At 39.0% G+C, this 142024-nt stretch overlaps 6 protein-coding genes across 10 annotated transcripts; 5 read left to right on the forward strand and 1 right to left on the reverse strand.

Annotated features, from left to right (window-relative positions):
• Positions 1-23724: 23724 nt before the first annotated feature.
• LOC146630859 (phospholipid-transporting ATPase ABCA1-like) lies at positions 23725-55867 on the forward strand. Of its 2 annotated transcripts, none has more exons than XM_085354998.1 (49): positions 23725-24389; positions 24752-24860; positions 26031-26124; positions 26909-27050; positions 27167-27285; positions 30844-30965; positions 32621-32812; positions 34331-34420; positions 39745-39988; positions 40108-40247; positions 40332-40448; positions 41196-41390; positions 42417-42625; positions 42708-42884; positions 42967-43189; positions 43420-43641; positions 43817-44021; positions 44125-44238; positions 44362-44536; positions 44675-44806; positions 44900-45039; positions 45150-45287; positions 45402-45631; positions 45815-45887; positions 46033-46235; positions 46364-46415; positions 46633-46746; positions 46982-47130; positions 47341-47465; positions 47713-47811; positions 47951-48140; positions 48427-48521; positions 48633-48665; positions 48778-48883; positions 49117-49191; positions 49770-49939; positions 50037-50214; positions 50340-50455; positions 50551-50695; positions 50834-50957; positions 51066-51195; positions 51304-51487; positions 51611-51717; positions 51866-52007; positions 52224-52358; positions 52487-52590; positions 52704-52796; positions 53017-53260; positions 53352-55867. In XM_085354998.1, exons 2-49 carry the CDS (start codon positions 24795-24797, stop codon positions 53493-53495), a joined length of 6816 nt encoding a protein of 2271 aa, XP_085211124.1. In that variant the 5' UTR covers positions 23725-24389; positions 24752-24794; the 3' UTR covers positions 53496-55867. The 2 variants fall into 2 exon arrangements, with proteins under 2 accessions (XP_085211124.1, XP_085211125.1); XM_085354999.1 differs by having other exon boundaries at positions 46633-46737.
• Positions 55868-56105: 238 nt separating this feature from the next.
• spink4 (serine peptidase inhibitor, Kazal type 4) lies at positions 56106-58055 on the forward strand. The gene is made up of 4 exons (XM_085356152.1): positions 56106-56283; positions 56850-56881; positions 57032-57144; positions 57910-58055. The coding sequence occupies exons 1-4, from the start codon at positions 56232-56234 to the stop codon at positions 57953-57955; spliced, it is 243 nt and encodes an 80-aa protein (XP_085212278.1). The 5' UTR covers positions 56106-56231; the 3' UTR covers positions 57956-58055.
• A 279-nt stretch (positions 58056-58334) lies between these two features.
• Positions 58335-66487, forward strand: stra6l (STRA6-like). Its single transcript, XM_085356153.1, has 18 exons — positions 58335-58607; positions 59029-59101; positions 59856-59956; positions 60522-60652; positions 60737-60857; positions 61082-61127; positions 61288-61413; positions 62077-62150; positions 62782-62890; positions 63019-63172; positions 63456-63531; positions 63667-63748; positions 63859-63907; positions 64164-64281; positions 64382-64501; positions 64905-65068; positions 65475-65615; positions 65732-66487. The coding sequence occupies exons 1-18, from the start codon at positions 58582-58584 to the stop codon at positions 65950-65952; spliced, it is 1932 nt and encodes a 643-aa protein (XP_085212279.1). The 5' UTR covers positions 58335-58581; the 3' UTR covers positions 65953-66487.
• Positions 66488-67716: 1229 nt separating this feature from the next.
• On the forward strand, positions 67717-84101 carry tdrd7a (tudor domain containing 7 a). Its single transcript, XM_085356154.1, has 21 exons — positions 67717-67920; positions 68039-68183; positions 68345-68459; positions 68576-68671; positions 68854-68882; positions 69395-69435; positions 69704-69874; positions 72129-72560; positions 72723-72919; positions 73870-74062; positions 77484-77595; positions 77747-77958; positions 78612-78746; positions 79369-79452; positions 79593-79727; positions 79831-79941; positions 80511-80682; positions 80833-80993; positions 81520-81713; positions 81998-82158; positions 83878-84101. Exons 1-21 carry the CDS (start codon positions 67717-67719, stop codon positions 84099-84101), a joined length of 3324 nt encoding a protein of 1107 aa, XP_085212280.1.
• A 1738-nt stretch (positions 84102-85839) lies between these two features.
• On the forward strand, positions 85840-110723 carry tmod1 (tropomodulin 1). 4 transcript variants are annotated; one of them, XM_085355001.1, is made up of 12 exons: positions 85840-86150; positions 89429-89687; positions 89912-90048; positions 95354-95510; positions 97535-97651; positions 99302-99391; positions 100729-100859; positions 101128-101235; positions 105161-105304; positions 105675-105819; positions 106489-106588; positions 107498-110723. In XM_085355001.1, exons 3-12 carry the CDS (start codon positions 89926-89928, stop codon positions 107514-107516), a joined length of 1134 nt encoding a protein of 377 aa, XP_085211127.1. In that variant the 5' UTR covers positions 85840-86150; positions 89429-89687; positions 89912-89925; the 3' UTR covers positions 107517-110723. The 4 variants fall into 4 exon arrangements, with proteins under 4 accessions (XP_085211127.1, XP_085211126.1, XP_085211128.1 ...); XM_085355000.1 differs by having other exon boundaries at positions 89429-89506; positions 89628-90048; XM_085355002.1 differs by having other exon boundaries at positions 89429-89506.
• A 1143-nt stretch (positions 110724-111866) lies between these two features.
• cplx2a (complexin 2a) lies at positions 111867-114250 on the reverse strand. The gene is made up of 3 exons (XM_085356629.1): positions 114088-114250; positions 113299-113477; positions 111867-112058 (listed from the first exon to the last, which is right to left on the reverse strand). The coding sequence occupies exons 1-3, from the start codon at positions 114248-114250 to the stop codon at positions 111867-111869; spliced, it is 534 nt and encodes a 177-aa protein (XP_085212755.1).
• Between the last annotated feature and the right edge of the window lie 27774 nt (positions 114251-142024).

Consider the following 142024-nt stretch of genomic DNA (forward strand, 5'->3'; position numbering starts at 1 on the left):
TGCAAATCTAACATACAGTGTGGTGCAGAAAAAAGATGTCCCCAAAAGATTGTGAAATTATTATAAGGATTTGTACCCATTGGCTCTAACACTGAACATACCTTACAAGCGTGCTTTGTGTGCTTGTACAAAAACGTTCACTCTAAATCCAATTACAATTGTTTATTAATTTTTTAACAGATGTGCTGTGGTGTTGCATGGAGAGAGAAAAAATAGCTCAACTTTATGTATCAAACTTTACTGAGTTATGATTAAAGACAAGATCACACAATTCCTGTGTGATACTGATACTTCTCCCTATTCAAACTGCTCTGCTTTGGCATTAAGCAGGACAACACCCTGGATCCTCACGACCCACATGAAGATGACACAATCTGGCTTATTGCTGACATTTTTTTTTTGTTTGGTCACTTTTGATTTATTTTTTCCTTCCTATTAGCTTGAAGCAGTTCAGCCATTCCCCTCTGACCATTGGCATAAGCAAGGCATTTTCACCCCAGAACTGTCACTAACTGGATATTTTCTCTTTACTCTAATTCTCTTATACAGCACTTTGAGGAGCCACTAATTCTACTCACGAATAACCTCTGCTGGAAGATGTGTGAATTGCTCAAGTTCCAAAAGTAGTCCTTTGTAATCAGAATCGGCCAATAAACACGATTCTGATTCTGATTGTATCAAATCTGACTGTTTAGCTGAAGGCAAAGGCCCTGAAGTAGAATGCCATTCTTAATATTATAACTTGGAATTTACAAACCAATCTACAAAGTGCATGGCCATTGATGTGGCACAGCTCACTTATAGAAATGCCTGTACAGTGACTGTATTCATGCATTGAAGGAGGTCATTCCATCAAGGCTGAATCCAATATGATCAAGCCAATCAATGGTCAATCAATGGTAACTTTATTGTCCCTAACGGGAAATTGATTTGCAGTATGTCCGTACAAACAAACAGACAGCCAACACATCACATACACTCACCAAGATAATATAATAAAAGCCTGATAAAACAACCTAGATTTTTCATCAAAAAAGTGCAATGTGCAATGGCAACAACACTTACGGTTTAGTGTTGTTAACTATGATAATAGCACTAGGTACAAAAGACAGTCTGTGTCTCTTTGTCTTCACTGCAGTCACTTTATAATGTGTTGTCGTTCAAGCATAAAATTGGCACCTAATTCAAAGGATGAAGTAATGTTGTGTCTACACATAACAGAAAACATAGCAAAGAAATCGCTCATTTTAAAGTGTAGCTTTAGGCACTTTGTTACTAGTGTCTGATGCAAAAACATATAATTTGTTTCTTTAGTTGAAATCATGAAAAATGTCAAAGATAACAAATTTTGACTTTGGCTTAAGAGGGCATTTTTGTATCAGCAAGGTGATTCCCAAAGAGCTGTCAGTTTGGCGTGTTGTCTGTTCCGAAAACATTTAAAAAGAAGTGGCAAGCCTGAAAAAATTATCCACAGCAGATGATACTGTATCAGAAAGTCACGTCTTTAAGAAACAGGGGAGAAAAATCCAACAAAGACCTGACACAGGACCTGAACGCTCCATCCCTTCAGTCGAGCCACCTACTCTGTGATCAAGCATAGGAGAAAACAGCCAGCTGAACATTATCAGTCATTGATTGGCTTTGCTGGAATCTGACCTTAGTATTACTGAAACAGTGTGGGATCAACTGGACAGATCACACCAGCCAACATACAAAAAAAGAGCTTTGGATTTGCTTCAAGAAGCTGGTATAGCTATTCTTGAAGACTACTTAAAGAAAGAGAGATCAGGCTGTGTTGAAGAATAAAGGTGATCATACCAAATATTGACCTTCAAGCTTGTTAAACTACGTTTAATTCTTATATAATGTATACCCATTGTGTTTGCTACACGTGAGGGGTGATAGAAGACTTTTGTAAAGCACTGTATACTGGACAGAAAAGAAGCCACAAATAGGGCCCCATTAAGACAATAAATTAAGAGTAACATTACATGTGATTCCTTCTAGTCTTAGGGTCATTGAAATTGTAGGAGCCTAGATGCAGTTTGTGGAGTTTATATGATTAACATAATTTGGATTGCGTGTCTCTCATGTTTCCTGTTTTACTTAGCATCATCCTCTGCTTGTTCCAGGGTTCCTTGTCTCAGGTTTTCCTGTTCTGTGTTTCATGTCTCCAATCAGGTTTTTAGTTCCTTTGTATTGCTTTTGTAGTTGCTTACTTTAGTTTAGTCTTTGACATTTTCCTGTTTTTGTCTGTCCTCACTGTAAATAAAGGCTCACTCACAGTTATGTCTGCACTTGGGTCCTGTCTCCCTCTGCTCCACACATCTGCCACTGCAGATGTGACATTAAAGAAGAGAAAACAGAATGTTGCTGTTTTTGTGGAAGTCTCATTAAAGGTTGTAGAGCAAAGTTGCATCAAACCTGTTGGTTCCACATTTTTCTATCTAAATTCTAAATTTGTGCTTTACATTGAAGTAAACATTTTGACGTGTAAAAGTTTCAGTACTACTTAAAGCAGCACTGACTATTTAAAATGTTAAAATCAATGCCTGGTTCTGCTTGGTTAACTCTTTCATTTTTGCAACTGGGGAAAAAAAAACCCTCAGAGTAAACACCCTTGGATGAGGAAAGGCAAGAAAACTGATTCTTTTCTTTTTCAGTAGATGATTTGAGTGACTGTTCCATTTTACCTGAAATACAACAGCTATCAATCTTATTTCAAGTCTCTAATGTAACTTTATTTCTCTGGCTGTGTGAATTAATACTTCAAACCATCAAAGGCTTCATGAGTATTTTGCAATTAAATTTCCTTGGATTGTGGGAACATGAAGTCTAACATATTTAATAAACTCAGGACTTAACTCTTAAAACACATTTTAGCAGGCTGACCAAATCGAAGCTGTATGACAAAGTTGTAAAATACACTACATTTGTTGACAATCTTCAGCTGAACTGAATCAAATTTAAAAATCTGTTGTTATAGTAAAAGCAATGCTCTAACTCTGCTGTGAGAGTATGTAATACACTAAATCAATGGAGCATTTTTCTAGGATGACAGTATTTCTCTGTAAATTTCACACTATTGATGTCAACTCTGCATTCGCACTGATGCAAGAGATAATCTCACTAGATCATCAGGAGTTAAAGATCAGAGTTAAAGACACTCTGTGTGCGTTAAAGAGTTAAAGACAGCATTAAATAAGCCTCATTACTTCATACGTCATATCTTTGTACCTTTTAGAATGGTACAAAGTGGGAAAGGTCGAAACAAGTTTTTAAAAAAGGCAAATACAATAACCAAGTGAACTGAAAATGTATACAGATGTTTTGTTTCACAAAAGTGCTTTTCCAAATGTGGTGCAGCAGATGGCGCTAGAGACCAGCATTGCCATTGCTGCTGGTCTTGCTGTTGCAGCTGGAGTCCAAAGAGAATAAGATGATTCATTCCACGGATCCAGACCTTCATGGTCATTTTGAAATTATATTATGTAACAAGTATGGACAACAACATATACATAGACTCTACAAGAACACACAGAAAAACAAATGCACACTAAACTGAAAGACTGTCCTTCATGAGAGGACATAATGCACCTGGGACCAACCAGAGCAGACTACACAAAGATACTGTGGCCTTCATACAAAAACAGCACTGACGGGAAAATGCTGCCAGTGAAGCATTACCAGGAATAAGATGCTGTTACCATAGTAGAGAGAAGAGGTGAGGAAAGAAAAATGTATCCTTTTCTGTATGAGATTTTTCAGATTAGCAATATGTATGTTTGGAAATGGTAAATGGCCTGCTTTACTTAGTCCCTATGGACTGGGGTGCAGGGCGTAATGAAGTTTTACTACTGTTAAAAATATTGTTGAAAAAGAAATGTCATGAAATGTGTTTAAACATGTCGATCAGTTAATATAGGTATATATTTACTGATCGACATGTTTGTCAACCAATAGATTTTGTCTATTTATATAGCTAAATGTTATGATGTGATAGAAGTGACCAGAGAACTCAAAAAAACTGTGAAGAGAACCACAGTTCATCAGATTCTGGGGTGGCAAAACTCTAGTCTTCTTTAAGGGAGACACAAGGACTACTTGAACAGATGAGAGAAAATGCTATTAGTGAGGCTGCAGACATCATTCTTCAAGTTTAATAGTGTTTTTGTCCTTTTGTGCAAAGAAGAAAAATTGGAGACCATTCTTCTAGTTTCAGTTCTATTTTAGGAATATAAAAGCAAACTACTTTGAGAACACATCGTCCTCACATCAGGCTAAAGGAAATGAAATACAAGACTGACAGCAGAGACGTTCACACCCTATTGGTAAATGTAGCTGAAAGAAATGAGAGTTATCTGTTCCTACTTTTCACCTAGAGAATTTCATGGAGTTTCAGTATGAGATATCAGGCATTTCCTTGAGGCAACGGCCCACTCCCACAAACTAACTGCTCGCATGACTGCTTAGGTAAGGCTTCATTATGATACTGCTGCTTGCTGCAAGTTTTTCCTGTAAAAGAAATAACTAGCCTCAGCCTCAGTCACGTTGTCAAAAGTTTTTGGACTCGCTTGTTAAATATGTTTTATGTATACACACATCAGTGTGTTTTGTTCAGTGTGCTGTGCATGGATTTGACACCAGGATAAGGGATTCTTCCAGGTTTCATGGAGACTAAGAGGCTGACTAAATCATGATGGAATCCTGTAGCTGGTTCCCGGGTTCCACTGGCCAAAGCCATCACATGACAGATTTATTTATATCCCCAAATCACTGGCTTCGCCAAAAATCGCCAAACCAGCTTTCAGCAAACCAGCTCGGGTTCACAGCAAAAAAACCCTAGCACAAGCACGTGCGTTTAGATGTCTTTTGGGGTCATCATCTTGCTATCAAATATACCCATTCTTAACATTTTTTCTTTTCCTTTTTAGACTTCTCTTTCCATTTATCCTATTATCAATTCAACATTTAATTTACAACTTTTTTCTTATATTTAGCTTTAACTTGTGCTTTTTGTATCTTATTGCACAATAATAATATTTTCTAAATACCTCACTGTTATACCAAGACATTTTAAACCTAAGTCTTTAATCAAATAACTTCTTAAGGAGGGTTTTTGGCTGAGAGATGGCGCAGGTTGCCATGCAGTGGTTTTTAGCCCTTTTCTCCTCATTTCTCTGCTTCTCCCCTCCTTCTCCTTGTCTCTCACGTGGATGCGGCGAGAGCAGCATGAGGAGGAACGTTAAAAAAAGAAAAAAAGGCTCATCTTTTTTCACTGGGGCAGCTGTGCTGGTTTGCTGTCCCCTATTTGTGTCCTCTCTTCTCACAATCTATACACCTCTGCTCTTTTTCTTCATTTTTCCATGCTTCCTTCATTTTTTTCTCGTTTGAGTTGTTCAGCTTTGTCTTTTTGATCTCAACTAGGTTTTCCTTTAATTTGCTTTCACTAACATTGTAGCAGATCTGAAACATGTGCAGGCAAGTGCAGGTTCCAATAAAAGTGAATTGTGTGTTTTTGACAGTCGCTGGACTGGAAAAATGAAAATCTACTCATGAAATTGAAGTGAATAAAAGACATTTCTGAGGCTTGAAGAACTAATCTTTAAAAATGTAATTGAAATGTTTTTCTTAGATTATGTTTCGATCTAAGAATCAGCTATCACCATCACAATGATGATCAGTCACATGTTTACACACATCTGGCATTCTAGCTGTCTGTTATTATGCATCATATGGTCAAGCGGGTCCCACAACAATTTATTGGTGTTGGTGTGCTACCTGATTCACTAGAGACAGAATGTCAGATGACTGCTTCACTTTCTAAATAGTTGTTACAAGTTTTGGAGCAGTGCTTTGGGTCACTGCACTGTTATGGGAGGAAAACAGCTCTCATTGATGTTTGTCCACAGGGTGTGGTGCTGTGTTAGAAGGGAGTATGATACAGTAGCCTTTATCAAGCACAAACGTCCCACTTTACCTTCATTAAAATACCCCAAACTCACAATTTTCACAATGCTTTTTTTAGTCACCTTAAGCTGTCTCTTTGTAAAACATTACAACCCCCCCCCCCCCCCCCCCCGATATTCCATCCAGTATTATTTTTATTTAATTTTTTTCCCCACTCGCCCCTGTGGGCGGTCAATCCTTCAAGCTCGGGTTGTCTACCAGAGGCCTGGGAGCTTGAGGGTCCTGCGCAGTATCTTAGCTGTTCCCAGGACTGCGCTCTTCTGGACAGAGATCTCGGCTGTTGTTCCCGAGATCTGCTGGAGCCACTCGCCTAGCTTGGGAGTCACCGCACCTAGTGCTCCGATTACCACGGGGACCACCGTCACCTTCACCCTCCACATCTTCTCGAGCTCTTCTCTGAGCCCTTGGTATTTCTCCAGCTTCTCGTGTTCCTTCTTCCTGATATTGCTGTCATTCGGAACCGCTAGATGGATCACTACAGCCGTCTTCTCATGTTTGTCTACCACCACTATGTCCGGTTGGTTACCCACCACCATTTTGTCCGTCTGTATCTGGTCCCACAGGATCTTAGCTCGGTCATTCTCCACCACCCTTGGGGGCATCTCCCATTTTGACCCCAGGACTTCCAGGCCATTTCAGCACAGATGTTTCTGTATACTATGCCGGCCACTTGGTTATGGCGTTCCATGTATGCCTTGCCTGCTAGCATCTTGCACCCTGCTGTTATGTGCTGGATTGTCTCTGGAGCATCTTTACACAGCCTGCACCTGGGGTCTTGCCTGGTGTGATAGACCCCAGCCTCAATGGATCTTGTGCTTAGTGCTTGTTCCTGTGCTACTATGATTAGGGCTTCCGTGCTGTCTTTCAGTCCAGCTTTGTTCAGCCACTGGTAGGATTTCTGGATATCAGCCACCTCCTCTATCTGCCAGTGGTACATACCGTGCAGGGCTCTGTCCTTCCATGATGGTTCCTCGTCTCCCTCCTCTTTCTTGGGTTTCTGCTGCCTGAGGTATTCACTGAGCACTAGGTCAGTTGGGGCCATCTTCGTGATGTATTCGTGGATGTTCCTTGTCTCATCCTGGACTGTGGTGCCGACACCCACCAGTCCCCGGCCCCCTTCCTTCCGCTTAGCGTACAGCCTCAGGGTGCTGGACTTGGGGTGAAACTCTCCATGCATGGTAAGGAGCTTTCTTGTCTTTATGTCAGTGGCTTCTATCTCCTCCTTTGGCCAGCCTATTACCCCAGCAGGGTACCTGATCACGGGCAGGGCGTACGTGTTGATAGCCCGGATCTTGTTCTTACCGTTCAGCTGACTCCTCAGGACTTGCCTGACCCTCTGCAGGTACTTGGTGGTTGCAGCTTTCCTAGCAGCCTAGGTACTTGTAACTGTCCTCTATGTCTGCAATGTTGCCTTCTGGTAGTTCAATCCCCTCAGTTCTGACTACCTTCCCTCTCTTTGTTACCATCCGACTACACTTCTCCAGCCCGAACGACATTCTGATGTCATTGCTGTATATCCTGGTGGTATGGATCAGTGAATCGATGTCTCGTTCACTCTTGGCATACAGCTTGATGTCATCCATGTACAGGAGGTGGCTGTAGTATCCGTAGCCAGTCTTGTCAATTATCTCACTGAGGGGGTTCAGGCCTATGCAGAACAGCAGTGGGGACAGAGCATCTCCTGGGTAGAGCCCACACTTGATGGTGACTTGTGCTATGGGCTTGAGCTTGAGGTTGGCCTCCAGTGTTGTCCGGCACATCCCCATTGAGTTCCTGATGAAGGCTCTCAGGGTCCTGTTGATCTTATATAGTTCTAGGCATTCCACGATCCAGGTGTGGGGCATTGAGTCATAGGCCTTCTTGTAATCAATCCAGGCAGTGCACAGGTTGGTCAGTTTGGTCCTGCAGTCTAGGCTGACTGCTTGGTCTGCCAGTAGCTGGTGTTTTGCGCCTCTGGTATTCTTGCATATATACATATGTATATTTAGAATATACATATATATATACACATGTATGTATGTATGTATGTATATATATATGTATGTATATATATATGTATGTATGTATATATATATATATATATATATATATATATATATATATATATATATATATATATATATATATATATATATATATTAATCAATACCTTAAAGGCGCCATACATCTATGAAGTTGTATTTTTCAGTTCTTTAATCAGCAGAGCAACTTGTAGCCTTTTAAAAATGTTGAACTTTATGTACCACAGTGTGCCACTGCAATTTAAGATTGGTTGCTGTCATTGGGCCTCTCATTAGTATTATCTCTGTTTTTTTAGTGATATTGCATTTAATAGCAAATGTGTTTTTCTTTTGAAAGCAGGCTGTTTCTCACACAGCCAGAATTTTCAGCTCTAGTATAAGGTGTTGTACTTTTCAGCTGTTGTACATTACATAAAATGAGCTGTGAATGTTAATAATTAACCTCTGAAGGTACCACAGACAGATACTTTTATCACTGGCATTTACAGATAGACTTGTTGGTTTTCAAGTTTCCAGTTATCTACTGAAAATTACTTGAGAAAAATGAGGAGACTGTTTGTTTGTTTGTTTTTTTTGTTATATTTATAACTTTAAACTTCTGTTTTATCATTTGTGTTAATGCAAATTATCTTACCAGCAATAATTTTGTCTCTCTCACTCTAGAGAGGATCACGGGGGTTATTCAATCCTTTTTCTATAAACCTCTCTCACTCAGTATTAAGTCCTCCACACTGCCAAAAATAGCCACGGGTTCTCCTTTGGGAACGACAGCAGAGCTTTGCTGTAATAATCTGTTTGTATATGTCTGTGTACATGCATGCGTGCTTGCATCTGTGTGTGCCTAGTTTCAAAAGTGTTTACAGAGACATCTTCCCCAACACAGCATCATTTAAGATTGAGAAAGAATAGCTGTCAGCTGTGTTTTATTACATGCAGGGGAACTTTCACAGCTGAAACCAAAACCTATTAGGAAATAAATTCCTTTAGCTTTTCTAAATAAGTTATCTCTGAGCATGGCATTGAACTTGGTTGATGAGACTCCCTGTGTGTTGCTGGTTGTGCGTGTGGTTGTGCATGTGCGTGTCTGTGAGCATGAATAACTTGCACAGGACATAAATGTTGCTTGATCAGCACAAGCAGACAGAGGCCCTGACAGGAGAAAACAACCGCGACAGCAGAATCACAGAAAGAAAAATATAGGACAAGAATTCCAAATGGCGGGGTGAAAGAGGCAGAACAGAAAGAGGGGGTCAAAATAACATAGCATTACTTCCCTGCAAACAGTGTGCAGAGATTCCTAAAATGGCTGAAAGTTGTCAGCGGGGGTGAAATGTTTAAAGAGACAGGAGCAAAATAAAGGAAACGAAAAGAAGATCTGAACACATAAAAACAGGTTATCTCTGCAGAAACATTCTTAAATTATGTTCCTGTTCACCTTTTTAGACTGTGAGACCACCAGCGGTTAACATAGAATACATTAAGATTACTTAAATAACAACATATTTTATGCTTTTATAGCTAACTTTAGCTTTGCTTGCATGCATAGATATAATGTAATAATGACACCACCTACAGGTTACTCATCTGTTTTGAGTTAAAAATTATCAGGAAAACTGGTGAACCTAGCTCTACATTATAAAAGCTGGCATCAGCCAGCAGGTCTCCTGGGTTCAGTCAAACAAATTACACCCATTGTTTTTCTACTTCATCTTCCTTCAAGCTCTACTTGCACTGGGCTTTTTGAAAAAAATTTTGAAACAGGTTTTTTTTTTTAACATTCAAGGCTCATATTTTGACCACTACTTAGATGCATTTTACACAATTTCAAATCTTCTCGAGCAAAAAAGACTAAACACCCTTAATTTTGGTCTCGCCCACAGTTAAATCAGTGTGTTTGACATTGGTAGGTTTGTTACATTTAATCTTGAACCCAGTAACCTTGTCGCCTTGTTACTTTCCACTCCCCTGTGTTACAGGCTTACTCTTAGTCTTTTAAACATTTAGCACAACACTGAGGCAGGACAACAACACAACAGCAACTTATTGTTTTCAGTGAGATCGCTCTGTAGTGAAACAAAGTTACAAATGTGATCTCGAGCGTTACCTTTGAAAAAGTAAAGAGCATTTAAACAGATGTTAAATGGTGCGGCTGGGATACCACATGCAGTGTAGGGACCTAAATACTTACTAAATGCTAGACTGAGAAAAGAAAAGCAGACAGACAGAGAGAGAGAATAGGCGGAGGTCAGTGTGGTCGCCAGCTGTTTGAGAAGAATAGACCGTTATATAGAACAGAGGGTGGCAGATGGCTAGTCAGCACTGACACACACACACACACACACACACACACACACACACACTATTTACACATTCAAATGACAAAATATGAAAACTTGCCCACTGTCTGACTTATCACATATAATAACTTCTATATCATTTTAGATGTTTGAGGTCCCTTTCCTGTATTCCTCACACATTCAGCACAATGGAGGTCAGTTAGAATTATTATATTCTGTGAGAAAGTCCATTTTACTGACTCAACCATTACTATAATTGTGACTGCTTTGTTTGTTTGCATAAAATATCTACATTAAAATTCTAATATAACACAAAAATAGGGTAAACTAGACTCCAGTTTCTCTTATTCTGCTATATCTAAAAAGCAGTGGCACAGATCCACAACAGCTGGTTTTTATTATTCCCAGTATGATTTATGTTTTGTGTCTGGGGCAATCGTGGCTCAAGAGTTAGCAGGTCGTCTTGTAATCGGAAGGTTGCCGGTTTGAGCCCCGGCTCAGGCAGTCTCGATCATTGTGTCCTTGGGCAAGACACTTCACCCGTTACCTACTGGTGGTGGTCGGTAGCGCCAGTGTCCGGCAGCCTCGCCTCTGTCAGTGCGCCTCAGGACGGCTGTGGCTACAATGTAGCTGCCATCACCAGTGTGTGTGTGGATGACTGAACGTGTAAAGCACTATACAAATTCAGGCCTTTAGATTTTCAGCTTTAATCTGCAGATGTTTCTTTGATGGTTTTATTGGGACTTATCTGTTCTTCCAGAGGCTTTTTGTTTGCCAAAAGCTTTTATTTAAGTCACTATTGTTTATTTCACCTTCCAGTTTACTTTGTGTGTCTAAGTCCTGTTTAAGTCCTTTTTGTGATCACGACATAAAACATGCAAGCAGCTTACAGTAAAAGTGCAACTCTAATGCATAAATTTGTCTCTGTGACCTGCTTTCTGTGACCTGCAGAAGAGTCTTCTTCAGAGTTATCCAAACATGCAAGACTTGTTGCATTCCAAAAGGATATCTGATCATGTGGCATAAATTATCCACATTTATAAGGAAAGGAATTCCTGTACAAGGTCGGGAATAAACTGACAAAAAGTAACATCGTGGTGTGGTTTACAGCCCATTGGCAGTGAGTGAGAAAATATTTTAGGTCATCAAAGCAATGAAAACTTGAATGAAAAACAAAGTGCAACAGTTTAGTTGACACTTTGCTGACACCTGCTTGCTGATTTTGTGAGGAGTTTTCAGTGAGTGCAGCTGCGGTTAAGATATCCACTGAGATAAAATCAAATCACATATAAATATGTTCACATAAACATCCTTAAATTCTCACACATACGCTCTGGTCAGGTCAAAGAAAAGTTTACAATAGCAGCCTACTAAAAGCACACTGTAAACACATTATGCAACATACTGTATTCAACAAACAAGTTTCACCTAAGCTAAATCATGTGATTTCTTTTGATGAATGTTTTCGTACTATCATCAATCGAACTTGAAAGGAAATGTGTTTCTTTTCTTTTCATATTGCAAGAAAAGGTGTCAAGGACAGGAGAGGTGTTATGAATGTTTCATTTATGAGTTTATATATCTGTAATATTAACTGTAGCCCATTTATTTAAAAAAAGGTACTGATCTTTAAAGTTTCCTGTGAGAATGACCTAAAAACAATAAAAAGAAAAGGTTTTCAAATCCTTGCCTGAAGATAACCGTATCATCTTGGTGACACAAATTAATCAAACATGGCAAGATGTAAAGTCTTTTCATGCCAGTAGGTCTAATTATATCCAGTTTAACTCCATATTATTACCATATAGTGTTAATAAAAGATCGCTGTCTTTTTGATGAAAGATTGAAGTGTCATTAGCACCAGATACCTCGTAATTAGTGCTAAGTAAAAGACTAATAAGATAAAAAAATGTCAGGATGGCTCACACCTTGCAACAGGCCGAGATAACATCAGATAATCTCATTAAAAGGCTCCAAAAGAACAAAGACCACAAACACAGTTGAGATGTCCAGGTCAACGACTCACATTAGCGGAGGCGAGGCCTAACAGAGAGATACTGTCTACAGCTGCCTGTGTTTACACACACCAACCACACCATAAACCTAACTTAACCCTTAGCAAAATGTAAAAGTTTAAAAAAAATTGTAAATCAACCATCATAATGTTTTTTTAAACCTTTTCTTGTTGCTTTTTTGGTGTCAGACTATAAACATGTCCTTCTCATGACTAAAGTTGGGTGTTTTAACATAGAAGAAACCCTCAGTAGCCATACCAGAAACTACAGTTGTCCACTTTTCACTTGTCACTTTGTCACTATATGAAGTTAATGCTATATTTTTCCCATGCTTTTATTTCAAAGGTCAAGACTTAACTTTTCACACCCTTCAAAAGGGCCTTTGATATCATTTTAGAGATGATTAAACAAAGTATAAACAAGCTGTGAAGCCAATAAGCTTATTATAAGCTTCATCATAGCTGGATTTGTTGCAGAGATGTTATAATGGGAACCAAAAAATAGAACATTTTATAATTGTGTATGGATCTATTTGTACAGTTGGTCCCAAAAGCTGAAACACTTGTTTACCACTTGCTTAGAAATGCTTGCTTAGAAATAAAGCAGGACATAGGGCACATAACAGAATACAAATTAGTTTGGGTCATGACTTGTGAGAATACATTCTTTCAGATGATTCCCAGAAAAAAAAATCAAAAATCTGAAACCCAGTGGAACAACAACAACAACAACAGGCTCATTCAACAACTGCGAATATGTAGGTCGTCCCCAGTGGAGTGAAAGAGCTTCATTGCAGCTACATGGAAAATCATTATTCAGTGTGTGAGTTACTGGTCATGAGTTTATGCAATAAATCAACAAAGAGACAAAATAAAGGAAAACAATGCAGTTTGCATTTTTGTCGCTAAGATTTTGAGATATTTAATAGCAACTGATAATAGCCCACATGATCAAAAAACAACAACATACACATATACACCTTACATACACACAAGAAAGCAGCTCAGTGACCACACTGTACTCAACACAAAATTTGTACGGTCACCCAAAGCTTACTTATGTGCCATCCTGGTGATTTTTTTTCTTTAGATCTTTAAATTACAATACAGAAAAGTTTATTTATTCCTTTGACTCCGTCATAGGTCATGGATTCAAAGCTGTGATCCTTTCTCGACCCTTTCTTGTGATTTAAAACCCCAGGTCCTCTTAGAACTTCTTGCCACATTAGAGCCAATTAAATCTGATGTATTACTTATCCAGTGAAGCACGGATTGACCTCGCAGCATATATAGTTCATTCTGAGCTGAGCTTGTGTCAGTTTCTGCTGTTGATGTGACCTGGTTGGATCCACAACACACAACTTGTTTAAAAAGGAAACAAACAGCAACGATTCTGAGATTTAATCTTAAATTATCTGCAGCTATGGATCTTTAAATAAGTGTTGAAGTGTGGCAATGAAAATAAAAACAAACATGTTAAGTGAACTATTAACAAGTCATTAGTTGACAGATGAAAAGCCTCTTTGTTTATGATTATGATTAATTATGATTAACAGGAAAAAGGAAAGGGAAACAAAACTGTTCTAAAACTATGCGGTATAACTGACTCCACGTTAAATGATACTGTAAGTTTAAGAAATGTAAACTTAGTATCTCTGTCCTGTTCAGATTTAAAACATGCTTTAAGTGATAAATTATTCAAGCGTCTTCGCTGCTGTATTTATGCCCAGTAACCATTTCCAGTAGTCTCGGCGTCTTTATTGTTCTCATCCGTCGGCTAAGCACTGACATCATTCCCCTTTCACCCAGTTCTCCGGCGGCTGCAGTGCGAGGTAACTTGCGGTCAAACCGCGATGCGTTCAAATGCCGTTCTTAACCTCCGAAAACCGTAAGAATAAAGATGGAAAAAGAAATAGAAAAAGAAATATGTCTGTCCCTTGTTGGGCCTTTAAAAATATTTAAATGAATAACATACACAATAAATATGATAAACATACATATTGTAACACAAAAGTCAAACACAAAAAATATCACAGGGCACAGACTGCAGTAGAATAAAGTACCATTTTTTAATTTATTATTTTTTTTAATAACTCCAGCCAGCCTCCTGCTTTAGGCAATGATTAAAGGCAATGACTTCCACACTGATGTTATATTCCATTAATGATGTCCACAGATAAATCGCTAGTACCTTCACCTAGATGTAGATACTAGCACACATCTTTAACGTGGGCTCATTTTTCCAGATAGGCTAAATATGTATGTCCGCTGACATCTGACAAATATGAATTTAAAGACTACGCTGATTGTGTTATGCATGTGTCTTTAGGACATTCTGCATTTTTCACTTCCTGAGAAGAGAGGAAGGTAAACTGCATTCTGTGGAGCACTTAAGGAACAGTGACACTTGCTGCCATAATCATAAATGATACTGCCCTACACGAATGCCAGACAATAGAACACAATAGTCCGGAATTTAGAACAAGTGGGGGAAAGAACCTCATTATTATGTTATGTTACTAATGTTTTAGTCAATCAAATTTCCCACAGCTCCTTAATGTTACATAAGATGTCTACGTTGCATGCAGGGAGTCGGTATAACAGAACTCCTGAATACGGGAGTCATTTTTGTAGCCTGCTGCACAGTTAGGAGAAAGGTGTCCTATTGTATTTAGACCAATTCAATGTTATCTGTGACAGTCATTAGATAAATATATGCAAATATAAGAAAAAATAATAATAAACTCCCGTGTCGTGTTTATCTCGCCGCATTGCTTAGTGCAAAAGACCACGGGTGTAATGTGGCACTGACACGGTTTTAAAAACCATGCAGTTTTAGGGCAGTAATTTCTTTAAAGCACAGCAAACAGATGTGACACATTTTTGCGATGCGGAGTTAAATTTAGGTGATATGTACACCACCCCCTCCTACTCTGCTTTTCTCCATCATTCTCTGTGCCGAGGTTACTATCGGACAAACCTCCCTTCCTCCACTGCCCGGGTTACTATCGGACAAAATCATCCTCCTTCTCCTCCTGTTCTTCTTCATTTTCATCCTGACCTGTTTTATTCCTGTTTTTCTGGACCCGCATATTTTTCAAGCATAGGTACTCCTTAAAAATTACGATATGTTTCTCCAAGGACGACAATTTACGAGCTGCACGGCTGAAAGTGAAACATGTTGCATGTTAATTAAATCCTGCAAAAAGAGAGAGACCCGGGTTACTATCGGTCAACCCGAAAACGAGGAAGCTGAGACACATTTGGTCCCTTATTCAAAAACGAAACAAAGAAACGATTCATTAACTGAGACAAAGACACATTAAAATATTTACTCACAAAAATAGGAGATGAAAAAATCAGTAGATATGCTTTCAGTTGCATAAGCGAGAGAATCAACAAGCTGTATTTTAATGGAAACCCACATTCAGAAACCCAGAATAAAAACTGCCTGCAAGAAATTCTTGAGAAGTCCTTATCACTCAGGTCAACCTTGACATGGGAGCCTTGTTCCCCTGTTAAGTCCATGTCCTTCTCTTTTGTGTTTTTCACATTTTAGACACAAGTAAGTGTCTCAGATAACAAGCTTTATATGATGATTGTGTTGTGTTTTTTGAAACAGCAAACTACACCAGTGACACTGATATGTTTTGTTTTCAAAGAAGGCTTTAGTCCCGTGTAATAATAACTATGGTCTTTCTCAATGGTTTCAAGGTTTTAACCAGTTAATTAAATTAATAATTTTCAATGCCTTTTCTAAAGAGACTGACTAGATGTGCACCATAACTGTGGACCCTTATTATTATCTCAGAGTTTCCATCACAGTATCTGTGCAAATTGCGCTTTAGCACAAACAAGGCTGCTAACATTGGCTTGATTTCTTAGTCACAATGAGTCACAATAAGAAAAAAGTATTTTCTGGCATATTTCCCTTCCATCACTTTTTCACATTTTCAGTGGGAAGTACAAAAATGCTATGACAATGACATTTAGGAAAAATAAGAAGTCACAGTGTCTGGTTTCAGAGTATTTTAAGACAGCAAGAATAAGAGGGATAAAACTGACTTAAAAATCACACAGCAAAATCTAAACGGTGCACACGAGTACAGCATTTTCAGCTCTGCCCAGTCCAGAGGGATAGTTGGAGATGCCTGTTTTCATTAGAGTGAGGTAGGAGGATTGAGAAACTGTGTGATGTAAAGTTAGTTTCATGAAAACTGATCAGAATATCTGTCGTTCCTGTGAAGTGTTCTTCACTTCATTTATTGCAATTATATGTAAAGGGTTGGTGTCTTTATTACCACTGACTGGAGAACAATAGTTTGCCATGGCTGGCACAGTGTGAGTTCGCTTACTTGATCACAATACTACAAGCTCTTGGGAAATTAATGTGCTTTTGGAATCTCTTCTAATTCAGACTTGTGACCACATGAAGATATGACCGTTGGCTTGGATCATTCAAATGTTCTTTATTGGTAAAAAAAATAGTTAGTTAGTTACCTTTGTACTGGTGATATATATACATTATTGGGTTGCCAGCTCACCAATGTATGCTATTGTACTTTCAAGACACATTCCTCTACAAATGCTGTATCATTAACTCTTACTTTTCTTGACAGTGCATTTATTAAACTGTTTTTTGAACATTAGAAATTCATTAGTCTTTATGTGTGAGAATTCTGCTTTATTGATATGGAAAACAAACTTTGCAAGAAAATGGGGGGTGGGGGTTATCATTTTGGCCCCTCGGTGGGCTACAGAGTTCAACAAGGACCAATTTTGTCCCCAATAGTTTTTAATCTGCATGTTTATGAATTATCAAAGGCATTCAGAGCCTATAACACTAAGTGCATAGTTGGTAATATTATGTATGCAAATGATCTTATGGTATTTAGTCCTAGTAGTCTCTAATTCTTCACACGTTCTGCTTATGGTGTGGAAAACAGTATAGAAATACAGAGAAACAGACACAATGCCAGAACACTGCACGATGATTTGTAGAAACAAGGAGGACGAATATCAAAGATTTTCAAGTTTAAATAATCAGATAATAATCTTACTGTCTGTAATAAGGTTAAATATCTTAGACATCTTTCTGCAGATCAAATGACCAACAATGATGATATTTAAAAGCAATGTCGGATGATGTATACACGAACAAACATCCTCTTACATAAATTTAATGCATGTACAGGCTGAATGAAGATCTGTCTAGAGAATATTGCTCTATATGGCTCATCTGTGAATGAATCATAGGAGAATGAGTTTACAGAAACTTCATGTAGCTTATGAAGTATGAAGAACTTTGAATGCTCAGGTAAATTGGAAAAGCACTATATAAGAACCAGTCCGCTTACCATTTAGTTCATAATGAGGCTCATATTACTGAGAAAACCAGTCTCAGTGCATGTGAGACATTTGTAACTGCTGGAGTCAGTACATTTGAAGCATTATTAAGAATGAGATCAGTGTGGAGGTTAATGGATCTAAGGTTTGGCACCATATCAGTCTTCATTGTGGAAACACTGGTATAATTGTCTCTTTGTAGGAAGGTGATTTGGGTGTCTCAAACATTGTGGTGTATGATTTGTTTTGTTTCAATGGAATAAATAAAGATAGAAGATTATTGTTGGTTTCACTCAAGATTACTTTGGATAGCCAAAGAAAATGGACAATTATTGGAAATATCAGTTTTGAGAAAAACACTTGCTGTGGTTGGACTCTCGTTTTTAATGCAGACACATGTTTTTAAAAACTATGGAAACTTGAGCAAGGTTTTGCTATATTTTTTACATTCTTTTACACAGCAGAACTGTGTCACAATGTGTCTCTTTATGGATAAAATAAGCTGTTTTCAATAAAGAGATTACACATCTTACATTTTATTTCAGTTCCCTTTGTTTCAAAGAGAAAAGAAACTACGATTTATCCAGAGAACTTAAAGTGTGCAGCTCAGTCAAAAGCTAACTGAAAGACTAATTACCTTAGTGTTTGTGTACGCTGCCTTCAGTCCAGCACTGACTGAGTTAACAAAACGTAAACACAGACTCTAATGAAACAATGAACTGTCCAGAGATGTTATAGTAAACTGAGAAGGAGACATGCATCTTAGGATCCACTTGGCTTTGTCAGACAAGCGTTTGTTTTGTCTTTAAGTACTCTGAGAGCTTTCATTTAGATCTCTGTAATGCCTGCTGGGTGAGTTCTGTAGCCCAGAAGCAGTTTAAATTGTCCCTAGTTAGTCCAAAGTCTTCAGATAAAATAAACAGCTAAACAGGTTATTGTATAACTCAGTCAATTAATTACTGTTTCTGTATGACCTAGATAACTGTGATCCATCTTCACCGATTCACAAAATTCTGGAGATTCTGTAACTAATTACTGTGACAGACAGGAGATGGTGCTTTAATTTCACCCCATGCTTAGAGAACAGTTATAGTTATATAGTTAGTTAAATAGAGGTGTATAATGTTTCTTTTATTTTTTAAAGCTGAGTAATATGAAGTTTGCAAGATCACAAAGGACGATAAGACTCTGGACAGATTCTGCAGTTCATTTAGTCAGAATTCATTGCAGTATATCAAAGGACATGTCATTGCCAGATGATTGTCATGTTCTTTGTACGTCAGAGAATCTGTGTAATACATCATGCACCCATCTTGCAGCTTTTCTCAAACATCAACAAAGGCTTACCAGTAAACAAATAGAATCAGTGTTGGAGGGTCTTTATCCCTTTGATACAGACCAGAGAGAGAGAGAGAGAGGTCCAAACTTTTATCTTGCAAAAACTTGACAGTAGTAGTGCTTAATTTGTCAAAATATGTTTTTTTTCTTACAGCAGAAGTTGTTGCCAATTGTCACTGACGTTGTGGACATGCAAAGGTTTTAGAGTTGTTCCTGAATGGAAGTTTGTTGGACAGCAGAGCTATCCAGTTATCCATATTTAACCACACTTAGCAAGTTGACAAAGGTTTTGGGGCTAGTGAGCAGGCAAAGTAATAGAGATAGTGTTCTCTCATTAGAATAGATTGTAACAATTTTTCTTGATTCTTGAAGGCATTGGTTATTAGCATTTCATTAAAGAGCCCGAGTTTACAGATTCTTACAGATTCTGTTAAGATTAAACAGAATCTACAAGAATTTCTGTTTTTGCTTCTCTTTACATTCAAAGAAAAAGAACATTTAAAAAGTGATGATGTGAAAGTTGTTGGTTTTTGTAAACTTGGGCACAGTCACTGATCAAAGTGAAAGTGATGGCCAGATAGACGCATATGAATGACCAGCAGCAACTTGTGGCAGCTATAATTAAACTTTTGAGCTTAGTCAAGTTACACAAGTTATTAAATATTAACATTGTTCAGTCAGTCAGTAAGTTATGAACAGGCCACATTAAACATATCTGACCACAGTGCAATACAAAGCAAAGAATTACAAATAAAAGCTTCCTAGTTTCAGAGTTTGGTGAAAGACATCAAAACTCAAACTCATCTCGAAGGGGATTCTGCTGGATTGCATCCCTTTGAAGTGGATCTATTTACTTAGCCCAGCAATGTTATCCCAGCTGACTGTGATAGCACTGCTGCAGCTCTGAAAGAGGATAATCTCATTTCTTATCCAAATCACTACAGCACATAGTTGCTGTACAGCATCTACTGTTTATTGTGCATTACCAAATCACTCCACGTGACCTGGAGTGGTCTTAGCCTGCCGTGATCTGAGTTTAGGTTTGAAGGATGAAAGCAGCAATTAGAAATGAAGCAATGACAAGCTAACATCCATGCGCTTTCTAAGCCGCTTATCCTTTTCAGGGTCACAGAGGGCCGGAGCCTATCTGTGCACACATTGGCCAGGAGGCAGAATACACATATACAGATAGAGCCACATTAAGACTCACCTATAGTATTGCGTTTCAGGAAGAATACAAGTGTACAGTTTGTTGACTGAACATCCAGTATTGTTGCAACTCCCTTGTTTATCTACAGGACCTTTTGAAATAGAAACTGTTCTGTGTTTGTATAGGCCTTTTAAACATTCATTCTCTAAATTATCAATATATCCATGCCCTTTACCCACACAACATATGGATATGGAAATGTTATATTTACAGAATTTACAGAATCTAATACATATTGTGTTCTACATTTTTACGATTATGTTGTATACCTAATATCATTTTAAATTTCTTGAACTCAATCCACTGTGCATAATTTTACTTAAATTATCAAGAGAAAGAGATAATAACGCATTATTATTATTATTATTATTATTGAATGGATATAGAACAATGGTCAGTAATCTGATTAAGTCTAAAAGAAGTGTTGTTGCTAATTGAATTTTTCCATGAATCATCCACTTATTGAAAAGCGGCACAGTGCACAGAGGCGCGCGAGTGTCGCTGGCCCTTTAAGACATGTTTTGCCTCCGCACGTGCTTTCCTTATATGGGAGCAGCAACAAACGGTGACCGTTAGTTACCTCTGCTGCTGCTCTTCTCTGCTCCGCATCGAGCTGCGCTATAAAACCCTGGCGGACAAGAAAAAAACATTTTGTCAGCCAGTGAGAGAGAGAGCAACGGTACACCGTAACAACTGAGGAGAACATTTTATTCAACCTTTGAACGAAGGATTTCAATTTATGAGAAGGAGTGGATATAAACACCGTGCAGGATACAGGTCGGTGATTTGGAAGCGCAGTTTTGACTTTTGTGAGAAACTGTGCGTTTCTTTGTTTAACAAAGAGTGTGAGAATATCTCTTTTAAAGAAAAAAATTCATATTACTATTTATGAAGACGTTGTCATCTTAATATTCTCAGGCCGCGTGAGTGAAAATTTAGTTTTCTTCTTTGATGAAAATTTATATTGTTTAATTATTGGCTAATTATTAGTCGACGTTTTTGCATTAACGTCGCGGAGTTAACCAGTGACGTTAATGTGCCTGAATAGACACTTTAAGTTTAAGTCAGTACTGTTGGGGTTTTTTTAAGTACAAGTGAATGCATTTTTTCTTACCTTATTTTTTGCTCTTTTGTGGCGCAAGTGTCTTATGTGGTGTTAAAAAAAGCGATGTCAAGGTAGCTATAGTCAAGTACAGGACTTCCGGTGAGGTATACCAAAAATAAAAGGCAGTTTGTTGCAATGTCCTCTTTTGCAAACCCTTAAAGAAAAACTAAAGACGTAAAAACAAACAAACAAAAAATATCTACATTCTTCCTCAATTAACGCAAATCCACGACAGAGCGCTTTGCATGGTAACAGTTGTATGTATAGGTGGTCTTTGTTACATCGATATTTTCTCGTCCCATTTGTTGCCTCTTAATGCTGAAGGTTTGCTCACCCTACTTGTGCCTTCACTTTGGCTTACTTGATGCTGCTGCTGTGGGTCAGCGTCGCAAAGCTGATGACCGCCAGTAACCTCAGCTCAGTAACACAGTGAAACAGAAGCACAAAACTCTGTCAGACGATGATTTGAAGTCTGCTATATCGTTGACATTTGGTTGTAGTGCAAAAGGTGGCCAATTTCAACTATGACTATTAACTATATGCTGCTTATAATTTCTTCCTTTATTTTAGTTTTTTGTTGTCAGTGAAAAAAAAGTCTTTTTCTTTTAAATCTATGTGTATGTGCGCAGTGGTGACGAGAATGTAGGTTTTTTTTATGTGTAGCTATGTACGCAGTGATGACGAGATGCATTACTGTAGGTTGTTTTTTTCATTCGTGATTTAGGGAAGCATAAACGCGTCTTTCCAGTAAAGCATCGACGATTTTATATTTCTTTTTTTCTTAATATCGAAAACGCTCTCTATAAAAACTCTTGAGTGATTTGTCAGGTGTTTTACACAAAGCAAGACAATGAAGTCAAGGGGGGGAAATCATGTGTGAGAGTGATATAACACGTGAGCGAGGATTGATGGTAAACAAGTATTAAAAAGAAAAAAATTTGTGTGTCTACCACTAGAGGCGCATTGGCTCTGCACTGTACGGGCTTCTCATCACTAAGCAGAACCGCTCGTGTCTCTCTGTATGCGACGCATTTCCACCACGTCGTGTCTCAGAATCATACAAATCCCGGAGGGTGGACTGATCGATAATGATTTATCGGGATGTCATGTTGAGCTGGTTGTATTATTGGAGAAAATATAGATAGAATTAAAGGTAAATGAATGCAAAGGTTTGTAATTGGCAATAAGGACGCAAACGCGGGGTTCAGTTGAGGGGAAGGGGGTGGGCAGTTACAGAACAATAAATTTTGCCAGTAAAAAGACAAAACATATGTTATTCTTTTTAAATCCCATGTATTTAGTAGAAAAGAATAGTGACATCTATTCACTGTGTGTGTTAAATGACGAAATGCATAGAAAGAATGCATTGTATGCATAGTTCACCATCTGCTACAGCACCATTGCTGTCTCTGATATGGTAATAAGCATGGTGTTCTCCGCATTCACCATCAGCTGTGATAAAACACAAGATCGTGCTGATGATGTTTTTTTGTCTTCGGGGTTTTCAGAATTCTCCCCCACATCCTCAGTGAATGGTCATCACAAATGGTCAACAGCGTTAAAATAATAACGAAAAATCAGACAGCTGATGTTTTGCTTTTAGTTTTGTTTTTTCAGTGAAGAGGCTCTCAACATGTCAGTTCCAGGTATCTTACATTGTTTCTCTGAAACTGTTATATATGCCCCCGAGTTCTGTTATTAAAATAAGTGACTCATGGAGAAAACAGATGTAGGAGTACAGCTGAATAAGGACAGGGGTTAGAGTATTGTTTGCTGTTCCCAAAGTTCATGTTAGTTTTTAATTGCGACATTTAATGCATTTAAGTGGATTTACTGATTACTTATAAATTCGCTGCAAAACACCTGAGAATGTGGTTAGATTGACTAAAATGTTATTTGCTTGAAATAGCAAAAATGCGGTGTAAAACCATAGAGAAGTGTATGAATGGCTTAATAAGGACAAGGTTTTTCAGCCCACAGGCAGATCAGTTAAGATCGTGTTTCAACATCACCCTGTCCTTGACATTGTTATTTTGTCATCCTGCTCTTTGTGAAATCCAGCCAGCTTTTCTCTGTATAAAGGACTTCTGTGTAATAAACAGCACAGCATTAATTCTCCCACCAAAAATAATCCAACTTCATCACCAATAAAACCATCAAATCTGAAAATACATAAAGTGCATTACTGTTAATAGTTTTTGAGCTCAGTGAAATGTTGAGATGTCAGGAATGAGCCCTTATACTATTTTTGATATGTCATGCTACAACGTCTTCCTCTCTAACTGCAGTTAACATCAAGTAAAATAGATTTCAGTGACCTTAATTAATAATTGTATCAGCCTTGAGCAGCAGTGACTCTTAAGTTCTTTATTAAAGAGTTTTTATGTTAACTTTTGATCACCAGGAGACCAAATTTACTGACTAATTCTTGATAATGCCGTGTTTCAGATTTCCAAGGCTTTCTTGTTTTAATTATTCACATTGATTAATTTTCTATCATCAGTTGTTCCTGGTATTAAAAAAAAGAAACTGAAATAAAACTATAAGTGACTGTATAGGTAGTCTCATTAGATCGCGTTGCATAAAACACATCTGAGCAAATATCCAAGGACTTTTTGAGCTGCAGATAGAGCAAACAAATAGGCAGGGAAAGGTTTCCACCCACGCAGATTTTCACAAGCATTTGAAAGAAACTCTGATTAATCAGTGGATTATTTTGTTTTAAACAATAGGAATAAATGGGTTTACGGTGATAACTTTAACTTTTAAACGAGACACAGTATTGTGTGCGATACTGAGTGTTAACAGGATGAATTTTATTTTGTGATTAAAGAAAAGAAGGGATTGGAGGGGTAGGGGGGTGGTAGCTAACAACTCGTACCAGATGACGAATTTGCCCCCCACCCACCCAGTCATTCTCCCAGAAGAAGCGTCACTTAACTTTGGTACAGACGGGGCTACATGAAGTGGACCTGAGTTTGCAGGGTTTAGCACCCTTCCTCAGTCAGTAGAGTTGGCTTCATTTGTCGACTGTAGCGATACTTTCGGCTTGGCTCTGAGTTTCAGATTGAAACAGTTTGTTAAATAGGTGAATGTTTTTGCCATCATTATTATTTTTTGATTTCTTGTTTCTATGTTCATGGCCTACTGTCACATGACGAGGCCGAGTTTACAGCCATATTCGGTAGAAATGCGTGATCTTGGTAATCATGGTTTTGCTAATGTAACATGTAACAACTTCCTGTTCTTTTTTTTTTTTTTTTTTTTTTTTTTTGTGCGTCAGTGGGGTATATTTTTTGTCATCCGTGTCTTTATCCACAGGGAATAGAGGTTTAGTTAGTCAGTTAGCTGACTTTGTTTAATTAGTGGACTTTTCACGCGGAGCAGATTGTTATTGATGAGTCCTTTATACAGTGTTTGATCCTCTTTCTTGTCTGTGTGGATTCACAGTGAGGAGCAGGAGCGTGCTCAGTGAGGTTGGGAAGACGGCAACATGGCAGTCTCCACTCAGCTGGGTTTACTGCTTTGGAAGAACTTCACCTACCGACGGAGACAGACTGTAAGTAGCAGTGTAGCTCAATTGACTGATTAATCCTGTATTTGGGTATTTGTTTCATCTGTTTGTCGTGACTCTTAAAATGTTTTCCTATTTATCAGTGTTTCACTAAACCAATTTTTTGGGGGTTAAATACCTTTTATTCAGTACCCACAAGGAAATTGTGTACCTTTTATTTTTCTTCTTTCAGTTTGGTTTTATCGTTGCTATAATTTCCTACTATTGCCCATGGTATTGTTCGTCACAAAAAAGACAGATCCATCGTTTATGATTTCCCAGCAATGCTTTGTCTCACTTTTTAGTTGGTTTACTTTAAATGTAATCTTTGAATGTGATCTTCCAATGCCACATGCCTAGTCATAAAAGCATTGCAGAAGCTTGTTTATACGGGTTATTGCATTGCATAGCCCAATGCAATGGCAACAGTGTAATTGTCCTTTGTGCCACTTGGAAAGAAAAGTGCTGCTGTTTACTGTGAATCAGTTGAAGACAGCTTGATGACACAATTATGTGTCAGATCCATTATCCAGTTACTCTTGTGTTGGTTGATGCCTACACACTCAAAGTTATGTAAATGAAATTCAGTTCCCAAGTGTTGAATAGTATTCCATTATAAATGGAGAGGCTTCTCTGTGTACAATTAAGCCATTTGTCCATCAAGTCGAAAATGCTGCTCAAAGTGACGGCTTAGCTGCGTGACTTTCGGTCCAATTATTTGCAACAATGGGATACAGTACATTTTCTGAGACGTTGGCTTTGTTCTTTATCCCTACATTGTATGTCTAGCATGCTGTTAAAGCCTGTGTCAAAAGCAGATGAAGCGAGGAAGCCATATGGAGCAGATGGACAAATCCACAGTCCTTAAATCCAGCAGATCTCTCTGTCTCACTCCATCTCCTCTTATTAACCCATATACTTTACTTTAGAGTCATGCTGGGATTAATGTTTGAAGAGCAACAGCTGATAGCCCCTTTCCTCACGCACTTGATATTTTTCTGTCTTAAAGCAGTAGAAATACCCTTAGATGAACTGTAAATACACAAACACACAAAAGCAAGGTAAAAAATAGATTACCCATTGTTTTGGGATGATTAACTTATTTTTTCACATGAAGATTTTAAAGCCTGCTTTCTTTTCATTGATTAAGCTTTGTCATCATCCATTGTGTCTTAGATCCAGTTGCTGATTGAGATCGTCTGGCCCCTGTTCATCTTTTTCATCCTGATATCAGTCCGAATATATTATCCGCCCTATGAACAACATGAATGTAAGTGTTGTTAAAAGCATCATCTTAAAAATTTCTGCAAGTTTTTCCTACTTTTAAGTGAACTTGGTATCATCGGTCTGAACTTTCTAACAGTTGTTCTGCATTTTATAAAAAAAAATTCAGGAAAACTATGCCAAATGGGTTAGATCACTACTTTACTCATCCAGGGAATTTTTGTTTTATTCATAGAAGAATCTGTTGGACTTGCCAACATTTACTTGCACTGACTGAACATGTGATAAGACTCGGGGAATTACATTACTGGCTGTCAATACAGCTGGTTTCACAACTTTGGCCCCATTTAAGTCAATAAGATTGCAACTCATTGATTGAAAGCACAAAATAATCCTGGTAGTATTCATAAAGATTTTTTTTTCCACTTTTGAAAAGGAAAGTTGTCACCTCCAACAGAATTTCCTCAAATTTTCAATTCAGCTGCATCGCAATTAACCCAATAAACTCATGACAGAAAGTTAATCATGGCTGTGTCAACTTTCTGACAATGGTTGGCTTTCTCTTCTTATCTTTTGTATTATAATAACTGGTTCTACTCTGTCAGTTGTGGTTATATCGGTAATGTTAGCTCATGAGAGTTCAAATTATGTTAAAGATAAAATCAGCACTCTTTAATACTGATGTTGCAATGATGTATATGTTCCCAGTTGGTAGTTTAATGCTATCAGGTTTTCTTCTGCAGTGTCTGTCATCTGTTTTATGACTTCATTTAACAAAAGCTGATATTATTACATCAAATTATATCTGAATTTGTATGTATATTTTTCAGGTCACTTCCCAAACAAGGCCATGCCTTCAGCAGGTACTCTGCCCTGGGTACAAGGTATCATCTGTAATGCCAACAACCCCTGCTTCCGTAATCCCACACCTGGAGAGAGTCCTGGGGTGGTGGGAAATTTTAATGATTCTATGTGAGTACTTTGGCTGTCAAATGTATTAATATTTAACAATTTATGCACTGATTCACAGAATTCAAACAACACATTTTTTTTGTTTCATCCAATTCTCATCCTTCTCTAAACACCAGAATCTCCCGTCTGTTCACTGATGCCAAGAAGATCCTGTTGTACACTCAGAATGATAAGAGCTATGAAGGCTACAAGGGACTGCTAAGAGCCCTCAGGAATCTTCAGAAAAACACTGCTCGTAAGTTTGTGCCTTTGATTATTTGGTATTTTTTGTGTTAGTAAGTGTTTGAGGATCAGGTGACTGATCATTGATCACCCTTTAACCCACTCCTCCTCCCTTTTTACTCTGAAAAAGACCCAAGAATATATTTCCAGGTACAAGTAAGAGCTGTAATGTCTTGTGATCTGCAGTGAGATAGACTTCAGTCGTTGCAGATCAATACACTGACAAAAATATGCTAAACGTAGATAAAGTGACTTAAGATCACGTTTGCAGTGTACCAGCTCGTGCAACTAATGGTACCCTGAGTACTCAGAGGCCCCTTATCTCAGTCCACCAGATGTCATGGGCCCGTTTTCTGAGCAGCTAGTGGGTGTTGCACTTCTCCACTTTTATGTGTCGCTGGTGGTAGCAAAGTCTAAACTGCCCTGACAATCACAGCATAATCATAATAAGGATTTTCTACTTTGTCTGGATTGGAGTATTGTTTCTTCCTGTCTGTTACCGATAAAGTTTGCACATTTAGGGGGGAAACATATAATGATGTTATGGAAAAAACATTATTAAAGGATAAAAAGGAGGACCAGAAGGATGGCATTTCAGGACAGTGTATAACAACATTAAACAGCAGTGATGTAACTACTAACCTCCCTTAATTGGTGATGTGAAACGAGGAAGTCTAATTAATCTGGCTGCTCTTTTGTTTGACTCATTAGTGTTTCCTTGCTTTTATACTCACACAATAATAAGTACATTTATTTTCTGATATACTGAGAAGCTAAAGCAATTATAAATTATGCAATAAAACACGGCAATCAGTTTCTTGTTATTTTGGGTACCTTAGCTGACTTTGCCGTTTTGTTAGCCTGGAGATACAATTCATTATGCAATGATTCCTACAAAGCAAAGCATGGTTTGCAAACAAATCAGCTCACACAAAGAAAATACGGACTGGCAGTTTTCAATTGTAAAGATTTCTCAGTTTCCATGCCTTGTGTGGCGTGTGATATTGTATTCCTTTTTTCTGTCAGAATTTCTTTGGAATGCCTTAAAAACCAGTGATATATCTTATCTATCTGTAAAGGAAATGAGCTGATATAGAGCAGAGACAGCGCTGTGTGATGCCAAAGAGGGCAAACAGAGCTGGTGCTGCTTCAGAGTGATGCTATAAGAATAACAGCCTAGATCAAAGAGCTGAGAGTGGAGCCTCTCACATGTTGGTTAATAATTCAGCACTTGTAGGGAGGTCATTTCAATAAGACCTTAACTGATAAAGGTGGATTGTGAAGTGTTGTGGACACGGATAAGCTTTTTGACTTTAGATAACAAGACAAGTGGATGACACTGTATGTTATTTTCATTGATCAGATCTAACAGATATCTGTGGTGTGAGATGACATGGACAATTACATCAAAGTAAACAATTCAGCAGTAATTTGCAATATCCAATATGCTGCATATTGCCATTGCTATATATGCAATATGTTTTTGAAATGTGTTTAATATCATAAGAGTAGATGAGAGGTAAATATATTTTGATTTTGATTCCTAACCATATTGCTAATCTTCAGAGAAGTAAAGCTTAATTGCAATTGCATAGTGAATCTTCCACCGTCTTCAATCTGCCTGACTGCTTTAAAAGACTTTATTTGAGTGTTGTTTTGTTTTTTGAGCCCGAGCTTTTGAAGTAGAGACTTTAACAACAGTTTGCAAAGACACTGAAAAACTTTCAGAACAGTGATTATAGTTCTTATTATGTAACATCAATAATCAGTGAATGGAGAGTGATCTACAACACAAATAGGCTCACATGCCAACATACTCGTAGACAGTCCAGCAGGTTTTTTCCCCCCTTGAGGTTAATTTCACCTTAAGTCTGTTAGATGAGTTTTTGTGACAGATTTGGTATCACAGAAATGACAGCTTGATTTTGAACTAGTTTGACCAGTGATGCCACGGTCGCTAAGGTGTGTGATGTCAGTACTGTTTAATTACAAACAAGATTGATAGGTAATGCCAGGAACATGTACAGACTTGCAAATGTTAATATGGGACTTGCCCTCATATCAGGCTGGCACCAACGCAGGAAAAACACACATACACAAATACTTCAAAAACTGTTCCTGTTCCTGATAAGTGATAAGTTGCTGACTGCACAAAGTACTGCTAGATTTTCCATTTCAACAAGGTTGCACCATCCACACTGGTGTGTCCCGAAGGGTCTTTGGATGCGGTGCACCATGGGAGCTTTGACTTCCTACTGGGGCGCTGATTAGACCTTATTAATACTCCCTAGCTGTTACCAGCTGGGACTTGAGGTCACACATAGACAAAGACACACAAAGGCACACAATTAGTTGTACATGCACAGGTCCATAAGGACTGGTAAGGGTATTTAGGACTTTAAAAGGATGTAGATGTTAAAACTTTCACCCTTACAAACAATTCACACACTACGGCGCGTAGATATTGCAGGCAGTAAAAAAAGTGACAACACACATGTGCCCTCAAACACACAGAAACACACTGTTCCCTTTCATTTCCTCTCGGGGGATGTTCAGTTCAGTCGAGACAAGTGTTTCCTGTCTGCATGAGTTTGTGTGCGTTTGCATCTGTGCTTGTTATAAAAACCAGAGAGCAGAAAAAGATTTACTTAAGATAATGGGAAAGGAATGGAAGATGAGAGGGGTTGTAGGAAGATGTTTTTTAAACAAGCATTCCTGATTTATAGTTGAGAACAGACTAGATGAGAGCAGATAAAAACAGAATAGACGGCCAGTAATCAGGCAGGGTGGTAAAAGAATGCGTAAACCTTTTTTTAAAGGGAAAAAGTTGATATAAAAGTATGTCGTTCCACCAACAATCTATTCTTGCGAACTGAAGGAGTTCCTGTTCTTGCTACATGATTATTCTAGTTAGTAGTTTCATTCACGGCTAGTAAATAGATGGCTTTCAAATGGTCTAAAATGTTAGTTAGAGGGCAGAACGCTGTGTGAAAGGAGAGATGGGAAAATCTGGGGAGATAAATCCTTATAGAGGAGAAGAAGACACAATATTTAGTCCAAAGTTGAATGCCCTGTAGTAACCCTGAGTTCCAAACCTGGAGCTGAGGAATAGAGAGAAGTCAGTGTGTGTGCGTGCATGTGTTTAACCACACAGCTTACTCAAGCCAGTTTCTGAAATGGTTTGACTTCACTGGAATGCAGCAAAGTACAACGAGTGCAGATGAGACATTGTGTTTCTGGGTAAAGCCATCATTGTTCATTTCCTTTATCTTTTTTTGGAATTAGCCAAAAAAACAAGGATTATCTGTGTGTGGAGGTCATTTATCATCGAATCACTGAATCTTTAATTAAGGCCTTTAAATTTTACAATTGTGAGATTGAATTTTGACAATATAAAAACAGTCTCTTTGCAGATATGTGCTTAGGTAGAGCTTATAACTTTTTGAAAGCAGTTTGTTTAAACCTCTTCTCCTGGGATATCTGCTATTTGTCTTTATGTCAGAATCAACCACTAGAAAGTGGTATTATTATTATTATTTTTAATCAGTGTATCTGGATTTCTTTCCTTTAGGTTTCAAGCTGAAAGACTTTTTGCGTGATGACGAAACCCTTTCTCACTTCCTGCATCACAATGCGTCACTTCCTCGTCACGCCCTGAAGCATATAGTGGAGGCTGATGTCAATCTTGAGAAGGTAAATGAAGACAGTTGTCTAGAATCATTATTATTTATTTTAAAATCTTTCTTCAGTAACATTCACCAATGGGTTAAATGTTTTCGTGCAGCTTCTCTTACCACCTGAGAACCACTACCAATACTTGTATCACTGTTTTTTTTTTCTTTTTTATGAGATAATCATAACCACCCCTGGCCACAGTGTTTGTGAATAAATCCAATGACCTTGGCTTCATAGCGTCTATTGGGCCACTGTATTCTGCTGTGGCACAGCTAAGCCCTTAATACCCGAGAGAAAAATCAGAGTGGGTGAGGGGCAGATGGGTGAAGAGGTTGTCCCCTTATCATTAGTCTTTTTGTTCAGTTTGTTTTTTCTCTAAACCCAGTGTAATGGAAACAATTTAAATGAGGTCATGTATGCTTATATATATTGTTTTTTTCTTTTTTAAGTCAGTAATTTAATTATTTTCCATTATTTTTACATTCAAAACTCCCTTTTCTGTTGCTCCCTCCCTCACTTTTAAACGATTCCTCTCGTCTTGTGTTTAATTTTCCATAATTCAGAACATGCTCATGCGCAGGTCAACACACAGAACACTTCTTCTATGCAAACAAACTCCATAGAACATACATTGACTGATCTGCCTACCCTCAACAACAGCTCCCACCTCAGCACATCACATCATCCTTGCTTAGCAGTTGGAGGGCTGAAGTCACATGGCCGCTCCTCCTTCCCCACATTTCTCCTCACATGCAGAGACCAAAGCTCAGAGACAAATTCCCACTCTGGGATCATGTTTTACCATCTGTTCATCTCATTCCTCTCTCCCGGACAGCTATTGATCAGATAGGGCGATGTCCTTTTGGTCAGAAATTTCATAAAGAGCATTATTGAAGGAGAGGAGAGAAAATTCAAGGAAGTATGTGTTGCCATATATTGCTGTGTCCTTTGTTGTATAAAGTGAGAGTGATTCCCAGTCCCTCGACCTGTCTGCTGTAAGCACTGATGTTTTCCCAGTGAAAACACTGGAAGTCGTGTATGTCTGTGCAGATTGTGAAGTCTAATCGACATGATGGCATAACAAAAAATGTTAAAGGACATTTACAAAACAAGACACTGACACAAATACACACACTTCTACAGTCTTGAGGAAAAGGGGCCTTAATTGTGGCTGCAGCTGCTTAATAAAATTTCTTTCTATCTTTGTGAGTTTTTAAAAGAGAAAAAGAGGGATAATTTTTTAAGGCAAAATGAATTTCTTGGAATTGAGTTTTGCTTGGAGTACTGGAGTACTTTTAACGTTTGTCCAGTTTGTTCTTGGCTTACCCAGCATCGCCATTCAGAACGTTTCTTACCTCATAATTGCTCAATAATATTTTTTCTGGGAACATCATTGTTTTGCTTACATGGTCAGCTTTCAGGAATTTATCAGTTTGTGCGTGTTTTTTGGATATTAGTCATATAAGAGCCAGTAACAGTCACCTAGCAAACTTTGTTATTCACCAAATTTTGATGCAGTTTTACTTGTAAATCCATCGTAGCTTAACTCAATATATAAAACACACACAGACATTAAAATTCTCCTGTTACATTATCTCACCTATGCATTCTTTTTCATTATTCTCTATATTATCTCAATCCTGTTTTGTCTTTTTTCCCTCCTCTCTTTTTAGGTCCTCACAAAAGGTTTCGGCTTCCATCTCAGAGATCTCTGCAACACCACACCACTGGAGGAGTTTGTCCACATTGCTGACCGCAACGTGTCCCGCATGACTCAAGAGATCATCTGTAAGAGTTCCAGTGATTGGCTGAACAAGGCCCAGAGCCACTTCCTGTCTAACTTGGACTTCCTAAAACCTGTTCGGGTAAGTTGAAATCCATGAAATGATAAGTTTAGAATGGATCTTAATTTTGACATCAAATGTAATATTGCTAATAATACCTATATAACGTCTTATTTTAGTATTTCTGGCATAAAATGAAACATAAGAAAACAGATGAAAAAAAGCAACAAACTTGTAACTCAATAGTGTGTCAGAGTACAGCACTCTAAATCTGCCATCTGTGTTTACATATTTGACCGGGATGTGGTATTTTGTGTACCTGCCCGGAACTAGGAAGACATGCCCTTCCTGTTTAAAATGGAAAATATGCATTATTGTCACGGAACTGTGACGCTTCGTGGTTATAGTAAAACTATTACTAGTGCTCATGTATTTATTCAGATATCCCCAAAGTGTTTTTCAGTCAAACAAAGTACTTTTTTTTAGAAGTCCCTAGCTTTCTTTTGCAAGGAGAATCACAAATGTTCTTTATAAAAACACCTTTTGACCAGTCAGTGGTCAAAAGGAATTATAGTTATAACCACAATCTCTTATATTTTGTGCTCCCATGTCTATTTTTTGTTTGCTTTGGGGTTTTTTTTTTTCTTTTCAGCTTAACCTCCCTTCTCCCTGCATGTTTCCAAAACGCCTGCCCTATCCCTCCAAACCCATGATAGAAATGTGAGTCATGATTGGAAGGATGGGAAGAGGTCAGCCAACATTATGCAGCACAGAATGTTCAAACAAGAAACAAACACAGGAGGAGAGAAATGGAGAATATCTCTGAATGTCATCATTGTCAGTAAAGTTAATAACCATTGCTGGTGTTGTCTTGCTCACTCGCGTGTAAATAAGGAACATTTCTGGCTCAGAGAAGCGTGATTTTATCAAGCCAAAAAATCATGTGTATGTCTTTTTAATTGAGTCTTTAAAACAATGATGCAAGACTGGGAAATTTTTACAACAGGAAAAAATTTGAATTGCATAATATGAAGACCGGAACTTGCATAAGTCCGTTTCTCCCCATTTGTGCATGTGTATGTGCATGTGTGTGTGTGTAAAACAGAGGGACAGTGGAGAAATTGTTATGGCAAGAGAAAGTCAGGCAGACGAGCGAGCAACTTAGAGAGAAAGAACTTACTAGAAAGTTAAATTGTCTTTCTCTCTTCTTAGAAAGCCACTCTGTCTTCAGAAGCACCTGTGCTTTATCGAATTTCAGACATTCCAGCAGCTGACAACTAAATGTGATATATGAGAACACTCTCACGCACTTGTATACTCACAGCAGTCTGACAAATGGAAACCTAGGTCAAACTAACATTGACCTGTTGTTCTTTCTTGGGTCCCTCTTCATTCACCTTTGACCCAAATGTTATTCTTCCTCTTTACCCCACAACTTTCTCACCTTTCTCTGCCTGTGTGATAAATCTTTTCCTGTGGTCATTAGTAGTATATTATGCAAGAACAAAAGCAATTAGAAAATAGCCAATCAATTTTTATTTGTGCAGGCTACCTTAAAAATCTCTACAGCACAGTAACTGTCCTCTTTGTATCTCACAGAGGGATGTGAGGTCTGATCCAAAAGACATTCAGGAAGTCTCAGCTGCAACCGACAATCTTCTGGAAAGCCTGGGAGCACTGGCCGTTGAGGTAAACACACCGCCGATGTATACAGATAACGCAACCCCCCCATGTTAACATAACACGAACAAACAAGGTTACTGAGGTATTTGTGTCCTATAAAATCAATGCTTACCAAGAACCAAATCTCACTAAAGATATTTAAAGTTAGGGTCGAGGTAGTAATAAGTAATAGAAAGCACACTGTGCACTTTGATTCGAAAAGGTTGTTCTTATATGAGTCTTTTATAACACCTCATATAAAATCAGATCTCCTCTACTGACACAGTGTGCTCTGATTTACTAGGGTCCCTCTGTTTTTAAGCGATTTTGCACCACAGATCACGTTATTGTACAAACAGTAGAAAATAAATTATAGTCTAAAGCATAAAAAACTGCAGTAATGCATCTTGTTGAAGCTTAGATAAAAGTAAGCAGGCTGTGAAATATTCCTGTAAAAGCTTTGCTCAGCAGGCAACCAGGTGCACTGTCTTCGCTTGTCTCACATCATTGCAGACAAGCAGTATAGAATCACGTGCATGCACGCTCACTTCCACGTCTGAGCTAATGTATCTTAGCGTTGCTGGAGTGTAGTTAGAAACGAGAGAAGCTACAACAGAACCTTCTTTCTCTCAGGCCCCTGCTTGGTGAGTTGGCAAAACATAAAGATCCAGTCGTGAATGCAAGTGTGTGTATGTGTTGGTGTATGTTCCTCCTAAGCAGCTGCAAGAACACCAATGTACTTCTGTCTTCTCCTCTTCTCGGCAGCTGATGTTGCATTATTCCACTCTCTGTTCTGTGTAAATGATTGATAAGCATAATCTCATGAAATCTTTTTTAAAAAAGAATTTCAACTGAAATCATTCTTGCACAACTTCCTCTGTGCTTTACCATGATTATATTCATTTTGGCCACAGCTGCTTGGAAACTTTTACATGTCACTGGAGACTTGGTTATGTTTTAGGTTGCTGAAATTGGGAATGAATTGCTATCATGCAGTGGCGTAATGACCAAAAAAAGACTATAATTCTTTTCAGTCTGTTACTTTGTTAGAAGCAGATTATATGACGTTGCTTAGCTGGCTGATAGATGAGATATGCAGCTGCCAGAATGGAGACGTGCAATCATGTACCCTCTTGTTCCCAACCAAAAATCATTCACAGCCTGTGTTTCAAGCCAAGGCTTATCACTATTGAATGGCATAAAGAGCTTAATGCATTTTCAGAATTTTTCTTCAGGAGCAAAGAAAAAGCCCTTTTCCACATTACCAGCCCTGTGACAAACCTCATGAAAAAAAGTACAGATGTTAATGTTTTTAATGTGTCAGGTTTATATTGTTGATTGTCATTTATGCTTAGAAATATTTACTCATATATGCTTAGAAGTATATAATCATTTGTAGATTGAAAGAATGTCTCATCCTAGGAGGTCTGTAACAACTCTGTGTAGCATGAAGAGGGGGGTGCGTTCACTCCTCTCCAGAGTGTTCTGGCATAGATCACTCTTGGGATCATGAGCAAGGTTGTATCTTTTCTTGCTGATACATGGTATAGCAAACACATCTATATCTGTTTTACTCTAAGTGCCTTTTGTTTAGATGAACTGCTGGACTTCCAGACCAGCAGGTTTAGGGAAGTCGTTTATGGGGTCACACTCTGACCCAACGCACAGGCAAGGTACTCTTTGTGTGTATGTAGACGTCATATGTTAATGAACCTATGTATATTCATGTAACCTCAAAAAGAGCAGTGTTACGGGGGAGCGGACGAGAGCAACTGGGGTCAAGTGAAGGAACGACGTTTGTCCAGTTCTCTCCCGTGCACGAGAAACATGAAGAACTTTGCCTACTCGTGTCTTGCTTTGCTGTGTAGTTAAAATGTCTTGAACGTTCCAGCGAATAGGTTTAAGCTACAAACCTATCAAATGTTTGTTTGGGGTTTTTTTTTTCAAAAATGTCTACTTTTTAAGCTACCTCGTGGCTTTTCATTAAACACTGGATAAGTAGTATGAGCGAGCCTGGCATTATGGAGCAATGAGATGTAACTATTCTTATCAACCAGCATCTCATAACTACATGGAAAATTATGCAAAAAGAAATGGTCCATGTCAGACTTACATAATGGTCGTTGTCTGAATCAGACATCGCTGCCTTTTATTTCTCTGCTAGCCATGATGAGTTTAAATTTTTAATGTATTGTTAAACTAATTACTTAAGTACTTTATCTGAAGCCTTTTCTCAGTTTGTAAGTAGATTATTTTGGTTTTGCTGAGGAGGCAGGCATTTGTGCACTAATAATCTGGAATCCCCCCTTAGAATTTATACTAAAACCTTCATTATGATTGGTGGCAATTATTGAAAAGGGGGTCATGAATTGTCTTCTCTGGCAAGACTGGCAAATGCAGACTATTTGTGAAAAATTGATTTAAAACTCTTTTTAGAGTTTTTAAAGTCAGCTGAATCTCTTAACATGACCAGATGAACAAGAGAGAACAAGCTTATAACTTAACTTTTTTGACTCGTATAGTGTTCATTAGAATTTTTCACAAAGAAGCCCAGTTTACAGTGCATACAGCAACATTCTTAGCTTATTTACTCTTTCCTGCTTTAAAATGATCAGTGTATTGTTATGTGTTTTTCTAATAGGTTTACGTTATTAGAAAGAACAACTGTGTGCACCTGCAACTCCCATTCTATTGTTTTGTCTGAGAATTTGGATCTCTTTGGAAGTTATCTAAATGTATTTTATACTTGTGACTTGATGTTCACAATTATTTTAGGATTGCCCTCCGAGGGTCTGTTCTCGTCTAAATAGCTGTGTGCTTGAGCGGAAACTTGAACTTTAGTAACCTGTGTAGACTCAGCTGTGGGGTTACTCTAGGATGATCTTTCTCTGCTGCCTCCATGTCTGTGTCGATGTGCGTGTGTGTATTTTTGTGCAAGTTCCTGCATGGATGTGTGTATTAGTCACCTAGTCACCCAAGATAACATGGGCAGTAACCCACTAGGGAAATGACACATTAATTTAGTCACACAAAAGCGTTTTCAGCACAAGGCAAGTACGCACTCATGCAGACCTATATATAAATTTTGCCTGGTGGCTACATGCAGTGTTAAATACAAACACACACATACACATATGCACAGCCTGATATTTTTTTAATGTACTTTGACAGCCACAAAACAAAACTTCCTAAAAGACTCTGATATGCACCCAGTCAGCACTACAGACAGACACATACTGGCAGAAATAATCACCCACAGTTCTTTGTACATGACAGAGCAGGAAAGCATGTGACCATTTGATGTGGCTGCAGGATCAGCTGCAAAGCGACCGCATACAAAACGAGCTCAGCGAGTGCAAATGTAGGACGCAACAGGTCTTTAAATTACGGCTCAGTTTCTCTTTGTTTGAAACTTACGTTGAATATTTGTTTGCCTGGCAAATAGCGAATAAATAAATGAATAAAAATGACATGGAGCAGCTGATATTAAGTGACAAAGATGACAAAGAAAATTGCAGATTTCAGTCTAAAACAGGAATGCGTGGCATTTCAGAAAGCCGTGTGCGTTTCTACTTGTCTGGCTTGAATGTGTTTATATGCGTTTGTGTGTGTGCATGTGTGTTTCTGTGTCAATGAGCATGTACTCAGTAACAGTTGTCAGAATAATAGGGCTGTACTTGTGGAGCCTGCGGATGTTTGCCAGTTACGAGAACGCCCGATAGTAACCTTTCTTTGTTCTTGTACCTTCCTCTGCTTTCTGTGCTCATTTCTACCTCCTGCTGCAGCCTCTCACACACTGTCTTGTTTGTTTGTTTGTCTTCAGTTTCTTTCTTTCACATTTTTATCTCATTTTTTCAAGAAAGGGTCTGATTTCTTCATCCTCCATGCTTAAAGCACAAAGCTCAAAATTACCGTATGCCCTAGTACCCCCCTTCCTTTCACAAAAGTCCCCCTTTGAGTGGACTTGAAATGCTTGATTTTTTTTTTGTGCGTGTGTGACGCTGGAATTGCTGAAGTTATCGTCTGTTTTCTTTCTTTTTTACTTTAACAAAAGACATCCTTCTCTGTCACGAGTCGGTGACATAATTGCGTGTGTAGGTAGCTGATGACCAGTTTGGAAACTTAACAGTGAACTAGTGTGGACTTGTCTGATGACCTATAGTAACCTCAGTGTGAACCAGAATGAACTCCCTGCTTCCTTCACTTTGATGAAACAATGCAAATGTATGTTGACATCACAATAATTCCAGTTTTTCTGGAGATTAAAACTGGAAGGATATGCAAAAGAAGATAATCTTGGTCATTTTATATTTGTTACATTTTGTGCCAATGCCAAACAAATGTTTAACAGAATGATGAGTGAATGTCACAAAGTTTATCTAACTTAAAAGTCAATTTCCCTTTATCTGTGTGCACATTAAAAACACATGCATAAGCAGCAGAAAACTAGCAGAGATAACTGCTGTTGAAATGCAATGCAAGTTCTGTGTTATTTGTTACAAAACGTACACATGTGAGATGTACACTATGATAAATATCATCATCACAGCTGCTTTTTATGTAAGTTGCTCAGCAGTAGCATGCAAGTCACATGCAGAAATACGTGTTACATTTTATCTGACCTCTCCTCATGCACACATAACGAGGCATAACGATAGACCAGGAACACCAGTTAAATTTATCTGAGGCAGGCAGACAGCTAAGTGTCTCCACCCCTCAGTGCAGCACTTGACTTCCACGTCCAGAATACCAACCATAGAGGAGATGATAACCTTCAATATCTTCACACCTCCTGCGTCACACACAGGCACTCAAACATTTTATATTACTGTTGTCACAAATGATCCCTTTTCAAATAAGGATGTGGGCATATTATTTTCATTTTGCTCGTTATCTGTTTAATCATTCAGGACATTTGAGAATACCTGAAGAAGAAATGTGTGCAGAGCAACTTTGAACACATATGGGATGACACTTGAAGTGATCAGCGGTGCATTAAACACACTCATGTTGTCATTCAGGATGAATTTCAACCATGTGGATCTGCATAATTTAAAAAAAAAAAAAGTGACAGTCTTAAATATATGCAGTTACTTTACTGTAAAAAGGCAATATGGTAAAAAAAAAAAAAAAAGCCTCCTGCCTGAAACATAAAAATTGTTCTAATATATTAAGATGATATTTTGTGTCTAAAATAGGTCTTTTCAGGAGCATTATCTCTATTTGTGTAGACAAACCAAAGATTGTCAACCGATTTTTTGAGGACATGAGAAGTAGATCTCTAATTTGACCTACTGCCACCTAGCAATCATCAATATGTTGACATTTCTATCTGCCTCTCTCTACTACAGCTTTCCAGCATGAAGAGTTGGAAGGATATGCGAAAGGAGATCCTGTATCTTACCGCAAATGCTACAGGGTCTCCAAATCAGATGTACCAGGCCGTGTCACGTATCGTCTGTGGACATCCTGAGGGAGGGGGCCTCAAAATCAAGTCTCTCAACTGGTATGAAGACAACAACTACAAGGCCCTTTTTGGAAACCACGGCAACGATAATGACAGTGAACCCATTTCCACTTACGATAACTCCTCCAGTAAGTGTCCAGAGCTCACCTATCAATTTAGTTTCACAATAGTACAGTTTGTTAGTCAAATATTTTGTTGTTACTAATACAAGGTTCACCATTTAAATGTCTCTATTTTTATTTTTCAGCTCCTTATTGTAACAATTTGATGAAGAACCTGGAGTCCAGTCCCATTTCCAGAATGATCTGGCGAGCTCTGAAGCCCCTTCTCATGGGGAAGATCCTTTATACACCAGACACTCCAGCAACACAGAGGATCATCCACGAGGTATAGCTATCGCTTAACATATAAAATCCCCATTAGAGGTGTGTATGAACCATTAAATGAAATTATCTTTGGTGGGTCTTTCAGGTTAATAAGACCTTCCAGGAGCTGGGTGTGCTGAGGGACCTTGGAGGGATGTGGGAGGAGATGAAGCCCAAGATTTGGAACTTCATGGAGAATAGCGAGGAAATGGACATGGTCAGGGTGAGTGCGTGCAGGGGCATTTTCCTTTGGCACACATCAGCACTGTCTGCTTTGTGTGCTTCCTGTTTACATGAAAGGATCGCCTTTACTGAAATGTAATTATGTATAATTATATATAGCAAAGAGTGTTTATGTTCTGGGATTTTTTTGATGAATTTATTTGAAGCTATCGAAATGAGAATTTGGCAGCTGAGGAAAAAAACCTCGTAAACCAAAACTAAGAACTGATCTCATTTAGGCCACACTTGTTCTCGTTCAAATAAGAAAAGAGCCGGACCAACCACACATGTGCTTGGTTGACTACTTGTTCTGCCACGATTAGTGAGCATCGTTCTGGATTCATCCTATTGGAGTCAGTTTACTTGTTATTATGTTCTCAAAAATACATCAGTGCATGGCTGTGCCTGAGAAATCTGTTCAGCATTTTCATGTGGGAATTACATAAAGCACCACCTGGTGGTGAAGGGTTGTAAAAATACTTTGATGTTACTGACTGATAATGAGCTGCATTTTGAGTTTAATGATAAGTTGCTGTCAGGGATAAACTGCCTGAACAAGCAAGAATGCATGCAGGAGTTTTTCACAGTTTGGCATTTTGCATCACAAAAAGAAGAAGGTTAAAAGACAATTTAAATGAAAGAAAAAAGAACTTTCAGCTTTTCCAGCATCTTAAAAAATTTTTCTATCAAAATCAGCATTGTTATTTTGATTTTATTTGTTATTAAATGTTATTTTTTCTTTTTGCAGACCCTGCTCCAGAATAATGCCAGCGCTATGTTCCTTAACACCCAGCTTAGTGGGACTGAGTTGCGCGTGTCAGACATAGCAGCATTCCTCTCTAAGACCTCAGTTAACAAAAAACACGCAGGATCGGTCTACACCTGGAGAGACGTCTTCAATGAAACCAACCACGCCATACAGACCATTTCTCGTTTCATGGAGGTTAGTGTTAATAAAAGGATGTATTAGCAAAAAGTGCACAACAAACTGTCATGTGCTGCCATGTTTTTTGAGATTTTGGGATTAAAGCCATAATAACGTGAGTCTGAAGTTATGTCTGTAGAATAGGTGTTCATGCATGCAGAAAAATAACAGCTAATTTCACATTTTTTGGCATCACAGTACAAATCTGCCATCATCTTCGACTGTTCAGTGCATTTGAACTGCTTTCAGATCCTCACAGCTATTTACTTCCCATATATAGATAATTTTATTACTGTAATTGATCATTTTAGTGTGAATCTCAATGTGAATCTGACCTGGTTTTGTCTGACCTGTTGTCTCTAGCCACTGCGGATAATGTTATTAAATGCACAAATGCAATACAAATCACTTAAAAAGCCTCACTTAGGGTCAATTACATGTTCAGCAAAATCACAAACAACTCACTGACCTACTGACTGTTTCACCCTTTAAGATCATATGATGTGTGAAGCTTCTTGCACTGTGAACTGTGTCGAGGACAACCGTACACAGTCAAAAATGACATACATATGTAGCATATGGTGTATTTTAATTGTTATCGTCCACCCACATTTCATTATGCTTTCTAGCTTTCTGTTGGCACAGTAGAGACTTGCTGTGGGAGGATCTGGTACAAGTCTGCTTCTGTCAACTAAAAAAGTCTGAAGCTAATCTGTAGGAGCTCTCAACAAATCAGCTAAACAATCCTGGTGTGGTTACAAAAGCACCTGAGTTTGTGCAATCAGGTGTAAAGTTCATTGCTGTTTTCCAGTTTAAATAAATGTAATTCTGAGAAACTGTGTGACTACTTGAGCTGAAACTTTTTTAGCATTCGTAAGAGCTGAGTAGTTTGTTTTGGAGCTGTTAAGGACTTAACACTTGAACTGGATGTCTGCAGGCTGATGGCGTCTTCAGTATGAACACTTTTCAGATAAAAGTTATTGCAAGAGTGCCTTTTTTCTAGCTAAACTGTAATTAAAACCATTCTTTATCAAAATCCTTCAGTGTGTGAACCTGGACAAGCTGGAGCCAGTGGCTAATGAGGAGCGATTGGTCAACAAGTCCATGGGTCTTCTTGATAACCAGAGGTTTTGGGCTGGAATCGTGTTTCCTGACATTGCCCACAACAACAGCACTGACCTGCCACCCAATGTCAATTACAAAATTCGTATGGACATCGATAATGTGGAGAGAACAAACAAGATTAAAGACGGGTAAGTGGCCGTGTTGACCAGACGTTTTTTTATTTATTTTCCCTTTTCCTTTGACCCTCTTGATTTTCATCTTGTTTTGCAGATATTGGGACCCTGGTCCCAGGGCAGACCCCTTTGAGGACCTGCGGTATGTCTGGGGTGGGTTTTCCTACCTGCAGGATGTAATCGAACAAGGAATTATCAGAGCTGTCACCGGCACCAAGCAGAAGACAGGAATCTACATTCAGCAGATGCCCTACCCCTGCTACGTTGATGATATGTAAGTGAATGCTGTGGTTAAAAAAAGAATGTGTTTCAGTTCTACAGAGGATATGTGTGTAACATTCAATGCGCTTTTTCAGATTCCTGCGTGTGATGAGTCGGTCAATGCCTCTTTTCATGACCTTGGCATGGATGTACTCAGTAGCTATCATCATCAAGGGAGTGGTATACGAGAAAGAGGCACGTCTCAAAGAGACTATGAGAATCATGGGACTGAACAACGGCACCCTTTGGCTCAGCTGGTTCATCAGCAGTTTAATCCCCCTGCTGATCAGCGCTGGGTTGTTGGTGATGTTATTGAAGGTTGGTGCAGCCACAGGCACACACACGTATGCCCAATATGTCACCATGAAGGAATGTCAGCAAATTATAGAAAACAAGTGAACATGCTCGCACTGATCATTGCAGATGTTCATACTCAGCACAATTAAGTCACTCTTTTTCCATGATGTCTCCAAATTTAATTAAAAGGTGGAAAACAACTGACATCATTCTTTTCTCTCCCTGTCTCTTTTGTCTGACGTCCTTCTCAGATGGGTAACCTGCTGCCTTACAGTGACTCCGGCGTTGTGTTTCTCTTCCTGGGATCGTTTGGCGTAGTTACCATCATGCAGTGCTTTCTCATCAGCACGCTGTTTTCTCGTGCCAACTTGGCAGCCGCCTGCGGTGGCATTATATACTTCACTCTCTACCTGCCCTACGTGCTTTGTGTTGCCTGGCAGGACTACGTGGGCTTTGGAGCAAAAATTGTTGTGGTGTGTTGAATAGATTTAATTACACACTTATGAATACAAACATGATTCTTTTGCATTTTGTACTCTTTGTCTTAAAATATTACTTCTATGTTTGAATATAGTGATTAAAAACAAGCTTGCTGTATGCAGGCATAATTTTCTGTCCTAAAATTTGAATGCTCTTTCATTTTCACAGAGTCTCCTTTCTCCTGTGGCTTTCGGTTTTGGATGTGAGTACTTTGCCCTCTTTGAGGAGCAAGGAGTGGGAATACAGTGGTCAAACCTACTTGCCAGCCCTCTAGAGGAAGACAGCTACAACCTGACCACCTCCATCTGCCTCATGCTGTTTGACGCTGTGTTGTACGGAATAATGACCTGGTACATTGAAGCTGTGTTCCCTGGTGAGTTGTGCAAAAACTTTGCAGTTTGGGTATTTTTCCCTTTAGCGGACAAATTGCACATGAGCAATATGAATTATTTGACAAGCAATACATTCTGTTACAGGTCAGTATGGGATCCCTAGGCCCTGGTATTTTCCCTTCACTAGGACATATTGGTGTGGAGAAAAAGAGAACAAGAACATCTCCACCCCTCTGTCAAAGAAGGGTAACGCTGATGGTACATATCATAATCATTATTATCATAATTTTTAGATATACAACACATCTTCACTTTAAACTACTTAAAGTTTGGATGGCATACCAGGATAAATTATGCTGTTTTTTTGTGTCTGATTTGCAGCTGTCTGCATTGAGGAAGAGCCAAGCCACATAGAGCCAGGTGTTTACATTGAGAATCTCGTGAAGATCTACAGCCATGGAAACAAACTGGCCGTGGACGGGCTGTCCCTGAGATTCTATGAGGGACAGATCACCTCCTTCCTCGGACACAATGGAGCTGGCAAAACCACAACTATGTAAGATAGTGCACATGTTGTCTACAGTACTCCCAAGTTTTGCTGAGCTGAGAGTTTGACACTTGATAAAGGATTTAAAAGTTTGCTCAGCTGAAGTGCTGACTGTATTTTTGTGTTTCCTTCTTGTTTCTGATCAAGGTCAATCCTGACAGGGCTGTTTCCACCCACCTCTGGCACAGCCTACATTCTCGGCAAAGACATTCGTTCTGAACTCAGCACAATCCGGCAGAATCTGGGTGTATGCCCTCAACACAACGTACTTTTCAGCATGTACGTATGCGTTACTGGGGGACAGACTTTTGTGGAAACTTTCAGTCTTTTGTGCTTTGGCTGTTAAGTGAACTGTTGCTTGCTGTAATGCAGGTTGACAGTCGAGGAACACATCTGGTTCTACGCCCGCCTGAAGGGTCTTTCAGAGGAGAAGGTGAAGGCGGAAATGGAACAAATTGTGAATGATGTTGGACTGCCTCACAAACGAAAGTCTCGCACAAGCACCCTGTCCGGTCAGTTTAAATTTGATTTATTTCAGTGGGCAGGTTGTGCAAAGGGATTTTCTGTTTAACGCTTCTACAGAAAGTCTGTCTCTGACTTTTATTTCTTGATGTCTTTTTAGGTGGGATGCAGAGGAAGCTGTCAGTGGCCTTGGCTTTTGTTGGTGGTTCAAAGGTTGTGATTCTGGATGAACCCACAGCTGGTGTTGATCCCTACGCACGCAGGGGCATCTGGGATCTCTTGCTCAAATACAGACAAGGTAACTAGATCTGATATTGTCTTAGCTTGTTATTTTTGTAGTTTTACATAGAATTTGAGTCAAGAAATCCACCCCCAAGAATGAAATGACAAATTCAGTTTTTTCTATTCTTAGGCCGCACTATCATCCTGTCCACTCATCACATGGACGAGGCTGACATCCTGGGTGACCGCATTGCCATCATTTCGCACGGGAAGCTGTGTTGCGTAGGCTCCTCTCTTTTCCTGAAGACCCACTTGGGGACAGGCTACTACCTGACCCTGGTCAAGAGAGACTATGACTTGACACTACAGTCATGCAGGAATTCTGCCAGCACAGTCTCCTATAGCAAGAAAACAGAAAAGGTACAAGAAATGTAAAAAGCAATATTAAGCTTTTTCAAATGAAGAAAAAAAAACTTTCTGTATCATTAATACAGAAATATACTCTACTATAGTAAAATAGAAAATATACATGCTGATTGCTAATGAAGGACAACTGATTTAGTCTTTTTCTTCCCTCTTAACATTGTCTTGTCTTTTAAACAGGAGGACAATGTATCAGAAAGCAGTTCAGATGCTGGTCTTGGCAGTGAACCAGAAAGTGAAACCACTACTATTGGTAAGAATCAATAACAAAGTGGCTGTCTTTCTTATAAAATTAAGCCCACATTATCAGTTTGAGCTCCAAAAAGGAAAGCTGTAATGTAAAATGACCTCTGTCCGTTTACTAACTTCTCACTCTCTCTGCTTTTTCTTCCCCACAGATGTCTCCCTCATTTCCAATGTGATTTTCAAGCATGTCCCTGAGGCTCGCCTGGTGGAGGATCTCGGCCATGAACTCGCCTATGTCTTGCCCTACCAGGCTGCAAAAGATGGCGCCTTTGTGGAGCTCTTTCATGAGCTTGATGACCGACTGACTGACTTGGGAATCTCAAGTTATGGAATATCTGATACCACCCTAGAAGAAGTAAGATACTACATTTTCATTTGGTTGGAGTTAACTTTTTTTACATATTTATATGTCATTTGCATTATTTTTTGCAGTCTGTTTTCACCTTAGCCAGTATTTTAATTTATTTCCCTCTAACTCTTCAGATTTTCTTGAAAGTGGCTGAGGACAGTGGAGTGGATTCAGTTGAGCTCTCAGGTAAATCTGGGATATTTATTCCAACATTTCCACACCTAACGTCTCCTATGCAATCTACATTATAACACCATTTGTTGGTAAACATTAGATGAAATAATTAGAAATTAAATGCTGTGTACACTGAGTCTTAAATAAGAAGCATCAGGGAACATAGAAAAGACAAAACAATGGAATTTAAATAGTTTAGCTCAGCTCACTGATTCTCATGTGGCTGCAGATGGAGTCGTGCCCACCAGAACCCGTCGTCGTCATGCGTTCGGAGATCACCAGAGCTGCCTGAAACCCTTCACTGAGGATGACTTTGATTTCAATGACTCTGAAGGTGACCCAGGTAGAAATGGATTACCCAGCATGAAGTGCAGTGATAGCAAAGATCTTTTTCGCTATCATTCATCAAATCTTTCAGCCTATGCTTGTACCTAAAGTTTCATTTTACCAGATATATAAATATAAACAAAATTACAAATTTGCAGACATTAAGTTATTACAATCCATGTGTCACAAGTTATGTTTCCATGTTGTCACACTGCAGTTTTGCTGATGGGTATCATGTTGTCTGTGTTCAGAATCCCGTGAGACCGACTGGCTTAGTGGAACAGATGGCAAAGGGTCATACCAAGTGAAAGGCTGGAGTCTGAAGAGACAGCAGTTTGTAGCACTACTGTGGAAACGATTCCTCTATGCTCGACGCTCTAGGAAGGGCTTTTTTGCCCAGGTATACTGGCATTAAACCCACATATATGGGCTCTACACACAGTGCTAGCCATTATATGAATGTTTATGCCTCGCTCAATCATGAGGCTCTTCCTAACTACTAACTTAATTGCCCCTTGGGGATAAATAAAAGTCTTTCTGATGCTGATTCTGATTCTATAAAATAATAGCTGTATTTTTCTCTTTTAACATCAGTGCTGTTATCTTTCAGATTGTGCTTCCGGCAGTGTTTGTGTGTATTGCCTTGGTCTTCAGCCTGATCGTTCCTCCATTTGGAAAGTACCCCAGCCTGGCTCTGGATCCTGGCATGTATGGAGAACAGTTTACCTTCATCAGGTAAGATAAAATCTGTCTGCAAAGAACTTTAATCCATTGTTTTGCAAAATAGCCCATTTTTCTCAGCCCATTAAAGATGTAAAACGTTACATAACGCTGCCTATCCTTTAGTGTTCTTACCAAAGCTGTAAATGCTAAGTAGAATTTTGTGACGATGTTCTTTTAACATGTATTTCTCCTACTTTTAGAGATAGTTTAAAATGGCATGTGTTATTAAAAGGAATGTGTTTTGTTTGTGCCTTTGCAGTAATGACATGCCTGAAGACCCTCATACCAACAATCTGCTTGGAGCTCTGACAGCAGAACCTGGCTTTGGAACACGCTGCATGGAAGGACAGCCAATACCGTGAGTTAACTTACATTTAGGAAAAATATTTAGATCTATATTATAGATCGTGTAAGAATCAGTCAGAATTTCAGGAAGAATGCTTAATGCATATGGACAAATTGGAGATTTTAATATGAGCGCCCTCTTTATGCTCCAGGGACATTCCCTGCACTGCAGTTCAAGATGAGTGGTCGGTCCCTCAAGTCTCTCAAAGTGTGAAGGACATGTTTGACAAAGGAAATTGGACCATGCAGAATCCGTCTCCATTGTGTGAGTGCAGCTGCGAAGGGCGCAAGAGGATGCTGCCCGAGTGTCCATCTGGAGCTGGGGGGCTTCCACCACCACAGGTTAGAGTTCTTTCCTTCTCATTGTTACCAAAGCACTTGCTCATAGGGGGTCATATGATTATATTTTCTCTGTTTTCTTTGTATTATTCTAGGGTCTTTACTTTACAACATAAATTACCTTGAGGCGACTGTTGTTGTGATTTGGCTCTGTATAAATAAATAATTGAAATTGAGATGGCAAATAAAATCTAAAACCAGTTAAAACAAAAGTCATATAATAAGTGTGAGCAACCAACTAGATGAATAATGAACACGAAATAACTGATTTGTCTGTTTTTGTATCCAGATGAAGCTCAGTGAGACAGACACTCTGCAGAATTTGACAGGCAGAAACGTTTCAGACTATCTGGTTAAGACCTACGCTCAGATCATTGGCAAGAGGTAACACTCCTCTGACATGTTATTATTATTTACCTTGATTTTTTTTTAATGCAAATTGTTCTCATTCAAGCAACTATCAAGCACTGAGTAATTTCTTTTCCTTTCTTACAGCCTGAAGAACAAGATCTGGGTCAACGAGTTCAGGTACAGTAACAGACATGATGCATCTTTAGTTCCTTCACAAATCAATAATACTGAGTGAGTGCTTCTCCGCTGTGTCCTTTCAAAGTATTAAAATGGCTGTAATCTATTGCAGATATGGCGGATTCTCATTAGGTGCAAGGAGTTCACAATTTCTGGCCCACGCAGATGAAACTGATCGGGCAATTGCTCAGCTGAGGAGACGTTTCCATCTTGAAAGAGTAAGAGATTTTATTACATTATGTACTACATAATCCATAAACCGTTCCATAATGGCCTGCTTTGATTTTGTCGGGATAAGACTCTTACAGGGGGTCTGTCTGTGCTGTTATAATTACAGCTGTACTGATGATAAACATGGTATCTTATTACAAGTCTGAGCAGTGTCAGTTTACACATGTGCTAAAAAAGACTTGGCTCACTTCTTCTGTCTGCTGCCTCGCCCATTCTCCAGGGAGCTGCAGCAGATCGTTTCTTTCACAGTCTTTCCAGTTTCATCCAAGGATTGGACACCAAGAATAACGTCAAGGTTAGCACACACACGCACACATGCACACACGAGACAGCAGTTATACAACAGCACGTGGCTCTGGACATTACAGTTAAGCCTCCTTGATCAATTCCTTCAACAGTGCCATTGTTAAACCTGCAGCTTGCACACAAAATGTGTAGTACTCAACCTACATGCTATTTATGTTGAGTATGTCATAGATAATGAACATTACATAGATTCCCCTCCACATTGGTGAGATTTATTGCCCTATGTTTTCTTTCTTACAGAGTATCAAGTAATGTGTATTTTTCTTGTACTTGTACTTTCACATTTTAAATGCAAATGGTGTCTGGCACTATTTGGTGTCCAAAATAACAGCAAATGCACTATAACATTAGAACCTAAGTGGGTTTTTTTAAGTGCTACTTTGACTGTGGAAAGATAATAAGTGCTCAAGAGGGGGTAAAATAAATGAATGCTGTAGACTTTCTTTACTCTTACAGACTTGTAACACTTAGCTGATCTCCAAGCTGCTGTTTTATGTCTAAGCTCCTTTTATTTAGTCTCTAATGTTACATCAAGTGAAACTCTCACAATTGCCTCTCTTAATGCAGATTTGGTTTAACAACAAAGGCTGGCACAGCATTGGTTCCTTCCTCAATGTGATGAACAACGCCATTCTACGGGTCAGTCTGCCAGGTGGAAAAGACCCCACAAAGTTTGGCATCACTGCCTACAATCATCCACTCAACCTCACCAAGGAGCAGCTCTCACAAGTCGCGTTGTGAGTATTACAGTGACTACAGTGCTGAATTCAAAGGTTTAACTATCTCTTTGGCCTCTCCTTACTCCCGTTGTGTCTTTTGTTATTTCTTTTCCAGGATGACAACATCGGTGGACGTGCTCGTGTCCATTTGCGTCATCTTCGCCATGTCCTTTGTGCCCGCCAGTTTTGTGGTCTTTCTCATCCAAGAGAGAGTGAACAAGGCTAAACACATGCACTTCATTAGTGGAGTACAACCCTTCCTCTACTGGCTGGCCAACTTTGTCTGGGATATGGTAAGTCATTTTAGTTTTTCGAAACTTAAGGTTCATTTGGCTCAAGACTTGAAAAAGACTTGAAAACCACAGTCGTGATACAACATCTAGCTTATTGAAAGTACATTTTTTTATCCCATTTGCAGTGTAACTACATCGTTCCCGCCACACTGGTGATCATCATCTTTGTGTGTTTCCAACAAGACGCCTACGTCTCCTCCACCAATCTGCCTGTGCTGGCTCTGCTGCTGCTACTATATGGGTAAATTAGGCACAAACACAATTTCTTTGTCTCTTTCCGTTTTTGTTTATCTTTAACCTGTTTTCATATAAAATTCTGTTTGTGTCTTTTTTCAGATGGTCAATCACCCCTCTGATGTACCCAGCTTCATTTTTCTTTAAAATACCCAGCACAGCCTACGTGGTTCTTACTAGCGTCAACATACTGATAGGAATCAACGGCAGCGTGTCCACATTTGTTCTCGAGCTGTTTGGAAGCAATGTAAGCAGTTATTAGTAGCAGGAGACTTGTAAATTTGTAAGGAATTACTCAAAAATATCTAGAGTTGCAGGTTTTTGAATGACTGACATTGAATTTTCAACCTTTCTTGGCTAAATGCTGCCTTCATTCCTCCTTCAGGAAATCGGTGGCATTAATGATATCCTGAAGAATGTGTTCCTCATCTTCCCTCACTTCTGCTTGGGAAGAGGACTTATTGACATGGTGAAGAATCAAGCAATGGCTGATGCTCTGGAGAGATTCGGTAAACACAGCAGGCAGTTGTTAACTACAGCAATAAATGTGTTCTTATTAGTTTTTGACAAGGTACGAAAAATAAGTGTTTGTTCCTAAAATGTATGTCCTGTTGTAGGTGAAAACCGGTTCCGCTCTCCTCTGGCCTGGGACATGGTTGGAAAGAACTTGTTTGCAATGGCCATTGAGGGTGTTGTCTTCTTCTGTATAACCGTCCTCATTCAGTATCACTTCTGCTTCAAGGCCAGGTGGGGGAAACTTATTACATACATGTGATTATTCTGTTTTAAATGCATTAAACTTTGTTCTCCATATCACAACACTCAGACTTAACTCCTTTCCTCCGTAACTTTCAGGTCATCCACTAGTCATCTGAAGCCCATCGGAGAGGAAGACGAGGATGTGGCAAGAGAGCGACAGCGGATCCTCAGCGGTGGAGGACAGTCAGACATCCTGGAGCTCAGACAGCTCACCAAGATTTACAAGCGTAAACAGAAGCCAGCAGTGGACCGGCTGTGTGTTGGCATCCCTCCTGGAGAGGTATTGCTGTCTTTTAGCTTTTATACATATGAGGATGAGTAATTTCTTTTTCAGTTAAGGATTAGCAAATGGCATTTTGAATGTGAAATATTAAGTAGAATATATTCTTCCTCTTTCCTGCAGTGTTTTGGTTTGCTGGGGGTGAATGGAGCAGGAAAAACCAGCACCTTCAAAATGCTGACAGGAGATTCTGTGGTAACAAGTGGCGAGGCCTACCTGGCTGGCAAGAGGTGAGAGACAAGAAAAGACGTCATATCATACGACACTATGTAGATTACAACACTACTTAATTCATGAAAAGGTGTTACATTTCAGGTTTCTTTTTCTTTCTTCATATCACTTAAAAAAAACACTTTAATCTATTTTCTCTTACTGCAGTGTAACCACAGAGATAGATGAAGTCCATCAGAACATGGGCTACTGTCCTCAGTTTGATGCTATCAATGACCTACTGACTGGCAGAGAGCATCTCGAGTTTTATGCTATCCTGAGAGGAGTGCCCGAGAAGGAAGTCTGTGAGGTCAGCAACAAGCATACACACGTGATACATATTTGCCTTTTACACGTAAACTACACCTATAATTCTACTTGTGCAGTGTTGTTGTTTGTTTGGGTTTTTTTCCTATTTTATATTTCAACTAGACACTTTACCTGATAATGATAACACTTTCAGCCATGATATGATGTTTCAGCCAGAAGTCAGTTTAACACACGCAAAACTCTAACCCTCCACTAGGTGGCAGACTGGGGCATCCGTAAACTGGGTTTGATGAAGTATGTGGACAAGGCAGCTGGCAGCTACAGTGGAGGAAATATGAGGAAACTGTCTACTGCTATTGCTCTAATAGGAGGACCACCTGTTGTGTTTCTGGTCAGTGAAACTAATAATAACAATAATAATAAAGCATTGCTGAATGTTAAAGCTCCTAAAGTCAGTGAACTGTCTCGTAAATATGATTGTGTAGCAGCAGCTGAGTACCTGCTCTTACATGTTCGCAGGATGAACCAACTACAGGCATGGACCCCAAGGCACGTCGTGCTCTCTGGAACGCCATCCTGAGCATCATCAAAGAGGGGCGATCTGTAGTCCTGACCTCTCACAGGTTCGACAGGCCCTTCCGGTCCATGTGTTTGTTTACCTGGACATTCTTTCTTTTTTTTTCTTTTTTTTCTAATTCCCCCCTTATGAATATCTTTCTTATGTGTCTTGTAATAGTATGGAGGAGTGTGAAGCTCTTTGCACCAGGATGGCCATCATGGTCAACGGCAGGTTCCGCTGTCTGGGCAGCGTGCAGCATCTCAAAAACAGGTCAGACCACAAAAAATCACCTCTCACAACATTGTAGCTCACAAAAAGTCGTTTTACACTTTTAGCAAGATTAATGGTATTATTTTATGTTTATGACTATATATGGCAGCAATCCTGATTCTGTATTTCTGTCAGCTGATTCATATGAAGGAAAGACTGGTCTTCAGCCCCATAGCAGGGGAAAAAAACTGAATGTATATATATTTAATATACTTGTTAGATTTGGAGATGGCTACACAATCATCCTACGGGTGGCGGGACCAGACCCAGACCTTAGGCCAGTAATGGACTTCATAGAAAGGGAGCTACCAGGGAGCACGTTGAAGGAGAAGCACCGCAACATGCTCCAGTACCAGCTTCCCTCATCCCTCACCTCTCTCGCCCGAATCTTCTCCCTGCTCTCAAAGAACAAAGAGGCTCTCAGCATAGAGGACTACTCTGTTTCTCAGACCACTTTAGACCAAGTAAGCAAACTTACAAACAATCATTATGAACATCCAACTTCAATTTAAGCATGCTCATTTGTTTTTCCTCTTCTTCGCCCTCCTTTTCCAGGTGTTCGTAAATTTTGCCAAGGACCAAAGTGACGAGGACCACTTGAAAGATGTCCATCTGAGCAAGCGGGACGCTGTTGTAGTGGACATTTCCCAGCTGAACTCTTTTCTCACAGACAACAAGACCAGGGAGAGCTGTGTCTGATTCCACAACATACCATCTGTGGGAGTTGCAATGCTTCGCCCACCCTCCCCACGACCGAGAAAAGATGGACCACTAAACTCTGGGGAGACAGACTGCGTTCATTTTTTTTTTCTACTTTTTAGTCTTTTTCAATTGTCATCATTTCTCAGTGGACCTGCATTTCAATGCACAGCCTCTTGAAAAGGCAGAGACTGCAGGTATTGTGACAGACACTGAAACAATGAAAGCTCAATGCAAATCAATGCAAGAAATATATATATAATTATGTTTTAAGATGACGAGATATTTCTGTGAGGGTAGGAGACAGGTGCTTCTCCTTCACTAGATTGACAGAAAGAAAGGAAAGACTCAGAACACTTGAACTGACAGCAGAATTTTAATGCTGTATTAGACTGGAAAGCATGTGTAGCCTAGCTACCCACTCAATGGGCAAGACCCAGGGGACGGCAGAAGATCTCTCAGTTTTAAACCCCTTTCCTAAAGTAGTTAGCTGTGGTCAGTGAGGGTGTTAATATATTTGCCTGTATGGAGAAATCAGGATGATATAAAAAAACAAATTTGGATCAGTCACTGCCAGCTGTTAAATCTGTTCAACCTTTTTAACCTGGTTAAAAACAGACTGACTGCTTTTTTATTCAGGGTCAAACCTTTCTAGATTTCTTTTCATTACCAAGCGCAGTTTGGGGGATTTTTTTCTATATCAAATGATGGTTAAAAAAAAAGCTTTTACAATCCACTTTTAGTCACAAATGTGCAATCATCAGCATAGTAATTTTTACTAATTACATTTTTAAAGGTAATTTAATTCCTCCAGGCAAACATAACCTTGACAGAGTTACTTTTATTCAAATAACAATTAAGAACTGCTAACCAAGTTGTTTTGTTTTTATTTGTCGTACTTGGTGTCCTTGACATTGTCCAGCATAGTGCCTAAACTGGTGGAGACAGAAATTTGAGCACTCCATTAAAACAACAATGTATGTAGGCTGCCAAGGAATGTATAAGACAGATACCAACATGCATCAAAGCACAAAAAAAGCCCAATTTCTTTGTGTGTATAGAGAAACTTGACTGTTTTGTTTTAAAGTGTGTCCTTCATCGTGAAAAAACATCAACAACAACAAAAAAAATCTTGTGGTTCTTTGTTATATGCACAAGATGTACAGTCTGCTATGCTGGCTTGTTACTCACTCTGTCCTGTTCGGACAAAGGAGGGCTAAGGATTACTGAAGAATTTTTGAAAGTCAAATGGAAATATATAGTGCATGCTTTCCAATGGGCCACACACCTGGACTGTCTGGCCTTTTTTCTGTGTACCAAAGCATGCCGCCAGATCTGAGTGTGACCAGGATGTGCTTTTATAAACATCAGTGCGAGGGTACCACGGAAGCTTTTCAGACCTGAGCCAGTGCCGATGTGGATATTATGTACAGTAGCAATTTTGTGACGTCAAGTCGAAAAAAAAGATGTTACCAGTGGAGTGAACAAACAGTATCTGTGCCAAATGAAGATGAATATGTATCCTTAACCAACCAGCATAATCTGGAGGAGGCAAATGTTTTTTAAAGTTTGTGTTGTGCTTTTATCCATCAGCTCAGTCAAAATCCTCCTATTCTCATTGTCAACAGCGTGAAACAAACTTGTGCTCTCATTCAGTCTTATTTAGACTGCAAGTTCTTTCTATCCTCTGGTCATGTTGCCAAATTCTACTCTGTCCACGTCCATAAACTGCCACACTGAAGGTATCTGTGCTGTCAGTAGCTCTGATATAGGACAAGCTGTTGAGATATTTTGTTTATAAGAGCTAGTCAGTAAGCCAGGCTAAAATCGAGGACCATGTCAATTAATACTTATGCTTGTAATGCTTTATAGTTCAGAAGTCCAATCCAGGCTTTAAGGTGATAACAGGTGCTCTGTTTCACGCGGAATCTCGGAAGGGGGTTCCAATATCTCGGGGATAACTGCTCTGGGGCTGACTCTGTTACCAACACAAAGGGTCTGATCCCCATCCCACCAAACCCCTGTTTTAAATTTGAGCACTTTATAGGTTTAGTATAGTCTTTTATTTCAACTATTTTAAAGTGGAAATCATGGCAAAAGAGACATGTAAAAACAAATCTCTGCACTGGAATACAGACAAAACAAAGTTAATCCACTGCATAAAACGATTTGTTTGAAACTTGAAATAGAGAACAAAGGCTTACATGTGATCGTGAGAAATGAGTGAAATAGTCAAAAGCAGAGATAGTAGCAAGTTAACGAGAGAGCGAGACAGTACTAAGGTAGGGATTTTTCTCTTCTCATGCTCAATATTATTATTTGTTTACATTTTTAAGTATTATGGCCGTTTGTGGTTGTTACCCATTATGTATAGTTATTCTTTACAGTAATAAATTCATACATTTTCAAAAAAAAAAAAAGGTTCACGATGTGATTACTTTGACTTTGCTTTCACAGTACCTGTGTGCTAGATTAAAAAAAGAAAAAAAGGGTGGGCTTGTCACATGGAAGTTTGTAGCTACTGGATGAACAAAAGATCAGTTTATGTTTGGGTGTGTGGGTTAATGTGTGCTGGTGACTAAGTTTCTAGAGATTTCATGCGTCTGTGTGTCCATTTTCATCTGCTGTGTTCCCACACACGTATACACACCCACCACACACACATTTTATTTGCCTTTAAAAAGAGAAGCATACTCACGGGTTCCTGTCACTCCGAGTTATTCACCCACCAACATCATGACTGGGAGAGTTGTTTTTCTGGGACTTCTGCTCATCTGTATGACTGCAGGTAACAAAGAAAAGCCCTCTATTCTAAACAAACAATCATTCTTCTGTATGTGGGGTACTTTTAAGTGAAATTATATTTGTGTTAGATCGGGGTTAGTTAGTTTGGGGAGCAGCTGCAGTTGTAGAAGCACACTGACATAATGAAGTTTTATTGTTTTACAACACTGAGTTGAAGGGTTTATGCTTCAACACTGATCACCAAAAACAACAGTCAAATGTCACAGACAAAATATCTCTGTAAAGTATAGTTAAGTTGACTTCATTATAAATAGGAAATACAGAATACTTGGTTACATATGCATACGCATTTTGCAATATGGGGCTGTTATGTCAGGTGTGTCAGTTTTACTTTAGTTATTAAATTCTATGCACTCATACACTTAGTGAACATTTTACATATTAACAATACAGCAGTAGTAGTTTCTCATTCTAGTGCACAGTTTGAATCAGTGTAGTTACTTCTTTGAAGGCCAAATTTTTTTTTTGGCCTTTCTTTATTTCTTGACTATTATATGAACTATTTTTAATATATATATATTTTTAAAGTTTTCTTTGGGTTTTTTTAAGGTGCAGAAGAGAGGTCTGGACTCATGAGAAAGGTGACATATTTTTAAATAGAAACTTTATATTTGAGTACTTTCGGGGATTGGATTTGTTTTAACTGAAGCTACAGCTTTGTTGCTGAAATGTTGTTAGTATTATTGTATCTATTATAGAATATAAATGACAAATGTTTACCTTTCTGCCAGCCTACTTGTCCTGACACGGCAGAGATTGTGGCGTGTCCTTTGAACCTCTCTCCTGTATGTGGCAGCGATGGAAACACTTATGCAAATGAGTGTCAGCTGTGTGCCCAGAGACAGTGAGTACACACAGCTGCTCTACACTCCCAGTATTCACACATTACTTCAACATCACCCAAGCCTGCATTAAGGAGGATATAATACTTGCACATCCATCTGTTTGTAAAAAATAAATTAAAAAATAAATTAGACAAATAATTGCTTCATGATTCAAATAATGAAGCTTTCCAGGTCATTCTTGATTCATTTTTACGAGTAATAAGCATGTAGATGTTAGTGATTTTTTAGGAAAGTAATAGTTATATCATGGGAAATGATAAAGTTCTACATTTGAACAGGTAATTTAGCAGCAATGCTCTTATTCAATATTGCCAAAAATACTGACAAAACTATAGAAGATAGGATTAAGATAAGATAAAATCCTTACATAGGGAATATTGTGAGTCTGAGTAAAATAAATAAAGTCAATGCTGCGGTAATGTGAGGGTTTTTTTTAATTATCAGATAATTTAATTATCAGATAATTAAAGTAAAACATTATCTTATATAGGCTTGAATCTTCCTCAAATGACAGACAGATTTAGCTACAGGAAAGTAATGCTATTTTAGGATGATGTATTTCTTTTAAAAAAAGATCTCTGTCTCTGTTTCTCCCTCTTTCTGTTTGTTCATGACCCGGTAACTCCTGACACATTTTATCTCTGTTCACAGATGAAATGTGACCTGTAGTTAACATGACCTCATTTTCACTCTTTATCATATGTTAAACTAAAAGTCATTTGACAGAAATCATCCCAGTCATGTCGTTATTATTTTCTTATCAGATCAACGAAGGTGGACATTATGATTGTCAAAGAGCAGAGCTGCTGACCTCCACACCTGGTGAAGTCACTGTCAAGGGCCCAATCAGAATCAAGTGAAATGATTCCAACTGTTTTAAATACTTACCGCAATCAATAAATATCATTCAACAGTGTGCTTGGGGTATTTTCTTTTGTTATCCACCAAATTCACATTTCACCAAAGCAGACAATAATAAGGAGAGTGAAACAGACGAAAGATTGAACAAATGTTTCAGTGAAGACAATGCTGAATAGAAGAAAGAAAGAAGAGATTTGTTATTTAGAGACAGGAATCAGTGTAACATTCCTTTGTAAAGTGAAGACACAAGGTGAATGAACACTTGGTTATCTAACTGGGTGAGCTAACTGTTTACACAGTGGTCGATAGTGTATGTGTGTGGCAGAAAGAGTGACAGAAAGAGGAAGGACTGGACAGACAAAGAGCGAGACCAAACGAAAAAAGAAAAAACACAGAGGACAGTAAAACAGCAGAGTTATAAAAGTGTTGAGTCCTGAGGCCAAAGGTCAACTTCATATTAGTCACATGACTAAAACCAGGAAAAGGAGAAGTGGGATCACTCCACAGCCTGCTTTATCTTTACAGCACAGCAGAAACAAAGTTTTCTGGACAGTAATGAACCAACTTATCGAAAGATGATTAGAAACTTGCTGGAACATGAGTGAGTACAAACTTTAAACACTAAATGTTAAATGTGTTACATTACAGATCTTTACTTTGTTGTAATCAGCTGTATATTGTTGTCGCCGTTCGAGTTTACAAACTGATTCTAGGAGTTTGAAACAAAGACACAGGGACAGAACTTGAACTGACTTTATCAGTGCACTATGAACCCTTTTTATTAAATGCTCTTTTATCTCTATCTGATTTAGTAAGTAAAGCTTTGGTAAGGTTTTGTAAGGCTTATTCCACTCAGATCAGCACTTTAGTTTAAATAGGCTCTGTCCTGTTGGTGTCTTTTTAGTCTATCAAATTAATTTGTACTCAGCAGAACAAAAGGGAACAAACTAGGTGTTCCTTAATTTGTCATGTGTTACAGTGCATTATGTTACATTGTGTTCATAGTATCGTTGTGTCTCCAGGGTCTCCCCGGATGAGGATTGTCACCAAAGAGTGTCTGTGGAGCTAATCTTGCATCTTTCACTCATACCAGCAGTAAGCTATTCATTCATTAAAACTGGATCTTAGACATGGTCAACTACAACACTGCCTATAATAAGACCATATTAATAATGCAGAGTTTCAGAAACTCCCTTAATAATTGAAATTTGTTTTGTATTTGAACAACTCAAGTATGTAGTGTCCCAACTTAATTTCAGCCAGGCCTATTTTATTCAAAAGATGTCTATTATCCATGGTGGGGTGTTTTTTTTATTATTAACTTTTTTTGTAGAGAATTGAAAAATATTTGTAATGCAAGTAATGTGTTAAATTACGTTATCAAAAAAAAAAATTATATTTACTATACCACCCAACAGTGGCCAGAAATACAAGCCAGAAACTGTCACCTAACTCAAGAAATGAATAAGTGTTGTGTGTGCTCACAACAGAAAACTTAGCACTCTAACTTTGAATGGTAACTTTAGTCACTTTTACTGAAGACAACATTGAAAAAAAATAAAAGAAAGTCTGGGGTGACTCTAAACTTTTGCATTGTATTGTGTAACCAAGGATTACGAGTAGCACTAGCGCAGTGCTACTGGGAATGCAGGGTAACAGCATAGCAACATACAAAAAAACTGCTGCCACAATAAGTGAGCAGCACTGACTGGTGCAGCAATATATAAGGATCAAATAAAGCCTTTATAAGAGACCCATATGCTCACCCTATTTCCTTGTTCACACAGTTGATGCGAACATGACATTATTATTTATTATAGTATTTATGATGTGATATCTTTTCATCCAGGTGTTGATTGCAGGGGTGCTGTCATTCCTTCAGAAACGAGCCCAGAGGCTGGCCATTGACGACAGACTGCCATTCCTAGATCGACGTTTTGCTATAGTTGTGTAAGTCAACAGGAGTAGTAACAACAGATGGGTCCTCAAGTCAGTGTCTTATCTTTTATTATACAATAGAACGAGACGTAAATATCAGTCATAAGTTTGTAGTTTTAAACTAATGTATTGGTGTAAAAATTAATTAAGTATGCAATCATCTAGGTAAGGAATTCTCAGAAAGTTGATTTTGTTCTTCGTTTTCAGTGGGAGAAAGTTTTCGTCACTCTTCCTCTCATGACTGAAACCAGCACCACTGATGAACAATGGGAACAATTACTCGTCAGCCCGTTGTTTGTCAGTAGTGCTAGTTTCAGTCATTATGCAAAACCACTGTTTATAACGTTGGGGAAACCTGCATTCAGCTGAGACCGAAGAAGTCACTTGGATGGGTGACGAAACCGTTGTCCTACTGAAAACGCTACGTCCAGATGACCAGAATCAACTTTTTGGGATATCCCCTACTAAGTTTCACTGACATCCTTTAAGAATCATTTACTTGTGTCTGTATGACTACAGCATCACTATGGCTTTTTCTGTACTTATGGTTGTTTTTCTATTAATCATTGTGCCTCAGCCCTTTGGATACTGTAGGCAGCCTCAGTAATCGTTGGTCTTATGGCTTTGCCTTTGGGGCCGTATCAAGCAGCGTCTTGCTCCTGTTCTCTGAAAACTATGTCCTGTTCACTGTTCCATCCTGGGCCAGAGGTACATTGTTATCCTCTTACTTTTTTACTGTAGAGTTTCCAAGAATTGTGTTGACAGATACACTGTTCTGACTGTTATCCTCAGCTTTTCTGTACCTGATTGGAGCTTTAGAAGTGGGCTTGGTTTATTTCCCTTTCTTTGCCTGTCTGTCCACACCATTCAGAATGACAGGGGCAGTGCTGGGAATACTCTACTCTCTATTTTGGTAAATATTCAGACATAGTCTATGTATGCATGTTTTACAACATCATTTAAAGCTTCTCATAAACTAAAACGAAAATAAACTAATGGTTAATTTAAAAAAGGAACTAAAAACACAAAATATAATAAAAAAAAGTTGGAGATTAAATAGATAGATTAACTGGTTGATGTGTGGGTGATTTAATTTTATTAACAACCGTATTACACATTTGTGTTTTTATGTTGTAGGATAGGAATTACAGCCTGGGAAACAGTCACTTGTCCCAGTGGTAAGGTAGGAAACCCAGCAATGTACCGTCCATCAAGCTTTCACAATATTCGACCCATGTTAATTAAAGGCATTCAAACTCTGCTGAACATTTAGCTATGAAGTTGCCTAGTGCATTAAGCTTTGAAGAACACATTTATGATTGTCTGTGTTTATGGTTTTAAAGATACTGGGTAAATACCAAAAGGTGATTTCCCAGTGGCCCCGTATGCTCTCCCTCATCTTCCTCTTCGGGCGATTTATTTACATCCTGGTCAAAGCTATTCGAATACGCCTGCACATGGAACAAGAGGTCAGAAATACCAATACATGGATTGTGATGATTCCTACTAAATACGTGTACAACATAACGTCATTACTGCCATCAAGAATATTATGTTGTTGGTAGCAAATGTGTGTGCATGTGCCCCATTCTGCCTGTAAACACAATAGCTCACATATTTTTTAAATTCTGATAAAACTTTGTAAGGGTGTAGAGTGGGGATGTGTTAACATTACATTAAAATTTGACTTACATTCACCAAGGTCTTCAAGTTGAACTTAATGATTTATTGGTTAAAAATGGACAAAAAGTCTCATTACCTCATCACACAAACTATTATTCTTACCAGTGTAGTTTGTATTTTCAACACACATACACATTTTACTAAAAATAATTACAATAAAAATTATGTCAGGTATTCTCTATTGAAATGGGCTTCAGCAGAGCAAACAACAATAGCCTGCAGTACAAACTTCCATACATTTTAAAAAAAGAACAAAGAAAACAAAATTCATACATTAAAAATACAAAGATAATAAAATGAATACTACCCAGATAGTAGCTGCCTTGGTTGAAGTCGATGTCAGTTGCTATCTTAATAACGTTTTTTTTTTCATAATAGATTAGAAAGTTACAATTTTTTATGAATATAGTGAATTTTGTCCGAGTATGAATGTCTGAATCTGTTGCCAGGACTCTGCAGAGCTAACTGAGCGACACCAGGTTCAGCATGTTAAGAGACTGCTGCAAAAGACACCCGGACATAGGTAAATACACCCACTCGTGTACACGAATGAAATTGGTTTAAGGCTGCCGGCAACCAGCGCCATCTTACCCTTCCTCCCGTACAGACATTACACAGACATCACATGGGGAAGACAGGTCAGAGAGGTAGAACAATGGAGGAGAAAAAGGAACTCCACCCATACTGATACTGAGCCGCTAAAGTGAGATCAGTTTGAGAACAAAATAGAGAACAGAATAGACATCCCCCCTCATTGCATAGACAGCATGCATCTGTTATCATGGTTCCGAATAGGTAGATGTTGTTCAATCTCCTCCATCAAGAGTGTCACCAGTATTTGTATTTTTACAAATCTTCAGGGTATCCTAGTTTCATTCTAATATAAAATGTGACTCAACATTGGATGTTAAGTTTTAATGACTGCATTTTATAGAAACCGAGTTTCAGACTGATTTAAAGTCCAGTCTGCTGTGTTCAAGCCATTTCAAAAGGTTTTAGTATCAAAAATGTGAGAGTTAACAATCCAGCTAATTGAAAATCACACGTGTCACAGTTCTGTAGAGAATTTTCAGTGCTGTTAAAAAAATGCTGCAGCTGCTATTGAACCTAAGAACAGGACAAATTGAAACTTTTCATCCATGTTTGTGTTGCAGTATGCCACTTACCTGGTTCCAAAGGAGGGTTTATGAGTGGGACCCCCACTTCAAGTATCCCAGCAGAATCATTGGCACTGTTGTAATATCCCTAATAGGCCTATATACGGTACGGAAAAATATATTTTATGATTTTCTTGAATTGTCTAATTGATTCCCTTTGTTTGGTGTTATTTAAATGATTTATACTTCTTCTGCGGGGACTCCTATATTCATTTATCTTTTCCATTCCTTTAGATGACACTAGCAGACTACAGTGTCAGTAGTTCTACTTTTGACAAAATTGAAACTTGGAAAAATACACTGAAAGATGTGGTTACTGCATGTAACGAGACAGAATCCCTGGGATACATGGTACCACAGCTGGAAGAATTTATCGTTGTGGCCAGGAGTAAGTAGTCCCTTCAGACTTTTAAAGGGGGAGCATTTATGAACCCTGTGATTAATATCACATATTATGTGTAAAGTGGATATCAGACACATTTTATTTCCTGCTGTTTTGAGAGTTAATATTGCCAGTAGGAATTACCAAATAAACCTCTATTAGAAAATTGAATAATATTTTTGTTAAATATTAGGAACACAATGGTCATCACCATTTATAAGAATACAAAGTAATATACAGTAATATAAAGTTATGTATGTTTGAATTTATGTTTGTTTGTTTATTTAAGAATCCTGGCTAGCCACCACCATCTTTGCCAGTCTTAACTCTGTTGCCTACACCTTCCATGTTTTGGCATGTTACAGGTAAGAAATTTAAGAAACGGGTATAATGACTGTTAGCTATATTTAGTTTACAGCAAGACTACCATTTCTACTACCAGCAAGCAGACAAACAGATCTGAATTTGTCTGTAATTTAATGAGCTTACTGTTGCTTTAGGAAACACTTAAGGAGGCTCTGGAAAGGACAGAAAGTATTTCTTCCTGAGAAGTTTCATAAGCCTAGATCTGCTACGAGTGTGGTAAGCAAAACACTTGGATGCAAACACGCATACTGTAGAGCTGAAGTGATTTTAAATTATTGCATTCTTAACAAAGTACACAAAAATGTTTGTGCCATGAATTTTACCAGGCTTCCATTGCAAGATACTCGGGCTGGCAAATCGCTTTCACACTGTGGGGTAAGCTTTTCTTACCGTAAACTTTCAAAACAAGGACAACTGGCCTGATCTAAATAGGACATCCTGTATTAGGACTTGAGAACCAAATCTTAAGAATCATTTTCATACAGTAGCTTTCATCAAAATGCAAATCTATGTAGATGTAATCTATGCCAATAGATGAAATTAATCACAGAAAAGCTGTCTGACTTATTATACAGGCAGCTATTATAAGGAAAATATTTTTACAGTTGTTAATTATTTCTGCTTTTTTTAGGCTACCTGATTGTCCATTTTGTCCACTTCCTGTTTGCTTTGCTGATTGCTTACGTGGTGGTTCTTCCTATACTGAATGGGAAAGTGCTTAGCATGCTCTCCACACTGGGAACTATATTGTAAGGCTGTTTTTCTTTCTATAAGTGTGTTGCTATGATTACATATATAAATTAATGTGCACTCTGGCTGACCTTTAATGTTTTTCTGTGTCTCTTTTAGTCTGACCATCTGCATTGTAATTAGCCTGGTGATTCTTCAAATAATTTTGGTTCAGATCTTCTTCCTTCAGAACAAAATAGATGCCACAGACAAAGAGAAACCTCTAGCCCTCAACAACAGGTAGGTGTATCTCATATAAAGTGTGTTCTTGAGTCACACCAACACTCAGATCTTTCATTTGCCAGCAATTCATCGTGGTAGAAAAATGCCAAAAGGCATTTTAAAAATCCCAAAATCTCTCGTAAATCTCACATACTCAGTAAGTGGCTCATTAGATAGCAGATACAAAATATTTAAAGTAGTATGAAAGCATTATTGGCACTTTTTCAAGGAGATTTGCATATTCACAAGCAACCAGATGACCACCAGAGTCATAAAGAATTATAGTTAATATTTAATAGTTAATAGATATATATTGATTTCCAATGCTAACATCACTTAACAATTTTTTTCAAATATTAATAAGACAAAAGAATTTAACTCAAAGCACATTAACTTGAAATCACAATTTCCCCCTTTTTAGGAAGGCATTTCACTGCTTCAACTACTTCTTCTTTTTCTACAACGTGGTTATGGGGATGACCACCTGCATACTGAGGCTTCTTTTAAGCATTGTGGTGGGAACATGGTTGGTGTCTCGCATAGACCGAACTATTATGCAGCGGGGGTATGAGAACATGGATGCTGGTAAGCTTAGATTCAACTAAAAACATATAGTTAAGAAAAAAAGATCACAGCCAAACCTAAACTCTTTGGTATTTTAATATACTGCAGTAATAATGAAAAATAATTTTATCATTCATATTATTTGATGTCCAGAAGACCACATTCAGATGCATCCACGAGATGGCAGCATTTCAATGAGAATTACAAGTTACTTTGTCTCAAGGCAAATATTGGTATCAGTCAAATATTGATTAAAGCTAGTAAAAAAAAACAACAAAAAAAGATGTTATTTCACAAATAACATGTAAAAGACATGTAAAATGACAGCTTTGTGCTCATTTGTTCTTATGTTACTGCAATACCCTGTCTGATGGTGTGTGAATTTGTATCTCTGAATATTGATAATTGTATTTCCCCTTTTATCCAGGCTACACTACATGGATTGGGATGATCTTTGCTGACCATTATCACAACAACCCAGTCATGGTATCTTTCTGTCAGATGCTGGTGTCAAGTACGCTGAGACACAATTCATCTGCTTACTCCACATTCGACAATAATGTGTCAGGTCAGTGGTGTGTCTGTGTGTCTCTTCCATTTATAGACACCTTTATACTGCTTTGACCTTTCTGTCATCTGATCTTTCTCAAACTTCTGTTTTATTATCACTTTCTGTTTGTTCAGAACCCCCTGTGAACAGTCGGGCCAGGAGGCGTTGGGCTTTGCTTTACACATTACTAAGGAACCCTCCCCTGATCATGCTAAGAAAGCACCACCTCTCGTCATCATCTCCCCCAGCAGACACAGTGCTGCAGGCTTGGATTTTGGCATCTCAAACACAGAGGCAACAGGCATTGTCAGAGCTGCCACCAGAGATCAAATTGCCACCAGAAGAAGACTGTTAATAACACATTTGATTCCGGTTCTTTAAAAAAATATAAGCTGGAATCCAATGAATGACGAAGACCTTTAATGGAAACTTGTTATAAAGCAGAAGGAAGTTTTTCAGCACTGCCATAATCTCACTACCTGTTATGTCACCAGCTGAGAGTGCCATAAATAAGTTTAGAACAACTTCACTAATTTGCTAGTTAGTGAATGTACTTCTTTTTAATGGAGTTCTGTGGCCTAGGGTCTGTGGGTTTTATGCGTGTATTGTTTTTTACAAATACATAGTTTTTACTCAGACTTGGCATAAGAATTCAAACATGAGTTCATGCCATCTCTTTCCCTGACTCAGAATGAAAGCATCTGCTGTGAAGGCAAATTAAAAAAAAATATAAATGTATAAATGCAGGGATAAACAAACCTTTGTATATTGTCACAACCTCTATAACATCTCGAGTTGGAGCTGGCCATACAGTTACTTGACCTACACCACACAGCTATTGTGCTTGTTATTTTTATTTTGTCTTGGCAGCATAAAATCTAACTGCTAATAAACACTACTTTTCCTTAAATGTCTGGTTGTGTTTAATAGTGAGCATTCATACAATTTTTTATAGTAGTACATATATAGAAAGGCCAGTGTAGGTTGTAGGTTGCTGAAAATAAAATCAAAATACAAATTAATAAAATGATACCAGAAATCCTAGAGTTGATGTTATTTGGATTAATACTTTGAACAATTAATCAAGGATAATGTATACCAGATGCAAAATTACTGGTATATTGTATGAATGATGCAAAACAGCATACTAATAATAAATTTACAACAAACATTTGCTTTGAGAATAGTGAAGTCTTTTTCTGCGATAAAAGTTTAAATTTTCCACAACACTTAAAAGCAGCTTTTCAAAAAAATTGATTAAACCTTTTTTGTGTGATGTAAGAAAATATGTGTTAGCTAGCTAAATGTTTACGAGACAAATAAAAAAAAAAGCGACGTAATGTTTAAACGTATATGAGGCGGTTCAAAATTGCGCTGTTCAGGATAATTAACTACTGGGAGTTGTGGGCGTGCGCGAGATTTTGAGTTCGCGAGAGAAGAGTTTCCAGGCGTTTGGTTAACAGGTGCAGGTACTATTAACTTTTAACCGTCTCCCTGTCGATAAAATTACCAAATTTAAGTTGATGTTAATTGCGCAATATAGATGTTTTTCGCTGGTTTATGGTTTATGTCAACTGTGGGCCGAAATGAAGGACTATTTCCGACCTCTGAACGAGCTACTTTGTACTAACAGTTAGCCGTTAGTCAACTCCCGCGGTTTGCGCCATTTTTCTCCATGAGGATTAAAAAGGAGTCCAGTAATGAGGCACTGAGATTTTGCTCTTTGCATCAATGATACAAACGTGGTATACCAAAATCTCACACACCAAACTTATTGGTGAGGTTTTCGACACCTGAAACTCCTACCTAATCGTTAGTCACTCCTGTGACTCCCTTTACAGGCTAAATTCATGAACCTGAGTGGAAAGAAAAAAAAAAGATTTCGGACATAATGAGTGTGCCCCAAACGTGTTGGTATGTTAACTTAGGGACCAAAGATTTGTAGATTTTTAAAGTATCCAAACTGTAAAATATATCAGAGCTCTTTGAAAATAAGAAATGTGCTGTTGAAGCTCACATTTTTGTTACAATGTTATGTTTTTGTTTTTTTTGTTTTTTTAAAAAAACATGTTTTGCTTTCCGTTTTTTCTCAGTTCTGTGCAAGTCTCAGTTTGCCAAGATGGCAGATGCCGAGTTCGTCAAGAGGATATTGCGGGCTGTCCTCCAGTCCAGCAAAGACGGCGTGTCAATTGACAACCTTCAGTCGGAGTACCGGTCACTGTGTGGAGAGAACATCCCACTGGAGAAGCTGGGCTTCTCAAAGCTCGAGGACTACCTCAGAAGCATTCCCTCCGTTGTGAAACTTGAGTACGGCATGGGTCAGGTGAGTGTATTGTTTAAAAAATGTTTTCCCTCTACACTACTGCCTCATCAAAGAACTGGGAGACGTATAACTGCTAGAAATTTTTATTAAACAATTTTTTTATTAATCTTTACCTTAGTTACAGTGCTTAGCTGCAGTGTATGAGGAGACTGCCAACATTGCTCAATTGGTTGCCAGGCAGAAAACCTCGAAGAAATCTGGTCGCTCCCAGATTGTGAACTGCAAGATGAGATTCAAGCCTCCCAACTCGTACATGCTCAATGGTAGGTGTTTCTTAGTTGGAACAACTAATTAATCATGGTCTCGTCTTAGACAGAGAAGAAAAAAAAGATTAATGTCATATTGGGCAGGTTTTCATACACTGTATCTGTGGGGAAACATTGGTCATTATTTATATGGTTTGTTTTTCTTTCCTTGGTTTTAGTGAGGCCAATGACTTCACTCCGCCAACCTTCTGCTCATAGTAAATGTTATTCATCAAAAAACCGTTCTTGGCCCTATGGTGGCTATAGAGGTTTCAGTGCCTCAGGGGACTACAGGTTAACAATATCTTCTTTACTTATTTATTCAAGGAATTATAAGCAATATTTAGACAATAAATTCAGCTTTGCAGAAATTCTTTGTCACACTCTGTCATAATCTTCTCAAATGCTAGGAAGTTGGACCAAGGTTTCAGCTCCATCACACCAGTTGAACACCGACAACCAGCTCCTCAACCAGCTTTAAAACCAGCATGTGTTACACTTAACAGGTGAAGTTACACTTGTGGGCAAATTAAGCTTAAGCTCTCCTCAAAAAAATGTACTGTGTAATTTTAGTATGTATAGCCTTTAAGAATCATAGCTACATGAATGCAAAATTCTGTGTCCTGTTGAGTGACAGCTTATTGTTATGAAATCACATTGTGCTTTAAGATATCTATGTTGCTAACAGGAAAGAGAAGAACTTGATGAACTCCAAAGGTATTTGAGATTTTTCCTCTTTTTTTTTTTTCTGATAGCACAACTTTCTAAGTTGAATCCAAGTATAACAAGAGTTACACAAATATAGTGCTTTTGCATATATCTGCTTTTAAACTGCTCTTTGGGCATATTTTTTAGATCTTTTCAAGTCAGGCTTAGAAATGTATTACTAAAGAAAAGTACAAACAGTACCAAGCTTGTTAGCAAAGTGAATTTGGCTGTGCAGCATCACAATATATAACTCTTGTAATCAGCTGCACAGATGACAGTTTAACCAGCACCATATTGAAGTGTTTGACTTTTTATCAGCTGTAGTGCTCAGAACAATGTATGGTCACAATAATCATAGGATCTGAAATGAAACAAAGTTTTGCTCTAGTGCTAATGATTGATTTAAGAAGTTAATACAGCATATGTATAAAGATTAACAACAAACAGCAGTGCTCTGCTTTTGAGACTGGCTTGTATCAAAGTGTATTTACTTAATTTCTATCTTTTCAAACATTTTTCAGAAGTGAACCTACAGCGAGTATCTATGCCCAGCCAATCCCAGGTACGGTCTGTTGCTGTTAATTTTGTCAATATTAGAATACAAAGTGCTCTTTAGATGGTCAGGACAATCTTAATACTTCTGAGTAAAAAAATACACTTAGAATCCATATTTATACTATTTCAGTTAAACTATTTGATCACTGAAGTCACATCAGATGCTTTCTGTTTAAGAAAATAACTTTTGCATAGTTTTGATAATATGGTATAGTAGAAAGTTTTAACCCATAGGTGGCAATGCAACACATGATCGTTCAAATCCCTCCATGCAGGATAGTGAGTATGACGTGGAGCTGGTGCAGAGTCAAATAAGTCAGCTCCTGGAGAAGTACTACAGTGGACTGTGGATGTCAAAACTCTCAGAACTCTATTGTGATACGTTCAGTCGGAACCTCCATCCTCAGGTGCTCAGGGACATGGCAAAGTGGACACACGTGTGTACCGTAAGTTGAGTATTTTGGGTTTTTGTTTTTTTTTTGTTCTTTTTAATGTCTTGTTTTATGTTAGGTTGTAAACCCAGTGACAGTTTTCAATTTCACACTCAGTTCTGCAGTCTCAGAATCAATTATTTTGAAAACTTGTAGTTTAAAATGCCAAAAAAGGGTTAGTAAGGGTGGTTGTGGACGTATCGTGATGCCTTTTAAAAAAAGTACTTTTAGTCAAGTTTTTTTCTTTAACAAACTCTTAGGAAGTGATAGTATTTTCAGTTGAAATCGTTACCAGTACTAGTTTTCAGACCTATAGCAAATGAAAAAGTAATGCTAGGCCTCAGAGTTGTTGAAGCTAGCTTAAGAGAGGTGGCAGTCAATGAGCAGCAGTATGGCTTCATGCCAGAAGAGTGCACTAGAAGGAGCTTCACTGTGGCCTTTTCTCAATTTTAAGTACGCGAGTACGCACTCACGTTCTCGGGGAGACCGGACTTGCCGAGACCGCACGGGAGTACGGACTTGCCGAGAACGTGAGCACAGACTCGCGATTTCTACATTTGGAACACCAGCGTACTTGATGATGTCACAGGTCCGGAGTTTTTACTGCTGTCCCCTCTTAATTTAACTGAGTAATATGTTATGAAGCTTAACTTTAATCACAGCCAAACCGATTTACTCAGGAACAAATAAAACACTGAAATAAACCAAACGTTAACTTTTAGAAGTGATCTAAGTGACTTATATATCATGTTTAACCTCAGTAGCGAAATAAAATAAAAATAGTGTACATGTATGTTTTAATAAAAACAAGCAGGTGAGATGTTAGAACGCTTTTATTTATATTTTAGTGGACACTCAATACAATAGGCAGCTGCTGGGGTTTGGGGTTTGTTTAACCTGAGTAGCGAAAAGACCGTAGGGGGGGTTGAAAATGTTGCGCCGGGAGTCCGCTGCTCTCGCCGGCTCTAGTGATCCTCAACCTCGCTATCGCCAGTGTGTGAATGTGTGTGTGAATGGGTGAATGACTGAATGTAGTGTAAAGCGCTTTGGGGTCCTATGGACTAGAAAAGCGCTATACAAATGCAGGCCATTTACCATGCAGGCCATATCTGCTATAGAGCTGGCGGGTCACAGACGTCTCCAAAAACATCAGAGCACATTTTGAAATATATGATATCTTGATAAATCGAGCAGATATTTGAAGCTTACACAGCTACATTCTCGCTTGAAAATAACTTAAAAGTTTATTTTGTGACTCAGAAAGAGTAATATTTAAAAGTTTTTAGCCCCGCACGTCCGCCATTACTGCATTTGAGTTTTGGACGAAATGCATTCTGGGATATTTAGCTGTACCAAGTCCACACAAGTCACCACCGATGCATGCTCGATAAAACGGGCGGAGCGAGAACACATCCGGGACTTTTTCGTGTTCTCGGCTTGATGCGTACTTTGAATTGGAACAGTACTTGGTCTCCGACTGATGACGTATCACGAGAACGCATATTGAGACAGGCCCTGTGTCTCTGTGGATGTAGAGAAAGCATATGATAAGGTGCCAGCTAACTATTGTACTGCACGAGGAAGTCAGGAGTGGCAAGGAGAAGCATGTGAGGTGGTATAGGATATGTATGCGGACACTGAAATGGTGGTGAGGTGTGTAATGGGAGTGACAGATGGGTTCAAGATGGGGATGGAATTACATCAGGGATCAGCTCTGAGCCCCTTCTTGCTTGCAGTGTTGATGGGCAGGTTGACAGATGAGGTCAAGTAGGAGTTTCCCTGGATGTCATCTGTGAGCACCAATCTGTAGTAAAAGTAGCGAGCAGGTGAAGGAGAGTCTGGAAAGATGGAGGTATGCACTGGAGTGAAGAAGAAAGTTGGATGCAAGACAGAATACACACGTATAAAATGAGAGGGAGGTAGCAGAGTTTAAGATGCTCAGAATTTCACTGGGAATGACCAGGATAGACAAGATTAAAAATGAGTCAGAGTTTGAGGAGACAAAGTTTGAGGCAAGGTTGAGATGGTTTGGAATTGTGCAAATGAGGTACAGTGGATTTATTAGACAAAGAATTTTAATGGAGCTGCCAGGCAGGAGTACATGTAAGATTCCTGGATTTAGTGAAGGTGGTCATGGAGAGGGTTAGAATGACAGAAGGGTGTTAGAGATGGGGTAAGTTGGAGGTGTGTTGCGGTCTTTGATTGTATGCTTAACAGCTTTATTTAAGATGTTCACTTTTTTGTGTGTCTCATTTATCTTCTTCCAAAGGTAGAGGAACTTTCCACCAACCGAGCCGACCAGCTGGTCTACCCTCCTCTGCCTACCAAGAAATCTCCTGTTCCTTTAAAGAGCACCACCAGCACTTCACAAGCATCGCTCAACAATTTAAGCACTACCAGCACACATTTTTCTTCATGTCCCTCAACACCTGAAAGCCCTTGTACACAAGTCACATTCAATCCTACTTCTGATTCTACACCATGTCCTCCATCAAAACCGTGTGCTGTTGTCTCAGCTGATGTTCGTCAGAAAATAAAGGAGCTCCTTTCCAAATACAGCCAGGGTCTGTGGGCCCATGCTATGCCCAAACTTTTTATGGAGGCATACAAGGTGCCATTCCCTGAGCATGTGCTGGACAACTTGTCTCTTTTGCTTGATATATGCAATGTGGAGTACCCCTCGCCACATGACAAGAAGAAGGTAAGAGATTGATGCAGTGTAGGTGACGTATAAGTTGAGTAAACAGCAGTAGGTGTTCTGATGGGTAACACAGAAACTGTAGGGGTGAAAATGGTGATTGTTTGCAGCTAAAACAACAATGATTTTAACAATGGTTATGTTTTCGTTCTTTCCTGTGATCAGGCCATCCTCTACAAATCAAGCAGAGCAGACATAAAACCCACAGACGGTCGAGAAAACCAGCAGGGTATAAGGCATCCTCTTCCTTCTGGTCTGAAGGTCCTGAGTCCTGTGGTTCCTCCCTCTTTAGTTCTTCCCTCAGTGCAATACCCATCAGTGCTGGTTACTGAAGTCAAGACCACCAATGCCGTTACTGTAAGGTGAGACAGACTTTATTAATGCAGACATTTTTGTACTTCTTAATGCATTATTAAATCTAAAAAATAATTTAAACCCAGTCAACAAAATGGAAGAGAAAAATCCAAAACCTTTTGTTATCAACATACCGTGGTTCAGGGGGTTGGGAAGTTCATCTTGTAACCGGAAGGTTGCCGGTTCGATCCCCAGCTCTGTCTGTCTTGGTAAATGGCCTGTATTTATATAGCGCTTTACTAGTCCCTAAGGACCCCAAAGCGCTTTACATATCCAGTCATCCACCCATTCACACACACACACTGGTGATGGCAAGCTACATTGTAGCCACAGCCACCCTGGGGCGCACTGACAGAGGCGAGGCTGCCGGACACTGGCGCCACCGGGCCCTCTGACCACCACCAGTAGGCAATGGGTGAAGTGTCTTGCCCAAGGACACAACGACCGAGACTGTCCAAGCCGGGGCTCGAACCGGCAACCTTCCGATTACAAGGCGAACTCCCAACTCTTGAGCCACGATCCTGGCCGTTGGAGTAGTTCTCACCTACATATTGGTCGTTGTCCTTGGGCAAGACACTTCACCTACTGCCTACTGGTGATGGCCAGAGGGGCTGATGGCGTGATATGGCAGCCTCGCTTCTGTCAGTCTGCCCCAGGCCAGCTATGGCTACAACTGTAGCTTGCCTCCACCAGTGTGTGAATGTGAGAGTGAATGAATAGTGGAATTGTAAAGTGCTTTGAGGGTCTCGAAAAGCGCTATATAAACGCAATTTATTATTATTATTATTATTACATAATATCAATTCAGTCTTTTTTTTGTTTGTTTGTGATTTATTATGACTAAAATCATGTCTTGCAACCTTCATTATTTGGATTTAATTTGAAAATACAAAAATGTTTTCCCCCACAGTAAGTTATGACAAATTGAAGAGTGAAGTGAAAATCTGTCTTTCTTCAGGTATGTAGGTGAGAATTACTCCAACGCCCAGGAAGCCATGGAGGATGCCATGCAAACCTTTTACAGCCAAAACTCCATTCAGCATCCTGTGTCTAATCCCATAGTTGGTCAGCTTGTAGCTGTCAGAGGTGAGGATGGAGCTGAGATGGCCAGAGGGCAGGTGTTAGAGGTCACAGGCCCCAACAAGGTCAAGGTAAATTTCTTGAATTTATTTATTTTTAACCATAGTTCTGTGCTAGTGTGTTTATGAGTCCTTAAAGTCCTAAATGTTTATATTTAAAATATCTAGTTGCACCCACTACAATTTTAGTCACCCTGAGAGTTTCTGACACACAATGTCACTGTTTTTGTTGTTGTTGTTGTTGTTTTTTTTAATCCCCTTTATGCGTCTCAGTAAATTATATTGATAGAGCCAAGCTTTTTAATTTGGCTAAACCATCAGGCAGTTTTTATAAGTGTAAGAGCATTTAACTGTCCAAAAGTCTTGATCCATGTCTCATTTCTCTATATTTTGCTGGGAAAATTGGAGATGGTGGCAGTGATTTATGAAACATGAATAGAAGTAAAGCATATACAGACTTGAACAGACTTGAAAGTCAATATTGGTATGCCCACATGTTACTCTTTAACACAGACTGAACTCTGTTTCTTGGAATTTCTTTAAGTGGTGCTCAGGAAGAGTTCTCCAGGCATATTGAAGGTCATTCAAAGCTCTTCTTTTTGTTTCATTCTCAGTCTAGATCAGCGGTCCCCAACCCCCGGGCCTCGGACCGGTACCGGTCCGTGAGTCGTTTGGTACCGGGCCGCAAAAGTTGAGGCTCAGGTGTGAAATGTATGGTTTTTATCGGTTTTCAGCGTTATTTTGTTATCATTTTTATCGTTAACTCGGTTTTCCTGGGTCTTTTCACGTGTGTTATGAATAAATCTTCTTTTTTTTCGGTACCGGTACTAGTTTTATTTTGTTGTATTTATCCGCGACACCTTAAAGGCTGGTCCGTGAAAATATTGTCAGGCATAAACCGGTCCGTGGTGCAAAAAAGGTTGGAGACCGCTTGTCTAGATGATCCCACACATTGGTGGATTAAAATCTAATGATACTACTGTTTCCCTTTCTTAAGAATTAGTTGAAGAAGATGAGTTTGATAGTGTGGCTGTTAGTCTATGTAAATAAAAAAAAAAATGCAAGTTTAAGGACAAGTGACTTACGAAAATGGCATGCTTACGCAAATTAAGATAGGCAGCATAGTTTGCTTTGAAAGTATTTTAAACTTGACACACTGGAAAATTTGTATTTGCATGGGTTTCTCCAGTTTCTCACAATACAAAGAAATTTGAATTTATTGTTCTGTCTCTGCCAGAAAGTGTAATTTTGACCTCTCCTGCAACAAAAAAATGTATTTCCCTTGGATTAGTTCTCCATACTGTGCACTCTCAGTTGGGTTCAGCTATGGTTTCCTCACTGCTCTGTACAGTCAGTAAAATGGCCAGTTCTCCACATGTTTGGTCGCACACTCCCACCTCTTACCCACTCTGCTTTACAGGGAGTGCAGAATTATTAGGCAAATGAGTATTTTGTCCACATCATCCTCTTCATGCATGTTGTCTTACTCCAAGCTGTATAGGCTCGAAAGCCTACTACCAATTAAGCATATTAGGTGATGTGCATCTCTGTAATAAGAAGGGGTGTGGTCTAATGACATCAACACCCTATATCAGGTGTGCATAATTATTAGGCAACGTCCTTTCCTTTGGAAAAATGGGTCAAAAGAAGGACTTGACAGGCTCAGAAAAGTCAAAAATAGTGAGATATCTTGCAGAGGGATGCAGCAGTCTCAAAATTGCAAAGCTTCTGAAGCGTGATCATCGAACAATCAAGCGTTTCATTCAAAATAGTCAACAGGGTCGCAAGAAGCGTGTGGAAAAACCAAGGCGCCAAATAACTGCCCATGAACTGAGAAAAGTCAAGCGTGCAGCTGCCAAGATGCCACTTGCCACCAGTTTGGCCATATTTCAGAGCTGCAACATCACTGGAGTGCCCAAAAGCACAAGGTGTGCAATACTCAGAGACATGGCCAAGGTAAGAAAGGCTGAAAGACGACCACCACTGAACACAAGCTGAAACGTCAAGACTGGGCCAAGAAATATCTCAAGACTGTTTTTTCTAAGGTTTTATGGACTGATGAAATGAGAGTGAGTCTTGATGGGCCAGATGGATGGGCCCGTGGCTGGATTGGTAAAGGGCAGAGAGCTCCAGTCCGACTCAGACGCCAGCAAGGTGGAGGTGGAGTACTGGTTTGGGCTGGTATCATCAAAGATGAGCTTGTGGGGCCTTTTCGGGTTGAGGATGGAGTCAAGCTCAACTCCCAGTCCTACTGCCAGTTTCTGGAAGACACCTTCTTCAAGCAGTGGTACAGGAAGAAGTCTGCATCCTTCAAGAAAAACATGATTTTCATGCAGGACAATGCTCCATCACACGCGTCCAAGTACTCCACAGCGTGGCTGGCAAGAAAGGGTATAAAAGAAGAAAAACTAATGACATGGCCACCTTGTTCACCTGATCTGAACCCCATTGAGAACCTGTGGTCCATCATCAAATGTGAGATTTACAAGGAGGGAAAACAGTACACCTCTCTGAACAGTGTCTGGGAGGCTGTGGTTGCTGCTGCACGCAATGTTGATGGTGAACAGATCAAAACACTGACAGAATCCATGGATGGCAGGCTTTTGAGTGTCCTTGCAAAGAAAGGTGGCTATCTTGGTCGCCGATTTGTTTTTGTTTTGTTTTTGAATGTCAGAAATGTATATTTGCCTAATAATTATGCACAGTAATAGTCACCTGCACACACAGATACCCCCCTAAAATAGCTAAAACTAAAAACAAACTAAAAACTACTTCCAAAAACATTCAGCTTTGATATTAATGAGTTTTTTGGGTTCATTGAGAACATGGTTGTTGTTCAATAATAAAATTATTTCTCAAAAATACAACTTGACTAATAATTATGCACTCCCTGTAGTTCAGAATCCCATGCTCACCTTGGCAGTTAATTATTATTATTATTATTATTATTATTATTATTATTATTATTATTATTATTTTATCTAAATACTATAACGTATACATTTATTTATCTATAACATCTGTCTAGCTCTGGCTCATGTTATAGCATCTTTCTTGTCAAAATATTTGTTTAAAATTCAGCACCCCTAGAAATTCAGTATTTGATGAATAAGCCCTGTGTAGGAATATGAGATGATGGTTTTATTTTAACAGAGGTAAAAGGATTTTTTTTATTTTTTTTTATAAATGCCAAATTACCCCCTTTTGTGGTTCTAATGTTAAACTAAACCAACTTTATGTACACTTGCAAAGAGTGCATTCTTACTTTTGAAAATTAATACTCTATGTTTTTGTTGTTGTTGTTGTTGTTGTTGTTGTTGTATTGTAAGTTTAGTCTCAAATTGTGTGAGACTGATGTTTAAGCTCCATCACAATACAATGTGTATTAAAAGGCGTCCAAAAGTCTTATAATATTTAGTGTGTGTGTGTGTGTGTGTGTGTGTGTGTGTACGTAGACATGTGAAACCAAAGAACCTCTCTGTGTGTCTGTCAGGTTTACTACATGGATTATGGCTTCTCTGTAGAGACTAACATGAAAAATCTGCTGGAACTACACAGGGACTTTCTTTCCCTGCCCTTTCAAGCCACTAATGTTCAGCTTGCAGGTATGTAGAACATTAGGAAATTCTGTTTAACTGTTTTATACAGAACAAACTCAATCTCTAGATAAAGGAAGTGTTTTTAGGAGTTTCTGTTACCCTGATGCTCTTGCCATTGTCTTCATCTTTTTCCATTTCTTTACTATCCTCCTGTCAGGCCTAGAAAGATTCAGCTCCCATCCATTGGTGCTCTCACTTATGGATAATGTGGCAATTGGAAAGATCCTGCTGATGGAAACATTAGAGCCATGCCAAGAGAGTGAAGTACCTACAGCAGTACTTTATGATACTTCACAGGATGACGACCTCAACATCAACTCCGCCTGCCTGAAGGTTCTACAGGACAAGACCATGAACAACCCTCTGTCTGTAGGTTTACATATTATTGAGGATATACCTTTTTTTTTTTTTTTTTTAAATAAAATGTGGTCAGACAATTAGTTCTAGTGGGGAAGACTTAGATTTGTAATTATTTTCCTCCCCTTTTCATATTTTTCTTATAAACTCAACATAACCACTAAGTGGTGCTGTGTTACCCGTACTTTATTGTGTCTTATGTTACAGTAGGGGTGTGTGTTTGCGTGTGTGGGTGGTTTGGAAACTGCAGTTTTATATTCAGCTTTGGGCAAAGTGATTTGTTAGCCCTCAGGCAGAGCTTGCTGCTTGTTATTTTTCCTGAGAAACACGTGTTACTTGATTTAAAAATGCAAGAGTACAAAAATAACTTTGGGAGTGCAGCAAAACTTTCATTATCTTCATTGTTTTTTTGTTTTTTTTTTAATGTATTGTAGTAATAAAATTGCTTTTTTTTAAAATGAGTTCATTATTCTTCAATAAATTAATCTGGGTTTCATTTATTGAAGCATAATGCACTCATTTTAGCTCATCAAATGGCCAGAAATAAGATGAAAATGCAAAGACTGTTTTGTGCGTGAGACTCTAACCATTATCATCATTGCTGCATCACACAAGTTTTTGATGAATTCTTCCAGCATTGTATAATATGATACTGTTGCCTGTAGGTAAATGTTACCTATCAGGATGTGTCTGTCACAAATGTGTGTCAAGATGGCACCTTGTACTGCCAGCTCCCTTCCCGTGGAACTGCAAGACTGAGCAAGTTACTAGAAGAAACAGAGGCCTACTTCATTTCCCAGGTATATAATACTTTATAGTACATACATTCATGGAAGAGTGGAAGACAATGGAATAAGGGTATTTCCACATACTATGTGTGCAGGATTGTATTTTTCGTCATGTGTTTTTGTGAGAAGTTATAAACAGCTCAGAGAATGTAGTGATAAAGATAAGGAGGGGGAAAAATACATTCCCCATACTGGGCCTCAGGGACAATGAGGTTTTTGTGCAGTTGTTGTACCTCACATTGGCTGTTTAAATTGCTTTTCAGAAGCATGCATTTACTTTAAATACAAAGAACAATGAATGCAAAAAAACATCTAGTTTAAAAAAAAAAAAAAAAAAAAAAGTTCTTGTTGGAGGTTTTTTCCTTAAGGATGACCTTTGAGCACGAATGGCTTCCTTTCTTCTTCTTTTTTGTGCCTGTCTTTTATCTCGTTGACAGTGCATTTGATCCCCACCAAAGACTTCAGACACTTGTCTGTCATTTACTGGGATTTATTCATTATTTGTACTTCTCTCAGATATGAGTTCCTTGCAACTGCCGTTTCACCTGTGGAATGGGCGAAGCTTTCTAACACTGTTACTGGGTTTTTCTGTTTGTTTGTCGTCTCCCCCCCCCCCCCCCCCCCCCACTACTAGATCACATCTGAGTTCCTGGTGTCTAGGCCCTTCATTGGCAAGTTCTGTCTAGCTCGCTACAAAGAAAAGTGGGCCAGAGTTGAGGTAGGAATCAAATATTGGCAATGTATTTGTTTGAAGACTTAAAAATAATTGAAAGAAATGTTTTGAGAATGGCAAAAATCATGACCAGTAAGTTTTTCTTCTTCTTCATCTTCATCATCTTCTGTTGCTTTTAATTTTAGATCACCAATATGTACGGTAACAGAGTGATGGAGATTTCTGTCATTGACTTTGGTGTCCCAGCAACACTAGAACTCACTGATCTTCGGGAGATCCCCCCTCTTCTTTTGAAAGACTTCATTATCATCCCACCACAGGTTAGTTACTTGTGTTTGTTCTAGGTGATGGAGAGATCAGTGGTCAGACAGGCTTCACGAGTTTTGTAACACATGTAAAGGTTTGTAAGTGTGTCTTCTCCAGGCTATTAAATGTCGCCTAGCTGACCTTCCTGTTCCTGAGGGTGACTGGAGCCAAGAGGCCATTCTGTGGGTGAAGGAGGCTGTTATGGGCTCTGAAGCCTGTAGAATGAAGGTACTATCTACATCAAAAAATAGACTTGGTAAATGCTGCTGATAATAAAATCTTCACTTTGAAGCACAGTAACTTGTAATTGCATACTGGAATAATGGCCAGTGTGAAAGAAGTGATTTTTGACAAATTTTCAGGTAAATGGAATGAAGTATCTCTAAACAGGAAAGATTTGACTGTTGAGACATACCATAACCAGCATTGCTAGTGGAAGAGCTATGGACAGCATCTACTAGCACTGGTCTAACGATCCACAAACCATGAACTTCTGATGGATAATGAGAATGTGTTGGACCAAATATGATTTGTGTTGGCTCTTTCACTCAAAATGCACAGAATAAAGGATCTGCTGGCACTGTATTAGTGCTGTACATCACAGGGCAAATCACAGGTCTTGTAGGTTCTAACAGTGTGTTAGACTTCTGGTTGTCGTATTTTGATTCATTAGTAGACGTGCAGTTAAATATCAGTTAACTCCAAAGTGCAACTGTGTAAAGCAGTCACAATAAATTTAAGCTCTCAATTTGTACATTTTGTCCATGCATTCTTTTAACCATTCTTTTCATTTTCAGATCTTGAAATTAAACCAGGACACAAAGGACACGCTTGTCTATATGTATCTTTTCATTGGCGTTGGCGGTCAGCATTTGGACGAGAGCATCAACCATCACTTGGCCCAGTCAGAGTTGTGGAAGAAGCTCACAATACAAAACAACACAATCACCAGTTGCAACATGAATACAGGTAATGGTGCGCATCATAAACATTCTGGGTCTGAAATACTTCCTACCAGCAGTAAACATTTGACCTGAAACTTTTATTTTTTATTTTTTTTTATTTAAGCTCATAATCTCTAATGTAATATTTGGAATGGGGTGCTGTTTAAACTTGTAGGTCTCACTCCTGTGATGGAGAGGTCGTCTCTCAGCAGCTCAGTCTCGAATCCCGCTGTGAAGGCTTCACCGCAGCTACGTCACATAGCAGGGGGCGGGGATGCTACCACCAAAACTCAGACGCAACTACTTCAGCTGCCACCTCTGCTGGATCTCCCCTTGGTGCGTGAAGATGAGATAACCTTCTATTGGGAGTAAAAGATGGCTGCAAGAATAGTCTGTGTGCTTGAATAGTCTCAAGCACGCAGCCCTGGCTTTAAGCACAAAACTCCTCCCTACCACTCCTTTAAATGCTTTTGTTGCCAGGGGAGCCAATCTGAAAAAAGTTGGTTTAGAGGGGAGCATGGTGAAGCCAAAGTGGTTTGTTTCAGAGAGAATAAACTGAAGTTCATCAAGGCTTAGTTTAAAATAAAACAATTGTTTTGCATGGTGAAACATGCAGTTACTCTACTACAGTCCAAAAATAACACTGTAACATTGAAGCATTGAAAATGAATAGAGTTTTCCAGTTAAAAGTTCAACATAATCTTGCTGTTCAAATTTGGTGTGTGTGTGTGTGAGCAATTTCTCACATCCGTTTACAGATTATGGTCAAATTAAATTAGTAAAGAATATGGGTTTGGGGTTATTCCAGACCCAAAAAAAGCTGGAGTACCAAGAAGTCATTTTCCTTGTCCTCTTCTTTCAGCCTGGTCAGAATATAGATGTGTTCGTACCAGTGGCATGCCACCCTGGTTACTTTGTGCTGCAGGCTTGGCATGACCTGCATAAGCTGGTGGTGTTGATGGGGGAGATGATGCTTTATTACAACCAGACAGGGAAGACCAACCCAACCACCACCATCCAGAAAGGGCACATCTATGCTGCCAAAATAGACAAAAAGTAAGTCGACACATGGCTGCTAAAGGTCTTGTCAGTTTTTCCCGAAATAAATCAACTACTTCATTTATTCTCTCTCCTTCCCTAACACATTGTTGTCTTTGTAGCATATTTTTGAGACTCCAAAATTATAAAAGATATTCTTAAAGAATTCTTCTTTTATAAGTTTATATTAGGAGGAAAACCTTCAACTGCTTTGCTGTGTGATGCCAAGGTTCACAGTTTAAAATCAATAAGTTGCTATTGTGTCAGGGTCAATGGCTTAACCGATGTTTACCTGTATGTAGTTGGCACCGTGTGAAGGTGAAGGGGAGTCTTTCCAATGGCTTGGTGTCTGTCTACCAGCTGGACTACGGTAAGCATGAGCTAGTCCACAGTACGCTCATCAGGCCCTTAATAGAGGAGTTCAGACAGCTGCCCTTCCAGGCTATGACTGCACAACTGGCAGGTGAGTTATTGTCTTCATATAGCTTCACTGGTTTTTTACATATAGATGGATAGTAGGGGTGCAACGATACGCAAAATTCACGGTTCGGTTCGATACTTTGGTGTCACGGTTCGATATTTTTTCGACACAAAAAATGTTCATGCCTTTTTAATTTGTCATTCATTAAAATTATAAATATGTTTTAACTCAAAAGTAGTTTTTAAATTTAATGTTGCTGAAACAAAAAAATAATAAAAAAATAAAATCTATCTGATCGAGAAATCACTCATCTTTGGAAAAGAGGGTTTATTACAGAGAAATGGCTCTTTCCAAAATAAAAGCTATACTATACGCTTCTTCTGGGCTATATTCTCAGCAGCATATTAAACATATCAGGTCCCCATAAGGAGAAGCATGTGCTAATGGCTGTCTAAATGACTCGGGTAAAGTTTGTAGCATGCGTGCTTATTGTTTTTGTCTGCTTCCACTTGTCTTTGCACTAGGATGATGTTGGCGTAAATGTGCAGTCACATTCATTGTGTTCCCACTAGTGCTGTCAGCGTTAATCTCGTTAAAATTACTTTAACGCCATAATGGCGTAAATCTCCATTAACGAGCTACCGCGGATCACCCCGTGTGTGGGGCTGGACGGCGTCAACACGTTAATGAGCTAACTGCGCTAACGCACTAGTTCCCACCAATGTAATTGAGCATTACGTGGCACATCCGACATACTGTTTTACTGTTGTCCATGGCGCGCTTACCTTCAGGGTCATGCTTCACATGAAAACCAAAATAGTTCCAAATGCCAGATATGAATGAGGGTGGGGGAGGTTCAATTTCGGGTAGCGTTGAGGCATTTGCCATGTTGCAGCGAGCTTAGCTTCTGTCTCGCTAGCACGCAGTGTAATAAATACAAAGAAAATTGTGGCAGTTTCAACTTATGTGACACACTCAACTCCAGGTACACGACGCCCAGCTGAAAAAACTTCACGCAAGTAGAGTTGCCCGAGATTCACAGAATTTACAGAAAATGTAACATTTTTGTGATATATCTCGTTGTCGGGGCGATAAATGTCTTATATCGGGATATGAGGTTTTGGTCATATCCCACAGCCCTAGGTACAATTATGTCTACTATTGGAATAGCAAAATTCTGTTTGAGGGTTAGCTACCATCTGAAACCTGGAGTGTCCTTCATGGGACTGCTTGCCACTTGCAAAGAAGTGTTCAACAAGCAAATCTTGTTGCATGTGACTTAACTTGACAGCCCAACTTAGTAACCAATCAATTTATTTATAAGCACATTTTAAAAAGGTAAAAAGTAGAACAAACACAAAGAACAAAACAAAAACTGAGTCAGAATTAAAAGCTAGTGAGTAAAGATGTGTTTTCAGACAGGTTTTAAAGATGTCGAGTGTTGGAGAGATCTTAGTTTGAAGAGGCAGACTGTTCCAAAGTTTGGCCTATTTTAGCCTGCTTCAAGGAAAATCAGAAGCAACTTACCAGCTGACTGAGTTCTATTTGGAGGTTTTGTTAGTTGAAAGATCAGAGAGGTGTGACGGAGATCATCCATCCATCCATCCATCCATCCAAACATAGTCACTACTACCAATCAATATAGTGGAAGCCAAAATGCAAAAGGCCGTGGGGGGGGGGGTGTTGTAGTAGACATGTCCATGTTTTATATGAAATCTGTGGTGTACACATACTAGTTGTTTCCTTTTCCTGATCACACAGGTGTAACACAGCACCAATGGTCAGAGGATTCCTCGATGTTATTCAGAAATCATGTAGAGAATCGCGCACTGGTCGCAGTGGTGGACAGTGTGCAAGATGTGTCGGAGGTCAAAGGTGAGCCTTGGGAGCGCAGGTTGACAGTTTACCTAGTGGACACCACAGTGGATAATCAGGACCTTTGGATCCACACAGTTATCACTGCGATTGATGTCGAGCTGTCTTGAACTTCCTAGAATGGAAACACAAGCATGGGGATAAATGTCCTCTGTTCTGTTTCAGTGTTCATTATTCTGTACGAAGACTTTTGAGATTTGGTAGGGTCACAGTCTTGAAGTTAATAAAAATTTCCTGCATTTTTCTTTTGGTTCTAGTTAAGCCATATGTGTTCTTTATTGCATGTTTTGCTTTTTCTTTAAGCTGAGCTGACTTTGCAGAGTTTGATATTGCAGTGAATCCAGCTGTTTATTTATATAATATATATTTGAAATGTATACTTATGAAGAAATTGTTGTTTTTTTTGGGGGGGGGGTTTGCATGTGCGTCCATACCTTCTGGCTCAAAAAGTTTAATTCTGATTACAATTTTCTAGATAGGGTCATAAATCCATTAAATTTTTCCTTATATCAACAATGTCAGTTTAACGGTTTGTTGGGCAAATATTGGGGGGGGTGAGCAATTTCTTGTCAGCAGATTCTTGCAAGTGTGATGTGTATTTTCAAAATATAGAAAGCATGCACCGTATAAAGATTTCAAGTTTAACCTCTGCCTTCCAGTATCATTTTGTATAATGGACAATATAGTTTAATGTTTAATGTTTAATGTTAGCGTTTTCACATTTAACCCCTGATTTCACTTTTACATTTCACATTTCTACCTTTCTTCTAACCTTTAAAGGCACTTTTGTCAAGCAAAAGAGCTGTCTAGTAAGTTTGAAATATGTTGTTTTATAATATTAAAGGAGCTCAGATTATTCATGTCCAGTTATTTAAAATTGATACCTGTTATCCATTACCCATCTTAGTCCTACATAATGTCTGTGTAATCAAGTAAACATCTGTCATGTTACCCTGACCTGACTAACTGCATTACAAATGTCTTCAAGTAACTTTAAAAAGAAAAACACATAAAGTTAATATACATGAAATACAGTAATATTACCTTTAAAGCAAATAATGCTCAGAGTGAGCTGCCTTGGGAGAGTGCTGCTTATTTATCAGGTGCTTTATTAAACAGCTTTGAGTTTTGCTACATAATATTTAGCATTATTGTTGTTGTTATTATTATTATTATTAACTTATTTAATCACGAAGGTAGAAAACAAAAAACTTGGTCCTATTAAAACGGTTGATTTGTAGTCAAAATATTCTGTAACTGCACATCCCCCCCCCCCCCCCCCACTTATTATGAACTGTAGCTTCACCCACATTAGAATGAGTATTTTAATTGGTTTTATTTGGCTGTCTGTACAAACTGAATCAGACTGAATTATAATTTCACAATTTTAATGGATTTGAGTGGACTTAAGATTTCAGTGTTAGAAACATATACTGTAACGTGTCTGCACAAACATCTGTTACTCCACTTATTATTCTACACAGTGTTTTAAATACAAGTACTTTTTAACAGACAGTCATCTGTCTGCGCTTCAGCCAACCTAAATTTAATTTGGTGCTTATTGCAGAACCAATATAAACGGATTGGTACAGATTTGCTCTCTGTACTTGTAAGAATACAATAACTTATTGCACAGTAAAATAATAGGGATCCAGAGTCCAGCACTTAAGCGGTTAACAGTCACCAAACTAACCGATATCCTACCCAGACTCTTGCAGCTTTAATGTAAACCATAAACGTTATCGTGAGCTACGCTACATAGTGAACCATTGTCCGATAATGGAGGCAGCGCATCTTCGTGACATCACAGGAGTGACACAGCAGCCGTGAGCGAGGAGAGGAGGAGGATCTCTTCCCCAAAAGTTTGGTTTGCCCTTTGCTGGAGATGAGATTCAGTCCCAACAGGTCCACAGAGAGTCGACCAGAGCCGGGGGAGGAAACTTTGTGAGCGCTGAAATCTTCTGGATTCAAGATTGTCCGCGGGTCATGGACGGTTTGATTTAGGGGAAATTTGGCGGATTCCCGGAGTTGCGCGCTTGCAGCGGACCGTACTTCGCACTGCTGCGACTCCAGGCGGCTGTGAAGGAAACCATATCTGGTCAAAGTATTCGTTGCTGTCACCCAGCGGGACCAGCCGGCTATAAATAGCGCTGGAGGAGGTAGGGAAATTAATGCATATATTATACTGCGGGCAGCAAAGCAGTCAAATAAGTTAAGGTCACTTCTCCGTGTTAAAACCGTGAACCGGATTAGTTTAACATTTACTTAAAGTGGGAAAGTGGTTTTCTAGAAAAAATGAACACCAAATATAAGTTCCCTGTTTCTGTTTTTCATCATTTGGCTGCTGCAGGTTAAATATTAAACTGAAAGATGCAGATTGGGTGGGTTTTTTTATTTTTATTTTATTGTGATTGTATTTGGACCAATCATAACTACATCTTTTAATTTAATTTTTAAAGTTATTACAACTTTGCAGAAACAGGAGTTCCGAAGTATATAAAAATTGCTGGTTTTCTGTGACCTCCACACATCCACTCTAGAAATAACTAAGCTGTGGAACTTCTGTTTGTCAGTCATTTTTATTTTATGAGCACAGCTCTTAATGGTGCTTCAGAAGTCTGCTGTTTACCTCCTGGTTTAGCCATGTATTATATTATTAGCTGGAGTATAACAGCACTCATTGGTGATATTACACTTAACAAAAACATTATGACACTTTGACCTCTGCAGAATGAACAAATGGCCTGACCCCAGGTCCAAGGTAGCAAGTGAGCTACTTGGTCTGGTATACAGATCATGATATATGACTCTGTGCTGGCCCCAAAGCAAAAAAAAAAAAAAAAAAACAGTGGCCACAGATGTCCTCAGCAAAATGAAGGATTATTTAACGTGTGGCCTTTAATGGTTTTGGTTGTATGCACACCTCAATGCCAGGTCTAAATCTACGAACCAAACTGTCTTTTCTTTGGAGTGCCAGTAATAAAACACGCCATCCTTTCCACAGAGCTTATTTTCTGCCACATGCATTGTGACATGTGGCTGAGTAAAGGAGAACAGTTGTCTCTCAGCTGTTGTCTGCTGGGACATTTCAGATATCTGTGCAATTTTTACAACTGCTATCTTTCCTTTAGATTGTGTGGCACAAAATTAGGGTTTAATTCTTCTACTTTCTCAAAAATGAGCAGAGTTAAGTGTGATTATTGTAGTTTTATTCCATTTCAGCATCAGACCTAGAACAAACTGAGCAGCTAAGATATGTTTGGGGTAATTTAATCAATTAAAATCACTTTTAATTTACTTTTTTAGATATGTAGAGTTATGCTTATATTTGAATGTGAATCTGTGAAGTAGTTATGCACAAAGATGTTGTGGAGGTCATTTCAGCAGCCTGTAGAAGATGGCAACAAAGGCTTCACGTACCATTTGTATGCTGTTTGAAAGCAGTTAACGAGGAGTTGCAAAAAGAAAAATCAAGTTACTTTAATATTGCTGCATGAGCTTATTTCTGTGATGAATATTTCAGTTTTCTTCACTCTGAGAGCATTTGTGAATATTGCAGAAATGTCTGCGTATTTCATGACTGAAAAAAAAATCTTGCCTTCACCCAGGAGTAGCTAACTTGTATACACACAGTTTTAAAAAGACTTTTATTCTGAAATCTTTTTATCTTCTGCTCTCAGTTAGTGAAAGGCTGTGCTCATGCAAGACCAGTTGCCCTCCCAAGGTTTTACACATATCTGACTTGATTAATTATCCCGTATCAGTGGGCTATTCTTAGACGCTTAAGGATTGGATAGGCCTGCTTTCAAGGGCAAGAGGCAAGTTAGATGTTTATGACTGCAGAGGGTACGTTCTGGTTCAGGTCATTTTTAGTTGTTTTGCTCTTTCTGCCCAGTGAATGTCCTGTAATGAAGCAGAGGCTTATAGAAATGTTCTAAATACAGGCAAGTGTCTGTTCGATATCATCAGAACAGGTTGCAGTCTTCCAGTGGGCTTGCAGTGCTATTTGGAGTGCAGCCCAGTTCTTCATCTCTGGTTTTGGAAACTTGTCTTGACATGGAGTGAAAAGAGAAAGCAGAACAAAAGAACAACACGCTTGACCCCGCTTTTTAGGATTAAAGCCAAAGCACACTTGGTGACATCACTAAGATCAAAAAGATAAGCTTTCTTTCACATTTGTGCTCCTCAAAAACACAATTTTCTGCACTTTGAGCTCCAGCTCAATATTTTCTGCCTAATTTGAGATCATTCCCATCGCCTGATACAAGCTCAGTGAAGTTATAGTTAATGTTGCTATGTGGGCATCCATCGGTAGCAGCTCAACACTTGTCAGAGTCTGAACTACAGCTTTAAGGAACTTGGGGCTTAGTGACCGTGTGCGCGCCCAGTGTTTGGTGCTCTGGTCCACAAATGTTCCACTGCAGCTCATCCATTTTCAGTCATCTGGTCACAGAGCCAAGACAGAGTTCGAGAGCAAGATTTGGAATGAGTCTTCATAGCTGTTTGAGAAAGAAACAAGAGCAAGACACGTTTACGGACAGCATATTTGACCTATCCAACATTTATAAAGTTTTCAGGGCAACACTTGGAGAAAATAAGCAGATGATCAGCAGCAGGATATGTGCAAAATTACCAAGTGTCAAGCAAATAGGTGAAAACTTGTAAGCAAATCCAATTCAATCAGACAACTGTTTTTTGTCTAATTGAATCAAATTGAAATGGTGACAAATAAATGGAAAAATTCTTGCAGAGAAGAACAATAAAACACCTAGGAAGGCTTCAAAATATTTCTCCTTAAATAATAATTAACGGTGCAGTTTGTTCACCTGTCTGCATTTGTAAACTCATTCATATTTAGTATTAAGTCATTCAAAAACCTGCATAAAAGCTTAAAGATGCAGTTATATACCAGACTTGTCTTGGCTAGGAGCAGTTCCATCTAGCAATTCTGTTAACAGCTTAATTGTATATTTGCTGGCAGATGGGAATTGTTAGCTTTGAGAAGGCCTAGGTTAGCGCTTTTTATCTTTCCACTCTGTGCTAAGTTGTACTAACCTGCTGGCTGTAGCGTCATATTTAATCTAAAGATGTGAGTGTGGCACATGGAAACCTTTTGAGGACATGAAAATGAACACTCCAACAGCTCTCAAAAACTCTGTGACGATATAAGAGAAATGGAAAGAAGAACATTTAAAGCATTACCAGTGAAAATGTTTGACAAATTCTCATACATTTCTTTTGCACTCAATGAATTTCGTATTTTCAAGCCTTCTGTATTTCCGGACAGTTGCTTTCTGAGAAATCGGAGTAGTAGAGAAGAGATGACAAGCAGAGAAATATGATGTTTCACTTCTTTCCATGTTCATGACGTACTATTGTTTTCTAATTCTGCGAGCTATTAATCTCTCTTCACACTATTTACTTGTGCCTCTTTCAGGTGTAATTGCTTTCCCAAGAGGGCTACGGGCACTTGGCTGCCTTTGCTGTTATTTTACCCGAGGTGGGGGTCATTAAGGTCAGTCTGTCTTCTGAATTCCACTGTTAAAGCATTGTGTTGCTTTTCTCTGATCCTTCAAACCCACTGTTATTCCAACATTCATTTTAATTACTCACTTCTTGGTTGTTTCCATCCATAGATATAATCTAGGCTCCTGATCTCCTACAGTTTGCCTTTTTCATTTGGAGGCGTTGCTGAAGTGAGAGAACAGTTTGAATATGCCTCACATGTTGAACACATCCCAAGAATAACAAAGAGCAAAGAGAATACAAGAAAATGATAAATACGGTTATGCTTTATTGCCACGTATATTCCCTCAAACAGTATAACTCTCAAATTGATTGCCATCATTGCTCATAATTGATGTGTAAATATTTTATTTCTGTTGTTTTCCAAGATATTGTACTCTTCTTTCCCCCCCAGGTGTGCTGTCCACAATGGCGCTTCTGAGGAAGGAGATGGAGAAGTACAGAGACATAGACGAGGACGAGCTGCTGAAGAAACTGTCAGAAGAAGAGTTGCAGCGGTTAGAGGATGAATTAGAGGAGCTGGATCCTGATGTAAGTTTATAACATTGAAATCCATAAGGAGAAGCTATGTCAGTATGCTGGTATCAGTGGGGATTAATGGGGGCATACATGCTCAGCAGACAGCACGATATAATGTATCACATTGTATATCACTGGAGCTGCAGTGTGCTTTCGTTTGAGTTGCTGTTAGCTGGTAATTTCTGTTTTTAAAATAACATAAATCTTAGTTTTTATAGTGGTAGTACAGTAGTAATTGTTAAAATATGTTTGAAGGAAAGGACTGAAAACAAAAGTCTACAAAGCCATGGCATTTATGGTCAGGAGTTTACATAAACTCATCATGGGAATGAATGTCGTGATACTTTTGAGCTTTTAATGATTTCTTTAAGAAATTTTTTCCCAGGGTGCATTGATTATAACCAGGGGTGCACATAAGTGGTCCGCAGGTGCGCATTCGCTGTCAAAATAAAAGACGCGCACCAGATAAGAAGTTGCAACACGCGTTTGCGTCCATATAAAAGGCACTGTTTTTGTCCGCTAGAGTGGGATTTTCACGGCATATTCTGCACCACATCTCTGTGCGTTCATCGTTTCTTTAAAGCCAGCTCACCTCCTGCAACTACTTTTCTGAGAATATGCGGTTCTTTTGCGGTTCGGACTCCTTCTGACATTTCTTTGGAGGTGGAGGAACACCAAAGTAATTGCTTAAAGGAGCTTCTTCGACATCTTTAAGAGTTCTAAACAAATGTCTGTCCTCCTCCAGAAAATCTTATGTACGCAAACGTGCGTTGCAACATCTTATCTTGTGCGCGTCTTTTATTTTGACAGCGAATGCGCACCTGCGGACCACTTATGTGCACCCCTGATTATAACAGCATATATCTCTAATGACTTGTAAAAACAAGAATTGGGTGCACAAGCAGCAATTTATTTTGGATTTCCTCTGATCCACACCGGCAAAAGTATATACAAAATAAAATATACATACACTCACATTTTTTCATAAGCGGTGCTGAAGGTTCCATAGTCTCTTTTAAATTGACAAAGCCAAGGCCTACAACTGGTACTTTCTTTGCCAGCATAAAAAGGATTTGTTTCATAGCGGTTGTCTATTGCTCTGAGTGTTGGTCACTACTCAGAGCAATAGAAAAGAGTAGATTTGCACAGGTTGGGAAGGTCTCTTGGAGCCATTTCTAAACAAGTGCACATTCCAAGATGATTCAAAACAGTTATGCGCAAGCACATCTTGTCTGGATGTGTCACCACTTTGCCAAGGTCTGGAAGAAAACCCAAACTGTCACCCTCAGATGATGGTTGTTCAGGAAAAACCCCAAGTTCAAGGTTACCAGAAACCAGAAACTACTGGAATACCAACTGCACAGGGAAGCCAGTTTTTACATCGCCATGCCCTGAGAGGGTCCCACATGGACAAGTTAAAATCCCTCTTGGTAAAGGTTTTTTGGTCAGATTTGACAAAGATTGAGCTCTTTGGCCACAATGGCAACAGGCATGTTTGGAGAAGTAAAGATGAGGCTTTCAAACCTATGAACACTGTACCAACTCTCAAGCACGGTGGTGGTTGCATCATGCTCTGGGGCTGTTTTGCTGCTAGTGGTACTGTTACATTACTCAAATAGATGGAATTCGTCAACTTTACTCCACACTAGACTAAACATGGACAGAATTGGGTGTTCCAAATAAAACAGGTCAGCATTAAGCTTCTTTAATGGCCTTCCCGAACCTCCAGCCTTAACCATGTTGAAAATGTTTGGGATAACCTGTAAAGCTGGTTCTGTGCCACAAAATGAGCCAAAATAAATGAGCTCCACCAATTTTGCTTAGAAGAATTTGATTAACATCTATTCCAGGTGCAACTTTCTAAGGGACGTTTAACCAAATATTAGTTGGGGTGTAATCCACACTTTTGACCTTGTGTGAATTAGAGAAAATCCTAAATGAATTAAATTCTTTATTCTTTATTTTTATGTTTTGAAGTCATTAAAGATAGATGCTGTATATTCATTCCACCCTGGAAAAATATCAATTCAAATAAATCATTTAGAGCATTTACCACAATGAGCTTATGCAAACTTTGGACCGCGACTGTATTAGAAGTTGCTGAGCGCAGATTAGATTCTCTGTGTAAAAGTATTACAACTAAACATGAAGGTCTTTTGTGTCTGCGGCAGGGTTTGATTCAGTAATACATGTAAAAATGGTGAAACAAACGAAAAACGAAGAGTGAAAGTGTGAAAAAGTAAAATACTAACCTTAAATTAATAACCTCTTGTTACTGTTTAGTCTTCCCTGTTATTCAAAGTATTTCTCCTTTTGTATTAAGTACAGCTAAAGCACTTATAATACTACATCAGCACTCGTGTTTATTCGCTGCTGCTTTTTATGATATGTTTATTTCTGCATTTGATTCTCGTCCACCGACAGACCACCGAGTAATAAATCAGGGGTCAAGGTGTGGACAGCTGCTGCAATAGCTGCCAGATGAATGTCTAACTCCTCATAAAGAGACCGGAGTCCCCCTCAGTGCCAAGGGGATGACTCGAAGGGTATAATGTGGAGTAGATATGTGTGTGTGTGTTTGTTAGCGAGGCTCATGCCAGCAGTGAGTGACTGCAGGGACTCGCTGACGTAAACAGAGGAAACAGAGAGAAGCAGTGCGTATGTCCTTACCTTGTTTGTGCCTGTTTATGAGGGTCACCTGTTACACAACAGTAAAGTGCCCATTTGCTCTGACTGTAACATTCCCAGCACGGTTTCCCACATCGGTTCCAGTAAACAGACTGAAAGTTTGCACGCATGTCTGCCATTATTGATTATTCAGCAACAATTACAAGAACATTTTGTGTTTTACAACACACAGTACTGCCTCACAAGTGTACTGACCCAAGCTTGCTTCATACTCAGTTGTTTGTGTGGATTAATACAAATCACACGTAGAAAAAGTTCCAATCAAAGTGAAAAGTTTGGCATAGATTAAACCATCAAAATGGCTCTGAGACTGCAACTTCCCATTTTCAAAAAGTTGTAGAGAGCCTGTAGCTACAGAATAGATGGATATTTTCCTGAGGAGGTGGAGGTGGTGTTTTGCTGGCAGGTATTATTGGATATGTTTATTAGAGCGTGAGAAAGTTGAAATCTGTGCTGATGTTTGTTTGCATTTGTTGCAGGTGGTCATTTTTATTTGCATTGTGCATTTTTATATGCTGGTATCTGAAATGAATCTTGATGTGTCATATATCTTGAAATGATATCGTCTCAGCTTCAGGCTCATAGACACATAGACACACGTATTGTACATGTGACTGTTAGTTGATGGGAGAGAAACAGAGGCCGACTCATGCTGTTAAAAATAAAATACTGGGACTGAGCGCTGTAATCTAAAGCTGATATAAGCTTTGTGTTGGTGATATCTTAGATTGTGCTGACTGCGCAAAGTGTCGGGTATGTTCGGTTGGGTTTTTTTTTTTTTAATTGCTGTACAACCAGATTATTATTTGGAAGCTCCTAATGTAAGGAGAGAGTCTGACTGAAGATGAATAACAGTGAGAAGCAAAAAGAGAAACAGACTTATAAAGAAAGGGAGGCCCCTAAGTGCTGAGAAGCAGATAAGATATGCAGCTATAAGTAGCACTTCTAAGAGCATGGTTTTGAATGTTGCTTTAGGTTCAAAATAACTTGGTGTGCACTAATGGTCTGGGAAATTTCTTGGTCCTGTGTTGAGCTAGAGGAGAGAGAGAGAATTATATAGTGTCATGCTGTCTAGGCCTGACATCATACAGTTCACTCAGCAGCTCATAAAACTTGTTACAGAAGAAAAAAATCAAAGTCATTTGTTCTTAGCTTTGTGTTTTGCTTCAAAATATTACAAGACTTAACTAAAAGAGAAGTTTGAACAAGATAAAGAAAATAAAACCACATAAGCACCTGTTCGAGACCACTTTAGCATGAGATAACTGCTGACAGAGACATAGGGAAACATAAACTAAGTGATCCGGTGCCAACACAGCTACTTACTGACTTTAATCCTAATATAAAGAAAGATATGCTATGCTGTGCTTGAAGGATGTGATTGAAAAGCCTGATTAGTGTAATTTTATCATAGACTTTGCACTGCCCTGCTTTTGCAGTCAAAGAAGCTGCCCTCTGTTGACCATTAGAAAGAATGCAGATGTAAGTCACTTCACTTTTCAGAAGCTACATACATCTTGACACCTCATGAGGTGAGATATGAGATACTTGGTTGGACTTAGTTAAAGCACTCAGAAATGCTTTAATTCTTTGTAGCTCAGATTCAACATGGTGCAGGAAACATTCCTCTGGGATTTTGGTCCATGTTTACACGATAGCAACACACAGTTGCTTCGGATTTGTTGTCGGCACATCACCGCAACCTGAAGATGCTCAATTGAGCTCGTATGACTGTGGAGGCCATTTGTGTGCAGTGAGCTCACTGTCACTGAGATGGTTTGAACTTTATGACATGGAGCGTTAATGTTGCAGCAGCAAAAAATCTCATCATCTCACATCATCTTATCTGTTCTTAGCTGACAGCAGGTGTGGTCTTGTGCTATAAAGCAGAGATGACTGTGTGGGGAAAATCCCAGTCGATGAGTACTCACTGAAATATTCAGACCAGCCTATCTGGCAAAAAGAACAATGTTACATTCAAAGTCGCTCAAACCATCTTTGACTCCAGTTCTGGTGCTCGATTTAGACCTCACCAGGTAGTCTTGACCATGTCTGCATGATTGAGACCAAGTTGTTGCTATGTGATTGGCTTCTTAGCAGGGATAGCTCAGTAGGTAGAGTGGTGGCCCCATGATCGGAAGGTCGGGGGTTCGATTCCCCTGAACAGCTACCCTGAGGTACCCCTGAGCAAGGTACCGTCCCTACACACTGCTTCCCATGCGCCCAATGGCTGCCCACTGCTTCACTGAGTGAATGGGTTAAATGCAGAGAGGAATTTCCCCACGGGGATCAATAAAGTACATTTTCTTTCTTTCTTCTTTCTTGGAGCGTAATACAGTCTCTGCTACCAAGTTCTGTGGGAAAAAAAACGAAAACCTTTTTAACATGATAGAATAAGTAGAAAGGCACTTTGGGAAACTCAAGGATTCATTCTCTGGGGAATGAATGTTGAGTTACATTAGGCTGGATCGGAATTGTAAAGCAGGGAGCAAGTCTGGCTAAAAGCATCGAAAAATTCCTTCACACTTCACACATAGACTTCACACATAGACTGGTCAAATTAGCAAAAGTATGGGTTATTTTTCCAACATGCAATACCAACATATTGTAAATGTTAATCCGTGTCTAGAATGCATTGTTGCCTGCTGGGATGCGCCAGAAGGACCAGACAAAGAAAGCACCAACAGGGACGTTTCAAAGAGACAACCTCCTGGCCCATCTGGAGAAACAGGCCAAAGAGCATCCTGACAAAGAAGACCTGGTGCCCTACACCGGGGAGAAGAGAGGTAGGAACTGGTGTGTTTAATAAAAATCAAGTTAATCAGGCAAATCTTTTCATGATTAATCTTTTTATTAAGATATTATTGTTATTATTATTAATAAATGAAAGCTGTTTAAAGCTTCCTTAAACATGATTTAAATGATGGTGTTACTTTGTAATTAAACAAATATCTCTGGACTCTTGGATGGATTTCAAAAAGGCAAATTGATCAGTGAAAACAGCCAACCTGTAGCTCAGGTGTTAACACTAAAACTCGGTTTATCAGAAATCCACAGCGTAGACACAGACTTGACTGGTGGTGAAGAACTTCAGCCATGTCAAACTCTTTAAACTCTGTAAAGTTTCTTTCTGTTTTTCTGACTTTTGTTACGTTCTGATTTGCTGGTGTTGTTGCTTTGGGACTCACTCCACTTGCCGCAGCATTTGCCGTGCCCTCAGCGGCGCCATGACATTTAACCAAGACAGGTCACACGTGACTTTCCAAAAACTGCTCTCACAACTCCTCTCACAGAGCCACGTGTTCATATGAGCATCAGAAAAAATGTCTGGCTGAAACTCGAGGAGCAAGCCACACAAATACAGACATAGCAAACCTATCGGTAAAGACATCTCTGGGCTTCTAGAGTCAGCCGCTTGTCAGGTGTGACATGAAAGCATACTCACCTCACTCAGCTTGTGTAACAGAACTGATTTTGGCAACTGGACTGACCTTGTCTTACATGTCCTCACCTTAGACTGACAGTTACGTTCAAATTCCATACTACTGTATGTACTGTATTCAGTACTAGTTATAGGTTCTAACAGGTTGATGGTCTTCACTGTTTTTGTAATTCACATTTACTTAGCTTTTGTTCTGTCTTTTTTATACATGACTTTCTATGACAAAAGAGTGAGCCTTTGTTAATGGTAGTAGCAATGAAAATGATTGCTGTGTTTCAGGAATAACAGAGTGACAGACAATCATTCATGTTCACATACACACCTACACCCGATTTAGAATGTCCAATTAACCTAACATGGGAGGACCGCAGGAGGAAGCCAGAGTATCCAAGGAGAACCCACACAGGCACAGAGAGAACATGCTAACGTCACACAGAAACACCCCGACTGTCTAGTGGATTTGACACACCTCGTTGTGAGGGGACAATCCAAAGTTGTTTATGCCATTATTTTAAGAAATAAAACAATATATCACAGAGTTATCATAGATTTTTTTAAATTATTATTTTCTTACTAGTTTTTAATTTTACTTCATTTTGACTTTTTGTTAATTCTGTTTAGTTTCAGTTTGTTTCCAGAGTGGGTTTGCTTGTTTCAGTTTAGCTTTTATTGTTTGAAAATGTTTAGCTTTCATTCGTTTCAATCTTTAATTCTTATTATTTCATTTACGGCAAACGCCAGAGGCAAGAACTGTGAAAAATGAGTGTAGATACAATATAAATACAAACCTTTCGACTTTTTGGCCTCAATAGAAGCATTCATCAAATCCTCATCAGGCAGTTTATAATAAATGACAAGGAAAACACATTTCATCTGTAATTGTATTTTAGTTTAATTTTCCAAATTCACAAAATCTTTTCCATCAGTTTTATTTTTTTCCAAAGGTGTAGTTTTGTTTGTTTTTTCATTTTAGTTCACAAAAATATGTGTTCATGCCTAGTTTCAGTTTGTATTACTTTAGTTTTTAGTTATATTTTTAACTTTAATAACCTCAATACACAGCAGTTCAACAAATTCAACCTTAGAGAGAAATTCAGTGCATATACTATGAAGCTGCATTTCCACTACATGCGGTCACACCACACAGAATGTATAGAAATTTTGGGTAATTTTGAGAAAAAATGCTACTTAAGAAGCAAATCTGTAGCCATAGAGGTCCCTAAATTGACAAAAATCCAGGAAAAAACTGGAGTCTGTCAAATGTAACTTGTAAGCTAAATGCTAAATTAAAGTTACTGATAATTGTCATTGTAATAGTAGTGCTTGCAGTCACTTACTTTGCATAAAATATATCCCCTCATATTGCAGGGAAAGCCTGGGTGCCTAAAACAAGAGTGGATCCAATCATAGAGTCTGTGACTCTGGAGCCGGAGTTAGAAGAAGCCCTGTCCAGTGCTACCGATGCTGAACTCTGTGATATTGCAGGTAACTATCACACAACATCTCTCTGTAGGCTAATTTTTCCAAGAAAATGAACAAATAAAAGTACTTAAGTTTAATTGGATTTTACGTCTGCACATGTAGCTGAACTGTAACTTTTCTCCATTTCAAGAGTTGTTTCTATATATTTCTATATGAAGGTTTTAGGCATGCTCTCACTAATGAATGTAAGTAGACTACCATAGGTGTAACTAGCCCTTGTTAATCTAACTTTCACTCATTTCCTCTAGCACTCCTTTCATCTTCATTCCACTCTTACCGTTCAACTCTTCATCATCATCATCCGTACCTTCATTTTCTGGATCTTTCTATCTATTAGTTCATCACCGTCCAGGGTATCTGTACGCTGCACATAGTCCTGCATGGAACAACACTGGTCTTCTGTGACATTTGTGCTTTTTGTTTTACTTTGTAGTCGTATTGTTGCATGTGCGGACCGTGCATTGTATTTAACAAAAAACTTGGTTCATGCAGGGCGAGTGGACCTGCTGGTACATTTTTTTGCATAGTGGGGAAGGACGATGTAAGCTACATCACAAAAAATTGTAAAAATGATATTAATGACGATGTAGAAAACACCCAGTGTTTTATCAGCTTGCAGCTTGCAGGTGGCGGCAGTTGGGAATGTAAGTGCATGACACCGCTATAGCAGGTATGATGTGATATGACGCAGCTCTGCTTTACACACTGCAGTTATTGTCATTTGCTGGATTTTGTCTGAATAGTGTTTGAAGTTATTTTTCTTTGCCTTAAAATATAAAATAATAACTTTTTCGATGTCCATACCATCAGGAGAAACTCGAGCTGCCATTAAAACAGTGTTGCTGATGTTTCAGGGTTTTTTCTGTCTGTTTTGTTTCTTTGTTTTTAGCCTGCCTGAGTTATTGCAGTCAATGTGCTGAACTTATTATATTAATGATGACAGTGAGTTGACTTTGTGGGAAGTATACTTACTTATACCATGTAAACACATTTAGTTTTAACCACTGTCAGAGTAATTACAAGACGATGCATACTTCATGTGTGACAAAAATATTATCCAACCCTGCTGCTGTTAGAAGACGGAGATTTAAAATGAGAAATGCTCGTGGTGAACAAGCCTCTTAGCTTGTTGCAATACACGCACTTCACTGCATTCAGTAATCGAATAAACAGTCAGATACTCTCAATCTCTCTGACAAAGAAACAAGGCAAAGACTCTCTGTTAATTGTGTCCTCAGAGTAACTGCTTGGCTGGAAACATATTTCAGATTTCCTGCTGCCAGAGCACATCATAGATTTTTTTTGCCTTGGCTGGCTGATATCTCATTATTTTTTTTATAACAAATAAAGTATATTGCACATTGATTTGGCTTCGGCCTGCTAAGAGCAGAAGGTCAGCTGTGGTTGCAGAAGTCAAAGCCAGTACACGGGAGCTGAATCCATACAGTGTGCAGGTTTTTTTCTTTCTTTTTTTTTTTCCTCATGCTTGCCTTGATTGCGATGCTGAAAGCGACTGGTGCATGGTGGTCTGGTCTAAGGTTGCAAGCCAATCAATAAGTCCACTCAGTGTCAGCACTGCTCTCTTGCTTTCTCTTTCTCGATCCTTTTTTTTTTCTCAAATGTTCATTCTTCAGTCTCCTTCTCTTCTTCCAGCCATCCTGGGCATGCACACGCTGATGAGTAACCAGCAGTACTATGAAGCCCTGGCCAGCAGCACTATAGTCAACAAGCAAGGCCTTAACAGTATGTGAAACACATACACGCTTGCACTCACCTACCGAAATGTATACTACTGGACACAAGTACACATGAATTATAGGGACTTTCGAGGAACAAGTAAAAGTACTCTAAAATAAAGCAGATCACTCAACTAGTACCAAAAAAATTGCATCATTTAAGAAAAATGCTGCAGTTGGATTGGAATAAAGTGTGATCTCATGTTTGCAGAATGTTTATTTTACCAAAAACAGTGTATGCTCATATTTTTTCTGTTTTGCACTTGATACATGCACAAATAATGTAAAACAGGTTAAAGTAAAATAGATAGGTAGATAAAAGAGTATAAGCACACATACATTTTGCTATTATCCTGCCAGGAATACACTATCGCTGGTTCATCTGTTTGCACTTCATGTTATGCTACATCGTGTAAACGATTGAATTGTGGGATTACTTTTAGCTCTCCTTCACAGGTTAATGAGCTATTGTTTATCTTGTGTGGTGGCTCATCCTATAGTTACACTTCCAGCTCTAAACAGAGACTGAGCATCTCACATCCAAATATGACTACCTTATAAAGCAACCCACAGTCTCCTGCTGAAGTTGTCACTCTGTTTTGAGTAGTGATACAGAGGAGGGCACAAAAACCCTTTTTACAAAAGCATTGGTCCATATTAACCTTAATGACTGAATCTCAGAGATTTGCAATCCATTACTAAAGTAGGTGCACATTTCTCGTGCTGGTAAACCAAACGGATTCTAGTTTTTCCGTATTTTAGATCTTCTGCTGCAGAGCAGCAGAAGATCAGGTACTCTGTGCAGCTTTTGCAAAGTATAAAAAATATCATTTTGAAAATCTCCTGAGGTTATTGTAGCCAAATACTAATACTCTGTCTGTACTGTGCTCTGCAAAAAACTATCGTTGGAAGTACGCTTAATCACCTTCTTAAGATTGATACCAATCCCCTGTCAGTAAAATAAATGTGAAGCTACACAGATGTTTAGCCTGGATTACCATAAAAAAGGGGGCAAGCATGGAGAAGAAGAACAGCATTTCTGAACCAGCAGAGTACTCCACGACCAAAAGCAACACTGAATGTGGAAAACTATACTTTCACCAAATAAATGTGTTCTCTTTGCTTGACACAAGCAAAGTCTCAAGCAATCATCCAGAAAATGCTGTTTACAGTGTTTAGAGTCGCAGATTCAGAAATTGAGTCAACTACTTAATGGAGAGGTTATTTTTTGTGCTGCTTTTGAAATGAGATTTAGTCCAATCAGACCCTGAGTAAAGCAAATTTATCCATCAGCAGTCTGATTTTGTAAATATATTTTTATATTATACGTGTGTTGCACCCCAGGTGTGATCCAGTGTACCCAGTACAAGCCAGTCCCTGATGAGGAGCCCAACTCCACTGATGTAGAGGAAACTCTGTTGAGAGTAAAGAGGAATGATCCCGACCTGGTAGAAGTCAACCTCAATAACATCAAGGTAAGAATGCTGGGTTGTGTTAAAAAAAAAAGAAAAAAAAAAGAGAGAGACAGTGCAGGTTTAATAATCTATATCTATTATAAAAATTATATTTAAATTTGGATGTATATTGGATTTGGTTTCAAGTTTTATACATAAACTTCAAGCATTTGTTTCTTTATGAATCACAGCAATTAATATTTTTTTTACTGTTTATGACAAGGGAAAATGCAAAAATACATAGAAATAAGTTTTTCCAACATTTAATTTTTTGTTTTTCTGCACCCAGAATATTCCTATCCCAACTCTGAAGGCATATGCCGAGGCTCTGATGAAGAACACAGTGGTGGAGAGGTTCAGTATTGTAGGAACAAGGAGCAATGACCCTGTAGCATTTGTAAGTCTAATGCTTTTCAACCTAACTTGCTTTTTTTTTCAGTTCTCTTCCCTTTTTATCTTAACAGCTTCCCAGTTTTTCACTTTTTATCATTAATGGGGATGAGTCCTATTTTGACAAACAATATGAAGATTAAAATAAACATGTGGTTTGACAAAGTTCCTCCTAAACAGATCAAAATACACCAAGAGGGTAAAAAAGCAGGGCGTAAACAAAAAGAAGAAAAAGCTCTGCAGAACAAGAGCAAGATATCCAAACTCAAGGCAACAAGGAAAATTCGTCCCAACAATACAGAAAAGAAATGTGACGCAAATAGGAGTACATGTGGAGTCAAGCAGATGATCAGACAAAGGGAAAATGGTAAATGGCTTGCATTTGTATAGCGCCTTACTCAGTCCCTAAGGACCCCAAAGCGCTTTACACTACATTCAGTCATTCACACACACAGGCAATGGCAAGCTACATTGTAGCCCCAGCTGCCCTGGGGCGCACTGACAGAGGCGAGGCTGCCGGACACAGGCGCCACCGGGCCCTCTGACCACCACCAGTAGGCAAACACGGGGTTAGTATCTTGCCTAAGGATATTTGGCATGCAGCCAGGGATCAAACCACCGACCTTCTGATTAGTGGCTGACCTGCTGTGCCACCTGAGCTACAGCCACCCCCCCCAAAAAAAAGAAAAGACTTGCATATACTCAGTGGCCAGATTTTAGAATGAGACATAGGTGGACATAAGTGGCAGATAGCACAGTGGAAGGAACTCGGATAGGCGAAGACACAGATGGAAACAAGCAGGAAATGAGAAGAAAAACAAAGACAGGAAGTGAGGGCACAGATGACGCACAAGGAATAGCAGACGCACAGGTCCACTGATGATGCCATAGCCCTGACACTACACACTGCCCTGTCACACCTGGAGAAGAGAGACACGTATGTGAGAATGCTGTTTGTAGATTACAGCTCAGCATTCAATACCATCGTTCCCTCGAAGCTGGACAGGAAACTGCAGGATCTAGGACTGAGCAGCTCCCTCTGCAGCTGGATCCTTAGCTTCATGTCTGACAGACGCCAGGTGGTCAGACTGGGCAGCATCACCTCATCCCCCGTCACACTGAACACTGGTGCTCCACAGGGGTGTGTACTGAGCCCTCTCCTGTACTCACTCTACACCTACGACTGCACAGCCACTAACAGCTCCAACATCATTGTGAAGTTTGCGGACGACACTACAGTGGTGGGTCTTATCACCAACGGTGATGAGACGGCTTACAGGGAGGAGGTCAGCGCCCTGACCCACTGGTGTCAAGACAACCATCTCACCCTCAACGTCGCAAAGACAAAGGAGTTGATAGTGGACTTCCGGAGGTGCAGAGAAGTACACACCCCCATCACCATCAACGGCGCTGCTGTGGAGAGAGTGAGCAGCTTCCGGTTCCTTGGCGTACACCTGGCTGAGGATCTTACGTGGTCAGTACACACAAACAAAACAGTGAAGAAGGCGCAGCAGCGCCTCTTCTTTCTCAGGAGACTGAAAAGATTCGGCATGAGCCCCCGCATCCTCAGGACCTTCTATCACTGTGCCATTGAGAGCATCCTCACTGGATGCATCACCACCTGGTATGGCAACAGCACCGCCTACAACTGCAAAGCTCTCCAGCGAGTAGTGCGGTGCTCTGAACGGATAATTGGAGGTGAGCTTCCCTCCCTCCAAGACATCTACAGGAAGCGGTGCCTGAGGAAAGCGGGGAGGATCATCAAGGACTCCAGTCACCCCAGCCATAAACTGTTCAGACTGCTTCCATCAGGAAGGAGGTTCTGCAGCATCCGGTCCCGTACCAGCAGACTGAGAGACAGCTTTTTCCATCAGGCCATCAGACTGCTGAACACGTCATAGACACCTCAGCTTCACTACTGGAACTTCAACATTATGCACTCCACACTGTATATAAATGCCACTTGTTTTGCACATATTCAACTCTGTATATTTTATATATTTTATTATTATTATTATTATTATTATTTTATTTTATTTTTTTACTATTTAATTTGTAAAAATGTGTATACACACACACACACACACACACGTAGGAAAATATTTAGTATACACATCCAGAAATGCATACACTATTATATATTGTACATATATTTATTAGAGATGGACCGATCCGATATTACGTATCGGTATCGGTCCGATACTGACCTAAATTACTGGATCGGATATCGGAGAAAAATAAAAAATGTAATCCGATCCATTAAATATCACGAAAGCACCTCACAAAACTTGCAACACGCCGTAACTCACCTCAGAACGTTAGCAGTCGGAGCAGTATGCATCACGTGATAGAGCAGCTGTGGCATGCCGGACCTGTCGGTGGTCTGGATAGCATGTGGAGCTTCGCTAGCAACCTGGCATTTCATCTCCGACAAAGTTATCCCCGAGAGAAGTAAAGCAAGTGTGTAAGTCCATCTCTGAATGTTTGTAAAGCATTCCCACGTTAAGCTTAACAAGCGACTGCCTCTCCTGCTGCTACTTCAATCGTGAAACTGCTTAAATGATCAGCTGATCGGCTTTTCTGTCGCGAGTCCGTGTCTCTTGTTTGTTTTTGGCCCACTTTGCACCAGAAAGAGGAAACCAGCGGCTGAACAACAGCAGAACGTTTAAGCTTGATAAGCTGTTGTTAGAATTTATTTAATATTACTTTCTACACCAGGATCTTTTTCTACGTAGCTGACGCTGGTAACTGTGCAGGGGCGGATCTAGCAAAGTTTAGCCAGGGGGGCCGATAGGGCATGAACAGGGAAAAGGGGGCACAAAGACATACTTTTCTTTCTTATTCTCATTTAAAATGTCGAGCTTTTAATAAATAATTATCTGACACCCAAAGTTTTAATTTGATGTAAAATGAATAGAAGTCAATTACTGTATATAGTGACTATTAAGTCTAATATATACCCTAGTAAGCTATAGTACTTTTTACTTTGGGAAGGTACCATCTGTGCAGTCTGCAATTTTGTTGAAGAAAGATGTTGAATCTATTTAATATTTCTTGAAAAATAATTGATTTCTGTGCATTTTTTTTCACACTGCATCAAATTAAGGTTGATTACGTCGATTAAGCATCATGAGGTGGAGCGTGAGGGGTGGTTCCTTATTTTTTATTTATTTCTTTTTGTTGTTGCTGGGAGTTGGAACCCTATTAGTTAGGTTGCTTAATATTTACGCTAAGTACTCTTTAAAATACCAGAATAGGGAGGATGGTGTAGGTCTAAGTTTATTAGATTGATCAGTATTGCTGAACTATGAAATATTTTTTTTGTATACAGGTATAACAGAATAGCTTTAGTGTAGTTGTTGTTTTAAACTTGAGTATGAACTTGCAGACTTGCAAAATGCAGCAAGATATTTTAAAAAACAGTTTTGTTGATTAAAAAACACTATATCGGATTCATATCGGTATCGGCAGATATCCAAATTTATGATATCGGTATCGGTATCGGACATAAAAAAGTGGTATCGTGCCATCTCTAATATTTATTAGTTTCAGGTTGGCCATTCTTGTATTTTGCTCGTTTGTGTTGTTGTGTTTGCACATCTCTGTTGCTTGTGGGGCTCGCACACAAGAATTTCACTCGCATGTGCTGTGCCAGTGTGCCTGCACATGTGATGTGACAATAAAAAGTGATTTGATTTGTGATTTGATTTGAGTTACCAAAATGAAGCAGGAGATGGAAACAAGCAAGACGAGGGAACTAACACAGACAAAACAGAGACTAAGAGTAGGAAACAGTGGAGACATTTGTACAATATGAACAGAAGAAAAACCAAATCAAAATCAAAACGGGGACCAAACCACAACGAAAGCCTGACAAGAGCAGCCTGGCTTCAAAGCTGCTCCTGAATACAAAGTGCTGTGTGTTTTCTCAGGCCCTGGCAGAGATGTTGAAAGTTAACACGATGCTCAAGAGTCTGAACGTTGAGTCCAACTTCATAACAGGGACTGGAATCCTGGCCCTCATAGAGTCGCTGCAGAATAACACCACACTACTGGAGCTCAAGATAGACAATCAGGTAAAAGCTCACACCCTCCATAGAGTACAGACAGATTTAAACACACTGGAACAGTATGTATGTGTCATGCAGTGTACACAGTTCATCATTGCCACTTTGGTCTAATGCTCGCTGATTGCATTGCAATGTCTCATATGCCATAGTTGGACATCTGTGACTCATTGCCCACTAATGCCTACTTTTATTTCTCTCCTTGTTCTTGGCCCTTTCTTTTTTGCTTTTCAAGTCCAGTTATTGATTGAAATCAACTTTTTTTTTTTTTAAACCCTCAATCCCACCACTGATTTTTTTTTTTTTTGCCTTTAATCATCTACTCCTCTCTCGTCTTCCTCTCTCCACCATCCTTTCCTGCACTCTCTGTGAACTCCAGAGTCAGCCCTTAGGCAACAAAGTGGAGATGGAAATAGCCAACATGCTGGAGAAAAACACCACATTGCTGAAGTTTGGGTATCATTTCACCCAGCAGGGTCCACGCCTCCGGGGCTCCAATGCCATGATGAACAACAATGACCTGGGTGGGTACACACACCTGCATGATCACTGTATGGATGTGGCATTAGGTCTCGAACTGACAGAACGTCAAGTAAATACTCAAGTAATATTATTTTCATTCTTTTAGTTATGTCTTTTTGTAATGTTTCATTTGGCAGAGTTAGACGTTAGTATGGGCACGAGTGCACTTTATCATCACTATATCTCCTTGAGTTCTACTTCAATCAGAGGCTAATAGAAGAATGAGAGTGATATCATCAGTTGGTTACTCAGTAGAGCTGCCAAACAGCCTCAGCCAATCATAACAGTACCTTCCTGAGTTATGACCTCAGCACTAAGAAAAGCCTGTGAGCGTGAGAGAGAACATAATGAAGCGAGTGAGTGGAGTGTTTCCTGTCATGCACAAATTTTACCAGTAATTGTTGTGTTTGCTGACCTGATTTCCAACTTTTTTCCCCCAAAATATTTACTTTGTACAACAAACTAGGGCAGAATAAATCCTCTCTGACTCGATTGCTGTAACATTCACGCTACAGAATGTAGCTTCAAAACTAAATTAGATGTGGATATGATTTTGTTTGTGTTTTGTTTTAAATGGTCTTACTATCTTCTTGTATTTTGTGTATATATATAATGTTCAAAACCACTTTACATCATTTATGATGCTTTCTCTTCCCCACGTCATCTTTAAGCCCGGGTCGTCAGGTCGGAGACAGACGGCTCTTTCACCCTCACTCTATCTGTCCCTGAGCTGGAGAGGGCCTTTGGGAAAAAGTTCAAGTCTAAGACTAAGTAAAAAAAAAAAAAAGTACAGTACAGTCACACACTGTATGACCGCTCAGCCTTGCCTTTCTGCTGCCAACATCTCCCGGTTCTTTTCCGGACTACCGGAAGCTCTGCTGCCTTCTGTCATACTCTTCTGAGAGTTTCTATTGCTTGTCCACATCTTCACTCTTTTAATCATCTCTAGCTTACGGAGACTGCTCTTTAGTCCCACGGCATTCCTGAAATAGTGCAAAAATCTTGCAATTCTGGAAACATGTAGATGAGATAACTACCTGTATAAAAAAAGAAAGAATCTCATAGCACAGAATTTGACTTTGAAATTATGCTGTATTTTTCTATACTGACTTTGAGTGATTAGTCTTTGGTCTTTCTGCTCTTTTCATCTGCATTTTTGGAGGAATTTGGTTCCTCCTGTTTTTTCACTCCTTTCCAAAGCCCCAAAAGTGGACCCACAGGACTCTCATGGAGTCTCTGATAAGATAAGATAAGATAACCTTTATTAGTCCCACACGTGGGAAATTTGTTTTGAAATTTGATCACCTTTTAGTAATTAGTTTCTGGTTGTTGAACATGCATTATCACGTGATCTTGAGACAGAATTTTCTTCAGAGCTGAACATATATTCTGTTTTATTGTGCACAATAACCACAAAGTAATCACGTTTAAGAAGACGCTGTCCTGTTCTTTCCACTTGCTTACGTTTGTCCTGTGTATTTATTCACAAAGAACTCTTCTTACACGTTGCAGCCACCAATTTGTTGTGATGTTCTTTTTGCCTTGCTTTTTTTGTCAGCTATCTTGCTTCCTGTCAGTTAAAGAGGTCAGCTTTGCTGTGCTGTTGCTTAAGATGATGAGGTTGATGTTGTCTTTCATCTTTCTTTCTCCTGTAACCTTCCATTTTCCCTCTGTCTACAGTAAGAAAGAGAAGGCTTGAAGGAGGACCCATTTTCCCAAAGTGTCGGACAAATGTGTAGAAACCAGGGCTACCTTCAACTCCTGCCATCTGTCACCCCCTTCCACTCTATCAGGTTCAATTGTTTTGGTTTCAGAGACAGTGTCTGAACTTTTTCACTCACAGACTTTTACTTAGTAAATGTTAAATGATCCATTTGGATTAATTAACAGATCCTTCTGAGTTTCCAGTGCATGCAACAACAAAAAAAGTGACATTAATATTATTACTTTGTGCTCTGAAGTTTGCATTTTGACATATTTTCTAGGCTTGGACAGCTATAACTGCAGCTTTTTGTACAAACCAACTCCTACTCTGTAATTTTGAGTCTTTCAATGCTTCCTCAGTGAAGGGCTTAAGGTCTGGTTTTGAATGTGGTCCCATATGAAAAGTGATGGGCAACTTTTAGCAGTCTGCTGAGTTGAATTTTAATAGTTATTATTATTATTATTATTATTATTATTACTACTGTGCTGTAAATGACTGGTGTTGTCACTACTGCTGTTGCTTCCAGGACACCTTACAAGACTACGAATTTCTGCCATGTCAGATTATTCATTTAAATTGAATTGAGAAAAAAAATGAACATCTGGTTTTGCCCCCATCTTCTGATGTTTTTCTCTTTTCATTTTTCAGTGTGAAAAAAAGTATTTAGTGACTCATTTCGATACTGAGCTACACAGATTCTTGAGCAATTTACAAATGGCTGTATAAACCTGGCAACTGTGAGATTTGTCACTACATACGTATTTATTGAAACAGACCTGGGAAAGAGTCAGAAGCCATTCATATGACTTGGTTTGATTATGCTGGATAATCAAATAACCAGTAGTAAAAACGTTGCTGTAAAAGAAAATGTACTGTCAAATTACACTGTGACGTTATCCAGTGTTTATATTAGCACTCGCTGCCTGTTAATGTGCAATATTCAAATGCCAGTGTAATGTGCTTTATATTTTCCTTTAAATATCCAGCGAATACGGCACTGTTATATAGAAGTGTTTACAGCAGCGGCATTGTAAGAGCGCCAGAGAGAGAGAGAGAGACAAGAAGCTCAACAAATTCTGAGAGAAATTCCCAAAACTAAAGATGGTGTTAGAAAAAAAACTCCCAGAGAGTAAAAAGCTTTTGAAAAACTTTGTGATGGGACAAAATCTGCAAAGAAATGTAACAATTTTAAACATAATTTGATGAGATTCTTTACATGCAGTTTTTTAGAATAAATGTTACATAGCTGCCGAGTGGCAAGAGGGTTTTTGCTTACAGTCACCAGATTATATTAACCCAAGCAACTTGTGAATATTTGAATGGATTTGTTTTACACTTTCAGCCAGGTCTGGTTTGTTGATTGTTTGTGTTGATTTGTATTTACTGGAGCTACAATGTGTGTTTTAGTATGAAATGACTTTTTTACTACAGGTTTCACATTAATCCCTAAATCCAGGTTTGTTGTATTTTTGTATGCAGGAAACCTTTCATGTCTTTGCAGCTTTCAGACTATAACAATCCCCCTTATTCGTATGAAAAACAGACTATTTACAAGCATGTCTGGCTATGACAGGTACTGCAAATCAGAGATATGGTATTGCACCGTAATCCTTTGGAGATCAAAATGAAATGGTTCTCATCATAGGCCAAAAAAACACCCGAATAAATGTTGATTTTATGCTGCTGTATACTTTGGAGCAGATAGCGGGATTTCTCATAACTTTAAAAATCAGCAGTGCAATGAGGGAAAAGTAGAGTTAGCTGTTATATAAGCAGGAATTAGAACAGTTCCAGTAGAAATCACAGGATGGTTTGTTAGCTTTTATTAGCTGTCGATGAATTATTTGTTTTAGGAAACGTTTATGTCTTCCTAATGTGAACAACTCTTGCTCAAAATTCTGATTGCATGTTTAAGGGCTAATAACACATTCAGTGTTATTATTTATCACCACTTTGTTACTGACACTGTCAGTAACAATGTCCAGTGAATGGTCGATATCTTCATTATAAAGATGAAGAATTGAAAGCTAAAAGTGAAAGAGGACTCTGCTCTCACAGTCTCTGTGTGTCATGTTCTTTTCTCCTGTGTAGGGCTTTTTTCATATTGTACTGCTTGACTCGGTTTTTTCATAGATAGTTCACATTTTTTTGTTCTGTTTTATGAATTAAATAAAGCTTGAAAATTGTCTTTGTTTATACACCTTCAGCACATTTGATACAAAGACCGCAGGGCCCACAGTGCCACTCTGTGGCGAAAGAGAAGAATTACACCAAGCTGGTGAAGCTTTCCATCCCTCTTGGCTCTCTTGGCTACGGTCCTCAATGGTGGCGCTTGGTTGCAATTGATTTTATACAGCAACAAGGAAAAAAATCCACATGTCATATTTATGAAAAATTACAGGTTCTCATTGTCATTCCAGGGAGGTTGTAAGAATGATCTGGAAAAAAAAATTTATTTTAATTTCATTGGAGGGAAAAATTACAGTTTTATGCATCATTTGTTTCAGTACAAGGTTATTAGAGTTAACTGGACTAAACTAAAACGATTTTAGTTAATCGTGATAAAAAATAAAAATGAGACTGATTCAGTAAAAGGGCTAGATGTTACAATCCCTGATAATTGTGGAATGGAAATGGAATTTTATTATTACAAAAGTAACAAATGAAATAAAATTCAGGAAGGAAGGTCTTTAGTTTTTGTTAATTTGGTGAAATTCAACATGGCAAACACAAACACATATTTATATTCTATTATTGTACCGTGCAGAACGTCTTAATTGTTCCAATCTAACAAATACTGCATGTATACTGAGACTGTAAAGTGCAACTTACATCATGATTTAAATATGGAATATCACAAATAAGACAGCGACACACTTTTATGTGTGAACAAGGTTTTAAGTTTTTATTGAATCTCAGGCAGAAACATACATGATAAACCTTTATTGCTCATGGCAACCTCATTGGACCATCATCACATCTAAGCCAACAATAAGAAACTGAATCAAGCATCACTTTAAATCGTCTTTGAAAACACACCAGCTTTTTTCTGTGTAGCTAAATTAGAAGGCAAACTGCAGTATTCACTGTGTGTCTGTGCGTATCGAGGGAAGGCGGTCTTTTTCTCACAAATCATTGTATAATGCGAAACCTGGTCTTATAATTCACTCTCGGCTCAACGCTGCTTATTCAAAAACACTTTTTTTTTTATTCACACTGTTTTGTTATTATTCTTTCCCTTTTAAGTGATCCTGATGGTAATAGTATATATACTGTAAATTCTGGTTTTATGGCTGAAAGCTTAAGGTTTTTGGCTATTATATGAACAGCCAAGCAGTCATTCTTCATCAAAACAATAAAAGAAAAAAAGAAAAACCCTGCAAACATGTAAATTAAACTTCCTGAAAGCATACATATTTATTTATATATATATATATATTTCTTTTTATTACTAATAATATTAATGGCTATATAGACATGAAAACACAGTCAAACTCAGGTGTTATTGCCATATTATTTTTTGCATGATAACAAAGAGGATAAAAGGAGACCGAGATGATGGGAGCACATATTCACACGACTAACTCTTACAGACAAATGGCATGCAGGACGTGAAGAGACACAGAATGTGAGAATGGAAACATTTTAAACACTATACTACATGAAGGGCATTGTGGGAGTGTGTGGGGAAAGTAGACGACAGGTTTTACAGAGATTTTAACATTGTGTGCAAAAGGTTTCACATTAATTTTAGACAAGGCTGAACATAAAACGAGCTTTAGGAGCACACAAGAGTAGTCTTTAAAGTTCCTTTTTAAAATATGGCTTATCAAGTTATTACTTTTTTTCTTTTAAAGACAGACATACAGAATAATATTTTTAATATATAATATATTTGATTGTTTTTTTGCCCACATGGAGGGTTGTTATGCACTGCCTTATTTATGTACAAACTGAATGAATATGGTGTACAAGGGTATTATTTTCCAGTGGTGCAAGAAAGCTTTTGCATCCCTTGCAGGGGACAGAAAAGGGAGTTTAAAACTTCTCAGACTAGAAGGATAAATCGTCTAAGATTTGTCTTTGCCCTCTGCTTGCTGTTAGCTTTCTAACATAACTAACGTTCACATGGCCGGTAAGCCAGCCTAGCTTAGTCCAATGGCTGCAGTTCACACTGTTGGTGCATTTCTTCATCACAAAACCTTGACTTGCCAAACAACATAACACCTTGCCAAAATGTAACTTCATGTTATTTGTTTAGATGTGTTTGAAAAATGAGAAAAACTAAATTAAAGTAACTGTAGCCTGTGAACTAAGCTAGATAGTGTTAGCTAGCTACCTAGCTTACTTCTTGAGCATGTCTTGCAGTGGGCCTGGCAGGTATTTCATCACTGTGTCCATGATGCTTTCTTCCTCCTCCTCATCACCACAGCCAGCTGGCACAGCCTTCTTAGGTCTAGTCAAGCTGCCCGCTGCAGACTCTTCTTGGGCAGCTGCTGCCTCAGCCTCAGCCTCTTCACGCTTTTTCAAGCCATACTAGAGTTGAAACAGAAACACAAGTTTGCTGATAAGAGCTCAGACAAAAAATACATTGCAAATTTGTATTTGACAAAAGCACACAAAGAAAAAAAAAGCATCCATTTTAAAAAAAAACATGTTTCAATCAAAACATCATGGAAAAAGAAGTATTATTGCGCTGTCAGCCAGCTTTTTAAAGAGTGAGTGCTTCTTGTGAATCACATTTTTATAGACGCCTACACACTACATTTGTAAGATGCCATTTCTGGTTGACAAATGTCAGTCAAGTAATTTGGTAATCATAAAATAAAGCAGCTATGCATGTGACACTGCTAGCTTTGCCATGCTCCAGCAAGGACATGGACATAGTGTGGGCATTTTTCACACAATCTGGCACAAAGGAATGAAGCTGTGGAGGAAACTGACAGTATCCTTTTGGTGACAAGCACTTTAGGAGCTGTTCCTCACTCTTTGTTTTCCTCCGGGAGAACTTAAGAAGTATAGACGAGGTGACGAACCAAGGGAGGAGTGCTGCTTTTCAACCCGCTGATTCACAGTGGGCTATTCCCTTCAGACCTGTCCCACCCACAGACTGCCTGCCTTTCACACTGCAGTGAAGTGGTTACACTGCAGCCACTGCAGTTTCAGCGTCTCTACAGCCCTGACTAGTTTGTATAAAAGAAATACAGTGTGTAATCATGGAACAAAGACAAACGTCCAAATAATGGCCTAATAATGTATATGTAGCTTCAATTGTATCCTGGCTACCATTACTGTTTCTAAATCAATCTAATCTCATCTCATTTTTCAACAGCTTTTTACTTCTCTACAGCTCCTTCCTGATCTACTGATCTATTTCATGGGTACGAGAGCTTTAAAAATAGCACAAAGCAAGCACAACAATGTCACGGTAGTCTATTTTAAACAAGTTTTTTATATATATATAAATAAACAGTTGTGCTGTCAAGCCACCAAGATGAGAAGCCTTTAGAAGGTACGTGAAAAACAAAAGAGAGAATGGCTTCTAAAAATCCAAGTTTTTTGCCCATATGCATCTCTCGCGCAGTAAGCAGTGCTCATTGTATGACATTATTTAATTCTACATTAATTGTTTCTTTATTGTCTTTGTTTTGGTGGTTGTTTTCCTTACAAGACTGACTGACTTACTATAGTTCTGTTTGTTGGGTTGAAAACTGTAAATTTTACTTTATGACTACCTTAGCTAGCCACAGAGCAAAATCCATTTTTTTCATTATACCTTATCTCTGATGCCTTGTCTCATCGATTCCCTCTCAGCCTCCATCTTGGCATATTTGTCCTTCCTCTCCTCCTCCTGCTGCCTCAGTGCCTCCTGTCTCTCCTCCTCTTTTTTCGCTGCATCAGGGTCCTCTTCCTTTTCCTCCCCACCAAGCATTTTGCCAACATCAGGAGGGCCTCCTGAGAGACACGAAACAAAAAAGAAACACATTAGACACAACAACTGCTCCAGCAGGCTTTCAAGATTGAGCTGTCAAATTAGTTTGCGAGACACGAGATGACAAGCAGATAAACTGACTGAATGAAATAGAGGCAGATGTATTTCACAAACACAGGTACAACCTTCAGCATTTCACCTTAGAGCTATTATTATCTGCCAGTATCCAATGCTATTTGACATCAAATGCAAAAACATTTCCGTTTTTGGTCTTTTGTTGGCCCTTTTCACTCACTATTTGATTTTCTTAAACAGATACTGTCTGAGCAGTTATTAATGGCACCTCTAATATGTTTACAAGCTGATTTCAAAGATTGTTTTAGCACAGCTCCTTTGCTGCCTGAGTTAGTTACAAGCATGGTTTAAATTAAAATGTGGTACTTCCAGCTACACCACAAAAGCAAGTACTCTACTGTAGTGTCTTCAGTTACCCACAACTGACTGAAATTATTCCTGATGTCTTTACTATTTGTATTTTTTTTAGTCCTGCACAGTTGCCGTGGAGCACCCATAATTTCGCTTTATTGTCATTGCTCTTTGTTGGCTCTCTGATTCTTCTATTCTAATTCCAACCAGATACTGTTTCACAGTCCATTTGGGGAACGTGTTTATAGTTGGTGCCCTCACATGTCGTGTCACAATAAAATAGAGGGAAATGGATGTCTGCATTGACCATGATGTTCACCCTCTGCTGGTAACACTTGGTTATTAATTCAGAACTCACAGTGTGGCCCATTTTGCTTGATTTTGGGAAATGAAACCAAAACATATCAGGCAAAGCCTATTTAAAAGACCAGTGCAGATGATCTGGTCCCAACAATCATCTGACTCATACAAAACTGAGACACATTTTGATGAAATGGACAGCAAAGTATACCAAAAAAGGCAGCAAAATAGAACCTTATGCTGGACCCTATTTAATATTGCTGGAAAGGCATTTGCAAGTTCCTTGTAGATGAGATCATTAAAAGCCTTTTAAAAATAAAAAAAAAGCAAATATTGACGACTGGTGGCAATTAAAACATAGCTGAATTTGCCCTTTCCTTCTAAATTCCAGTCGTCCACAGAGCTCTGTGCTGAAAGCAATGGATTTTATATTATACATGCTTCCCTGAAGTCATGTTATCATAAAACACTGGATACATGTTCACTATTATGCAGATGATACCCAGCTGTTATTATCTAAAAAGGCAGAAAAATGAATACTTCACGTGAATGGATGTCTTAAAGACACAAAGGTCTGGATGACCTATAACCTTTCACTTCTAAAATAAAACAAAGCTGGGATTATTGTTTTTGCCCCTAAAAATCTTGAATTTAATGTAATAAACTTCTCCTGATATACAAAGTTTTAAAAAAAAGTCAAACAACATAGAAACCTCATAGAATCACATTATTTAAACAGAGCATTTGGCTCCCACACAGCATGTTTGCTTGTGGTTCCTAGAGTTTTAAAAGTAAAACAGGAGGCAGAGTCTTAGGTTATCTGACCGCTCTCCTATGGAACCATCTCCCAGCTTGTATTTGGGAAACAGACACGCTCTCTACTTGTAAAAGCAGGATTACAATTTTTCTATTTTTCCTTTTGAAGAAGCACATAGTGAGGGCTACAGCAGGTGACGCTGACCTATCCCTTTGTTAATCTGCCTTATGCTGCTGGAAGATGACCCATGATGCACTGAAAATGACTTCCTTCAGCTAGTAAACGCCATGAAATGCAGTCTTTTCTCCCACAGTTTGTGTTTTGTCCTTGTGTCTCTATGCTCTCCTTTTTTCCCCTCTTCTCTTTCCCCTCATCCCATAACCTGTCCCTGATGAGTTTGGTTGTGCTGGGAATCTTCATGTTGAAAAGGAGTTCTTTTGTCCCACTGTTGCCGAGTGTTGCTGCCAAGTAAATGCCTGATGGTTGAGTCCTTACCTTGCAATATAAAGCACACTGAGTTAGTGCTATGTAAATATAACTGAACTGAATGGAATTCTGCATTAACTAAGTAGTTTAAATGTTAGTGACCCCAGTAATGGCTGCAGTCCTAATAAGTCTCAATGTGGAATTTGAGGAACATAGATGATATCAGATAGGCTATGGATCAAACGGTTTTTGCATAGCACACTGTTGATGTATACAGTTATTTGCCAGATGACACGGCAATACGCTGTTTCTGCAACAATCAGAAGCAAACAGGAAAAAAAGACGTACTCATGAGACTAACAGTATAATCAGTATGACACAGGATGAAAGAATGGTGACAGATTTCAGAGAGTACACAGTTCTGTATATTAATCTACAAGGCATAAGCCTTTGAATATGCTTTGCACAAATCTGCTTCCTGTGCCTGTCAGAGTTATACATCTAATAAAATAATACCTCCTGATTTCAGTACAGAAAATGTTGACTTCTGCAAACACGAACAATAGAAAACAGTAGAAACAGTCATCAAGCATCATGATATAAAAGATTAGGAGAAAAACCAGTGGTCTGAAGAATCTTGGCAAAGACGGGAGGAGATAAGTAGCGAAGAGGCGGAAAGAAGAACTGGAGAATAAGGAATCTAGGATATCAAGGCAGTCTACATCCGAACATTTTGACACAACAAGAAGGGAAGCAAGAAGAGTGTGATGAGAAGGAGAGAATCTGTCAAAAATAATCGTCCAATTTGTTGAAGTGTTCCAGTTAGTGGGATTATCCAACAGTTCATGTGAAGTTACAGTGTGACACAGAGAGAGGGAAAGTTGGAAAGGAAGCAATATGGAGAAAGTGCTCAATGAAGGAATAAGTTGTGTTAGAAAACAGTGAAGTAAACGAGAGAGTGAGGTTAGAACGAAGAGTGGGATTGAAAAGGTAAGAGGCGGGCAAGGACGTCGGACGAGAAAAATCAAGCAACCAAGGCACAAGACTGACTACTCCTTCAGTCTTCCCCTGGTGCTGTTAGTTTTTCTGATTCATCAGCATAATAAAAACAAACTGTAGCAAAATGTAGAGAGAGATAAAAGACATCTAAGGCAGAAGACGAGAAAAGATGAGTTGGCAATGGGCGAGCACAAGGGTGCTGAAGGACAGAAAACGAAAAACACATTTTTGTGTTGGGTAATTAACAAAACACAAATGACACCAGTTTTTCTGCTCACATCTCAAAATAAATTGCATCAAATATTCAAACAGAATTTAGCATAAAAAAAAGCAACCTGAGTAGTCACAAAACACAAGTTTTAAAGGATGCCTGTATTTCCATAAGCAAAAAAGGTTATCTGGGCTTTGTTAGAACAGACTAATAGTAAAACTGCGGGACAACACTCGTAACATTGAATCATTACAGCTTGTATGGAGAAGTAGGCTTATTTGCCCTCTTAGTTAACCCCCAAATTATAAATTTTTTTTTGCAAAAATTCTAATTGTAATAAAGGCCCTACAGCTCATTTGATCTATAACCTCAATAAAAATACATTTAAAAAGTCACATTTTTTATTTTAAGTCACATTTAATACAACAGATTATACACATTATAGCACATATAATTTACAACTTATAGTCCTAAAATGGAAATAGGGTACGATTTAGCACAGAACTACTTTAACTGACAAGATGCTAACTTAAGCGTATTGAGTGTCCTCATTTTCTTAGTCAGATCCACTTCTCACTCGTGATTTAACTAAACAGGATGGTGACGGTAAAAAAGCTCACAATAAGGCTTCAAAACAGGACCTCAGCTAAAGGGCCGTGGCTACACTTAAGTATGCTGAAAGATCGCCTAGAAGAACACAATATCAAAATCTAAAGCTCTCCAGACACAATGAGGAAGAGGGCGATTGAAAGACATCAGTCTTAGAAATGTTACAAGGCTATTTCTAAGGCTCTGGGGCTCCACAGCTTCTCAGAGACTTTATTACAAAGGAAGAAGACTTAAAACAACAGTAAGACTCTGACAGCTCAGGTTGCAAACACACACTGTGCCAGTGCTTATGTAAAAAAGTACACTCAACGGAATAAGCTCCAACTCGTGCATGGAATGGAACACATTAATGTTCTAATGTTAAAAAAACATAAAAATAAAATCTATAACAGGGAGGAAAAGTTTTCTAACCCTGGAGCTACACCACCTACGGCTGGTTTCACCCGCTTATACTTTGCTAGGCTTGCAAAAATAAGGGATTGACAACTGGAGAACTAGTAATAGCTCTAGCCCAGGGGCTAGGAAAGAAGACTGTAATCTCAAGACAGTTTGAACAGGTGTTGTATGGGAAGTGTAGAGCAGCAAAGCTACAATTATTAACAAGCTCAGTGGTTCTCAGACCTTTTTCCCACTGCAGAGGCTGAAAAAGTTCATACTCCAAATTCCTTCAGTTCTATCATTCAATGAGAATAAAAACAATCCAAACTGAATTTCTTCTATTTCTTTTTCCATCAATACAAATTATGTTCATGCAAGTTAGTTTCACTCCATATCTGTGTTCCCTGCTTATCCACACCCAACCAGCAGTGAGTTTATTCTCAACCAAGATTTTAAGCATTGCAATAGCAGCACTTTTTTCAGCATTTAAAGCAATTTATCAACAGCATTAATGAGCCACTTGTATTAAACTGAAAAGGACAGAGAAAGTCAGAATCTCTTTATTAAAGAGAATAAATTCAGAGGGAAGGAAAGAAATACAAGGTAAAGTGAGGTATTAGCTGCATCAGCATTGGATGAGCAGCACATAGAAGCCAACACAGCAACATCTGGCATGCTATACTTGCTCCTTTCAAGTCTGCATCTGTATCAGACAGTGAAAGAGAGGCAGGTTACAGCTAAAGTCCTTAGTTGTCAACATATATGGTCAAACATGAGGTTTTGCATGGTTATGCAATTTCTTTTTATATGTCTTTGAATGCAAGTGATAAATGTGCACACATGTTCACACGATGATAAACATTGTATTGCTTTCATATGTGCTGAGAAAAGGTGCCATTTAAATGTTAAATGGACAAGCAGTTATAGATATATAGTACTTTTATCTAACATTCACACACACACTCAAATGGATGCATTGGTGGTAACTCGAGGTTCCGTATCTTTCCCAAGGATGCTTCACCACATAGATTGGAGGAACTAGGGATCAACCGACCTTCCAATTAGTAGAGAACCTGCTGTATTAAGTTAAAAAATTTTGAATGTTACCAGCCCAGACAATGATTACTAATAAACACCACTATTCTTTGACCACTGGTTTAGTCAGGAAAAAGGCACTGCACTATGCGAAACTATGGAAACTGAAATAAATGTTTACATGAATCGATACTGTCAGTGTCAGAAAATCCCAGATAAACATGGACTTCAAGATCAGCTTATGGCCCAGATCTGGAATATTTCCAGCAGAAGCTGTGTAAACAATGCCGCTGAATCCCGTCAGTAATGCAATGACTCACAACTAGCTGAGCCTCACCGTCAAATAATTCCCTAGGAAAACACGGTGAAAAGGGCCCTCAGCTCTTATTTTAACAACACTAAATCAAACCAAAATAAACTTGGTCTGGTTTCACAAAATCCTATTTGTGCATTCAGATCATATTTGTTCAAATAGAATAAAGGACGATAGCTTTAAAACTGAACAATGAGTCTGGCTGTTGTTTTGTAAGCCATTTGCCACAGATACATTAACGCCCTTTTAAACCAAAGTAAATTTATTTAGCTTGCTCTTATCACAAAGCTGTGGTGAGCTATGTTTTTCAATTAAAATCAGTAATATCAGCCACTTTATCCATAACAGACATAGACATGCCCTGCTGTGCCACTGGATATTGTAGATAATCTTGCTACTGACCACATCGAAAATACAATTCCAAGATAATCCAAGTACAACATTTTAAGTCATTTCCTGTATCACCTCTCTTTTTAATTAATATACTATGATTTCTTTCCTCCATGTTTGGGCATTTCCTGCTTAATAAGAAGTGTCATTTCTTTAATCCCTTCCTTCTGAAAGTTCTTCAGTAAATCTTTGTTAAATCCAAAGTCTTGAGGGAAAGTGGCAAAGAAGACTAACCTTAGCTAACTCTCACAGAGTTTCAACTTTTGACAGAATCAGATAAACAGTACTTATCTCTCTTTTCCCACTCAAAGTTCTCGGGCAAATCCCCTCTAAGCCCAGTGTTTGGCGAGAAAGTTCACAAGTGTGCTGTAAAGATTTCCAGCAAGTTTGGCCTTTGGGATATAAGTCATTGTCTCAATAACAGCTTTGTGAGACGGTGGAGGAGATGGTGGGGAGCATGTTAACTGTGATTTTGATTTTTTTTTTTTTTGCCTACTAATTGGTAGCAGCTTTAATGCCAGCTTATATTCCTCTCCCAAAAGTGTCCCAAGGAAGCATCTCCACCCCATTACACCAACAGCAGCCTGACCGTTGCAGCTAAAGTGAAGATGGGGTGAGCAATCTTCAATTTTCTAATTTTGGTTAGCCCATGCAAACTCTACTCTCAGTTTCCTGTTTTTAGATGTCAGGACTGGCAGCCGGTGTCGTCTTGTTCACTGTTCAACATGTGTGTTCTCCTGCATTCCTTCGTTTTAAGGTGGTTATTTGAGTTACTGTTGCCCTCCTATCAGTTTAAAGCAGTCTAACATCTCCTCTACCACTCACTGGATATTGTCTTCTTTTTCAGACCATTGTCTGTAAATCAGAGATGGTTGTGCTGGAAAATCCCAGCAGATCAGCAGTTTCTGAAATACACAGACTTTCATTATCGTTCTGTCAGTCTTCTTTTTATTCTGGTGCTTGATTTCAACTTTGGCAGGTCGTCTTGAAAATTTCCACAAGCCTGAACGTACTGAATTGCTGCCATGTGATTGGCTGATTAGATAGCTGCGTTAACAAGCAGTTGAGCTTATGAGCTGTCTTCTAAGCAAGACTTGAGATTCGTTCTGAAGGTACATGGCCATTTCAGCACAGGAAAAATGGTATTAGTAATAAAAATGCTGCAGCAGCATGTAACAATCGTCAGGCTATGAATTCGAAAAGTGATACTTTCTGTGAATTTGCCTTTCTCAGAACCCCTCCCCCGTCTCTCTCTTTCACTAATCATGCCTTATACGGTTGAATAATTTAGTTGTTGAATCTGGATGTACCAAACAGACATGCAGTCACGCACACCTTGCACTCTAGCAAAAGCTCAAGGTCACTTTTGCAAATGATTTGATTTCTTGGAGTTAACACAAGAAGAAAATGGGAAAATTATGTGTGGGTGCCAGCTGTAGACCTCCACACCAATCAAGTAATGACGGCCTCACTCCCTTTGCCAATCATATTAGAAGCTTGCTAAATGTGATTATCTCTACTTTGAGGCGATGGGGTGAGCAAGCAAAATCTCAAGGTGTCTCTTCTGTTCATTCCACCTCAAATAACACAGTTTTGTCAGACTTAACTAATGAAAATGTCTTATGATCGCATTTATGTGTTAGAGTAAATAACTAAATATTATTACAGCAGAGAAACGATGGGGTTTCATATTTTTACCAGGAAAAACTAGCATGTTCCCATTTTGTTTACAATATGTAGAACACTAATTTGCTGAAGCGGTAAATTCTTTGTAGTTTTTAGCCAACAGTTAGCAGTCTGTGTGTAAGCGTGTTTGATCATGGTAAAATGTGGTCTTGGAGTCTTTTACTGCAGCAGGAACTACCAGATATGTGGTGAAGAAATTATTACTGGGTGCTCATGGGTCAGACGATGGTATCTAGCCTTAATGGTTTCCAGACAACAGCAGAAATGAGCGATTCAGCTATGCTGGCATACTGATCTTTTAATTTAATGATGAAGGAACTGTGTGTATTTAATTATGAGACATTATTCATGTTATGGTCTCAGGTCTTTGACCAAGCATTTCAAGTTTGGGACTGAGTCTGATTTCTTAGCTCCAGCTTTTGGTTATAGTTTGATTTTCATTGTTTTCATTAGTCTATGGCCTTCTGGTTTTTCCATATAATTGTCATGCCTCAGTGTTTAGTTTCTTTGTTCTTGAAATCTTTTTTATTTGGTTTTATTTTTCAGTCTTACCTTGTTTATCCCCCCTGAGTTCTCTATGGGTTATTGTAAAAATTTTCACCACTATTGGCGATTTCCTGTTTGGTTACCTCCTGTGTTACTTTGAAAGTCATATGTTCCTTGCGCTTTTATTTATTTATTTTTTAACCTCCCCTTGCCTCTTTTCCCATTTTGAGTATATAGGCCCAGACTGTTCTTTTCTCCTTTGTGAGAGCATCTGTTTAACCTCCTCTGTGTTTCTAGTCAGTCTTACATTATGTTTTACCACCTGTTCATGGACTTTTGCCATTCATGGACTTTGATCTTCACCCAAACAAAGGTCAGCTTTCTGTTCATTGGTTTCACATGCAAGTCTCCATATCATTCACAACATCTGACAAATAAAACAAAATACTCAATATTAAGCATGCACTCTATTTAATTTCTAATTCCTGCCTTTTATTCTTTGGGTGTCATATTGATGATTATATCAATATGATTATATCAATATCAATAATTATTCCACTGTGCCGATTCAATTAGCTGTCTACTGTCCTACTGCAAAGTCCCCCTAAACAGATCTTTAAAGCTGGCCTTCAGGTGTACTTGAACTTCACACCTGTAAAGTTTCATGACTGTGTTTTGCACATTTGGTGCCACCAACAGACAAACACATAAACTCTAGTGTACACGCATTGCAAACTTCTGTGTAAAGACAATCTTCTTGGCACATCTAACCTTCCCATAGCTGAAGAAATTGTTGAACAAATGGAAAAAATATAAAACTTGCGTTAACGTGCGTTAAATGAGTAATTAAATGTGACTATTGACTAGACGATTGCACTTCTGACTTTTCTGCAGATGCAGCAGTCATGGTGTCACTGCTGTTGCCTGAGGCCTTCAGAGTTTGATTGAGCTCCAGACCTTGGGACTAAATGACTAGCGCATTTAACAGCTTCCCATTCTGTCAAACTAACTTCAACTTTTAGTTAGGAGTCAGGAGGTGCCAAGTCAGCACCCAAGCATTCAGAGGTCGAAGCAATCACTTAACAAGGAGACAAAAGTGGATCTGGAATTTTAAGATGCATTACTCTGTACCATAGCTCAGAACTAGCAACAGATCTTCACGGATGAATCATAATAATAAAATCTAATCTAACTGCATAATTTTTTGTTTCCATAATGGAGATTTTTAGGATGCTGTGGGCTTTTAAACTGTAGTCCAAGAAGCTCAAGGTACTGTATAATTTAATTTAATTTAATAATTTTTTAAAATGAGATAAACATGCCTAAACATACCTGTTCAAGTGGTTGTAAGCACCCCTCATCTGTATGTGCCCATCCGTGCATGCCATTTTACTCTGAGAAGTTCCTTAAGTTGGATTAAAATACTTGTTTCATCTCATTACATCTTGTTCTTTTCTTTGCATTTCTTTTGCTTCTCAGTAAGACGGAAATTTATAAAAACAAAAGAAGTTTCATTGTATTTTAAAATGTCTGCATCACCAAGCAGGTGCCTACAAATTTTTCAGTTACACTGTTTGTATATCCCATCTAGGAGCTTTCTGCAGCTTGCACACAGCAACAGTATAAAAATACGTTGGTAGGTTTTCATTTTTTTTTTTTTTTTAGTTGTTGTGTGAGGAAAAATAATATGTCTGGGAGTCGCGTGACCAGCGGTGTCGATTGTGGCAAATGCAGCAAACTACCCAGCACTCTTCAAGCTTTGGATCTTAGTCCTGCTGAATCATCACAGTTAAACATCGCTCTGTTTTCTTTCAAGTATCTGTAACTAAAGAAGCCTTGGAGGATTACTTAATGCACTGGCAGCATCCTCTGTCACACAGACTCTCATCCGCACATCGCCAAACATACTCAGCAAAACACTCAGTGGCAGGATAGCAAATCCAAAAACAGGTAAAAAAAAATCATCACTGGATGGAAACGAATGCTGTAGAAATGAAGAAATGCTGCTTGATTTATTCTGTTTTCTGTCTCTCAGCAAGCTACCTTTCTGCAGATTGTTTAAATTGTCTCATTAAGGTTGTCTGAATATTGACTTAAGGAGAAAAGAAATAGTCACAGGAATAAATGGAGGTCATATAAATGTTTCTGTCAGGAGTTTTTCAGTGTATACATGCTAGTGTGGATTTTAGAGGTCAACACTCCCGAGCCAGCTTTTCCAGCTCTTCTGAGGGAACACCAAAGCTTTTCCAAGCCAGAGCTTCTGGGTGAGGCTCTGGCGCCACTGGGCCCTCTGACCACCACCAGTAGGCAACGGGTGAAGTGTCTTGCCCAAGGACACAACGACCGAGACTGTCCGAGCCGGGGCTCGAACCGACAACCTTCTGATTACAAGGCGAACTCCCAACTCTTGAGCCACGATCGCCCTTACTTGTAAGCATATTTCCCCAACAGCACCACAAGATGTTCCCTCTAGTCTAGTGCTATGGAGACCAGGCTTTTGTCGAAGTCTCCATTTTGACATCCAGGATATTTCTAGCCTGACAAGCTATGCCACATCCCATGCTAGGCAGGCTAGCCTAAATATGTGTTGGAGGTTTTACATTGACACCATTTCACATTACAGGTTGTGCATCCTGACCATTTAATAGGATATGTTTAAGCCTGTAAGTCATTGTTTGACAGCTCCACACATAGCAGGGGGGGCTGGGAGCAGTGTGTTGCTGCACAAGTTGACAATGTTGAAAAGGATGACAAAACTGAAATCAGGAACAGTGATATTTATGGCACGGTCAGCATTTTGATTGATACTTTCCCTGATATCTCATTAAGCACAGTGCTGCACAGATTAAATTTAGAACTGATGTTGGTGCTTGAGTCGGTACCTAAGTTACGCTCATGTCATAGAAATCCACCCAGTATTACTGAACATATTTCAGTCTCAATTAGACATCCACTGTAAGACATTGCTAATTAATAAAACATGTTATTCTGTTTCTTTTCTTTTTTTAATTTCATAGCTGTCACTGAAGCCTCGGGGAAATGCGAGAAGGGAAAGAGGGGTTTGACACATAACAAAGGTCACTGGTTGGAATGAAACCACAAGCACTGTATAGCTCAAACTGCTAAAGCACGGAGGAGACTCAATGATCCAACTTAATTAATTAAATAATATTTCACAAATATTGATTTACTGATTTTCAGGCTCTGAGCATCAGATTGATAGCTGAGCTCATTGATTAACTGGCTAACTGGCTTGCCTCCTTCATTAACCTTTCACCCCCCCTTAGGGAGCTTTAATGATGTTTTGCAGTGTCAATACTTTGTGGACATTTTCGTGGAAAGAGGTCACTGTGTCCAGACTGGAACTACAGCTTGTGTAACATACAAAGGCATTAACAGCAATGCATCCCAGAAGGAATAATTATTAAATATTAAATATGACACCCATCCTGATAATCGTCAAACTTTCTCTCTGCATCCTTACTCTCTCACCTTTCTCTCACATATACAACAAGGATCTGTTCACGCAGACAGGCCTTTGCATTCACTGTAATTTATCTTTTATAAGGTGCACACATCTATATAACACACTACCCCGCCCCTGCACTGGCAGTGTACACAGATAAACACCCACACTGTCAAATCTATTCCCAATGTCTGCAGGGGGAGTGCAGCCCAACCTATGCAGAGCAAAACTACATCCAGTGCAGTGCAGTTGATTTAAGAATTCACAGCACAGCTGCACAGCACAGGAGCTATGCAGAACAAGGCAGCGCTTGCATCCTTTGCATCCCAATGAGGAGTTGGGGCTATGCTTTAACTCCAGCTGTAACTGCCTAACATCTCTGTAACCTGGACAACAGCTCAACATCATGCACGACTGACCAGGTATGAGTGAAACCGCTGTATTGTAGCTACTGGTACCACTTTCCTGCCCTTCACCTTGAAGCTATAGCTGACGAGAAGGATGAATTACAGAGCTATAATGAGGATTAATTAGGGGGCAAATAATAGCTGAGATAATATTCTAAGGGATAATACCTGAAGGCTTTAAAGGACAAAAGTCAGCATTAATTCTTGGCAAAACCGCCCTTCTCTATCTCTCTTGCCTCAAAAGGTGCCACTGGTTGGACTTGAAAAGCCGAGTCTGCTTGGGTATTAAAACCATGTGAAAACCTCATGCATTAAAATCAACCTACAGTAAGGCTGCCTCCATCCTCAGAAGGTGACATTTTGGAGATACGCGGCTTTTTCACTTGACAGACGTATTATTGGTATATGACTAGATCTATCACTGCTGCTGCCGCCGTCCTATTTCATCTGCAGCGGTCCTTAACCTGGTTCCAGACTGATATGCTGGCCATAAAGACAAGGTTAAAACACTCAGCAGTTCTTGACAATAATGAAGCACTGGCCAACAGAATGCATTTATTGAAACAAGTTATGTTGCAGCCTTGGAGGTTTTAAAAAACAGTTGGCATAAAACAAAGAGGAAATATGATGCTATAGAGAGTAGTTTGATGTTGGATGCAGTCCAGTGTCTCCATAACTATGAGGCCAGTACCAGTATACTGCTGCTACTGCCGCCAAGCATCCTGTTAAATCCTTTACGCTGCAGTGCTGTTAAATCAACCTCACGCCGGGCAGTCTACTCACCTCCCAGCGCAGCTTTCATTACAAAATTCATGATGAAGCAGTTCTGTGTTCTCCTCCTTCAGTGGTCGCGTTACAGGGACAGACCTGCAGCCAGGGAGACAGAATACACAAGCTGTGACTGTAGGAACACCACTGTTTCACTCCAGTGATTCTTACACAAGTTTGATGGGATGGGTTTGGGGTGGGGGTAGAAATGACGAGGCACAATGCGGACACAACACGATGTTCAGACGGAGATCCCTGTTTGGTAAAGGAGTCACTCTAAAGAGAATATCTTCATATTTAGTAGCTCTCTGGAATTTTATTTCCATTAGCTGCGCTAAAAATGTACAGAAACCATCTCAAAATGTGAATAAAACAGGGAATAGTTAAACTTCGAGCGGTTAAAACATCGTTACCCTTCAGGATAACACTGTGTCCTGAGTTTGGTTGAGGCACCTGTGCCCTCAATTTACAACTGCGCTCTGTCTTGCGCATTTTATGCTGACAGTGCTGGACTGCCTGCGATTTGTCTTCACGGAGATAACTCCCAGAAGCAAAGGGAAACAAACACGGGGTCAAAGATGAGCAAACCTAGGCACAATTTGTGTCACTGCATGGGTCTTAGAAAGATTGACCACACTGCTTTTAATATGCATTCTGCTGATTTCTTATAGTACGTCTGATTCTTTTGTGTGAGTATATTGGTAACTGTGGCGTTTTCCTGCATGTCTTATTCCTATAATAATCATTTACATTGGATTTGTAGGTATTCAGAACAAATCAGCAGTTCATTTAAAACTTTAAAAAGAAAAAAGCTATGATTCTCTACGCTGCTGCTAAGGGGCTCACAAGTGGATACTTTGTAGTCATTTCAAAAGATTATAATGTCCCAAAGACATTTCTACAGCATTCAAAGCCTGAGTTAAGTCCCTTTTTAGGACATAACAACCATGTAAAGTTCTGCAGCATTCGCACCATCCCACTGACATTGCAATACACACTATAGCAGAATTTTAAAAAAAATCCACTTGAGAACTTGCTGCACGGTTGCGGCATCGCTCTTTCGTCAGCGATTTTATGCTCAGATGCTCAAATCATTTTCTGGATTCCTTCCTCTTCATCGGTCTCCTTAGCTGCACCTTTTTTCCTTCCCCCCATATGAACCCTCGCAGTTAACACTGTATTATTATCTGCAGCATGTCGCCACAGTTCGTGCACAGAATGTACTATCTACTCTACAAGCTTAGAGCGATGCATCCCATACTCTTTTCAGGGGACACAACTTACACACATGCCAGTGTTTTTGTTTCTTTGTTATTTTTTGTTGTTGTTTTTCAGTGGACGGAAGCATCGGCATCTTGTACCAAGTGCCCGGACCTATCACGCACCCTGTCCCGTACAGTGAAGCCACACGTCAACATCCCAGTGGTTGCTCGGGACATCCTTTACCTTGTTTTTGATCCTCGTCCAAGTCCCTTCTAAAAGCTTCGTCGCGGTGTTAAAATCTTCTCTCCTTCAAAGGGAAGGCGCAAAATACAAGCCGTGTGTCTTAAAGGCTGGCTTGTGTCTTTCTCCGTGTCTCACCGCTCACGCTCTCAGTTTGCGGACATGCCGGGCTGCAGCGGTGGAGGAGGAAAGACTATTCCTGCAGGACGAGGGAAGAACATGCAGAGGGAGAGGGAGGGGGAGGGGGCAGGAGGGATGCTCATGAATCTAATCCGGGCTAACTGGAGGGTCTATCTAGTTTCCAAACTCCATTTCTTTTTCATTATAACAACGTTAAAAACTAACAGTAACAGTAAGTAACAAGAGCGCCTTAATTACCCGGTGCAACGTGCAAGAAGTAAGCTATAACAGCGTTGGTTCGTTACCTCAGATATTCTCACACCTCTTAACTGATTAGCTCTTGATTCGTTATTATTCACAATTCAAAATTCGTATTTTTATTATCTCTTTATAGAGAACGTAATCATAATGTAAATACTACGGCACAGGAAATGGTTAACATAAATAATTCATACATAGATAAATACAAACTGACCTCAATTGAAATGACCAGTGTTCACACACAAAAGAAACATGCTCCAGATTTGTTTGTTAGTATTTATGAATTCACATTATACAAAGTTCATTATAAACAACAACAACAACAATAATAATACTAATTAATGAATAACTAAAGCTATGACGAGATACTAAACAGGTATTATTGAGTAGATATGACGTCTTCCGTCATTGTTGAGATCAGACTGTTGCAAGTTTTGTTTTTAGTGAGTCAAGCCAGATGTTTTGTATCAGTTGTTTACTGTCATGATGCTGAAGGAGTCCTCATATTATTTCCTCGATACACTGTGTCACAGTACTTACAGACTAGCATTTATATAACACTTTGGTGATCTTATTGACTACTAAAAGAGTTGTCAAAGGAGCTTGCAGAGAAAAGCGTCTGGACTTCTTTAAGTTGCTTGAAGACGTTTCACCTCTCATCCGAGAAGCTTCTTCAGTTCTAAGGTCAAATGGTGGAGAGTCCCAGATATGTAGTCAAAGCTCCTTTGACTACGATGACCTGGATGACTGAGAACCTTCACAGACATACTAAAAGAGTTAAGACACATTTCACATGCATTCATACAGTGCCTTATTCTGATTTGTGACCTTATACACTTTAAACATTTTATCTGCTTCTCATCCATAATCAGTTTAGGGTTAACAGTTAACCCAACTGCATGTCTTTGGACTGTGGAAGCTGCAGCTCCTGGCGGTAACAACAACATAACATACAATTTGAAACAAGAACTTTCTCACTGTGAGGTGACAGTGGTTACCACTGTACCGCTATGTCCACACCAGTTTATGTAGTACTATGGATTTAAAGAAGCAGGATAACAAGTAAAGTAACAAACACAACATGTTGTAAAAGAAATGTCAACCTTCAGGGATTAAAAAATGAAGATAGAAATACCAAAAACTGCAGTTCCTGGAATAGCCACTTGAAGCTTGCTCAAAAAGCACAGACACAAGTACGGCCAGAGGCTCCACATATTTCTGACTCTGCCTCCTGGTCTCACTCCATAGCTGCAACATGCAGATGACGCTCTGTGTAGGCTCTTGTAGGAACTCCAACACACAACAATGCAGGCCCTTCAAGAAGTCTATGCTCCAGTTTTGATGAGATTTGATGAGATAAATTTTAGTAACTGTTTCTTTGCAATGCTCGGAATTGAGTAGGGAGGCCGGTACCATGACTTTAGTTCACAGTCTGAACTTGTATGTTTTAGGTTTATTGACCATTCATAAGTCAGATTCACGCGTACTTATGCGGTGCTTTGTGACATTCAGTGTGCATGGTGCTTTTATCACACGCACCCACACAGTAATGGCTGCGTCAACTGGAGATTCAATATCTTCCCCTTCTTTAACCTGTGGACTGGATGAGTTCAGATCAATCTGTATGCTGGGCAACCCGCTCTATTTCTCCTGAGCCACAGTCTGTGTGAACAATGTCTGGAGCCAAAAAGTATCCACATTTTCATCCAGAAAGCATATAGAGGTATCACAGCAGCTGGATCAGGTCAGTTCTTTTAGGTTTATAGCTTGTTTTGTCTCCACCTGAAATCCACATCTTCACCTGTTCCCTGTTTGCCTACCAGCCCACCACCATATTTGCCCTTTCTCCTCGTTGGTTTGTAATGCTCTGTGCCACAGTTTTACTGCCTCCTGGGGCTGTTTGTCTGTCTATGCTTCGGTGTCAAGCTGTTTTACTGTGTGGACCCTTGTGTTTGCAGGCATTTGTATATTTCTAAGGTTAGAAACTCTTAATTGTTCCAGTCTGTCCTTATGCGAGTCTTTCTCTCGTACACACCCTAGGAGATGACCCACATAAAGGACAAAGTATATATTTATCACCTGAACTTAACCTTGTTTCAGATGCTACGGGCCTAGTGAACCTCCAGCTCTAAAAGAAGATTTTTTTAATGCCCTTGTAACTACTTATAATGTCCGTGCTTTTTTTTTTTTTCATATTGCAACATTGACACACTTTGCAGACATGGTGAGACAGACAGGCAGAGAGAACACTATGCACCAAAGGGAGCTTGTACTGCTGAATCTGCCATCAATTAATCAAGACATAGGAAGCTGTGTCCAGTCAGCACACTCTGACACACACATCCATCATGCAGTTTACAACCTAAGAATATTTAGTAACAATAGCATCACGCATACGCACGGAGATACGCCATTGTCCCGTGATTGTCCTCCATCACTACAATGTGTTTCTTCTAATTTGGGTTGAGGCTTCTACTTAGACACCTCATTATTCAGCAGCTTGTAGAGTCACCTTTAACTGTAGTATTCATTTTCTGGAAGATGTTAACCGTCTCTGTTCTTCTAAAGGAAATTTGGCCCACTATTCTTCATAACGTTAACTCAGTCCATTTAGGGTTTCAGGCATTTCTTTATGCACAGCTCGATTAAGGTCCCATCACAGCATTTATTTGGATTGAGGTCAGGATTTTGTCTGGCCTACTCCAACACCTCGATTCTTTTCTTTTTCAGCCATTGTGTTGTAGATCTTGCTGGTTTAGGATGATTGTACTGTTGCATAACTAAATTTTGGTCAATTTTTAGCTGTAAGGCTGATGGGCTCACATTAGGCTCTAGAATAATGGGAGGTCAGAGTCAACTCATTACATATATGGTGCACAGGTCCTGTAGCTGAAAAACAAGTCCAGATCAGCACCCCTGCACCACTGTGTGGGACAACTGGATGAGGTAATTGTGTCTGTCAACACTTTGGATTTTTCTTTAGCAATTTCTCTGAGCATTTTGTGGTTTGACCTTTGGGTTAATTTGCTGGCGTGTCCACTCTGGTGAAGATTTTCAACAGTTTTTTTGTTTTCCACTTGTGTATAATCTACTGTAGAATGATGGATTTCGGACTGTTTGGTCTTATAATCCTTTTCAGATAAGCAGAAACAATCGGTTCGCTCCTGATGTCTTTTCATTGGCGTCATATCAACACACACCTGAATGGTCCATTCTAATTCTCACAGTGTTCGTATTTTTTTTTCATTGCACCATAGAGTCATTGACAACTTCATATATTTATTTATTTACATGACTGTACAACATCATAATGTGACCTCAAAAGTTATCTTATCCAGCATCTTAGTTTACAGTGTGAACATCTGCCGTTTAGCAATTTTGTCAGGTTTGAAGGTATGTGGCTAGAAAATCTTCATCAGAGAATAGTTATAAGTATGGAATAAATGAAAACGGCAGCAATGTTAGAATAAATGAAGGATAATCAGCAATGGCCTTCAATTTATAAACTTCAATTTCCATTGTAGAAATTGTTACTTGGACCTGGTCTACTTAAGCTGGTGCCACAGGAAATAGAGAAGCTGACAGTAAAATACAACACAGTGGGTGCTAAATTTCTGGCTTATGGCACTGCTGCTGTTGAATTATAGATTATGGCACATGAAGAACCTTAGTGCTGCTGTACCATTTCTTAAAGAAAGGTTTGTTTGTTTGTTTTTTTTAAAGCCAGCTGTTAATTTCATTGCAGACAACTCTTCTTCATAGCTGTATGTTTAAATGCTGCCTGCACACATCAGTAAATATGTGGATTGTATCTTCTTAGACAACCCAAATCCACCAATCCCATCCCCCTAGACTGATTGACTAACCAGTAGGCCCCTGTTTTATGACCTTTTACTGGTGGTCCATTCAATACTTAAAAAACCTCCTCCACAGAAATAAGTGTGACCTTTTCACATGATGAAGAATAAGGGTAAGCGTTATTATGAAATTAAGAATATAAACACCTTGAGGTTTCGTGATTTGACACTAAATAAACTGAACTAAAATGAACTGAAATAAAATGAACCGAACTGAATTGAATAAGATTAAAATATGTATTTCGTTGAAAAGTTATTTCTGTTTTATTGTTATTTACAATTTTTTTTTATCACATTACATATGATATCCCTGCTTTCATTTCTATCCCCTTGCAGACCCAAGCAAGTTTCTACAGTTACTGTCCTAAAATAGCATAGAGCATTCATGCATCACCTCCTGTGTGTTGTCAAAGGTGCCTCTAATGATCTTCACAATGTTAAAAACGTAAGATCCATTCTACTTCCATAATTGTAGTCTTAAAATGTTAAATAGCATGATTCACTGGGGACATTGTGTGCATTAGTCATATTTAAAGTCCCCAGTGAATCAGTGCATTCACAAGGTGATAATTGCATGACAATGAAATGTCTATGTCTCTAGAGCAGATGTTCAGTATTCATATTTTAAAGAACAGATTACAATATTGATGACTTCTCAGCCCGCCCCTTTTTCTTAGTGCTGTATCATTGCCAGCGTTTCCTCTCTTTCAGTGGTAGGTCATGTTATTTATTTATTTATTTTTTCTGAAGGGCATACTGGCCTCTCTCCGGCTATTCTGTGAAGTCAGAGGGGAGGGGTGGTTTTCTTTGGATATTAGTCTGCTGTCCATCATTCCTGCTGCACTCTGAGGTCCTCAGAGATGCTGAAAGAATGAAAGGGAGGAGGTGAAGTGAGGGATAAAAAGGAGGGGAGGGCAGTTGAGGGATTGCATGTAATTTATGTGTGTGTCTCTATATGTGTGAGTATGTGTGTGTGTGTGTCCATCAACCTCTGAAGTCCCAGACATTGGGAGGTGTGTACTGCTGCAATGCGTAAAGGCATTACAGCTTCAAGCAGTGAGCAGACACTGAGTGTGACTGACTGAAATGCTGAATGACTGACTGGTTGACTGATGGGATCAGAGTTTCATACAGTACAGTTCTCTTTATGAAAAAAAACAACAACAACCTGTCAAAATAGTTAACTACCGAGCTGTCTTTATAGGTTTTATAGGCTTTTACAGCCCTTGCACATCTCATAATCACAGACCCACTGGTCTGCTTCATCTTGTGATAAATCTACTTTATTGTTCTGATCTTTCCTCATCAAACCAATCTAAGTCAGCCCTAGAGTTAATGCGATGATCTTCACTATGTTAAGAACACTAAAAAGCATTCTTCCAATCCACCCTTTGTTTGTTTTTTTCTCCCATATTCACAAATTCATATGAACTACATGGTTTCTCCCTTCAAAACTACACTCAGAAAGTAAAAGTAAAAAAAAGTAAAAAGAAGAGAGTTGAAAGTGCTGGCGAATTATGAAATTTTATATAGAAATCATTACTTACTAATTAAGAGAAGAGAAGAGAACAGAAGGTGCAGCAGGTGATTGAGAATGGCTATTTTTCCTCTTAGTTCAGGAGTGCAAAAGCTGGGCGTGAAGGATTGCAGGAAAGCCATTCAGCGGTGTCCAGTCTGCACTGCTGCTTACCTTTTTTTTTTTTTTCTCCCAGAAGGAGGGTGTTTGATTTAATTTCATCCTTCCTGTCAATGAAGGGTGGTTCAGCTTTCTGTTGTTCAAATGTATATCTTGTGATGCACATATATACTTATTTTGAACAAAGGTAAAAATTTTCCTCAGTTATTCGTTATTTTAGCTTTGACACACCAATGTAAACGCTCCATAGCTGAGACGTTCATACTCGAGCATGATGTCACCATAGCTTGCCATATTGTGGTGTCAGAAGATCATTAACTTCCTGAGGTCTGACAGCAGGGCAAAGGAGTGGTGAGGGAAGCATCTCAGTGTGACAGCTGGAAACACTCCAGTTTGAAGAAACACACGGACAGATTTTAGAAAAAATATGAGGAAAGGAAAGGATTAAGTCATAGCCGAGCTACAGTGCAGTAATATTTTTCCTCCATCTGTCTGTGAAAAAAACATAATTTGGACTTGACATTTCCAACTGAAAGCACAGCCAAGACTCAGAGCTGATTTGTTCCTTCACTGTGCTCTGGTGGCAAGGTCACTGGACACTATTGTTTACCAGTGCAAATTTCTTGCAACCTTCAGTATCCTTTTGAATCTTCCCCTGTACCTGTCTGAAGGCATAAAATACTGCAGGAGGCTGGACTCCCTGCTCTCCTGTACAAAAATGATTGGAAAGCATCCAGAGTGAACGCATCATGCCCCAGAAAGCTAGTGCAGTAGAACTGTCAACAGGACGGCTGGAGCTGAATTCACACCCACCACAGTACCAAATATGAGCCTGCAGCTAGTGCAGTGGACGGGAACCCCAGAGATTTGGGGCTTTTCTGAAGACATTTGAGCTACAGCTCAAAAAGCCCTACTAAGAAACAGACTAACAGTGAAGGGGGTCTAAGGAATTATCTTTTAAGGATTCAATCATTGTTAATCTTTTGAATCTGATGCGTCAATTTCCATTATACAAAATGGACACACGTGATTAAAAATGAATGATGAAATGCTTTATGGCTGTACGTGACAAATTATAAAAGACATTGTGGTTCAAGTGCAGTTTAAGTTTAAGCTAGATCAAAAGCTACTGTGAATGCTCAAATTAGCCTGCTCTTATAAAGTGACACCCCCTTCTCAGCCCCTGGAAAGGAATGAAAAACAAAGCGCAGAGAATCAGGTCCAAAGTGTCTTGTTTCCTGTGGGGAAGCATTTTCCAGTGCACTACATCTGACAGTCTGACTGTCTAACCAGCTTCTCATTTAAGATACCAGAGAGAGCTGCTTGCTGTCAGACATTCTGCAGTGCAGTCATTCACACAAATATTGAAGAGATAAATGCATGAAAAGCAAGGAAATAGGATTTTAGTTTTTCAGGAGCAATCTAATCTTTTTCATGGCTTCATTTGTTTAGAGACCAATCAGACTGGATATTTTTTAATTTGTTTTTAAATTACATCTACCCCCACATCAACACCAGGATGTGGGGGTAGAAAGTATGGGCAAAAAGCAGAGCACAACAGACTTGTGATTCAGGTGAGAGAGAGAAAATGTGAGTGTGATACATGGGATAAGAGACGCACCACCCCCACCTTTTAGAGACTGAGAATAGTGTGTTTGTATGTGTGTGTGTTTTTGGCTGGTCTGTGAAGTCAGCCTAATTAATAGCCAGGAGTGTTTGGCTTAAAGCAGTATTCTTAAATTAGAAAAAGCTTTCTGGTGTCCAGCTTGCCAGAATAAAGCAGCCACATTACTGCTATGTTCCTGAAAGATATGTAAAATATCTTTTCTGAATGTTTTACTTTCCTAAACAAAATAACACAAAGCTGTATTCACATACTTGTCTTTCAGTCTGCCTGTCTATCTATTAAATCGATGCTTCATTGCAGCCCCAGTTGCACAGGTCTACAGACTGGTTGGTGACCATCTGCCAACCATCAGTTGCAAGGGTATAATGTGTATTCTCCGACTGATGTTGAGTGATTATTGGCAATATCTGTGAAATTGATTGCTTAAGCCCCATTGAGACCAGTCGGAGACTCCCTGGTAACCACCAGTGGAAGTGTATTCCATGACCAGGTGACTGGCTGCTGGAGGTTACCTGCAGTTGCTAGTGTGAAACTGGTTGTAAAGAGATATAAAGTGATCTGCCCAAAACCTTGCGATTGCTTTGATTGGCAATATTTCGCATGGAAGATGTCAACTTGTCTTCAATCAAAAACTAATCACCAAGGGATAGTGAAATTGAAAAGTACCACTTAAACCAGAAATGGAGAATATTTGCCTTTAAAGGAAAAGTTGGACCTTCTGAAATGTGATGGCAAAACTTCTGCTTTGTAGATGAATATTTTCAGTGCAAACCATAAGCAGCATTAATTATGTTAACTAATAAGTTCCGTAACAGTTTTCGTCAACAACTTTTCTTTTTTCTGACAAAAAGGAAATGATAACTAAATAAAAACTAAGGCATGGGGACAAAAACTATTACGAAATGTATTGACATAACTAAAAATATATTGGAGAAGCAACATCCAATCTAAACTAATTAAGTTGGGTAGAAAGGCAGGATAAGTTTGGAATTGACCCGATCAGAAGTAATCTCCTTGTGTTGTAAGGTTATTTGCTTGGGAGGAAGAGAAGAGTAGACATATGGGCACATTTTGCATTTCATGTCAAGGAAAATAAAATGCTTCATGTCAGTCACATTTCTGGCTCTAAGCCTCTGCAAGATCAGTATTAACCACACCAAAGGGGAGGACTCTAAGCAATATGGTGGATTGGTGAATCTAAAGATGTGTGGGTCTTTTGGTATGTGCATGTTGATTAAAGTAGCCTGACTGTAGTGATCAATACTCTATGGGTCACTATGGTCCTTTTACTGCTTTTATTTCACGTGTCAGTCACCAATGTGCGTTGTTTCTTTCTCTCTGTCTCACACACTGATCCACAGCACCTATCCTTTGAGGATAAAGATTCTGCTGACAGAACAATCTTGTATTAACCACCCCATGGCTCATGTCCAGTGAGTGTGTGTGTGTGTGTGTGTGTGTGTGTGTGTGTGTGTGTGTGTGTGTGTGTGTGTGTGTGTGTGTGTGTGTGTGTGTGTGTGTGTGCGTGTGCACGTATTTCTTTCATGTATCATTACTGAGTATAAGCCCTCTTGGGTGTACTGACAGTAGTGTCACATTTTTTAAGTATCATTTTAAAAGTATGAAAAGGTTTACTTCCTGCTGCCAACATTGCCACTTAGTGAACCATACAAATCCTGCACAAAATGTCAGAGACCCAAAAGTACAGTGAAGTCATGGAATATGATGCACTTCTCATTAGGCTTTAATAAGAAAATATATGAAGTCATAGAGTTAAAAATTAGGACGTGAGAGTTTTTTAAGTTTACTTATTATTTCAGTTTTGTTAGTAACCCATATATGAGAAAGCATTGTTTTTTATTCTTTTTGATGATTGCACAAGCTTTTAGATATACAGAAATGTTTGCATTTTCAGTGAAATTTGGTTAAAAGCCTGAGCACTAGAGCCCCACACAATGCTGTCTGTTCTATGTGCTGAGCACATATGATTACTCTGATTTCAGCAAAACATTCACCAAATTTCCAGATGACACTGCAGTGGTGGGGCTTATTTCTTGGGGGAGGAGTCTGCTTATCAAGATGAGGTGGAGCAGCTGTTTCAGTCGTGCAGAGGCAGAAACCTGATCTCTAACATGTCTAATACTAAAGAAGTGCTCATTAGCTTCAGGAAGACATTAAAAATATTAAGCCTTTATTTATCAGCAAGGTGTATGTGGACAGAGTCACAGACTTCCATTTTCTGGTGGTTTCGGGGAAATAAACACCACAGAGCTTCCTTTACTTCCTGAGGGTCATCAGAAAGAGCAAAAAAGAGTGTTGGTGTCCTTCTACTGCTGCTCCATATTTGAACATATTGCTTCTGTGTGTGGTTCTCCTGTTCACAGCGGCACAGATAACGGAGCTCCAGAAGGTTATCAATATAGCCCAGGAAAATAATTTCTTGCTCCTCTCCCTACTCTGGATGACCTATACGTGTCTGGCTACCTCAACAAAGGGCAGTGACATCATAAGGGATACATTGTTAATGTCACTTAGATAGTACTGAAATTTTTTTTTAAAAAGGATAAAAAGACTGAAAAACCATTTTGGTCCCAGAGCAGTACAAGCATTAAATGCTGCAAAAACAATATCCATATAATTGTGCTTGGTGCAATAAGAGATTTGTGTAGTTTGGGAGAATATAGAAGGGTTGTGTTTGTCCTGGTGTGGTTTCATCTCGTAGATGGTTTTATATAGTTTATATTTTTATATAGGTTTTCACATGATTGTTGTGATCTTCACACTGTTGAGAAAAACATTTAATTTCGTTGCACATGTTCCATGTTACAATGAAAAAGATATTCTATTCTATTAAAATGAAAATACATTACACTTTTGTTGACATATTCAGAACAAGCAGTCCAAAGCCGCTCACGCTACGCCTTTCTTCCAGAATGGGTCTTCCATGAATCATTTTATTGATTAGGCTTTCTGTCTTATTCTGAAGATGCACACACAAACTGCTGATGCAGGGTTTCCAGTGTGCTGGAGATCTGTGAATACATTATATATACACACTCAGAGGGGCCATACATATTTGATGACTATAAAAAGCTAAGACTGGGGGAGAGCTATGATGGCTCTCCTGCCCTTTCAGGTTGAACAACACAGCTTCTACCTTACTATGCATCACTATGTGTAATAGCACATAGATTTTCATTAGAAGCAGCGCAGCAAGGATGCTGTCTGTCATTACCTTGATTGAAAACCGAATTTCTTGCAAAACAAGATGCATTTGTTATATATGCATCTGTCCTTTTTTTTTTTTTCATGTCAGCATGTTAGTAAACATCCTTTATCTGCTAAACCTACATGCTTGCAATTTATGTTTACTGGAAATTAAGGTTTCGCCCTTGAATATTTGCAACTACAACAAGGTGTCAGTGAGTGATTTGTGATTAGATATTTAGTGACTGTCTAGACTAAGCTTCAGCATTCTCTGCCCTACTGCATAGTCTGTGTGATAAGCCGAAAACGCCCATACAGCCTCTCCCTGCTTTACATGTGACTTTGCAGATATGATGTGTGCCCTTGAAAGAAACCTTGGCTTGCATTGCAGTCACGATGATGGCTATGAGAGCAGCAATGTGGCTGCGCTGCTGCTCCCCTGTGGACAAAATGAAGAAGTGCAACTGCAGAGGTTTTTTTTTTTTTTTTAAATGTGCTGCAAATAGTTTCAGCGTAAGTACAGAGGGGAAAACCCATTGAATGACTAAATATGAGCTGAGCTCCTCTAGCACTGTTACCCACGGCTATGATAATGATGATTAAAATGAGAGATGTGTTATGAGGATTATTTTTGTTAAATTTTATGTGTGACAAAACCAGAACAAGATAGGACTCTTTAAGATAGGAGATCTTTATCTCTTCCTTTTCCCACCTCTTCTTCTGCCTTTCCTTCTTTTTCTTCTCTTACCTGCCATCTCTCCACCAACCTCTCTCCACTTTCCTGGAATCCCAACTGCCCATATACTCATCACATTCTCAAGAAACAAACAAGTAAAGTCTCCAAATCAAATTGGGAAAAACTGCAAGAGTTTGTTAAACTCATCTTGGTCACCACTAGCCTCTTTGGCATACAAACACTTCTGCAGATTAACTACCTGTCAGTGCCACTGACCTGCTGATTAAACCCTGCTCTCACTATTCAAATAGAGTTGGTAAAACTGCTGTTGGCTTCTAGGTTCTGATGCTTGAGCCCAAGCTCTGGTTTAGTATGACAAATTTCTGACTAAACATCTTAGGGAAAACTTTGGGTTCAATGTGAGTTTAAATTTTTTTTTGATGTGGGCTTATTGTGAATTTGTGGGGGAAAACACCCTAATTAAAAACGAGCCACTACTGAGAGCATATTGTGTGTTACTGTGCTGGCTGCTCACACCCAGATATCAAACTGCTCCAAATCTGTCAGCAGCTCTCAAAAGGAAATTACCCTGTTCTTCGGTGAGCGCTCTCAAATAAAAAAAAAACAAAAAAAACAGGCATCATTCTTTTTTTTTCCAGACAAAAGAAGTCTGACGCTTAATTCTGGATTCTTTTCCTCCCCACACCTGAAATTCACTGAGGAGATGATGGAGCGGGTCTGGGCTCAGATCTACCCCCCGTCCCAATCCCTTTTTGTCCCCCATAAACCCCCCACCAGAGCGGCCAAAGGTTCGCCATCGAGCCCCACCCTCAACAGAGCAATCGAAGTCACATTGCCCAGCCTCGCCCCCCTTAGTTCCTCTTCATGCCCTGTCTCCGCAGTCTGATGCGTGATGTGTGAAGGATCCGGGCTGTGAGGATTATGGCAGTGATGACTTTTCCCAGGAGAAGCTGGGACCCTGTTTACTAGAAGGTTTTAAAATTTCTGTACTTTTAGGTGACAGGAGACATGTGGCCTGGTCAAAACACAGAGAGCTGCACTCTAAAAGATCTTTAAACATAGTAAACATACCTTGTGTGCCACAGACTGCTCCCAAACACGAGGGGACAAGTAATACCTCTAAAACACTTAAGTTGGCTTTATTAAACATTAGATCTCTAGCTGGGAAAACATTTTTAATTAATGATTTAATCACTGAGCACAGCCTTGATTTTATGTTTTTAACTGAAACTTGGTTGGACCAAAGTAACAGTGGAGCTGTTCTCATCGAGACGACCCCTCCTAACTACAGTTTTATCAGTGAGGTCAGGGCGAGCAGGAGAGGAGGAGGGGTTGCTGTCTTATTTAATGAATCATTTCAATGTAAGCAGCTATCTCCTGGAAGTTTTCAGTCTTTTGAATATGTGGCTTTACAGCTGAAGGCCCCATCCAAAGTTGTGTTTCTTAATGTTTACAGGCCTCCCAAATACTGCACAGACTTTTTTAATGACCTTAGTGAACTGCTGTCTGTGATCTGTGTTGATTTTGTCTGTGTAATTATTGCTGGGGATTTTAACATTCATGTGGACAACCCTCAGGACAAAGGGACTAAAGACCTGAGTAACACTCTGGGCAACTTTGGGCTGACTCAGCATGTAACAGAGGCCACACATAATAGAGGACACACTCTTGACCTACTGATCTCCAAAGGCCTGAGCATTTCAAAGGTTACTGTGTCTGATGTGGGCGTGTCTGATCATTACTGTGTTTTCTTTGAAAGTAAAATCTCAGCCCACACAAATATATCAACAACAGTGATCACAAAACGGTGTATAACTGAACACAGTAGTGCAATTTTTAACCAGGTCTTCCCATTAACACCTGACCTGCCCAGAGGGTCAGTCAATGAGCTCGTCAATAGCTTCAATGCTAACATGTTAAATGTAATGGACACTATTGCTCCCATTAAGGTGAAGGTTATCTCTGGAAGGAAAAAGTCTCCATGGAGAAACTCCACACTGGTGAAAAATGAAAAAAGAGAGTGTAGGAAAGCTGAGCGCAGATGGAGAAAAACAAACCTCCAGGTTCATTATGACATTTATAAAGAGAAACTTCACAATTATAATTTACAACTGAGGAATGCAAGGAGGTCCTACTTCTCTGACATCATCACTAAAAACAGCCATAATGCTCGGGTCTTATTTTCTACAGTTGACAGGCTAACAAACCCTCCTGTGTCAGTGGCAGCTGAACTTCATTCGACCATGGCCTGCAATGACTTTGCCAAATTCTTCACTGAAAAAATCCAAAAAATTAGACAAGCAATTGGTACATCAACAGCAGATCCAGGATATGTACTGTGTCCACCAAAAAACTGTTTAAACACCATGAAACAGTTTCAACCTATTAACAGCAAAGACCTGGAGGACATCTTAGGTCAACTGAACTCCTCCTCCTGCTGTTTAGATGTCCTGCCAACAAGTTTTTTCAAAAAGGTCTCAAAGACTTTAGAGTCAGACCTGTTACAGATCGTCAACTTTTCTTTATTATCAGGTGTGTTTCCAGAATCACTAAAAACTGCTGTAATCAAACCTATACTGAAAAAGGACAATCTTGACAAGACACAAATGAACAACTACAGGCCGATCTCAAATCTCCCGTTTTTAAGTAAGATCATTGAAAAAGCAGTTTCTCAACAGCTCAGTTACTTCTTAAAACAGAATAATTGCTACGATGCCTTCCAGTCAGGTTTTAGACAGAACCACAGCACTGAAACCGCTCTGACCAAAGTGTTTAGTGACATATGTCTGAATACAGACAGTGGAAAAATGTCAGTCTTAGTTTTACTGGATCTCAGTGCAGCATTTGATACAGTTGACCACAACATATTACTCAAACGACTGGAGAACTGGACAGGTCTTTCAGGAACTGTACTAAACTGGTTCAAAGCATACGTAGAAAACAGGAAATACTTTGTATCAATAGGTAACTTCACATCTGAGCAGACAAGTATCACATGTGGAGTTCCCCAAGGTTCCATCTTGGGACCCCTTCTGTTTAACATCTACATGCTCCCACTGGCACAG

Source organism: Diplotaxodon limnothrissa, linkage group LG6 (genome assembly GCF_057381915.1).
Source record: "Diplotaxodon limnothrissa isolate DT_005_m linkage group LG6, D_limnothrissa_male_GT1.1, whole genome shotgun sequence".
NCBI lineage: Eukaryota > Metazoa > Chordata > Actinopteri > Cichliformes > Cichlidae > Diplotaxodon > Diplotaxodon limnothrissa.

Coding starts and splice junctions, on each gene's coding strand:
- LOC146630859 (XM_085354998.1), top strand. CDS start 24,795: ATGGCAGTCTCCACTCAGCTGGGTTTACTGCTTTGGAAGAACTTCACC. Junction 44,239..44,361: donor AAAGAAGGGTAACGCTGATG/GTACATATCATA, acceptor TCTGATTTGCAG/CTGTCTGCATTGAGGAAGAG. Junction 45,040..45,149: donor TCGCACAAGCACCCTGTCCG/GTCAGTTTAAAT, acceptor ATGTCTTTTTAG/GTGGGATGCAGAGGAAGCTG.
- spink4 (XM_085356152.1), top strand. CDS start 56,232: ATGACTGGGAGAGTTGTTTTTCTGGGACTTCTGCTCATCTGTATGACT. Junction 56,882..57,031: donor GGTCTGGACTCATGAGAAAG/GTGACATATTTT, acceptor CCTTTCTGCCAG/CCTACTTGTCCTGACACGGC. Junction 57,145..57,909: donor CAGCTGTGTGCCCAGAGACA/GTGAGTACACAC, acceptor TTTTCTTATCAG/ATCAACGAAGGTGGACATTA.
- stra6l (XM_085356153.1), top strand. CDS start 58,582: ATGATTAGAAACTTGCTGGAACATGA. Junction 64,502..64,904: donor CCTCTAGCCCTCAACAACAG/GTAGGTGTATCT, acceptor CCCCCTTTTTAG/GAAGGCATTTCACTGCTTCA. Junction 65,616..65,731: donor ATTCGACAATAATGTGTCAG/GTCAGTGGTGTG, acceptor CTGTTTGTTCAG/AACCCCCTGTGAACAGTCGG.
- tdrd7a (XM_085356154.1), top strand. CDS start 67,717: ATGGCAGATGCCGAGTTCGTCAAGAGGATATTGCGGGCTGTCCTCCAG. Junction 68,883..69,394: donor GAACTTGATGAACTCCAAAG/GTATTTGAGATT, acceptor AACATTTTTCAG/AAGTGAACCTACAGCGAGTA. Junction 82,159..83,877: donor TATGACTGCACAACTGGCAG/GTGAGTTATTGT, acceptor CTGATCACACAG/GTGTAACACAGCACCAATGG.
- tmod1 (XM_085355001.1), top strand. CDS start 89,926: ATGGCGCTTCTGAGGAAGGAGATGGAGAAGTACAGAGACATAGACGAG. Junction 99,392..100,728: donor CAACAAGCAAGGCCTTAACA/GTATGTGAAACA, acceptor GTTGCACCCCAG/GTGTGATCCAGTGTACCCAG. Junction 101,236..105,160: donor GCAATGACCCTGTAGCATTT/GTAAGTCTAATG, acceptor GTGTTTTCTCAG/GCCCTGGCAGAGATGTTGAA.
- cplx2a (XM_085356629.1), bottom strand. CDS start 114,250: ATGGGCCACACTGTGAGTTCTGAATTAATAACCAAGTGTTACCAGCAG. Junction 113,478..114,087: donor GGACTGTGAAACAGTATCTG/GTTGGAATTAGA, acceptor CGTGTCTCTCAG/GAGGCCCTCCTGATGTTGGC. Junction 112,059..113,298: donor GACAAGGCATCAGAGATAAG/GTATAATGAAAA, acceptor TTTCAACTCTAG/TATGGCTTGAAAAAGCGTGA.